Source organism: Pelophylax lessonae (genome assembly GCF_965119305.1).
Source record: "Pelophylax lessonae genome assembly, chromosome: 11".
NCBI classification, from domain to species: Eukaryota; Metazoa; Chordata; class Amphibia; order Anura; family Ranidae; genus Pelophylax; species Pelophylax lessonae.
The window spans coordinates 123,502,072-123,646,250 of record NC_138778.1 but is presented as its reverse complement, the minus strand read 5'-3'; the positions used below and the strand labels follow the sequence as shown (position 1 = coordinate 123,646,250).

The following is a 144,179-nucleotide window of genomic DNA, read 5'->3' as shown; positions in this document are numbered from 1 at the left end:
GTCTAGTATTTAGCTTTGACTAATGACATCATGCACAGCTCTCTCTCTCACTCTTGTGAGAGTTTGCCAGCAAGGGAAGAGGGGTGAGTCATAAGAGAGAGAAAGAGTGCCTCTGTGTGTCTGTGTAAATCCAGGAAGTGAACAGGCAGCAGCTTCAGCTGCCCACAGTTAAAATGGCTGCAGCCAGACTTAGTGGAGGGAGATTTCTGCAGCATTTTTGGCAAACACAGGATCACAGTATATATAAAATAATATGCAATGTGCTGGGAGGGAAGCTTCAGAATGGCAAATATGTTTTTATTATATATTATGTGAGCAGACTGCAATTCCTCTTTAACCCACTTATACAGCTTTATATAATCCTCCGTGTAGCCTGATTACTAATACCCTGGTCTCTGTTTTATTTTACAAAAAAAAATGCAGCCTTTACCGTATTTCATAGTGGCTCCCGGCGATCATGTGACTGGCCGGCTCTCTCCTCTCCCTGTCTGACAGATGCAGGGGGCAAAGCCCAGATTCCTTTGCTGATGTCAGGCGGGGTGAGAGGAGATGAGGAGAGAAAGAGCCGGCCGGTCACCTGATCGCCGGGAGCCGCTCTGAAATACGGTAAAGGCTGCATTTTTTTAATAAAACACAAAGACGGGCATTAGTAATCAGGCTACACAGAGGGTTATAGAGGACAAGAAAAGTTTAAAATGCAGCAGGAGGGGAGGGGGGTGGGCTCTGACACAGGAGCAGACTGACAGGGAGGGAGGGGAAGAGGAGTACAGAGGAGGACAGAGAGTTGCAAATGATGGAAGCACATACACTGACCACAGTGTCAAGGTTAAGCAGCCATGATATACCATGGTCAGTGTACAAGGGGGAGGGTAGAAACTGGCAGGATATGCCAGGTATTTCAGGTGAGACGGAGTGCCAAACTACACAGCACAAGCACTGTGCTGCATAACATGCTTTAAAGGTACACAATCTTTATTATTATTTTTTTTTTTTTGGGGTAACAAACAACAAACGCTTTATTGATAACTTTTGCCTGTTGTCTAGATATGTTGTTTAATGGAAAAAACCTTTAGTGAGCTACTAGTCTGGCAGCTGCTGTGGCTGGATGGTGCAGTCACCAGTGGTACTTCCGTTAAGAGCATTATGTGCCCAGGGATGAATACCCAGAATGCAGACTGGTTGTATTCTGGGAATTCATCCCTAGGTGCATAATGCCCAAAAGGAAAGTACTGCTGAGTGCACTATCCAGCCCTGAACAGCAGTAGCGGCTATTAGATTCTTACAGTTTGACAGGCTGTCAGCAGCAGGGCGTGCCTGTGCCCTTGAGCCGCAGCTAAACATCAGAGCCTCATGCACTTGGGCCAAACACCCAGTGTGCATGAGGCCTTATAGTGTTACATACAGTAGTAAAGGAAAGTCTTTCCGCCAAGCAAGTCTGGCAGTAAAAAATTTATTAAAATCAAAATACAAAAATGTAATTAATTACAGCTTAAATTAAATCCTTGGATGTGGTGGCTCCACTAGTTTTCTTTCTTGCAGCACACTTAGAAGAAGTTACTGAGTGGTTTTACGCGTCTGTAACCCGTGACCTGACTATTGTGCTGTTTTGTGTATTACCTGGCCTGCCTCCTAAATTTATAATAACCTAATCTCCTGCCACTGACCTTGGCTCATGTCCTGACTTTGCCTTCTGCTTGCTGCTTTTGCACCCTTGCTTCTCAGCTGGTATTGACCATGACCTGAACTCTGACCTCACTACTGCTTGCTGAATCAGTACCTTTGCTGCCCAGTTGTTGTTGACCTCTGCTCAATTTGACTACATCTCTGCTTCCTGCACCCCAGTGCCTGACCTGCATTCCACCTTCCTGAGCTAGATCCAGCTACAGAATCTTCAGCATCTAAGCAGACCCCAGACTATCTTCTGGACAACCACTCTGTCTGGATCCACTGGAGGCATTTGTTCCACTTGTGACCTACTACACCTTGTTACCATTTCCAGTGGATATTGGACTGGATTAGTAAGGAAAGCTATCTCATCAACTCAGTCCCAACCATGAGACTGTCCCTTCATGTCCTCCCCCTTAAATCCATTGTATCTATAGATGAAACTATGATTGTCACACAGGTTGTGTAATGATAGTGAGGTCTGATGAACCCCAAACTGTGTGTAGAGAATAGGGGAGGAGTATTTACCACAGTGTCACTTTAATTTCCCAATTTTTTAAGCTGGTAACAAAAATGGTTCAGATTTAAATCTCTTGTCTATGCCTACGCAGCAATGCTTAAGCCAGATCAAGACACTTTGACAAACCGCAGAGTTAGAGGCAACTCAGGAATATTATAGACCTTTGCTAGCCAGGATCTTGTAGTAGGATTTCATATTAATGTATGCAAATTAATATGAATGATTTGAAATACATATGTATCATTCATAATTAGAGATGGGCTGAACGCTGGGTTCGATTTGGTTTGCGCCAGAACTTTCGAACATCACAAAAGTTCAGAACCGAACAACAAACCTTATTGAAGTCTATGGGACCCAAACTGGAAAAATCAAAAATGTCCACTTTGAAAGCTTATATGAAAGTTATTGGGCATACAACGGGTATGGGGGTCAGGGTACTGCCCTGGAGGACATGCATTAAAATTGAAAAAAAGTTAGTAAAAAACATGATTTTTAAATGAACAGTGATTTACTGATGCCTAAAGTGAAACAATAAAAATGAAAAATTATTTTATATATAGTGCCTGAGGGCTCCCCTTAGTCTGCTTGTAAAGTGGCACATCTGTACCGTGTATAGAACCTACTGAAGCAAAAATTACATTTTTAAAGCCAAAAAAATTACATTTTTAAAGCCAAAGAAATTACATTTTCTCTGCAAGCTTTCTTTATTTTAAAAACAACAGCTTGGGGAGCCAGTCTGTATGATGAGGTCACAATTTAGTGCACTTAGAACAAGATTATCCAAAAAATCTCTAAACCCTGGTGTCTGTTTCGCAGACTTTGGATAGAAGTAACAGGTGCAGAAAAAATTGGGCTTTGGGTGTCTGTGGTGCCTTCACACCTTAACCCTATAGAAGTACTTCTGATGAAAGCAAGAATTGGCTTTGCTGTCAAAAGTTGAAATGATATGCTCCTGTCAAACAGGTGCAGAAAAATTGGTCCTTGGGTGTTAATTTTTCCCATGAAACCTACACCAAAACATTTCTTCACGATAGTCATCACCCACAAAGCTAGGCAGCCTAGACAGTTTCGCACAGATTCCAAAACCCAAAAACACTTAAATGGCAACATCAGCATCAGGGGCTTGATAGCTGCTGTTAATTAAAGAATGATTAATTATGATAAATGTCAGCTGGTACACAGAGTCTGTGAACAGATGCGCTCTTTTATCTGTAACAAACCTCCAGCAGCATTGAATGCCTATTTGGAAAGCACACTGGATGCAGGATATCAAAAAGATAGCACAACCCCCCCCCCCCCATGACCCCATTTTGCAAAGTAGACACTCCAAGTTATTTGCTGAGAGCCAAGGTGAGTCCATGGAATATGTTATATTTTGCCACAAGTTCTGGGAAAATTATTTTTTTTTTTTTTTTTTTTTACACAAAGTTGTCACTAAATGATATATTGCTCACACATGCCATGGGTATAGGTGAAATGACACCCCAAAATACATTCTGCTGCTTCTCCTGAGTATGGGGATACTCAGGGCCTCTGAAACTGTGACAGGTAGTGCGGAGGTAAAATAAGCAATTTACGCCATTAGAAAACCTGAAGTTGGTGATTGGCTTTCGGGGTTCTGTACACAGCTAGGCTCCCAAAAAGTCTCACACATGTGGTATCCCTGTACTCAGGAGAAGCAGCAGAATGTATTTTGGGGTGCCATTTCACATATACCCATGGCATGCGTGAGCAATATATCATTTAGTGACAACTGGGTCTGCCCAGGAAGGGGACCACTCCAGAGAGTGTAGTCAGTGGACAGGTGTCAGCCAGTATAGAGAAAGGGGGTACTGGGGGGAGTATCCTGAAGAGAAATACAAACAGGAACATTTACCACAGCTTCATTTAAGTTGCAGGATGAAGTAGCGGCCTGACCACATCTCAAGTTAGAGTCCTCAGAATTTGTGAATAGTTCAAGGTTGGAGTATCCCACTCATCCCTTCTCCCATCCCAATATAAAATAAAAATTTCAATGGGGAAAAATATCATGCAGGATATCTATACTGATATGGACTGGGTAATTTGTTAGGAACGAAAGGATGCCACATCATTTGATGTTAATTAAAATGATCAACCTACAGAGGGCTGAATTCAAAGATACTCCTAAAAACAAAGTGAAAAAATGATGCAGCAGGCCTGTCTATTTTGCTGAAATTTCATTGTAGCAACTCAAAATGGTACTCAGTAGTTTGTATGGCCCCCACGTGCTTGTATGCATGCCTGACATCATCGGGGCATGCTCCTAATGAGACAACAGAGGGTGTCCTGGAGTATTTCCTCCTAGATCTAGACCAGGGCATCACTGAGCTCCTGAACAGAATGAGGTGCAACCTGGCGGCGTGGGATGGACCGAAACATAATGTCCCAGAGGTGTTTTATTGGATTTAGGTCAGGCGAGCGTGGAGGCCATTCAATGGTATCAATTCCTTCATTCTCCAGGAACTGGCTGCATACTTTCGCCATATGAGGCTGGGCATTGTTGTGCACCAGGAGGAACCCAGGACCAACTGCACCAGCGAGGGTCTGACAATGGGTCCAAGGATTTCATCCCGATACCTAATAGTAGTCAGGTTGCCATTGTCTAGCCTGTAGAGGTCTGTGTATCCCTCCATGGATATGCCTCCCCAGACCCTCACTGACCCACCACCCAACTGGTCATGCTGAACGATGTTACAGGCAGCATAATGTTCTCCACGACTTCTCCAGACCCTTTAACATCTGTCGCATGTGCTCAGGGTGAACCTGCTCTCATCTGTGAAAAGCACAGGGCACCAGTGGCAGACCTGCCAATTTTGCTGTTCAATGGCAAATGCAAATGGAGTTCCACGGTGCCGGGCAGTGAGCACAGGGCCCACTAGAGGACATCGGGCCCTAAGGCCACCCTCATGAAGTCTGTTTCTGATTGTTTGGTTAGATATTTAGGAGGAGTTCCACCATCCACCACCATGTTTCACGATGGGGATGGTGTGTTCAGGGTGATGTACAGTGTTAGTTTTCCGCCACGCATAGCGTTTTGCTATTAGGCCAAAAAGTTCAATTTTAGTCTCATCTGACCAGAGCACCTTCTTCCTCATATTTGCTGTGTCCCCCAAATGGCTTCTCGCTACCTTTTGTCTGTCTCTACCAGTTTTGCACATCTAGAGAGTGAAATGTATGCTCATTCTTCTTTGCAAAATAGCTCAAGCTCTGTCAGATTGGACGGAGAGTGTCTGCAAACAGCAGCAGCAGATTTCAAGTCTTGCCACAGATTCTCAATTGGATTTAGGTCTGGACTTTGGCTGGGCTATTCTAACACATGAATATGCTTTGATCTAAACCATTTCATTGTAGCTCTGGCTGTATGTTTAGGGTCGTTGTCCTGCTGGAAGGTTAACCTCCGCCCCAGTCCCAAGTCTTTTGCAGACTCTAACAGGTTTTCTAAGATTGCCCTGTATTTGGCTCCATCCATCTTCCTATCAACTCTGACCAGCTTCCCTGTCCCTGCTGAAGAAAAGCATCCCCACAACAAGATGCTGCCACCACCATGTTTCACTGTGGGGATGGTGTGTTTAGGGTGATGTACAGTGTTAGTTTTCCGCCACACATAGCGTTTTGCTATTAGGCAAAAAAGTTAAATTTTAGTCTCATCTGACCAGAGCACCTTCTTCCACATATTTGCTGTGTCCCCCAAATGGCTTCTCGCAAACGGGACTTCTTATCGCTTTCTTTCAACAATGGCTTTCTTCCTGCCACTGTTCTATAAAAGCCAGATTTGTAGAGTGCACGACTAACAGTTGTCCTGTGGACAGTTTCTCTCTCCTGAGTTGTGGATCTCTGCAGCTCCTCCAGAGTTACCATGGGCCTCTTGGCTGCTTCTCTGATTAGGTGCTGCTTCTCTCAGTTTAGGTGGACGGCCATGTCTTGGTATGTTTGCAGTTGTGCCATACTCGTTCCATTTTCGGATGATGAATTGAACAGTGCTCTGTGAAATGTGCAAAGCTTGGGATATTTTTTTAACCCAACCCTGCTTTAAACTTCTCCAGAACTTTATCCCTGACCTGTCTGGTGTGTTCCTTGGCCTTCATGATACTTTTTGTTCTCTAACAAACCTCTGAGGGCTTCACAGAAAAGCTGTATTTATACTGAGATTAAATTACAAACAGATGGACTCTATATACTAATTAGGTGACTTCTGAAGGTAATTGGTTCCACTAGATTTTATTTAGGAGTATCAGAGTAAAGCCCGTACACACGCAACGATTATCGGCCGACCGATCGTCCGTCTTTTGTCCAGAGTGGTGTTTTGTTGGTTGGAATGTGCCTAGACTGCATGCGAATTTTCTCGCCCAACAAAATTCTACTTCAGAAGTGATGTCATGTGTTGGGTTGCTTTCTTTGTGTTCTTTCTTCACTGAGCATGCCCAGACTTGCTCATCAGATTTTTCCCTGTCGAAATCTGTACTGACTGCACGAAAATCGGCCGTTTTTTTATAGTCTGCACACCAGATTTTTTTCGGCAGAAAAGTCGGAGTTGGTTGTCGGAAGCATCATACTAACAAGCCGAAAATCGGCAGATCGGACATTGGCCGAAAATTCCCTGCCAATTTTCGACGCATATGTACGAGGCTTAAGGGGACCTGAATACAAATGCAGGCCAGGCTTTTCAGATATTTGACAATTTATCATTTTCCCTCTACTTCCCAATAATTTGCCACTTTGTGTTGGTCTATTACATAAAATTCCAATAAAATACATTTACGTTTTTGGTTGTAACATGACAGACTGGAAAATTTCAAGGGATATGAATACTTTTTCAAGGCACTGTACAAGTTTATTTGGATGAGATGATTTTTCTGTCATTTCTATGATTCATTTATTTATTTCAACTGTATCTTCATTGGCTTTTCTCCCTTTACTCTGTTTCCATTTCCCCTCCTTTTCTTTGCAGCTTTTACCACATTTCTTTTGTCAAATGCATATTTTATTAGAGCTCCCGAAAGGTATAGGATATTGGTACACTGGTAGGGATTACATTAGCATAACCCACATAATGTTCACGTATGTTATCCTGGTAGGGATTGATGTTTATCATGAGGCACTGTGCAATAGTGTTCAGGGAACGTTTAATAGTGACGAGCATTATTTCTTCTGTTTGCCCTCCTCCCTTTTTGGTTGATGATTTCTCCCCCTATTCCATACACTCACTTTCACTTTAGTTTACTTTTCTCACAGATAGCTTTCTTACTCTTTGTGTCCCCTCACCCTTCATGATGCTTGGCACTGTACTCTGTCCTCCCTCTGCTGCCCCAGCATGGTGCAATGACAGCTAGATCTGTCTTTTGGCAATCCAGCGTCACTTGTTACTATTGGGCACGTGGCTAGGCCACACTGCACGTGTACGGTTCCATTGGATCAGGATGCTATATCTTGAAGAAGGGTTTTAAGATGCTTTTCTGATCAGACATATGTGTCTGAGCAAGTTCTTCTAGACCAGCATAGGTTCAGGTTTTCTTTAGGACATTATTACCTGGTTATAGGAAAGAATTGTATTATTCATAAAGGCATTATTTCTTTATTATGTTTTTAATAAAATTATTTATTATCACATGCTTGATGAAGGGGCCCTGCATGGACCCGAAACACTGCACCTTCTGTGATGTAATTGCTTCCAAAAAACAGGCTTTTGATCCGTAATGTGCTGGTGGCAAATGCTCTTGCCTACAGCATACTGATGTCAGTCAACTAGCTGGCAGTTGCTACAGCACTCCCAAGCTCCAGCCCTTACTCATGTGTGGGATGGAAACAGGTTGTGTGAGTGTGTAAACATCACAGGCTGGACTTCAAACATGTCTGCCTTTGTTATTTTTCACAACATGCTGAATTAACGGGAATAGTAGTAGTTGTAAGGATATTTTTTTTTTGCTTTTTTTTTTTTTCAGCCCACAGGAATTGGCAGATCCTGTTTTTCTGTGTTGTTTGTTTCGTTTTTCCTATACTCATGTGGGAATTCCTGGCAGCAGGAGTATCGGCATTAACCGCTTGCCGATCGCCCACAGTATATTTACTGCAGCAGTCAGCCTCTCCTGGGCAAAGCAATGTAGTACTACATCGCTTGGCCAGGAGCCTGCAGGGGGCGAGCGCGCGCTGCCGGGGGCGAGCGCGCGCCACCGGAGGCGCGCTCCCGCCTCCGCTTGTTTACAGGCATCCCCGCGCGAGTGACCAGCAGCTCCAATGTCCGCCGGCCACTCGTGATCTCCCGCTGGAGAGGGAGAAAGACAGGCGGCTGATGTAAACAAAGCCGCCTGTCATTCTCCCTGGTGTAACAGCAGAGATCATACGATCCTGCTATGTAGGATCGTATGTCTCTGTGGTTACATCACAAGCCACGCCCCTTGACAGTTAGAATCACGCCCCTAGGGACACACTTAACCCCCCCCTTCTCTAATAAAGTTAACCCCTTCCCTGCCAGTGTCATTTTTACAGTAACAGTGCATATGTATAGCACTGATTACTGTAGTAATGTCACTGGTACTCCCAAAAGTGTAAAAAATGTCAGTCAGGGATCCAATCTGTCCGCCACAATGTCGCAGTCCAGCAAAAAAAAAAAATCGCAGATCGCCGCCATTACTAGTTGAAAAAAAAAACAATAAAAATGACAAAAATCTTTCCCTTAGTTAGTAAACGCAATAACTTTTGCGCAAACAAATCAAAATACGCTTATTGCAATTTTTTTTTACCAAAAATGTGTAGCAGAAAACAAATTGGCCTAAAATGTTAAAAAATTTTGATTTTTACATTTTTTTGGGGGGGAATTTCATATAAAAAAAAGGTGAAAAATATTGTTATTTTTTCAAAATGTATGCCCTTTTTTTGTTTATAGTGCAAAAAATAAAAATCGCACAGGTGATCAAATACCACCAAAAGAAAGCTCTGTTTGTGGGAAAAAAAGGATGTCAATTTCATTTGGGTACAGTGTCGCACGACCGCGCAATTGTCCGTTAAAGTCACACAGTGCCGAATCGCAAAATAGGCCCTGGTCTTTGAGCAGGAAAATCCTCCGGGGCTTAAGTGGTTAAGCTGAACATTGGCTTCACATGTTTAGTGTCTTGGCTCAATCACTGTGTAGCTATTTATTTTTTTTTTTTTCTTGCTAAAAATGTTCTTAGCCTGAAAAAAGACTTCTTGAACTGCAATATAGTACATGTTTTGTTTTTAGGTATAGACATGCTTCAAAGAAGTACACAATAGCTGGGTAATAGTTATAATTGTAAACATTTCTTAAACGTTAAAGTTCACCTGTGCTCAGACTATGGGCTTTTAGGTATCTACATATTTTTAACAAGCAGTAAAAAAAACAACAACTTTAACCACTTGCCGACCGCTCACTTGAGCTCTACGGCAAAGTGGCTCGTTATCGTCCAGCGACGTAGACCTTCTTTACTGGACTCCTCCCCTTGTGGGCGGCGCACGCGCGCCGCCGGAGGCTCGCTCCTGCTGTATTCATTCACAGCGGGAGTCGGGCCAGGGGAGGAGCAGCGGCGATCACCGCTGCTCTTCCCCGATCGTCGGGGAATCGAGTTTGGAGATCCGCCCGCTTGTGTAAACAAAGCGGGCGGATCTCCTAAGTGACAGACAGTGACAGATTGCAGGGTTCAGCATAGCTGAACCTTCGATCTGTCCCTGTGTCACACAGTCCCCTCCCCCCCATACATGTCAGTAAGCACCAGGCATACATTAACCCCTCCCTCTACAATAAAATTAACCCCTTCCCTGCCAGTGTCATTTTACAGTAACAGTGCATATTTATAGCACTGATTACTGTAGTAATGTCACTGGTACCCCCAAAAGTATCAAAAATGTCAGTCAAGGGTCCGATCTGTCTGCCTCAATGTCGCAGCCCGCAAAAAAAAAAAATCGCAGATCGTCGCCATTACTAGTTAAAAAAAAAACACCAAAAATGACAGAAATCTTTCCCTTTGTTAGTAAACGCAATAACTTTTGCGCAAACCAATCAAAATACACTTATTGCGATTTTTTTTACCAAACATATGTAGCAGAAAACAAATTGGCCTTAATTGTTAAAAAATTTTGATTTTTACATTTTTTTGGGGAATTTCATATAAAAAAATGTGAAAAATATTGTTATTTTTTCAAAATCGTTCCTATTTTTTTGTTTATAGCGCAAAAAGTAAAAATCGCACAGGTGATCAAATACCACCAAAAGAAAGCTCTGTTTGTGGGGAAAAAAAAGGACATAAATTTAATTTGGGTACAGTGTCGCATGACTGCGCAATTGTCCGTTAAAATAACGCAGTGCCGAATAGCAAAATATATTCTGGTCTTAAAGCGGTTAAAAATACGCTCATTGAGGATTTTTTTTGTCAAAGACATGTAGCTAATACGGAGAGGGTAGCCCTGCGGGACTTTAAATTAGGTGGATATAGGGTACCAAGTAAAAAATAGTAAGTTATTGAATAAAAATATACAAAGCATAACCGGCAAACAAAGTGCAAGAAAAACACACCTAATAAAATTGCAGCAGCAAAATTACATAAAGGTCAAGAATCTTGTCATAAAATTGAATAAAGTAACAGCATACAATGAGTATAATGCATATACTGATAAACATTGGTCAATTGCATATAAAGCATAACAAAATTACAATGACAGTATTGCATGTTGAGACATATCCTGTATTGAAACTCAACGCGTTTTGTGGGTCTGTTGCCCACTCATCAGGAGTATACATTGGTAAGCCTATCAAAAAATGAAAAATAGTGTGTGTTGTTAAGTCTGATAAACATTATAATCGGCCAGCAAGCATGGATATTCACCAAGTGTCTACCCAAATGGTACAGAAGAAGTTTAGAACCATCAGGACTCTTTCTAGAACGGGCCGTCCGGCTAAGCTGAGCAATCAGAGGAGAAGGGCCTTAGTAAGGGAGGTGACCAAGAACCCGATGGTCACTCTGATAGAGCTCCAGAGCTTCTCTGTGGAGAGAGAAGAACCTTCCAGAAGGACAACCATCTCTGCAGCACTCCACTAATCAGGCATGTAAGGTAGATTGGCCAAATGTAAGCGACTTCTCAGTAAATGGCACATAACAGCCCACCTGGAGTTTGCCAAAAGGCAGCTGAAGGACTCTCAGGTCATGAGAAACAAAATTCTCTGGTCTGATGAAACAAAGATTGAACACTTTGGCCTGAATGGCAAGTGTCATGTCTGGAGGAAATCAAAGATTCTGTGCAAAACTGCGCAGGAAACCCCTCATGGACTTCTAGAGACAGACCAAAATCTTAGATACAGATAAAACAACTGAGTACCCGTTAGAGCATAGGGATATGGCAAACACAAGGCCACTTGTATTGATCCATTGGGCTTGCTGCCATGAACTTTTGAGTGGACACCTAACATGTTTCAGACTGAGATAGTAGAGTCCTTCTTCAGAGGTGTAACGATGGGTACTATTATTTTCTAGACTATAAATGTATTCTATTAGTAATATAGTCATTATACTCACAAACAAGTAATTAAGCAGAAGATAAATCCAAAGATGCAGTAATATCACAATCAAAACATTACATAAGCTACAATTATACTTACAAAGTTCAACAAATATATTGCACATCATAGCAGGATGAAAAATCACCTCTGCCAGATGAACCCGCACGATCATGGACCCCCCCCCCCCCATATTGTGAACCAATAGGTCCTTAGATAGAGACAGAGTCCCAATCAGAAGTACCCCAAATCGAGCAACCACCAATATATACACCAGCCAGGTAAGATGTCTAGGGGCAGATGAATAATAGATAGAAAAAATACAAATGAACTAAGTACTTCAAAGGTATATAACATGAAAGGTGTTTGCTGAATCTTGCTGCTAAAAAAAGCCTTGGTAGCTACAGGGGGGAGTGTCCCTAACTATGGAAAAAAAATCCCCACATAGTATCCATAAGGTGCAAAAAATAGTCCCAGAAACATACCTGTTTTGTGTAGTGACAACACTTGTTCAGCAAAAGTATCAACTATCAGATCCATGCAGCATAAGCTGACCTACTGGAGTGATGGTTATATACCTTACCAAGGTGTGCAGGTCCATTATTAGTTGAACTGGTAATTGACATCAGCTGGCTGGTGATGTGGTGGATGCTCTAGTCACCGTGGCGATGAGCAGTGTCTCTAGAGGATCCCCCTGGTGAGACATATGTGAGACATATGTGAGACATATGTGCGGAGTGGCGTCACACGTCATTACGCCAACGACGCACATTAGGCCGTCCATCTGCGCTCCAAGCTGGAACGCAAACAGGAAAAGGATCACAGACCTTATTTGGAAGTCCGTGAGCCAAACAGGCTTGCTAGAGGGCCTGTCTGTGTTATACAAAGGGAACAGAGGAGGCCTTTGTGCGCTGGGTAATGCAGCTCCAGTCTCACATTGGACCCCATCAGTCACCCCGGGGTTTCATCATGCCCATCCGTTTTGCAGGGGCCTTAACAAAAAATAAAAAGAAGCACAATATAATTAATGCACAAGAATTCACACAGGGCATGATTGTAAACATATTGCAACAAACAATATAAACAATATAAGGGCTAATAGTTAATAGTTAGCAATATTGAATTAGATACAAAGTTAGCCATATAAGACAGAAACAATAAATATGAATGCCAATAAGGATGTATATGCAACATTATCACATGAAGAAAAGGGAAAGGGACAGGAAAAAATTACAAGTCTTAAAGATACAATTCATAAGACTCGGATTGGAAGCCAGGCAGATAATGTTTAAAGTTGGAAGCTTCATTCAAGCCAGGGGGTGATTTTTGCTTTGAGATGGAATATCCATCTTAACTCACTTTGTAGTAGGATTTTATTTAGGTCACCACCTCTTGGTTTGGAATGAATACGATCCAGTGCCAAGAATGTAACCCATGGTATGGAGGCCCTATAAACTAGGGCACTATGTCTTCCAAGGGGGAGCTCTGGATCCTTTTTGTTGATGCTTACCAAATGTCGATAAATTCTTCTCCATAATTCAAGTTTGGTCTTCCTGATGTAGTAGCACCCGCACTCACATGTGAGCAGGCACACCACACCGGGAGTTCTGCAGTTGAGATAAGAAGAAACAGCCACACATCAGTGGAGTTCCAAATCCCTTTATTGAGATGTTCAAGGCGGAACAACAAAAAAACCAACCAGTCTGGGTAGACTCGTTTCACACAGTGCAACTATGCTTAATCCTTATGAATTGCGTCTACCTGGACTGGTTGGTGTTTTGTTGTGCCACCTTGGATATCTCAAAAAAGGCATTTGGAACTCCAGTGATATGCGGCGGTTTATTCTTATCTTGATATCGTTTACGGAGGCAAGACGGGGCTGGTACTCATGTGGAGGTTCCATCAGACTCACTCATCTCACCTGGAGCAGAAGATCTTTCTTACCTTAGTTCTGCAGTTGACATAGTGTTTGGGTTTAACCGGTTGCCGTCCGCCGCAAGTACATATACTGCGGCGGTCAGCCCCGGCCAGGCAAAGTGATGTATGGGTACGTCACTAGCCTGGGAGCCAATAGCGGGCGAGCGCGCGCCGCCAGAGGCGCGCTCCTGCCTTAGCTCATTCACGGACACCTCCGTGCGTGTGACCGGCGGACCTGATGTCCGCCGGTCACTCGCGATCGTCCACTGGGAAGGGAGAAAGGCAAGCAGCTAATGTAAACAAAGCCGCCTGTCCGTCTCCCCTGTGTAAAAGCACTGATCTAACGGTCCTGCTATGTAGGACCGTTGATCTGTGCTGTTACACACACAGCCACATCCCTGTACAGTTAGAAGCACGCCCCTAGGGACACACTTAACCCCTCCCTCTCCAATAAAGTTAACCCCTTCCCTGCCAGTGTCATTTTTACAGTAACAGTGCATATGTATAGCACTGATTACTGTAGTAATGTCACTGGTACCCCCAAAAGTGTCAAAAATGTCAGTCAAGGGTCTGATCTGTCCGCCGCAATGTCGCAGTCCCGCAAACAAAAAAAATTGCAGATCGCCGCCATTACTCGTTAAAAAAAAAAAACAACAAAAAATTACAAAAATCTTTCCCGTAGTTAGTAAACGCAATAACTTTTGCGCAAACCAATCAAAATACGCTTATTGTGATTTTTTTTTACCAAACATAGGTAGCAGAAAACAAATTGGCCAAAAATTAAAAAAAATTTGATTTTTACATTTTTTTTGGGGGAATTTCATATAAAAAAATGTGAAAAATATTGTTATTTTTGCAAAATTGTCGCTCTTTTTTTTTTTATTATAGCGCATGATCACAAAATCGCACAGGTGATCAAATACCACCAAAAGAAAGCTCTATTTGTGGGAAAAAAAGGACGTCAAATTTGTTTAGGTACAGCGTCGCACGACCGCGCAATTGTCCGCAGTCACGCAGTGCCGAATCGCAAAATACCCCCTGGTCAGGAAGGGGGTAAAATCTTCCGGGGCTTAAGTGGTTAAAAGTGTTGCCATTGGACAAGGTAATACATGCCCTTGTATCCATATATTTGCAATAGTTTCAGCTACCACATATAAAAATACCTACGGTCCTACATCTGTCCCTTCTCTCTAATTTGAACTCATTGTGAACCAACCTCTTATGAATGGAGTCCTTCTATGTGTAATCATAGGTTGTTTAGGTACAAAGGGGGCTAAAGACGGATCCATGCTCAAAATATGCCAGTACTTTCTAAAGATATGTTTAATTTGTTCATGCTGTTTGGAGTATTGGGTTATAATTCCAGTTACCTTTTAATTTTTTGGTTTCCTTTGTAAATAGTAGGTTATTACGTGATCTGCCTTTAGCTTTTTTATAGGCCTTTTTCAAAAGGGTTTTAGAGTAACCACGCTCCAATAGCCTGGATCTTATTGTTTCTTCCTCGTTTTCAAAAAGGATGTCATTGGAGCAGTTGCATCTTGCTCTAAAATTTTCTTCATAGGGAATAGATGCCAAAAGAGGTTTGGGGTGGAAACTCGAAGCTTCTAAAATTGTGTTGCCAGCAGTGGGTTTTCTAAATAGTTCACTATAAAGTTGGCCATTTGAGTGTTTGTGGCACAAAGGCAGAGAATGTATCCAGTGCATCCCCTCTCACCAATAGTACAAAGTACAAACTAAAACCCTTGTTTTAACTTGAACTGTTAGGGTTAATTCAGTTTGTTGCAGGCTGGCCGGTAGGTAAGCTGGGAATTTTTGCGTCACCCTTCCATATGCTCCTTGCTGCAAAAGCCAGTTATAGGTTGAGGTAGTTGCCATTTGTTTCTACTGTGGGTTTTAAAGTGCTTTTACTGCATGTGCAGAACCTAGATGCAGTAATTCACTTAAAAGATGAATTCCAGACATGGTATATTTTTACATCGTTACTCGAGTTATCTCAACTTGCTTATGGGTCCTGTGCTGAGTGGCTGGTCTAATGTTTTCGGAACAGAGGAGGTCATCTGCTAATGAAAGGGGCCATTCAGAGAATGCTTTGCATTTTCAGAATGAAAGGAAAGTATTCTCTGATTCGATTAGGTGGAGAAGCAGGCAGTGACCTCACATTCTCCCCCTCATCCAATCAGAGATTGCTTTGCATTCATTCGGTAAGTGCAAAGCATTCTCTAAATGGAACCTGTGCTTGTTTCTGAGTCCTGTGCTGAACCTGCCTGATGCATTCTGAACACAGGAGGTTGGCCACTCAGCACAGGATTAAGGAGAAAGTGGAGATCACTGCAGTAGTGGTGTCTAATAACCTGGTATTCATCTTTAGAGATAGATGTTGTTCTTTTCTGGTTTTCCTGTATGGAAAACAGTTCAGGAAAAATTGGATTTTTGACTTACCGTAAAACCCATTTCTCTGATGTTCATTGACGGACACAGCTCCTGATCTTCAAAACCATTGGGTTATACTGCCCCCTACAGGAGTAGCACACTAGACAGAAAAAGAATCAGGCTATGCCTATAGGCAGTCCCAGGGGGTATACCCCCTCTCCCTGCTATAGGTACTCAGTTTTGTTAAAAGCATTGTCAGAAGAATTACAACTTCACAGAGGGGTAGGTGCTGTGTCCGTCAATTAACATCAGATGAATGGATTTTACGGTAAGTCAAAAACCCCGTTTTCTGTTTTGTTCATTGACGGACACAGCTCCTGATCTTCCTAACCATTGGGACGGGCCAAACGAGTCTCAAACATGAGGAGTGGGAACAGCAAAAAAATTCCCCAGGCTAAACAGTAGCTAAACAGATGCTAACAGATCCACCTCGGGGATGCCCCACCGGAGACACAACTGATGAAACACCTCCGGGTGAAGGGTCCACTCCCCTTGGTTCAACGCCTGCCGACTGAGGTAATCTGTCTGACAGTTTTTTACCCCAGGAATGTATATGGTGGAGAGGGCTGGAACGAACTGTTCTGCCCACCTTAGAATGCTGGCTACCTCCCGAGCCGCATGGACACTTTTTGTGCCCCATTGGTGATTGAATGCGCACTGGACATCCCTGAAGACAATCCGTCCAATGGTCCAGGCACAGTCTGTTCGCTCGGAGTTCGAAGACAATAATCGGAAGTCTGGACTCTTCCAGTGTCCAGATCCCCAAAGCAGACTTTTTGCCGAGGACGCCTACCCAGCCAGACAGGCTGGCATCCATGGTGACCACTGTCCAATATAAGAGGAGGGAGGATTTGCCCAGCCAAAGCTTCGGAGAACAAAGCCACCATATCAGGGACTCCTTCATTTCCCGGCTCAGCCGCATCTGATTTCCAGAGACTGCGGAGCCTGTTCCCATTTGGCCAGAATCTCCCTTTGCAGGGACCTTGTATGGAACTGTGCAAACAGAACAGCCTTGAAGGTAGACACCATCAGGCCCAGCATGCAAGCCCGGAGGGATGACCATCTGATGGACAGCAGGAGACGAATTGCAGCCTGCAATTTCTGGAGTTTGTGCAGAGGAAGGAGCACTCTGGCTAAGGCCGAGTCCAGAGTCAGACCCAGATAGTCCAGCTTTGCGGACGGAACCAGAGCAGCTTTCTGAAAATTCAGAATCCAGCCAAACTCCTTCAGAGTTCGTATGGTGATTTCCAGGTTTTCCACCAGAGCAGTAGGGGACTTGGTCAGAGTTTGTGACACCAGGGCAATGGTGAATACCGGCCTCAGTGCCGAACCAACCAAGAGTGTACACATTGCGGGCAATAGCCTCTGCCTTCCTGTCAGCCGGATCCTTCAAGGCCAGGGATTCTTCAACCGGAATCATGGTTGCCTTGTTCAACCTGGAAACCAGAGGGTCCACCTCCGGTGGAGCAGTCCACTTCTTAATAAGGGACTCCTCATAGGGGGAATGCCTAGTAAATCGCTTAGGGACCCCAGGGGAACGCTTTGGTCGTCCCCACTCTTTAGTGACAATTCTGTCAAAATAGGTGGGGAAAGGAAACACCTTTTCTGCTCTGGATGGCTTGTGAGTGCCAAAGGGAACCTGCGGCTCCGTCGCAGCTGCGTCCTCTATCTTCAAGGTCTCACCCCCCAGATACAATCAGTGTGTCCACTAGTGCCTTTTCGTGCCTGGTTGCAGACATGGAGGAATCATCTTCACTTTCTGAGGATTCTGGGCGAATGGTCGCAGACCAAGCAGGGTGACCCACGTCTGCGGCGGCCGAATCAGATTCAGGATCTGATGAGACAGATGAGACAGAAGAAGGCGGGGAGCGCTTTTTGCTAACCCGAAAACCACCTCCACCCAGGACACAAAGGACTCCAGGACCGCTGTCAGTGCATCGATGGATGGTTTGGACCCGGAGGGCCCCGCAGCCTCAGAGAGGGGTTCAGGTGCGAAGATGTGCTCCAAGGACTTTATGAGTCACCAGGGGGACCCCATAAAAAGTGTAAAACACTACAAAGGAACAACCCCCACCATGCTGGCAGCACCACCCGGTCGCCAGGCACAAGCACTAAGCGATTCTTAGCAGAGAGGGAGAGAACCCCACCAGACTCACCACCCAGCAGAAACCAGGATAATCAGCACTTCTTATGCGTCGATCAGGAAGTAAAAAGATCCAGGAATCAGCACCAAGGGATGTGGAGCGGCTCCTACCACCGAAAGTGCTGTCCATGGGGCTCCACTGTCATGGTCGCCACTATTTTTAATGGCAAACTACTGCAAAATGGCCGCCGGACTACACAAACATGGCTGCTGTGCATGGAAACACACAAGCTACAGCAAAATGGTGGCACCACGAGGCTCCCAGGGACCCAGTAGGGATCCCTAGGCTTCAAGGACAGACCCAGGCAGGACAGGGGGCCCTAGAAGGAGCCTCCACCAGGTACAACCCCCCCCACCCAGTTGATCGTCCAGTCGCCAGCAGCGCACCTCCCCCGGCCCCCATCGCCAGCGCAGCGCCCTGCTCCCACCCCAGGAGGTGGACCATACCACCAACACAGCCCCAGCATAAGTGTAAGGGGGGGTAGGATGGGGGACAGATGAAAAGTGGGGGTGCCTGATGGGAAATAAGGGAACCTGGGGGGGTCCCACTGTCCCAAGGAGGGGCCCATGTCCAGGGGGAGAGGAGACAGCTACTCAGCATACCAGGAACCAATATCTGCAACCATCTAACTGTTGGCCATATCAATAAGAAAGAAGAGGCATCAAGTGTAATGAATGGGATGTTTTAATGCAGAGTTACCAACTGAACCACGATGAAGTGGCTAAACCTTTATCTGATCTGTCCTTTTCTATTTTCCAGCTTAGGGAATCTGGTGAAAAGAAAGTCAGCTTTATATTGGCATTCAGCCACATTTGAGAGATACATTCAAGAGGGCTACAACCCAAAAGGATTAAGAATTCAAATTTTTCCAAATGTTTCCCATGTCTCTGATGAGTTTAGGGTAAAATGGGAGGAAAACCTTAATTTATGTACTTAAAAAATGATGTCCTTACTCATCATAGATTACAAATGACAAATGGACAAACTTGATGGTGAGATCCAGAAAGTGGTATCCCCTCTGGGTCCCTTAAAGACCCATCAGAGATATGTGGAACATGAAACAAAACTAAAACAAAACCTGGAAACTTTCAATAAACAAATATTGATTTATAAAAATAAAAAGTTTGAAAGAGATAGACGAGCATTTGCTAATACAAAGGCTTATAGATGGGATACACAAGATCAGAAATGGCCACAAAAACATAATACACAACAATTCAGTAACTATGGTGTCTTTTCTTCTTCTACTCAGGTATTCACCCTGGGACCTAATCAACAACCCTCTCGTAAAAGGGGCTTAAACCATCCTGGTCCCTCATCGAACAAATGACAGAATAGAGAATCTGATTCCTCACTCTCTACTACACAAGGTGGGACAGCTAATTTTGGTGAGGGGTATTTTTACTTCTCCTCTCAGGCAGTGGCGGAGCCAGTGGGTTAGCTGGGGTGGCAATTGATACCCCAGAAGAAGCTCTTGCCCCCCCTGTTGCCACCCCAATCCTGGGCAGGGGTGGCCGGGTGCATGGCAGGGCAGCGGGAGAATCACAGGGGATCGCCGTATGGCTGGGAGCTGCGGAGGGAGGCGGATGGAGAGCAGGGAAGACTGGACTCTGTCTCCTGCTACTTACACAGCCAGTGGTGTCGGCAGGGGAGGGGGGTGGCTGAACGGGGTTCCAGCCCCGAGTGTGCCCCCAAAAGCCCCGGTTCTCGTGTGGATCGTTTGAAGTTATTTGCCCCGAGTGTATCCAGTATGCCATTGCTCCTCCTTCCTTCCTTCCTTCAGCTCTCAGCTGCAGCGCTGCAGCCAGAAGAAGACGGAGGGGGGGTGGAGGCGGAGCCAATGCTAGGCGGCAAGGAGAGGCATTTGAAATCCTCCTCCTCTCGTCATGTGACAGCAGAAGAGGTTCTCGGAGCGGAGGAGGATTTCAAATTCCTCTCCTTGCCGCCTAGCATTGGTTCCGCCTCCACCCCCCTCCGTCTTCTTCTGGCTGCAGCGCTGCTCTGAGAGCCGAAGGAAGAAGAATGTGAGTGCCCGAGGGGGGGGAGAAGACTGTGAGTGCCCGAGGGGGGGGAGAAGGATGTGAGAGCCCGAGGGAGGGGAGAAGAATGTGAGTGCCCAAGGGGGGGAGAAGAATGTGAGTGCCCGAGGGGGGGAGAAGACTGTGAGTGCCCGAGGGGGGGGAGAAGGATGTGAGAGCCCGAGGGAGGGGAGAAGAATGTGAGTGCCCAAGGGGGGGAGAAGAATGTGAGTGCCCGAGGGGGGGGAGAAGACTGTGAGTGCCCGAGGGGGGGAGAAGGATGTGAGAGCCCGAGGGAGGGGAGAAGAATGTGAGTGCCCAAGGGGGGAGAAGAATGTGAGTGCCCAAGGGGGGGGGAGAAGAATGTGAGAGCCCGAGGGGGGGGGGAGAAGACTGTGAGTGCCCGAGGGGGGGGAGAAGGATGTGAGAGCCGAGGGAGGGGAGAAGAATGTGAGTGCCCAAGGGGGGGGGGGGAGAAGAATGTGAGAGCCCGAGGGGGGGGGGAGAAGAATGTGAGTGCCCAAGGGGGGGGGAGAAGAATGTGAGAGCCCGAGGGGGGGGGGGAGAAGAATGTGAGTGCCCGAGGGGGGGAGAAGAATGTGAGTGCCCAAGGGGGGGGAGAAGAATGTGAGAGCCCGAGGGGGGGGGAGAAGAATGTGAGTGCCCGAGGGGGGGGGAGAAGAATGTGAGTGCCCGTGGGGGGGAAGAATGTGAGTGCCCAAGGGGGGGGAGAAGAATGTGAGTGCCCGAGGGGGGGGAGAAGAATGTGAGAGCCCGAGGGGGGGGGAGAAGAATGTGAGTGCCCGAGGGGGGGGGAGAAGAATGTGAGTGCCCGAGGGGGGGGAAGAAGAATGTGAGTGCCCAAGGGGGGGGGAGAAGAATGTGAGTGCCCAAGGGGGGGGAGAAGAATGTGAGAGCCTGAGGGGGGGGAAAGAAGAATGTGAGTGCCCGAGGGGGGGTAGAAGAAGAATGTGAGTGCCCGAGGGGGGGGAGAAGAATGTGAGTGCCCGAGGGGGAGGGGAAAGAAGAATGTGAGTGCCACTGCCCAAGGGGGGGGGGTGGAAGAAGAATGTGAGTGCCCGAGGGGGGGGTGGAAGAAGAATGTGAGTGCCCGAGGGGGGGGTGGAAGAAGAATGTGAGTGCCCGAGGGGGGGGGTGGAAGAAGAATGTGAGTGCCTGAGGGGGGGGAGGGAGGACAAACCCCTTGCCATTAGCCACAAGACAAACCCCTTGCCATTAGCCGAGGAGGAGGCGGAAGGACTCGTGGAGACGCGCCGCCGGTCACCGGGACTGAGAAGAAGCCGTCCGCTGCCGCTCCAGGTAGGTAAGGGGGCATGCACGCTGATCTCTGCATTGGGGGCATGTACGCTGGTCACTGCATTGGGGGCATGTATGCTGATCTCTGCATTGAAGGGGGCATACACGCTGGTCTCTGCATTGAAGGGGGCATACACACTGATCTCTGCATTGAAGGGGGCATGTACGCTGGTCACTGCATTGAAGGGGGCATGTACGCTGATCTCTGCATTGAAGGGGGCATACACGCTGGTCTCTGCATTGAAGGGGGCATACACGCTGATCTCTGCATTGAAGGGGGCATACACGCTGGTCTCTGCATTGAAGGGGGCATGTACGCTGGTCACTGCATTGAAGGGGGCATGTACGCGGATCTCTGCATTGAAGGGGGCATGTATGCTGGTCACTGCATAGAAGGGGGCATGTACGCTGGTCACTGCATTGAAAGGGGGCATGTACGCTGGTCACTGCATTGAAAGGGGGCATGTACGCTGGTCACTGCATTGAAAGGGGGCATGTACGCTGGTCACTGCATTGAAAGGGGGCATGTATGCTGGTCACTGCATTGAAAGGGGGCACGCTGGTCTCTCTGCATTGAAAGGGGGCACACTATACCTTAATTACTGAAGACCCCTTTCTCACTTTTGCGACCTCAAAGTCACGCAATTTTTTACAGCGTTTTTTGCTGCAAAGCAATGCCTATTACATTTTTCTGTTTGCGCCCCCCTAAAATTTTTGAGCACCAGCCGCCACTGTCCCCAATATACCTAGAATAATATGCACATATTAATCTGCAAGTGTTCACAGATATGTATAGGTCAGAGTGTTTAACTGACAAAGAATGATGTGCCATAGAACTGCTGATGTTGATGTATTTTTCTTCTCTGTATCTAATAAATGCATACTTTACACCCCCCCTTTCCAGTACCCCCCAGAGCTCTTCAGGCCCCCCCCCCACCAGTGCTCTTTAGTCCCCCCTCCCCCAGGGCTCTTCAGCTCCCCACAGTGCTTTACAGCTCCCCCCTATTTTCATAAATTTAAGCTAATATGTATTCTGCCACATATTTTTTGTAAAAGTGTATTTTGATTGGTTTGCAAAAAAGTTATTACATCTACAAACTATGGAACTTTTTATTTTTTTAATTGTTTTTACTAGTAATGGCAGCGATTATTAGAGGGACTGCGACATTGCGGTGGACAAATCTGACACTAAATGACACTTTATATATTGACCCCCCAAAATAATACCTTGCCACCCCTTTGCCACCCCTGTTTTAAAACTCTAGCTCCGCCACTGCTCTCAGGTCTCCATGGGAGGAATGTTGAGAGCCTCCTCACTTGAATCTGGACCCACATATAAGCATTCTTCTACACCTAGCACTACACTTACACGTGTTTCTAAACCAGCAGTTTCACTCCCTTTAGATCAGAATTGTCCCTTCAAGGGATTTAAGACCATAGATACTTTCATGAAATGTCCCTTCCCCAACAAGATGAATTAAAGGTGGTGAACCTTTCTTCTCTTACGCTATCATATGATCAAATTTATGTCCTCTCTCTTGGTCTTAGCTTTTGTCTGCATCATGACCTAGAGACATTTTCACTAGTTAACCACTTGCCGACCGCCGCAAGTAGATTTACTGCGGCGGTCAGCCCCTCACAGGCAAAGTGACGTAAATAAACGTCACTAGCCTGTGAGGCTCTGGCCCTGTGAGTCACGTCACGGACCCCCCCGCGCGTGTGACCAGCGGACCCGATGTCCGCCGCTCACTCTGCGATCGGCAGGGGAGAGGGAGAAAGTCAGGCAGCTTGTGTAAACAAGCTGCCTGTCATTCTCCCCTGTGTAGAGACACCGATCATACGGTTCTACTATGTAGGACCGTTGATCAGTGTAACTACAGCTCAACAGACAGCCAATCACAGTTAGAATCACACCCCTAGGGACACACACAGCCCCTCCCTCTCAAATAAAGTTAACTCCTTCACTGCCAGTGTATTTTTACAGTAACAGTGCATATATATAGCACTGATTACTGTAGAAATGTCACTGGTAACCCCAAAAGTGTCAAAAATGTCAGTCAAGGGTCCGATCTGTCCGCCGCAATGTCGCAGTACCGCAAAAAAAATCGCAGATCGCCGCCATTACGTGTTAAAAAAAAAAAAACACCAAAAATGACAAAAATCTTTCCCTTTGTTAGTAAACGCAATAACTTTTGCGCAAACCAATCAAAATACGCTTTTTGCGATTTTTTTTTACCAAACATAGGTAGCATAAAACAAATTGGCCGAAAATGTTAAAAAATTTTGATTTTTACTTTTTTTGGGGGGAATTTTGTGAAAAATATTGTTATTTTTGCAAAATTGACGCTCTTTTTTTGTTTATAGCGCGTGATCAAAAAATCGCACAGGTGATCAAATACCACCAAAAGAAAGCTCTGTTTGTGGGAAAAAAAGGAGGTCAAATTTGTTTAGGTACAGCATCGCACGACCGCGCAATTGTCCGTTAAAGTCACGCAGTGCCGAATCGCAAAATACCCCCTGGTCGTTTAGAAGCCAAATCCTCCGGGGTTAAGTGGTTAAAGACTTGAACCTTTTCGCATGAAAAATGATTCTTCAATTGTCACATATGAAGTCAATTCCTGATGTCGATTCGGATCAACTCACTATAAAGGAATGTAGGGCACTGAGAGATCTCACCCTCCTACATGAGAAGGGAGACACTGGAAATCTCATTGACCAAATTGACCTTGAGCAATTGCTCTCGGACATATCTGGTCTGGTTATCCCTGATTCAAAATCCCCGTCCCAACTCAAGAATAAATCCCCAAAATTTCCCTTGGTATACTCAAATAATTACGTGGCACCCTTTCTACAATGCATCACGAAAGCGTTTGAAACCATTACTTCCAGCTTTTCTAACACTCACAATATTCCCCAAACACAGAAATTGGCTTTGATTGTGATAGGTACCTGTGAAGTAAGTCCAAAGTGGAGCTTGAGTGCTGAGGATTCAGGCGAAAACAAAGTCAGAGAGATCAGGCCAGCAACAGATCGGGCAAAGCTGTATCCAAACGAAATCGAAAGAATGGTCAGGCAGGCAGAAGTCATGCACAAGCTGGCGGTGAAGTACAGATTCGGCAGGCTGAAGAGGGGTCACGAATACAGGCAAAAGTTCATACACGATGGTTAATGACCTCTTTCGTAAGCCCTCTGCAGGCAACACTATACTTAGAGCGGACAGTTTTCCTCCTCAACCACTTCTTCGTTCTATTCCTTACTCCTAATACCTCAGATTGTGACGCAACTGCAGCAATGACATTCAATTAAAAAAGGGCGGCTGAAGACCTAAAAAACTTCCTCCTGGAGAGAGGGTATTCTAAGTCTTGCCGGTGTAAGGCCTTCAATAAGGCACTCACTCAGTCACGGACTTCATTATTATTTAAAACTACGCCCAAAGAAACTGATTATCAGCCAAATTTATTAAGGATCATCACAACGTTCAATTCCCAAAATTATCTTGTCAGAAAAAAATTTCAAAATATTGGCACCTGTTACAGACTGATCCAAAAATTGCACAGATTATTCCTCCAACTCCTCTGATCACCTTTAGAAGAGCCCCCTCTTTGAGGGATAAACTGGTTTCCAGTACTTTTCAATCGAAATCCACTCCTCATACTTTATCCTGTGGCACTTGGGCATGTGGCGCATGCCAATGGTGTGGATTCATTAGATCCTCTAATTCCCTTGCCAATGTTCACATACTCAAAAGCCAACATAATGTCAATTGTCAGTTCCAGGGGGTGGTATACATCATTGACTGTCCTTGTGGGGCCTTCTATGTAGGTAAAAGGAAAAGAGAATTCTGGCGTAGGAACAAGGAGCATGTAAAACCTGCCAAATCAGGTGCCATCTACTCTATTGGGAGACATATGACCAGTGATCACCAATACCATGTTCCTCCTCTCCTCTTCTGGGGCCTGGACGTACATCCTCCAGACCCCCAGGGAGGAGAAAAGCTGGGGGCGACTAAACCCCCAGGTCTCAATGAAACTATCAGTTATAGACCTTTTCTTGGGGGTTTCTCATCTGGAAGATCAGAGCACCTCATGTAAGGAGGGTTCAAAGTCCAATTCAAATATATGTGATCTTTTATTATTTTCTGTTGTTTGCTGTTTCCTTCTTCAACATAAATCTCCTTATTTTATTTATATTTTCTTTTTATTTCTTTTTTCTTCTTTTTTTATGTTGACAATTGTGTGTTTGTGAAGGAATTTCTTGCCCTGGAATTTAATTTAGTATCTTGAGTGTTTTGAGACATCAAATCTGTAAAAAAAAATCTGTTAAACATGTAATCTATTGATGTGATTTACATGTTGTCCACCAGATGTCGCTCTGGTTGACGATAGTATTGTGACCCCACATAACTAATTCTTGACACTAAGGTGTACTTTTATTAACGGGTGAATTTTTTTCTCTTTTGGCTTCTCTGCAGTTCTCCGGGGAAAATGATCACATCTGGCACCCTTTTTATGAAGCCGAGAACTTCAGTTCTCCCAGGGTGATCAGAGGTGAACTGTTTTCTCCGAGATCTGTGTAGAAGTGAATGGGACGCCTGTAATCTCGTGAGACAAAGCGAGATTACGAGATTACCTAGTATGAAAATCCCTGGCGCACTTTAACAAGCAGTGATAGATTATCACTGCTGAGTACACGATCCCCAAATAATAGTCCCCTTACATAAATATATATATATATATATATATATATATATATATACACTGAATAGACACATGCATACATTATATATATATATATATATATATATATATACACTGAATAGACACATGCATACATTATATATATATATATATATATATATATATATATATATATATATATATATATATACACATTAAATATATATCTACATGTATGTGTGTATATATATACATGTATATATATACATAAATATGGCAGGGGGACATGATTACTGTGTTGGGGGGTCTGAACGAGGAAGAAGGAAGTCCATAATCTTCCTTTTCCCCCCTCAGTTCTCCCCCGAGGCTGGCTGTTTCTGTGTCAGTCAATGACAGATTCCCGTGTGAAGAGATGATCCGCTGATCATTTCTGTTTCATAAACTGAGAATAATCGGAAATGAGCTGTGATCAGCAGGATCACTGTTCATCTCCGTTTCATAAAAGGACACCTTAATGTCCAATTCCCTTTTTTTTGTCACATTGATATATTATTCTACATATATTTCTATGTAATTTGTAATACTTTGCTGACATTGATATCTACTTACAGTATCTCACAAAAGTGAGTACACCCCTCACATTTTGTAAATATTTTATTCTATCTTTTCATGTGACAACACTGAAGAAATGACACTTTGCTACAATGTATAGTGAGTGTACAGCTTGTATAACAGTATAAATTTACTCTCCCCTTAAAATAACTCAACACACAGCCATTAATGTCTAAACCGCTGGCAACAAAAGTGAGTACACCCCTAAGTGAACATGTCCAAATTGGGTCCAAAGTGTAAATTTTTTGTGTGGCCACCATTATTTTCCAGCACTGCCTTAACCCTCTTGGGAATGGAGTTCAACAGAGCTTCACAGGTTGCCACTGGAGTCCTCTTCCACTCCTCCATGACAACATCACAGATCTGGTGGATGTTAGAGACCTTGCACTCCTCAAACTTCCGTTTGAGGATACCCCACAGATGTTCAATAGGGTTTAGGTCTGGAGACACGCTTGGCCAGTCCATCACCTTTACCCTCAGCTTCTTTAGCAAGGCAGTGGTCATCTTGGAGGTGTGTTTGGGGTCATTATGTTGGAATACTGCCCTGCGGCCCAGTCTCTGTAGGGAAGGGATCATGCTCTGCTTCAGTATGTCACAGTACATGTTGGCATTCATGGTTCCCTCAATGAACCACTCATGCAGCCCCAGACCATGGCACTCCCACCACCATGTTGACTGTAGGCAAGACACACTTGTCTTTGTACTCCTCACCTGGTTGCCGCCACACACGCTTGACACCATCTGAACCAAATAAGTTTATCTTGGTCTCATCAGACCACAGGACATGGTTCCCATAATCCATGTCCTTAGTCTGCTTGTCTTCAGCAAACTGTTTGCAGGCTTTCTTGTGCATCATCTTTAGAAGAGGCTTCCTTCTGGAACGACAGCCATGCAGACCAACTTGATGCAGTGTGCGGCGTATGGTCTGAGCACTGACAGGCTGACCCCCCACCCCTTCAACCTCTGCAGCGATGATGGCAGCACTCATACGTCTATTTCCCAAAGACAACCTCTGGATGATGCTGAGCACGTGCACTCAGCTTCTTTGGTCAACCATGGCGAGGCCTGTTCTGAGTGGAACCTGTCCTGTTAAGTCGCTGTATGGTCTTGGCCACTGTGCTGCAGCTCAGTTTCAGGGTCTTGGCAATCATCTTATAGGTTTGACTATCCTTATGTAGAGCAATTTTTCTTTTTTTCAAATCTTCAGAGAGTTATTTGCCATGAAGTGCCATTTTGAACTTCCAGCGACCAGTATGAGAGAGTGAGAGCGATAACACCCAATTTAACACACCTGCTCCTCATTCACACCTGAGACCTTGTAACATTAATGAGTCACATGACCCCAGGGAGGAAAAATTACTAATTGGACCCAATTTTGGACATTTTCACTTAGGGGTGTACTCACTTTTGTTGCTAGCGGTTTAGACATTAATGGCTGTGTGTTAAGTTATTTTGAGGGGACAGCAAATTTCCATTGTTATACAAGCTGTACACTCACTACTTTACATTGTAGCAAAGTGTAATTTCTTCAATGTTGTCACATGAAAATATATAAAATATTTACAAAAATGTGAGGGGTGTACTCACTTTTGTGAGATACTGTATATATCTGTAATGTGCTGGGTATAAATCCGTGCATTGGATGTCATGCCCCTGGGTTCTTTCTTCAGTGTTAGTTCATCCCTTGGGCTTTTTTGCTATGAGTGACCCCAGGGGGCCCGGCGCCTGTAGCCCCCTCCTGGGTTGCTTACCAAAGGGGGGGGCACTCTTGGTGGTTATCGGAATGCCTTTGGGTGTCCTTCACTCACCAGGTGTCTTGAGTGGCACTAGTTGTCACCCAATTCACTCCTCCGTGTTGGCAGCATCCATCGCTGCAACCGCCCCTTTCCATAATGGCGGCGGCCGCACTTGCGGTTCCGGCTGTGATGTTACTCCCCCCGCCCCGACAATGATGCACATCCGGCTGGGTTCAACATCCGGCTTTAGACGGTGGGGGACAACAGGAGACATCTGTCTTAAATTTTGGCAGCATTCAAGCAGGCGTTCCTTTTAACTTTCCTACTAAGTAGGCCAGCTGGGACTGAATGCCAGCAATAAGGATGGCATTGGCACTGCCGAGTCACATGACAGAGCCTCTCCCACATTTAAGGGGTTGTGTGTATGGCATTGCTCTCTCTTTGCTGTTTACAGTTGCATGCTAGACCTATGTGTGCGCGCTGATCAGTGTCATTAGTAAGACCTTATTTAAAAGAGCCTTCCTTTTTTACTTTTACGGACCTTATGAAAGCCTTTTGTGCTTGGTTGACTATCGTTTGTTGTGTGATTTAGGTGGAGCTGTGCCTTCCATAAGGGCTAGATTGGGGCTCCATCTGTCTCATTGCTCCCACAGGGAAACAAAGCTGTATTTTATGTGACTAGGAGTCCTGTCTGAGCACTGGTCTCCACACACAGTTATGTGATGTATTTCTGTATGTCCCTTTCTTTCTAAATTTCATGTAGTATAATTTGTGGGCCTAGGATTGGTATTTCTATAATTTCTCTTATGAGCGATATGACATTTCATTCATATATGCTTTAAGAATAGGGTGAACACTGGACTGTGCTTAATCTGAGGAGGGCGCTGTTACCGGTATTGCTGCCAACTAGTCCCCTGTATCTGGATTCTTATCTCTGGGATGTTCTTTTTGCCCCGTGTGTGTGTGGGGGGGGGTCCATCGCCCCCCATTATTCGATTCCTTTGCTTGGATGGATTCCCAGCACACTTGTGCTATTTTTGTAATTCTTTCTATCCATTTTGTGAGACCACTTGTGTGTTATATTCTCATATATACATATATATATATCTGAATATATGTTATATTTTCAGAAATATCAGTCTTATCCTACTGTTCAGCATCCCCCCCTGAAGAAGACTTGGATAAGTTGAAACGCGTTGGAACTTTGGACAAGAACCAATGGGACTGTACCCTGCTGTGCACTAACACTGTCAGGCCCATGCTGTTATGTGCTACATGGCTTTGATAGCCTATGTGGTTGTTTTAACCGTTTGTCTTTTGAGTCCCACTTTGTGGGGATGTTTTAACTCATCTTAATAAATGTATAACTTTTTATACAACATTGTTCCTATTGATTACATGATTTCTGGCATCACTCAAAGTCCCACCTCTTCCCATTCTGGCCTAGTTGGCATTTTTTTGTATACCAGGAACCAGGTCACCGCTCGAGACAGAACCCCTCACCATCGAAATGGGGGGGGGGGGCGGGGGGGTTTTGACAGGAGGAGCGCTGCGACTCAGGCCGAGATCTGGTCTTATGCAACCTCGCGAGGCTTTTAACTCGCAGGCCAGCTACCCTCCAGTGGGGCTATGTCACGGCCGACCTAGCGAGGTTATCCATTCCGTCGCCCAGTCCGGCAGATGATTGTAGATCTCACAGGAAAAAACCAGGAGAAAAAATTTCCATCTAAAAAAATTTGCAAGAACCAGAGATCCCAGCAAGGAACCAGGTCCTTACTTTTAAATAGTCAGAAAAAAACTGAGTATCTATAGCAGGGAGAGGGAGTATGCCCCCTGGGACTACCCATAGTCGTAGCCATATTATTTTTCTGTCTAGTGTCCTACTCCTGTAGGGGGCAGTATAACCCAATGGTTATAAAGATCAGGAGATGTGCCCGTCAATGAATGAGAGAGAAAAAATAATTTCTGGTTTGCCTGTATGGAGAAGAGAGTTCAGGGAAAAAAAATATTTCATAACACCTGAGGAGAGGAGGTGTCTTCTGTTTTCTGCAACCTAATCTGTTAGAAGTGCAAAAAAATCAATATGCAATAATGAATGCCTACAATGATATCAGAGAAGAAAACTATAGCAACAAGTTTTTAGAAATACTTTAATCAATAAGTGCTATCAGCATGATCCCGATGTTGCCAGTAATGTAATAAAGCAGAATGGCTTCCACCGTATGAACTCTGAGGCCATTCAAAATTGTACACCAGAATTGGTCAATGAATGTAGAGCATTTTTCCAAGGTAGTAGTCATTGAATCTGTGCTTGTATATTTTTTTTTTCCTTCTACCATTTTCCAAGTGCATGAATGATTTACCAGGTCAGTATTTAGTTAAATATCCTTCATATTTTTTTTTTTTTTTAAGTTTCCTGTAAATGTCACAACAGAAAGCTCCTTTTTTTCTTTTTAGAAGAACCTGCTGCTCCACACGATTACTTTATGCAGCAGAAATCCGTCCGTCTGGAGGTTAGTTATTCGCAAGGTATCTTCTCCTGATACTTCCCAGCAAAAGTCATCTTCTTTAGGTTTATGCTTTCTCTGCCACTTTTTACAAGGTAGAAACTGGAAGGAAAGAAAATGGTTGGCTTTAAAAAACATTGCTTAAAATAATTAAAGGTTGGAAGGTATAATCTGTTACCTAAAGAGGTTGCAATAGTTCTCTAGGCGTATGACTGAACAGACACAGCTCTTCCCCATGCTATTTTCTCTAAGTAGAAAGATCCCCACCGATTAAGCAAGGGATTCAAATTCCAACTTACAAAAAGCTGATGTAGTGTTTATTAGAATGATGTGGGAAAGGGGTAGGACAGACTTGCATCTGGAGTTACATCTAAACCATAAGTGCTATAACCCCACCCCATTCAAAGAGCTACCACAAAGGGCAATATGAGCACCTCAACTACTGGACACACCTATCACACACTCAGGGCCCATTCTCATGTGCAGCAATCCTGGCCACCCCCCTGAAAAGGGATCACCAGTGAATGGGCAACTCACAAGAGGTGAGGAGGTGACATGTTGCCTCTGCAACTGCTGTTTTAACCCTAAAAAGGGTGAATCATGGTTGCTGCATACACCTAAATGGGTCACTTTGTGGAAGTACTACCCACAAAACGAGACATATGGTTTAATTTTTAGGCCATTTTTAGGTGTGTGGACTTCAGCTCCACTGTCTGTTTTTACCACCCTCTGGCTGCCTGTGTGAATGAGCCTTCAGAGATAAGTGCTGGAAAATGTCTATGCGCTGTAGCTGATCTCAATGAGAAGAAGTAGTTAAACAAGAGTACACTATTATTCTCTGTTGACCAAGTCACAAGACTCTGGGGTCAGATCTCTTTCCAATATCTGAACATCTATAACCACTCTAATGACCAAGTCAAGCTATACATTGTTGACATCCAAATACCCACCAGGAATAGGAGTCTGCACATTCAGTTTAACCTGTACTACTTCTTTCCATCATTGTTAACTTGTTCTAAAATAAACTTACATTCCACACATTAAATTAACTGTATTCACAATATGCATTAAACCTGAACTCCAAGCAGATAAAATACCAATTACTGCAATTATGCATACATTGAAAAAGGGCCCATGCTCATTTTTGCAGTGCATTAATGTGTGTTATATCATTTGGTAATATGCATTGCATTAAAGTGGCTGTAAAGCCTTAAATATACTCAGTGAAGTGACTATCCTGGTGATACACAAAGATGAACGTTGTACTTGTTTATCTGCAGTATTTTCTCTCCTAAAGACGCTTAAAGTCTAGAATTTCTAAACCATGTATGAGTTGCCAGTAAAAAAGAGGCGGAGAGCTAAAATTATACTCTGCAGCTCAGCGAGGAGAGTGCTGAGATCTGACTGGAGGGAAGGGACATATGTCTCTTCACACTGGAACAGAGCTGAGGCTGTCATTCAGCTGGAGCTTCCTCCCCTGTCACCTTTATTCCTCTGGTGTCAGGAAAACTTGTCAGAAGTGACTCATGCTGATAGAGGAATGAAGCAGCAGACAGAAATGACACTTAGTGCTCTTAATTGAGACAAGGAAACACTATAGAGGGATTTGTTTTGTTCATATTTCATGTCTGAGGTTTACAACCACGTTAAGGCAGCCCATTCAAAATGGGGTGCATAGATAGATTATTCAACATGCTAAACATTGCATATGATCTTTTTTTTTCCAATGCGACCCATTACTGTGCATTGCAGCGCTCTGCAACCCAGGTGCATTGCCTTAGTGGTTTGAGGTGTCATTCAATGTGAATGGCCCTGCAATGCAATAACGCATATTATGTGCATTTCCGCATGTTGTGTTGATGTTAAAGTATGAACCCGACTACTCTAATCATCACCTTCTCGATACGACTGGGGAACCTAGGCCCAGCAAGCCAATCAGAAAATGACAAATGATCCATATGCTACTGCTCTTTTCCCATGCAATAGCAGATTTGAACAAGCTGTGCTAAGGATGTGATGTAGGTCGACAGCATGGCTATACTGTCTGGCAAGAGTGCCTGTGTCGCAAGACTGGCTAAAAAATAAAAACGACATGTTATGTGTAAATTAAAACTGCTATGCTTAAAGGGTTAAGCCACACAAAAAGGCATACATATGATAGGGAAATTGAATATTTCATATTCCTTACTAATGTTGGCTTAAAAAATTATCTAATAAAGATTCTAATACCCTGGTTATTCTAGTTACCTAGAATGACTCAAATTATAGGGATGTGTGATTGTAAACTGACCAAGTCCTTGATGGGTCATATTGCAAAGGGAGTTGGCCTGGGGGTTGTCTATTCCTTATACACAAGTCTCATAACAGACTCCATGGCGAAACAGCATCTTTACTTAAGTATTCTGGTTATATTTTGTTTATCTGTATTTGTCATTACTTTTAATAAATGTTATAATTATTTGCACATATCGAACACAACCCCAAAAATGTGACAAAATACGTGCTACCAAAAGTGGGGTGTTTGATTTTGTGTAAACAAGGGATACGAAGAAAAATGAAAAATTATGCTAGATTGTTTGTGCTGGATTGAATGTTGTGTTCTTGTATTGTAAGCCATGAAAGCGTAGAAAATGTATCAGATACTTGCTGGTTTAATTGAGATGCAAGCCCATTTTGGCTTGTGATTTTGTTTTAGTTTGATACATTGGGCAAGAGACTAATATAAATGTGTATATCGTCAGGAAAGCCTCAATTTGTGATATTAACCACTTACCGACCGCCCACTGTCGATTTACGTTGGTCCTTTGACGCTAAATACGATATTTTTTTCAACAGTGGGCGATTGGCTTTCAGATAAGGGTGGTCCCAGCGGATTCACCGCGGGATCACCCTTACAGTGCGGCGGAAGAGGTTCCCCCGTTAGTTTGCATGCAGAAGCGAGCGCATACAGAAGTCCTGCCCACATATGTAAACCGTGTTCAAACCACACATGTGAGGTATTGCCGCGATCGTTAGAGCGAGACCAATAATTAGAGCCCTAGACCTCCTCTGTAACTGTAAACTGGTAACCTGTAGAAATTTTTAAAATGTCGCCTATGGGGATTTTTAAGTACCAAAGTTTGCCGCCATTCCGCGAGCGTTCGCAATTTTGAAGCATGACCTGTTGGGCATCTATTTACTCGGCGTAACATTATCTTTTACATTTTGGAAAAAAATTGGGCTAACTTTACTGTTTTCTTATTTTTTTAATTTAAAAAAGTGTATTTCTTTAAAACAAATTGCGTTTGGAAGACTGCTGAGCAAATACGGCTTGATAAAAAAATATTGCAACAATCTCCATTTTATTCTCTAGGGTCTCTGATAAAAAAAAAAATATATATATATATATATATATATATATATATATAATGTTTGGGGGTTCTAAGTAGTTTTCTTGCAAAAAAAAAAAAAAACTGATTTCAGCTAGTAAACACCAAATGTCAAAAATAGGCTTGGTCTTAAAGTGGTTAAAAGTGTTGGACTCTGGACTGTAGGAAAGTTTCAGAGAAAAGTATTTTTTTTTAAGGTTTGAAAACGATGAGTGTATGCTCAGGTTGTTACTGCAGTAATGTAATATGTGTACAGTATCTCACAAAAGTGAGTACACCCCTCACATTTTTATAAATATTTTATTCTATCTTTTCATGTGACAACACTGAAGAAATTACACTTTGCTACAATGTAAAGTAGTGAGTGTACAGCTTGTATAACAGTGTACATTTTCTGTCCCCCTCAAAATAACTCAACACACAGCCATTAATGTCTAAACTACTGGCAACAAAAGTGAGCACACCCCTAAGTGACAATGTCCAAATTGGCCCATAGTGTCAATATTTTGTCTGACCACCATTATTTTCCAGCTCTACCTTAACCCTCTTGGGCATGGAGTTCACCAGAGCTTCACAGGTTGCCACTGGAGTCCTCTTCCACTCCTTCTGGGTGACATCACGAGCTAGTTGATGTTAGAGACCTTGCGCTCCTCCACCTTCCATTTGAGGATGCCTCACAGATGCTCGTTAGGGTTTAGGTCTGGAGATATGCTTGGCCAGTCCATCCCCTTTACCCTCAGCTTCTTTAGCAAGGCAGTGGTCGTCTTGGAGGTGTGTTTGGGGTCGTTATGTTGGAATACTGCCCTGCGGCCCAGTCTCCAAAGGGAGGTAATCATGCTCTGCTGCAGTATGTTACAGTACATGTTGGCATTCATGGTTCCCTCAATGAACTGTAGCTCCCCAATGCCAGCAGCCCCAGACCATGACAGTCCCACCACTATGCTTGACTGTAGGCAAGACACATTTGTCTTTGTACTCCTCACCTGGTTGCCGCCATACACGCTTGACACCATCTGAACCAAATAAGTTTATCTTGGTCTCATTAGACCACAGGACATGGTTCCACTAATCCATGTCCTTAGTCTGCTTGTCTCCAGCAAACTGTTTGCAGGCTTTCTTGTGCATCATCTTTAGAAGAGTCTTCCTCCTGGGACAACAGCCACGCAGACCAATTTGATGCAGTGTGTGGCGTATGGTCTGCGCACTGAAAAGCTGAACACCCCCCCACCACTTCAACCTCTGCAGCAATGCTGGCAGCACGCATACGTCTATTTCCCAAAGACAACCTCTGGATATGATGTGGAGCACCTGCACTCAACGTCTTTGGTCGACCATGATGAGGCCTGTTCTGAGTGGAAGCTGTCCTGTTAAACCGCTGTATGGTCTTGACCACTGTGCTGCAGCTCAGTTTCAGGGTCTTGCCAATCTTCTTATAGCCTAGGCGAGTGATGGCGAACCTTGGCACCCCAGATGTTTTGGAACTACATTTCCCATGATGCTCATGCACTCTGTAGTGTAGTAGAGCATCATGGGAAATGTAGTTCCAAAACATCTGGGGGGCCAAGGTTTGCCATCGCTGGCCTAGGCCATCTTTATGTAGAGCAACAATATTTTCTTTTCAGATCCTCAGAGAGTTCTTTGCCACTCATGAGGATCTGAAAAAAAGAATTGTTGCTCAACAAAAAGATGCCATGTTGAACTGCCAGGGACCAGTATGAGAGAGTGAGAGCGATAACACCAAATTTCACACCTGCTCCCCATTGACACCTGAGACCTTGTAACACATGACACCAGGGAGGGTCCAATTTAGACATTTTCACTTAGGGGTGTACTCACTTTTGTTGCCAGCGGTTTAGACATTAATGATTGTGTGTTGAGTTATTTTGAGGGGACAGAAAATTTACACTGTTATACAAGCTGTACACTCACTACTTTACATTGTAGCAAAGTGTCATTTCTTCAGTGTTGTCACATGAAAAGGAATATTAAAATATTTACAAAAATGTGAGGAGGTGTACTCACTTTTGTGAGATAATGTATGTATACGTTGAGCTCTTTGTGTTATGTTAGCTAACTAATGATGAGGAAATGTTGCTTGTATGAAGATATGTTGAATGCATGTTGTTTTGTCTGTCTTAAATGTTACCAGAGTTAAGACCGAAAGGCAATGCAATACATTTGGCTACGTATGTTTGAGTAAGGAAGTTTAACATTAGAATGGTTAAAGCGGAGTTCCACCCTCAAAAATAACTTTTCCCCGTCCGCTTGCTCTAAATTACCTGATAAAGAATTGGATAATTAAAATATTTTTTTTTTTATTCATTTACCTTGTTTTTAAAGAAAATATACTTGCCCTTCTTCCTCTTCCTCACTTCCTGCTTGCATTGACTCCTGGGAGATGAGCGTCATCGCTCACAGGAGTCAATGCGCCTGCACCGGCCCCGCTCGTCACTTCCAGTGCAGACGTGTCATTCCATGCTAAACAGCTTCTGGGCATGTGCAGGGATGACGCGTCTGCACCGGAAGTGACGAGCAGTGCCGATGCAGGGCATTCTGGGACTCCGACGTCACCGAAGAGGACACAGAAGAGGACGCTCCGGCTTCAGCTGCCCACACCTGAGATGGCAGTGCTGGACAAGACATTTTCTAGGTAAGTATTTCTTCTAAAAGGTAAGTGAAACCGGGGACAGTTCAGAGGCTATCGTTGCTGAAATGCAATAGCCCTGACTGTGCCGGGGGTATTTTTATCCAAAAAAATGTTTTCAGGCTGGAACTCCGCTTTAAGTAATGAAACATAAGCAAAAGTTCTGTAAAGTTGTACATGAGAAAAGTGAGCAATAGAAGGGTTATACTTGTACGTACTAAAACTGTGAAAATGGCATATGAGAAAAATGAGCCTTTGTATGTTTAATGAAAAAAATAATTTGTAGCAGAGATGGATGACCCCTCCCTTACATTTGCTCTGTTTCTGTGTAATAAAAAAGGGAGAGAATGTCTGCAGCTACACAGACTGCCTGTGTCTCTTGTGTGTTAAAGCGGAGTTCCGACCACAAAATCTTTACTTTAGATTTTATGGCATCCGCTTCCTTATTGTCCCCTGTAAAAGAATTGGATATTCCCAGCTTTTTTTTTTTTTACTTACCTTATTTCAGAAGATAATATACTCACCTTTACTTCCACTTCCTCCTTCCTCGTTAGCGGCCCGCGCCGTCACTTCCTGTCCCGCAATGTGTCCTGGGAGCTCTTACTCGTCGCTCCCAGGATGCAATGGGCAATGACATAGGCGGCCGGACGCTCCTCTCATCACGTTATTTCCAAACAGGAAATGACGCGATGTTAAGCGGAGCCCAGCGCAGATGGCGCCATATTTATAGAGGTTTAAAAAGCTTATTGATCTTCCGGGAGGCGGAGAATGGCTTTAAAGGGGTGGCAACTTCCTCCACGCTGTCGTCCCTATGGAAGCACATGCTATGCCGATCGCATAGCACTGGGCATGCGTGAGATTTCACGCTGGATTCACCGGCCTCCTCCCTCTAGAAGCAGGAAGCAGGCCAGACATTTCCCCACTGCGGACTCGGCTAACCCGGACAAAGATGGCGGCGCTCTGCACAGACTATAAAAAGTAAGATTTTATGATTGCCTAACTCTTATTTAACTGTATAAAACGGGATTAGCGGATATATAAAGGTCGGTGGGTCACTGTTTGGGGGTATTTAAAAAACAAAAAAAGATTCTGTGGCCGGAACTCCACTTTAAGGCCTGCAGCTGTAGACTGCCTGTGTATCCTGTGTCAGAGAAGAGGACAGTTTTGAACATCTAAGAAATGTGTAGAACATGTATGTTTAAATGTAGGGGAATGTGAGAAATTTTTAAAAAAGCAAAGGAAATGTTTAAATACTTTTGTAGACATAAAATCCTAGCTGAAATGGTTAGTTTTTTGCTATGTAACTCTAGGAATAATTTGAAACAAAGGAAAGAAAATGGCTGATTGTGGCCAACACTCTTTAAAGCGGAGTTCTGCCTTCCCCTAAAAAAATTAAAAGTCAGCAGCTACACATTCTGTAGCTGCTGACTTTTAATATTAGGACACTTACCTGTCCTGGAATCCAGTGGTGTCGGCACGCAAAGCCAATTTTGTTATCGGCTCTAGGTTGCTGCCGCTGCCATTCTGGTGAAGGGAACCCTTGCGGCTTCACGGCTGGGTCCCTACTGCGCATGCACGAAGCACGCTGCGCATTCCTATTGGCTCAGTGGCAGGGGGAAGGAGGAGGGGGGCCGAACTTCCGGGACACTGCGCCGCGGCCCATGTCCCGGAAGAGGGGAAGGGGTACCTGTCAAAGACAGGTACCCATTCCCCCTTTCCCCTGAAAGGTGCCAAATGTGGCACCGGAGGGAGGGGAGGAAGCAAAATAGCAGAAGTTCCATTTTTGGGTGAAACTCCGCTTTAAATTACTAAAAGCAGCCATGAATATTATAATTAATTAAATGTGTAGTTCTCCTTTACAGCTTTTTGAGCGTGGAAAGAGAGGGGGGCTCCATCCACTTCAGTGCAAGTCAGTATGGGAATAAGCAACAGGAAAAATCAATATAGATTTGGTGATGTAAAATCTTTGTGCACAAATGTGATGAACGCACTATAAATGTTATCATGAATGTCATTTTAACCATGATGAATTATTGACCACTTTTGATGGACATCTTTTAATGAAAATCCATGTGGTGACAATTAGTTTCTGTTTATGCAATACAGTGCATCTGGAAAGTATTCACAGCACTTCACTTTTTCAATATTTTGTTATGTTACAACCTTATTTCAAAATTGATTAAATTCATTATTCACCTCAAAATTCTACTAAAAACACCCCATTGTTACAACTTTAAGGAAGTTTGTTTGAAATCTTTGCAAATTTATTAAAACTAAAAAAAAAAAAAAAAAAATCACATGGACACAAGTATTCCCAGCCTTTGCCATAACACTCAAAATTTAGCCCAGGTATATCCTGTTTGTACTGATGATCCTTGAGATGTTTCTACAACTTGATTGGAGTCCACCTGTGGTAAATTCAGTTGATCGGGCATGATTTGAAAAGGCACAGGCCTGTCTTTATAAGGTCCCACAGTTAACCGCATGTCAGAGCACAAACCAAGCCATGAAGTCCAAGGAATCATCTGTAGACCTCCAAGTCAGGATTCTATCGAGGCACAGATCTGGGGAAGGGCACAGAAAAATGTCTGCAGCATTGAAGGTCCCAATCAGTGGTGGGATTCAGCCGGTTCACACCAGTTCTTTGGAACCTGTTACTAACATTTAACAAGTTTGCAGAACCAGTGCACGCTAGAGATTCAGGCGGCAATTTGAAATTCCCCGCCCCTGTGCTCAGCTGGCTTCTCCATTCAGCACCGCTCAGCAAAGTCTCCTCCCCAGCCAGAGTCCCGCCCCCACCCCCGAGTCGGCTCCCGCGCAAATGAAGTTTAAACACAGGTGCTGCTGTACAGGAGCCCTATGAGAGCCGGAGGACACAGCAGGCTCGTCTGCAAGGCCAGCCCCCCTTCTCACCCCGTCATACACAGGTCGCCCTCGGTCGGGAGTCATTGCTATGCTGATCATCCATCCGTGCTGCTGCTGGAGGGAGCCCAGGTGACCAAGGATGAGTGCGCTGCAGCTTGGTCATGGTGAGTTGACCCCATATCCCCCACACACCATCCCATCCCCCACCCCACTCTATCTCCCCTGGGGACAGGGACCCCTTCTCCCCTGGGGACAGGGACTCCTTCTTTCCCGGGGACAGGAACCCCTTCTCCCCTGGGAACAGGGACCCCTTCTCCCCTGGGGACATGGACTCCTTTTCTGGGGGCAGGGAACCCTTCTTTCCTAGGGGCCGGGAACCCCTTCTCCCCTGGGGACAGGGACCTCTTCTTTCCTGGGGACAGGGACTCCTTTTTTCCTGGGGACAGGGACCCCTTCTCCCCTGGGGACAGGGACTCCTTTTGTTGTGACAGGGACTCCTTTTGTGGGGACAGGGATCGCTTCTCCCCTGGGGACAGGGATCCCTTCTCCCCTGGGGAAAGGGACTCCTTTTCTGGGGACAGGGACCCCTTCTTTCCTAGGGGCTGGGAACCCCTTCTCCCCTGGGGACAGGGACCCCTTCTTTCCTAGGGACAGGGACCCCTTCTCCACTGGGAACAGGGACCCCTTCTCCCCTGGGGACAGGGACTCCTTTTCTGGGGACAGGGACCCCTTCTCCCCTGGGGACAGGGATCCCTTCTCCCCTGGGGACAGGGACTCCTTTTCTGGGGACAGGGACCCCTTCTCCCCTTAAGACTTCTCTGTGGCTTTCTCTCACCAGGAACTCAGGTGGTGAAACTCACACAAATCAATTTTTTTTCAACATTTTACGCCAATTTGCCTTCTGCTACATATTTTTGGTAAAAAATAAATAAATAAATAAATAAAAATCGCAATAAGCGTATTTTGATTGGTTTGTGCAAAAGTTATCGCATCTACTAACTACGGGAAAGATTTATGTCATTTTTGGTTATTTATTACTAGTAATGGCGGCGATCTGCGATTTTTAGCGAGACTGCAACATTGCGTCAGACAGATCGGACCCCTTACTGACATTAGATAAAAAAAAAAAAAATTACACCATGCTTGAAAGTCGGAACTGGTTACTAAAATATTTTAAATCCCACCACTGGTCCCAATCCTATAGAAACAATAGTGTGCTGTCCCTCTAAGTGGTTAAATAAATGTGTGAATAATTACATTATATGAACATATCACATAAAGGAAAAACTGTGCAAATCTAGTGCAAATAACACAAAAATAAAAAAGCATATATAAATAATTCACATAACATGTGTCCTTATCCCAAAAATTATAAAGTGCAATAATAGTATATGATAGATAAAATGGTGAAACAAGGTGCTTGATGTGCAATCACTTTCCAAAAGAGCAGAGAGCTCAAAGGTGCTCCTTAAAGACAAATTGGCTGCTTACCCCACAGAGTGGATCCCGAATTACGACCACAAAAATCTTTACTTTAGATTTTATGGCATCCGCTTCCTTATTGTCCCCTGTAAAAGAATTGGATATTCCCAGCTTTTTTTTTTTTTACTTACCTTATTTCAGAAGATAATATACTCACCTTTACTTCCACTTCCTCCTTCCTCGTTAGCGGCCCGCGCCGTCACTTCCTGTCCCGCAATGTGTCCTGGGAGCTCTTACTCGTCGCTCCCAGGATGCAATGGGCAATGACATAGGCGGCCGGACGCTCCTCTCATCACGTTATTTCCAAACAGGAAATGACGCGATGTTAAGCGGAGCCCAGCGCAGATGGCGCCATATTTATAGAGGTTTAAAAAGCTTATTGATCTTCCGGGAGGCGGAGAATGGCTTTATAGGGGTGGCAACTTCCTCCACGCTGTCGTCCCTATGGAAGCACATGCTATGCCGATCGCATAGCACTGGGCATGCGTGAGATTTCACGCTGGATTCACCGGCCTCCTCCCTCTAGAAGCAGGAAGCAGGCCAGACATTTCCCCACTGCGGACTCGGCTAACCCGGACAAAGATGGCGGCGCTCTGCACAGACTATAAAAAGTAAGATTTTATGATTGCCTAACTCTTATTTAACTGTATAAAACGGGATTAGCGGATATATAAAGGTCGGTGGGTCACTGTTTGGGGGTATTTAAAAAACAAAAAAAGATTCTGTGGCCGGAACTCCACTTTAAGGCCTGCAGCTGTAGACTGCCTGTGTATCCTGTGTCAGAGAAGAGGACAGTTTTGAACATCTAAGAAATGTGTAGAACATGTATGTTTAAATGTAGGGGAATGTGAGAAATTTTTAAAAAAGCAAAGGAAATGTTTAAATACTTTTGTAGACATAAAATCCTAGCTGAAATGGTTAGTTTTTTGCTATGTAACTCTAGGAATAATTTGAAACAAAGGAAAGAAAATGGCTGATTGTGGCCAACACTCTTTAAAGCGGAGTTCTGCCTTCCCCTAAAAAAATTAAAAGTCAGCAGCTACACATTCTGTAGCTGCTGACTTTTAATATTAGGACACTTACCTGTCCTGGAATCCAGTGGTGTCGGCACGCAAAGCCAATTTTGTTATCGGCTCTAGGTTGCTGCCGCTGCCATTCTGGTGAAGGGAACCCTTGCGGCTTCACGGCTGGGTCCCTACTGCGCATGCACGAAGCACGCTGCGCATTCCTATTGGCTCAGTGGCAGGGGGAAGGAGGAGGGGGGCCGAACTTCCGGGACACTGCGCCGCGGCCCATGTCCCGGAAGAGGGGAAGGGGTACCTGTCAAAGACAGGTACCCATTCCCCCTTTCCCCTGAAAGGTGCCAAATGTGGCACCGGAGGGAGGGGAGGAAGCAAAATAGCAGAAGTTCCATTTTTGGGTGAAACTCCGCTTTAAATTACTAAAAGCAGCCATGAATATTATAATTAATTAAATGTGTAGTTCTCCTTTACAGCTTTTTGAGCGTGGAAAGAGAGGGGGGCTCCATCCACTTCAGTGCAAGTCAGTATGGGAATAAGCAACAGGAAAAATCAATATAGATTTGGTGATGTAAAATCTTTGTGCACAAATGTGATGAACGCACTATAAATGTTATCATGAATGTCATTTTAACCATGATGAATTATTGACCACTTTTGATGGACATCTTTTAATGAAAATCCATGTGGTGACAATTAGTTTCTGTTTATGCAATACAGTGCATCTGGAAAGTATTCACAGCACTTCACTTTTTCAATATTTTGTTATGTTACAACCTTATTTCAAAATTGATTAAATTCATTATTCACCTCAAAATTCTACTAAAAACACCCCATTGTTACAACTTTAAGGAAGTTTGTTTGAAATCTTTGCAAATTTATTAAAACTAAAAAAAAAAAAAAAAAAATCACATGGACACAAGTATTCCCAGCCTTTGCCATAACACTCAAAATTTAGCCCAGGTATATCCTGTTTGTACTGATGATCCTTGAGATGTTTCTACAACTTGATTGGAGTCCACCTGTGGTAAATTCAGTTGATCGGGCATGATTTGAAAAGGCACAGGCCTGTCTTTATAAGGTCCCACAGTTAACCGCATGTCAGAGCACAAACCAAGCCATGAAGTCCAAGGAATCATCTGTAGACCTCCAAGTCAGGATTCTATCGAGGCACAGATCTGGGGAAGGGCACAGAAAAATGTCTGCAGCATTGAAGGTCCCAATCAGTGGTGGGATTCAGCCGGTTCACACCAGTTCTTTGGAACCTGTTACTAACATTTAACAAGTTTGCAGAACCAGTGCACGCTAGAGATTCAGGCGGCAATTTGAAATTCCCCGCCCCTGTGCTCAGCTGGCTTCTCCATTCAGCACCGCTCAGCAAAGTCTCCTCCCCAGCCAGAGTCCCGCCCCCACCCCCGAGTCGGCTCCCGCGCAAATGAAGTTTAAACACAGGTGCTGCTGTACAGGAGCCCTATGAGAGCCGGAGGACACAGCAGGCTCGTCTGCAAGGCCAGCCCCCCTTCTCACCCCGTCATACACAGGTCGCCCTCGGTCGGGAGTCATTGCTATGCTGATCATCCATCCGTGCTGCTGCTGGAGGGAGCCCAGGTGACCAAGGATGAGTGCGCTGCAGCTTGGTCATGGTGAGTTGACCCCATATCCCCCACACACCATCCCATCCCCCACCCCACTCTATCTCCCCTGGGGACAGGGACCCCTTCTCCCCTGGGGACAGGGACTCCTTCTTTCCCGGGGACAGGAACCCCTTCTCCCCTGGGAACAGGGACCCCTTCTCCCCTGGGGACATGGACTCCTTTTCTGGGGGCAGGGAACCCTTCTTTCCTAGGGGCCGGGAACCCCTTCTCCCCTGGGGACAGGGACCTCTTCTTTCCTGGGGACAGGGACTCCTTTTTTCCTGGGGACAGGGACCCCTTCTCCCCTGGGGACAGGGACTCCTTTTGTTGTGACAGGGACTCCTTTTGTGGGGACAGGGATCGCTTCTCCCCTGGGGACAGGGATCCCTTCTCCCCTGGGGAAAGGGACTCCTTTTCTGGGGACAGGGACCCCTTCTTTCCTAGGGGCTGGGAACCCCTTCTCCCCTGGGGACAGGGACCCCTTCTTTCCTAGGGACAGGGACCCCTTCTCCACTGGGAACAGGGACCCCTTCTCCCCTGGGGACAGGGACTCCTTTTCTGGGGACAGGGACCCCTTCTCCCCTGGGGACAGGGATCCCTTCTCCCCTGGGGACAGGGACTCCTTTTCTGGGGACAGGGACCCCTTCTCCCCTTAAGACTTCTCTGTGGCTTTCTCTCACCAGGAACTCAGGTGGTGAAACTCACACAAATCAATTTTTTTTCAACATTTTACGCCAATTTGCCTTCTGCTACATATTTTTGGTAAAAAATAAATAAATAAATAAATAAAAATCGCAATAAGCGTATTTTGATTGGTTTGTGCAAAAGTTATCGCATCTACTAACTACGGGAAAGATTTATGTCATTTTTGGTTATTTATTACTAGTAATGGCGGCGATCTGCGATTTTTAGCGAGACTGCAACATTGCGTCAGACAGATCGGACCCCTTACTGACATTAGATAAAAAAAAAAAAAATTACACCATGCTTGAAAGTCGGAACTGGTTACTAAAATATTTTAAATCCCACCACTGGTCCCAATCCTATAGAAACAATAGTGTGCTGTCCCTCTAAGTGGTTAAATAAATGTGTGAATAATTACATTATATGAACATATCACATAAAGGAAAAACTGTGCAAATCTAGTGCAAATAACACAAAAATAAAAAAGCATATATAAATAATTCACATAACATGTGTCCTTATCCCAAAAATTATAAAGTGCAATAATAGTATATGATAGATAAAATGGTGAAACAAGGTGCTTGATGTGCAATCACTTTCCAAAAGAGCAGAGAGCTCAAAGGTGCTCCTTAAAGACAAATTGGCTGCTTACCCCACAGAGTGGATCCCGAATTACAGGGATCACATAAGCCTGTATTCCATCTAGCACTGCGTGTCACCAAAATCAGTGGATATCCCCAATCACAAACTTTGTGTTGATCCAATGGCTAAGAAAGACTTTAAATTTCCTCTCAAATACTCAACGATAACCATATAAAGCAAGCAGGGGGAATCTCATAGTGAGAATCTCACAGCAAGATATTATTAAAAACAATCTGGTTCACTTACATCAAAGTAAATGAAGGCGAGCTTCAAATAAGCGTTATGGCTATGGTCGCGGTGTCTCACACTCCAACAGCGCTTGAAGACATACACTCTCTCCTACCGACGCGTTTCCCCAAAAATCTAGGACTGGAGGGTTTTATTGATGGATTGAAGCTCCCAATGAGCACAGTGGCCGCCGTTATCCGCAAATGGAAGAAGTTTGGACCCACCAGGACTCTTCTTGGAGCGGGCCGCCCAGCCAAACTGAGCGATCGGGGGAGAAGGGCCTTCATCAGGGAGGTGACAAAGAACCCAATGGTCACTCTGACAGAGCCCCAGCATTTCTTTGTGGAGGAGAACTTTCCAGAAGAAAAACCATCTCTGCAGTACTCCACCAATCGGGCCTGTATGGTACAGTGGGCTAGACGGAAGCTACTCCTCATTAAAAGGCACAAGACAGCGCTCAGTTCAAAAGCCTTCATCTCTGATGGAATGGGGGTACATTAGTGTGTATGGAATGGACACCTTGCATGTCTGAAAAAGCACCATCTATGCTGAAAGTTATATCCGGTTTTACAGCAGAATATGCTCCCATCCTGACAATGTCTGGATGGGAGGCCTTAAATATTTCAACAGGACAATGCTAAACAGCATACTGCATCAATAACAGCAGCATGGCTTCCTAGCAGAAGAGTCTAGGTGCTTAACTGGCCTGCAAAAAATACTCAAACGAAAAACACGACAAAGGCCCACGACTGTTGAGCAGTTAGAATCCTATATCAGGCACGAATGGGACAACATTACTCTCCCAAAACTCCAGCAGCTGGTCTCCTCATTTCCCAAACGTTACAGAGTATTGCTCAAAGAAAATGGGGATGCTACACTGCAGTAAACATGGCCCTGTCCCAACTTTCTTGAGACGTGTTGCCATCAATTTTAAAATTACCTTATTTTTTTTCCCTACAATGGTATATTTTTTCTGTTTAAATATTGAATATGTTTTCTATTGTGAATAAAATATGGGTTTATGGGATTTGCAAATCATTGCATACTGTTTTTATGTAGATTTTAGTGTCCCAACTTTTTGGAATTGGGGTTGTAGACACACAGGAGGAGAATATAAAGTTGTTTGTGTGCAGGAAGCTTTCAGTACTTCTGATGGGAAACAGGAGCTGTTTTTGTTTTGTTTTTTTGCAAAGGAGAGCTGGGAAGGGAAGGTAAACATCGAGAGGAAGAGCGGACAGATGTGAGAGTTCACCCTTGGAGGAGTGTAAAGCCATGTCTGTCTTTTTTTTTTTTGAAAATCTTTTTATTATTTTATAAAACAAAACAACATAACAAGACATAACCAAGACAACTAGGTGCGAGAAGTCTAGATAAAGAACTACACCAAAAAAAATAAGCAATTAAAGAACATGCTGCCCACGCAGGGGCTAGTCTTGGAAAAAGAGGTATCAGTGCAACTCAGAAACAAAACACCCTAGTGTAAAACATGAAAGTCAGGATTCAGCAAATATCAAAGAGTAAGTTAATCAGTACAGGCAACAAGTAAATAGAAGTGCAGTGAGACCGGGGCTCAGAGGCACACGGACCGTTAGCTCAGCAGTGCAGAGGAGGAGTCTACCAGCCAGCGTGTCCAAACCCTATCATGTTTCTTGGGGCAACCCCTGTGGAAGTAGGTATCACGATGTAATGGAATGGCCGCATCCACCAGGCCCCTCTAGTGTAGAAGTGTGGGGGGAGCCCACAGGCGCCAGTGAAGGGCTATATTTTTCCTGGTGTAAAAGAGCAACAGGTCCAGTAGGGTGCGTTCCACTACTCTAGGAACGATATCGTCCAGAAGGCCCAATAGGCCTAGTCTAGGGGAGGGAGCCACCGAAATTTGTAGAACAGCGGAGGATACCTCAAATATCCGGGGACCAGTAGGATGAGAGCTCCGGACATGTCCAGAAAATGTGAATGAAGTGCCCCAAAGCCTGCCCACAGCGCGTACACTCTGGGGAATGGGAGGCGTGAATTTTATGCATACGGTGGGGGGTGAGATAAGCCCTGTGAACAATCTTATACTGAACCAACCGGTCCCTTGGGGGGAGACCAGAATAGTAAAGGGAGACTCCCGTATATGCAACCAGTCCACCGAGTCCAAGTCCGAGACATCCCGGGCCCAACGAGCGTGTAGGCTGGAGAGCTCCAGAGAAGAGACCCGGAGGAGATGCGCATGAAGCACCGAAACAGCTCGCTCGGAGCAGTCATGACGTACCACCCGCTCAAGATCCGATTGTACTAATTGAAAGCTTGTGCCAGGAAACTGGGCTCTGAAGGCGTGGGATAACTGCAAATAATGAAAAAAATAGGAGGATGGGAGGTTGCAATCAGAAACCAATTGTGTAAAGGAGGGAAGCGATAAATCGCCCGTAAGATCCGAAATCCTCTTAATGCTAGGTTTAGTCCAAACGACTGGGTCAGGTAGTTTAAAGAGATGTGGTAGGGAGGGGAGAATGCAGAGCTCGGGTAGGCCTCCAACGACAACCCCTGCCGCCAGGCCCAGAGTGTCGTTTCCATGTAGGTAGTAAGGGCGTAGGGAGTCTGAGGACCCCTAAACAGTAGGTGAGTCAGAGCGCCATGTCTATCTTTAATGCAGGGAAAATAGGGCAGCTGCCCAGGGCTCAGTCATTGTTTTAGGGCCCAAAACAGCTCCCCTTTAAGCCCGCGCTGCCCGCAAATTGGCAGCCCCATCGGCTCCGCAAGACGACCGCTATAGTCCACTCCACACAGGTAACAGCCGATATAAGCACGCTGTGCTGTAAATTGCTTAAGCATGGAGCAGGTGGGCCATGGGCTCCAAGCAGGCTCTGCCATGCCTGTACATTGGGACCCAACTTCGGAGGACTCGGGTAGGAGCCGATGTCAGAGTGCTAGTGGCAGCTGGAAGCACGAGTGTGAGCCCGGGATGGTGAGTGGAGCTCAGCAGACCAGGACCAGGTAGGTCCTTCTCCACCCCTGGCTCCCCATATAGACCTAAGTTCCAAAACTCTGACCTGGCTGTGGCTTTCATTTAGAGAGCACGCAACATGGTGGCCCACAAGACCAGCGGCACTGTGTTAACATCTTCCACACAGACAGTAAAACGCAGCACTGCTTGAATGGGCTTTTTTTAGGCCTGGTTTACATGTATGTGGGTTTGAGCAGGCACAATAGCCCATTTATTTGAATGGGATGCCATGCCTGAATTTTCCCCAAAAAGAAGGTGCATGCAACATTTTAAAAACGCATTGGGTTTGAAATTGCATCATGTTATTTCCCTGCGGTTCGTGCACCGGCCATGCATCAAAAACACGCTTTTGCGGGTGCTGGAACTGCAGGTAAATTGCATGGTGCAAACACATGATGCAATTTCAAGGCCACTGCATTTTTAAAATGCTGCATGCACCTTCTTTCTGGGGGAAATGCAGGCATGGCAGCCCATTGAAATGAAAGGGCTATTGTGCCTGTGCAAACCTGCATACATGTGAACCAGGTCTAAAGCAGTAGTAAAGTTATTTTTAAAAATAAAAACACTGGTACCCCTGCGGGTTTAAGTCATAATGCACTGGTATGCACAACATACTAGCACATTATGACAGACTTACCTGAAAACGGAGCCTTCACAGCTCCCCTTGGCCCTCAGCACATCCCTCTTCTCCCAGTGTTTTTTCTGGGTTCTCAACTTTTGACCACTTGAATGGATGTCATTCCCGCGCATGCGTACGGGAGTCACATCAGCACACAGAGTGGGCTGTAAATGTGATGTGTCAAATCACATCACTGGCAGGGGGTACATTTATAACAGAAGAGACCACTATGATCTCTTTTGGTATAACCACTTCAGTGCCAGACACTTTTATCCCCCTTTTCAGAGCTGTCACACTTTGGATAGCAATTTTTATCATTTTGGTCAAACAAATAGAGCTTTCTTTCAGTGGTATTAAATCACTGCCTGTCTTTTTTTCTTCCATTTTTTAATGCTACATAAACAAGAATGACTGACTGAAAATTTTGAAAATAAAAAGTGTTTTTATTCATTTCTGTTATAACATTTTGCAAAGAAAAAAATCTTTCTTCATAAATGTATGCCAAAGTGTATTCTGCTACATTTTGTTGGAAAAAAATAACCCAAATCAGTGTATATTATTTAGTCTATAGGAAATGTATCCACAAACTATACTGTATATTCTTAGCTCAAAAAAAGTTCATTCTCTTGCTCTCAGCTTTCTCCAAATTCCCCTTTTTATTTTTGCTGCTGTGCTGATTTTCTGATAGAGGATTGATAAGTTCCTGCTTCATGGTCCTACTGTAGGTAGGAATGTAGCTACCCTCTCTTGCTCACTCCTGGGATGGACTATTGGAGGTGTAGTGTACATGGCTGCAACTAACAGAGGGGATACGAGAGTTTTTTTGGGATGTTGGGGTGGAGAGCAAAATTGTATGGGGGAGACCCAAGAAAATGTTTTCCCAGGGTCCGATCCATATTAAAGATGGCCCAGTGTAAAGCTGAATGCGTGAAAGGAGCATACGGTGCCCTTTTGGCATTATACAACACAGTACATATATAGGAAGGATAGCTCTGTGTACTGGAGGGACCATCCCACTGCTGCCAAGGATACTTACTTAAGCCTCGTACACACGCAACGAATTTCCGCCGACCGGTCGTCCATCTTTTGTCCAGAGTGGTGTCTGTTGGTTAGAATGTGCTCTAGACTGCACAGGAATTTTCCCGTACAACAGAATTCTACTTCAGAAGTGATGTCATGTGTTGGATTGCTTTGTATGTGTTCTTTCTTCTCTGAGCATGCCCAGTCTTGCTCTTAAGATTTTTCCCCATCGAAATCTGTACTAATGAGACGAAAATCGGACGTGATTTGACGGTCGACAAAAATTATATAGCCTGCACACCAGGATTTTTTCGGCTGAAAAGTCGGAGTCGGTTGTCGGAAGCACCATACTAACAAGCCGAAAATCGGCAGATTGGTCGTCAGAAGAAATTTCCTGGCCGAATTTCTTCTCGTGTGTACGGGGCTTAAGAAGTAAGGTTTGTGTGCTGGAAGCCGTATTTAGAAGTGTGATCAATAGGTGTGCCTAAAAGTGGAATCTCAACGATCTGCAGGAAGAATCCCCCATGTGACACTGATAGTGTCACATGAATTTGACATTTTATACGATAGAATTACCTGTTTTAATCTACCGCCAGCTAACATTGTAAAACTGACAGCTTTTTAAATATTTTCTCAAAGCCATGGCAACTCGGGCATTCTGCACACTTGCAAGGGAATTTCTAAGAAGTTAACAGTAAAGATATCCTGCGCTAAAAGTGTCACAAATAATGAAAACCAAAAAATCTGGAAAAAAAATCCATCAGAAGACAGCAGCACTCACTATATCTACATATACCAATACAAAATAAAATCACCAAAATAAATGTGTTGAGCTGTCTAATAATACATAAACCAAGTGAATCTAATATAATAAAGTGCATAAAACAGCTCACATCATAAGTAATAAATAAAGAACTACACCCACAATTATTAAAAACTGTACTCAATGGATAGATAAATAAATAATCCCAAAAAAGTTTTCTAGAAAGTGAAAAATCAATCGCAGTAGAGTGCTGGAAAGTTCAAGGTTCTCTATGTGTGCATCTGAAACTACCCACCAAAATCTTCTGTCTCCAATATTTAACAAAGTGTACGCCAAGATGGTAATTATCCATTATTTAAGTGCACTTCTTAGGACTAGTGGATTTTTATTTTTTTTTAATTTATTCATTTATTAACCACTTCTGGACAGGAAGGGTTTGCCCTCTTATTGACCAGGCCATTTTAACGGATAAATGTGCGGTCGTGCGACGCTGTACCTATATAAAATTGATGTCCTTTTTTTCCCACAAATAAAGCTTTCTTTTGGTGGCATTTGATCACCTGTGATTTTTATTTTTTGCGCTATAAACAAAAAAGAGCGACAATTCTGAAAAAAAAAAAAAAAAAACAACATTTTTCACATTCTGCTATATACTATTCCCAAAATTTTTTTTTTTTTTTAAATCTAATTTTTTCATCCTTTTAGGCCAATTTGTATTCTGCTGCATATTTTTGGTAAAAAAAAAAAAAAAAAAAAATCGCAATAAGCCTATTTTGATTGGTTTGCGCAAAAGTTATCGCGTCTACAAACTAGGGGAAAGATATTTATGTCATTTTTTATATCCCTCCTGTGGGATATATATTCTGTGTGAGTTTGTTCAATAAACAGTACTAAGATAAAAGATACAAGCTATTGTCGGCTAGTCTTGTATATTGGAGCTAGAATATCTGATAGAAGCCAGCACACTATGGGCCGGTTCCATCGCAAGTACCAAAACTACCCAAATCTGCCATATCTGTAAAGCTACCGGAAGTAACCACAGGGATTTTGGGATTGGTCATGGAACCTTTTAAAGACCTGTACCACCAGAAAATTTGTAGATTTGCCTGTGTAGGTTTACTGAATCTTCCCAGAAACGTCATATCCTACTCATGTGATTGTCATACATTGTTATTTCTAGTAGTTCTTCTTTTATTACAACACTGGGACTGATCATTTGACTGCAGATCCTTCATGAAAAGGGAATTGTCAAACCGTTCACGTCACATGCACACAATATTATTTTTTTAAATTGCTACAATAGCAAACAGCAACACCTCCAGAAGAGGGTCTATACTTATCCTTCTAGGGTTTGTGTCTTTAAACGTCACAAGGTGCTTTTCCCCAGCTACTGCCATTATTCAACTCCCGGGTGTGTAAATTCCCTCCCACTTATGTCACTACAGGAAGTACAAACCAGTGGGAAGAACTACTGCATTCGATGAAGGAAACAGGTACTTGACGTGGCTGGGTAGCAACACTGCAGAAGTGTTTCAAAACACCTAGAAAAGCAAGTGTACAGGCTCCTTTTTTGCAGGTATTGCTACTATTAGCGGTCAGGCTGACAGGAAAAATCAATGAACTACCACAGCGCTCACAGCACCATGGCAGTTCATAGAGAAATACAAGCCGACAGCTGCTAAGGCTCTCAGGACTTGTAGTTTTCCATTAGCAGAGGACTGTGAATGAGTTTTTCAAAAATAATTGACGGCTAGCAAGGGGGGGGGGGGGGGTAATATCCCTGCTAGTTATCACAGCAGGGGCGGTCCTTTCATAACATGTTACACCCTGAACATGGGTGTAAAATGTTATAAAAGGTGAACTTATACTTTGACCGTTGCTGATCACCCTATAGCACTTTTACTGCTACAGGGCAGCCGTGCTGCACAGGATCACGTATATTTCTGTAAAACCCTTCACTCCTGGGTAGTGGGCGCGAGTGCGCGCCACCAGTGGCTCGCTCCAGCTGTGTAGAGCCTATCTGCGGGTCCCACAAACTCAATGTCCACCACCACCCACTGATCATTCTGTACACAGGCAGAACGGCGATCTGCCTATGTAAACAAGGCAGATTGCTGTTCTGTCAGTAAGGAAGGCATAGATCCTGTGTTCCTGCAAAGCAGGGACACGGATCCATGTCTTCCCCTAGTAAAAGCACCTCCCACACTACACTAAAACACTAGCTAGGCACACAGTTAACCCTTTGATCCCCCCAGATAGTAACACCTTCCCAACCAGTGTCATTAGTACAGTGACAGTGCAAAGTTTTAGCACTGATCACTGTATTAGTGTCACTGGTCCCCAAAAAAAGTGTCAAAAGTGTCAGTGTCCAATTTGTCCCCTGCAATATCGCTCTCCCCTCCTGTGTCCTGCTCCAAGATGGAGCTGGCTCGGGACAGCACAGCCTGCCTCTCTGCAGGGTGAGTCTGCAGAGATCCTGGTCTAGCTGAGCTGTCAGCATATCTCCTCCCTGAAGCAGAAACACGGGAATCCCACAGTAGTACAGAGTATGCAGGTAATCACATTAAGCCTACCCTATCTCAAATAATGGAGGCCATCTAGCAATGCCAGGCTGCCATTACTTAACAAATTTATTCAGTCTGGAAGGATTTGTCATTGATTAAACAAGATGCGCATAACCTCAGGGTAACCACAGGGTTGTTAATGCTGAGCAGCCTATCAGTGATCTGGAGGAGACTACTCGTCCATTACAAGCTACAGTTAATATTTTGTGTAAGGCTTAGGATGCCACTGTGGATAAATTGACTGGTTTAGAGGATCGCTTAAGGCACAACAATTTACGCTTTCTGGGATTCTCAGAGGGCTCCGAAGGCAGAAATCCTGAAGCCTTTATGGAACGTTGGCTTACTATCCCCTTTGGCGCCTCTATGTTCTCAGCACTATTTGCGATTGAGCGCGCCCATATAGTGCCTTTGCACCCTTTACCATGAGGCGCACCCCCTCGCTCGATGCTCAATAAATTGCTGCATTATCGGGATAGAGAAGTGATCCTGAGAGCTGCACGAGATAAAGGCTATATATCCTCTAATGGAAATATAATTTCTATCTTTCTGGATTTCTCGGCTGCTACGCAAAAGCAACGTACGACCTTTCTCTCCATAAAAAGGTCTGCATGATCTGCAACTTTCATTAAGTAAGCTCTACCCAGCCAGGCTGCGTGTCATCTACCAAGGCAAGGCGCACTTCTTCACTGATCTGCGAGAAGCAGTACAATGGGTGGATGCCCTGGGATTACCTGCACCCTCCCATTCTAATTGTCAAACAAAGCCTCACTGAAGATTGGCAATGGTTTCTTCTACCTATAGCTACTAAGTTCTGTTATTCAAGCAACGGTGTTTAAAAATGTTGCTCTGCCTATGCTTATTACACCATTTGTGGCCTATACTCTCCTTTCTATTGATGAAAGTTCCTACCTCAGTTTTTCACGTTGAACAGGATTTTATTGTTTCTTACAATTACTTTGCCTAACTATTTTTCCTGTTGATCGCTCTGGTTTTAATGTGGATGCCTCCTGCATCCCTTGGGTATCATCCTGTAATACTATTTAACCTTTAATCTGTTCAATTCGGTTAATTTTGTTGAATGTTAGAGGGTTTAACTCTAAAGTGAAACATTCTTTGATGTTTGAAAACTTGGTTAGACACAACCCGCGTGTCATCCCTCTCCAAGAAACGCATTTACAGGGCTCTAGAATTATGGGACGTGTAAAAATAGCCTATGCAATCCACTCCACATATTCTAAATATGCTCGGGGTACTTCTATTTTGATTATATATGGCGGTCTGATAATGTCAATATTTTTGAATGTCAAAGCGGTACATTGTTTTGCATGGAAATCTGGTGTTTTATATTGTAGCCTGTAATTCTTAGGAATAACTCACTTAAATCTGTCCAAACAAGAGTCTAGTAGACATCCCGGGTATGATAAAGTTTGAAACACGAAATCATAAATTATATTATAATAATAAATTTAATTTAATAATGTAATCAAACCAAAAACATTTTGAAACATGGGACTGCAAAAAGTCCGACGTCATTGTTGGGACAATGAAACCTGGTTTCCTTTCCAATTTCCCTTCCACGGTCAACCAGCTTCGAGCAACAAACCATGCACATCCTTGTAGGTGCTGACTTTTTCTCGGTTGGTGGGATGTAGTCCATGAAGTGATGACCAGTTAGGTATTCCGGGTTGACAATGCCAACAGCACCACGTCCAGCTCTATTCACAGCCATTGATGGTGTTCGGTGGTTCACAAAGATACATTTGGCAACTTTCCAAATTAAGTCAGAATGAATCACAGGCTTGTTACTTTTTTTTTTTGAGCAGAATGTAGGCATTCCACAAGCATTGCACAAGAAGATGTCTGAAAATCTTCTTGTAGTACTTCTTTTGCTGTTTCCTTATTGCTGGGTAGAATGTCATTGCTTGGTCGGCTCTGTCGACACCTCCCATGGTGTTATTGTAGTCTATCACTACTTGTGGCTTCACGATTTCATTCCCACCTTTCGTGCGTACCATAACAGTGGAGGTGTTATGCACTGTACTCATTGGGCACACATTTTTCTTGTCACGCCATCGCAATGCCATCATTTTGCTTTTCTACCAGGCAACCATTTCTCCAGTCTTCAGCTTCTTATTGCCAAACGTTGTCGCGTCGCGTCGGTTAGCCCTAACGGTTCCATAGGAATCTGTTTTGTTTTGTTGAGAAGAAACTCATAAAGTTCAGGAGATGTATGCAATGGCTCAATGAGTGAAAGAAAGATAGATGTTGCCATTCCATAGTTGCTGTATTTTGGATTGAATTTTGTTCCTTTTCCAGTGTATATGACTGAATTCCAAATGTAGCCAGTTGACAATTCGCATAGCATGTAGGATTTTATGCCAAATCGTGCCCTCTTTGATGCAATGTATTGTACCCAGCTGAGCCTTCCCTTGTAGGCCATTAGACTTTCATCTATGCTGATCTCTTTCTGGCACATAGATCCATTGGAAATTCTTTAGAATCATTTGAGATACTTCACAAATTTTGATAGAACATTGTATGAGCTTTGCCTCATATACTATTGTAGAACTATTGTAGAACTATTGTAGAACATTGCCATGAAGTCTCTGACTTCTGAATAATCAAAGCATTTCTTAGATGTGGATTCCAACTACTTCAATGTAGGAGACGGACAGTCTGCTACTAGGGTCTTCTGCTTGTGTGTTTAATAAGGTGTTCTGTGTTTATACTTAAAGAGGAAGTAAACCCTCCTCTGCAACTTTTACTTATAGGTAAGCCTATGATAAGGCTTACCTATAGGTACTGTAAATATCTCCTAAACATGTACCGTTTAGGGCAGTGGTTCTTAACCTTGTTGGAGGTACTGAACCCCACCAGTTTCATATGCGCATTCACCGAACCCTTCTTAATTGGAAAAATAAAACATGATTTTTTCAAATTCAAAATATAGGTATATATTATTTTAGGTATATACTTATACATAGGTGCCCAAAATGAAAAAAAAAACATTAAAACATGATTTTCACACAAAAACAAAAACATAATAATGAATATTTACTGAAAATTAGTGTGACTTCTGCTGTTGTCTTTCAGAGACCAGTTCAGAAATGCACGGCTTTATCTTGGCAAGTGCCACTCTCATGTCATTATCATGTCTCATATCACCTCACCCTGGCCTGCTGTAAGGGGGGATCTATATGGGGGACGGGACCTCACCTCACCTCACCCTGGCCTGCTGTAAGGGGGGAGATCTATTTGGGGGACGGGACCTCACCTCACCCTGGCCTGCTGTAAGGGGGGATCTATATGGGGGACCTGGTCCCCCATATAGATCCCCCTTACAGCAGGCCAGGGTGAGGTCCCCCATATAGATCCCAGGTCCCCCATATAGATCCCCCCTTACAGCAGGCCAGGGTGAGGTCCCGTCCCCCATATAGATCTCCCCCCTTACAGCAGGCCAGGTTCCCCATAAAATAGATCCCCTTTACATAGTCTTCTCAGTATTCTCACACAGTCAGTCAGTCAGTCACTAGACTAGTACAGCCAGTACTACCTTTTTTTCACCTGTGTCCCGACTCCCGATCACAGGCTAGGTTTTCCTCCTGCAGGCTGCAGCACCACTGTCACCACTGGCTCTCTGGCCTCTCACCTGCCGGCTTCTTCTGCGGCTGCCTGGCCTGGTGGTTCTCTCCCGCACTGCACTGGGCGGCCGCTACACGGGTTAGTCCCTCACCCAGACAGTCCCTCTCCACACCGCACGCCTTGCCTGTCTCCCCCCCCCCACCACTCCACAGTGGGCGACACTGGCTCTGGCTGGATTGGATTCGGCCAGGAGCTGAGCTGCACAGCCAGCAGTGAGAGTGAGCCAGGGGCAGAGAGAGCTGTGAGTGCGAGCAGACTCAGCGGGCAGCGGCGGCCAGCCTATCATGACAGAGTGAGTGACATGACACTGCGGAGCGGATGCGCCCCCCAGATGTTGCGCCCGGTGCGGCCGCCCCCCCCTGCACCCCCCACGCTATGCCACTGGATGTTATGTATTTCCATGATGACAGCGCGGAGCGAGAGCGGAAGGACATGCCCGAAACTGGAAAAATAGTCCCTGACAGCGAAGCGGTACTAGCGGAGGGTGTGCCGAACCCTCGAGACTGACCCACCGAACCCCTGGGGTTCGATCGAACCCAGGTTAAGAACCACTGGTTTAGGGGATATTTACCTTAAATGCAGCCAGTGACATCACTGGCGCATGCGCTCTCAAGGAACGGCCGCTGGTGCTGTTCCTTCAGAGCCCCGTGCCGTGATCGTCGGCTCCTGCGTGCATGGCGGGAGTGACATAATCGCGGGTCCGGCCAATTAGATGGCCGGATGCTGCGATCCCGGAAGACGGGCGACTGAACATGTCGCCCGTCATACAGGTAAGCGGGCGGCACGGCGGGGGCTTGTTCTAAGGTAAGTATTTCATAATGAGCTAGTATGCGATGCATACAAGCTCATTATGTGTTTCTCTTTAAGGTTGGAAAAAAAAAATGTTTTAATGAGTTTACAACCTCTTTAATGTGATAATGGGATAATGTGTAATGTACTTTGTTTTAGCCTTGTTAGCATGTTAATTATAGCATTGTCTGGGCCTGGATTCCCATTCAACTATTGTTCCTGTCCAGGTGACTAGGTAATTAGCTCAGGTTAATTATGTTTCTGTATACAATTTTATCTGCATATGATAATGTAATCAGGCTCACCTGACCTGGTGTATTTATGGGAGTGTCATGGGCATGTTCACGGTGTCTCTGTATTGTATAAAAGTGGGCCATTGAGCCTGGATTAAAGAGATTAATTTTACCCTTCATCAAGTCTAAGCTGATGTTTTGGGAAATGGGAGCTATAATCACTACATCACTTGGGATTTGGGAGACTTACAACAGATATACTCAGCTGGAGTATTGGGGATTAGTTACACATGCTAATCAACTTCTCCTACTCCTGATAACCATTCTGCATGGCGGCAAAAAGCCAGGGAATTAGAGTTGGTACTGTTGGAGCGCACCCAAAAAATTACTACATCAGAATCAGAGAATTTTTGAGTTTGTGGATAAAAATAGTCGTCTTCTAGCATATCTATCGAGACCTGATTTTCAGCCCTGCAGTATTCCTAGAATAAAAAATTCTGTTGATGTAGTGGTTGAACAAACTACAGAAATTGTGGAGGCTTTTGTTACCTTTTACTCCGCCCTGTACACACCTCTAGAGCACACTACACAATCGTGGAACTGGATGACTACTTATATGACATCCAGCTCCCCTGGTTGTCAGCAGAACAGATTGCACTACTGGAAGCGCCTTTAACGTCAGAGGAAATTAGTGTGGCCATACAATCCTTTGCTCATAATAAAATGCCGGGCTTCAGTGGCTTTCCTATGGAATGGTACCTACAATACAAGGAAACCTTACTCTTACACTTATTGCGGGTTGATAATAATGCCCTAAAAAAGGGATAGTTGCCGCCTTCCATGTCTGAGGCATTAATTGTACCTATACCAAAACCCCATAAGGACCATCTTTATGTGAATCTTACCGTCCCATTTCCCTAATTAACTTTGACGTCAAAAGTCTAGCCAAAGTTCTCTTTTGTAGATTAAATTATTACCTCGATTATACAGTCTGACCAAACTGGATTTATCCCGGGCCGCTCCACTTCAATTAATCTATGCAGACTTTTCACCAACATGCAAGCCAAACACGATAATATGGGCTCTAGGGTAGTATTAGCCTTAGACACCCACAGAGCCTTTGATTCTGTAGAATGGCCATCTCTACAGGAAGTAATGGCAAAGTTTGGCTTTGGTGATACATTCTATCCATGGATCCAACTACTGTATTATACTGTATTGTTCTAAGGCCAGATTGAGAGTGAATAATTATGGGTCAGACTCCTTTCCTATAGCGAGAGGCACTAGGAAAGGATGGCCGCTACTTTTTGCTGTGGCGATAGAACCATTAGCAGAATTGATAAGGGCCAACTCAGCTGTTAAAGGTTTGTTAATTAATGGGCTTGAGGAAAGTGTCCCTTTACGCGGACGACATGCTAATTTATCTGGGTGACTCTCAATCTTCCCTAGCTATGCTATTACAGACTATCCAAATATCCAAAGGTTTTGTCATTTCTCAGGGTTTTTGGTGAATTGGGAAAAGTCTCTTCTCTTCTCATTGGATCCTGATACTCCAATATCTCTTCTGCCCTCATGCCATTAAAAATTGTCAATACCTTTTCGTTATCTAGGAGTAGTGGTAAAGCAGCCACTGTCCTTATATCTTAAAAACAACCTAGACCCTCTCTTTAGCCGACTTAAAAACACTCTGAAAGTGTGGTCTACTCTTCCTCTCAATCTATTAGGCAAGGATAAATATATTCATTATTTTTCTGCCATGCTTCATTTACATACTGAGTAACTCACCAGTCTATGTTCCTAAACTCTGATTTAGTGAGATTGACACTATCCTTACATCTTTCCTTTGGGGAGGTAAATCAGTTAAAATTGCTAAGGATACACTTCAATTACGTGTTTTAGAAGGAGGTCTAGCAGCCCCCAATTTACAAACATATTATACATACAAACATATTATATTGCTTCCCATCTGGCTCATGCCTACTGGAGGTTTTATCCAGGAACATAACAATGCAGCAACTGCTTTGGAGGCAGCAATTCTTACATATTATGAGTCACTTCAGAATCTTATTCATCACCAGTCCAGTTTGGGTAGAGAAAGCATCAATATTTTATCTATTTTATCTATGATTTTTAAAGCATTGAATCTGCTTCCATCTGCTGCATATTCATCATATTCTCCTAATGCTCCCTTATGGAACAATCCACAATTACGAGAATTTTTTTAACGGACGTATGGGGCTTATTAGTCCAGGAGGAGAGTGAAATTGATATCCCATCTTTTTATAACAGATACATTTCGCTCCTTCTCGGAATTCGAGATGACTATGGCTTTCCCCCTACTGCATAAGTTAGATATCTTCAATTACGGCATACAGCTGCACCTCAATTTAGCCTACGTAACATCTCTATACAACCTTCCCCTTTGGAACATCTTTTACAAGACCCAGACCATTCTAAACTTGTATCTCCCTATTACTGCTCTTTATTACATTCCAAAACCAATAGACTCAATCTCACTGAATCTAAATGGCGTGCAGATACAGTCAGGTCCATAAATATTGGGACAGTGACAATTCTTTTTTTTTTTTGCTCTATACACCACCACATTGGATTTTAAATGAAACAAACAAGATGTGCTTTAACTGAAGACTTTCAGCTTTAATTTGAGGGTATTTACATCCAAATCAGGTGACCAGTGTAGGAATTACAACTGTTTGTATATGTGCCTCCCACTTTTTAAGGGACCAAAAGTAATGGGACAGATTAACAATCATAAATCAATCTTTCACTTTTTAATACTTGGTTGCAAATCCTTTGCAGTCAATTACAGCCTGAAGTCTGGAACACATAGACATCACCAGACGCTGCATTTCATCCCTGGTGATGCTCTGCCAGGCCTCTACTGCAACTGTCTTCAGTTCCTGCTTGTTCTTGGGGCATTTTCCCTTCAGTTTTGTCTTCAGCAAGTGAAATGCATGCTCAATCGGATTCAGGTCAGGTGATTGACTTGGCCATTGCATAACATTCTACTTCTTTCCCTTAAACTCTTTGGTTGCTTTCGCAGTATGCTTCGGGTCATTGTCCATCTGCACTGTGAAGCGCCGTCCAATGAGTTCTAAAGCATTTGGCTGAATATGAGCAGATAATATTGCCCGAAACACTTCATAATTCATTCTGCTGCTTTTGTCGGCAGTCACATCATCAATAAATACAAGAGAACCAGTTCCATTGGCAGCCATACATGCCCACGCCATGACACTACCACCACCATGCTTCACTGATGAGGTGGTATGCTTTGGATCATGAGCAGTTCCTTTCCTTCTCCATACTCTTCTCTTCCCATCACTCTGGTACAAGTTGATCTTGGTCTCATCTGTCCATAGGATGTTGTTCCAGAACTGTGAAGGCTTTTTTAGATGTTGTTTGGCAAACTCTAATCTGGCCTTCCTGTTTTTGAGGCTCACCAATGGTTTACATCTTGTGGTGAACCCTCTGTAATCACTCTGGTGAAGTCATCTCTTGATTGTTGACTTTGACACACATACACCTACCTCCTGGAGAGTGTTCTTGATCTGGCCAACTGTTGTGAAGGGTGTTTTCTTCACCAGGGAAAGAATTCTTCGGTCATCCACCACAGTTGTTTTTCGGGTCTTTTGGTGTTGCTGATCTCACCCGTGCATTCTTTCTTTGTAAGGATGTTCCAAACAGTTGATTTGGCCACACCTAATGTTTTTGCTATCTCTCTGATGGGTTTGTTTTGTTTTTTTCAGCCTAATGATGGCTTGCTTCACTGACAGTGACAGCTCTTTGGATCTTATATTGAGAGTTGACAGCAACAGATTCCAAATGCAAATAGCACACTTGAAATTAACTCTGGACCTTTTATCTGCTCCTTGTAAATGGGATAATAAGGGAATAACACACACCTGGCCATGGAACAGCTGAGCAGCCAATTGTCCCATTACTTTTGGTCCCTTAAAAAGTGGGAGGCACATATACAAACTGTTGCAATTCCTACACCTTTCACCTGATTTGGATGTAAATACCCTCAAATTAAAGCTGAAAGTCTGCAGTTAAAGCACGTCTTGTTTGTTTCATTTCAAATCCATTATAGAGCCAAAAAGATTAGAATTGTGTCGATGTCCCAATATTTATGGACCTGACTGTATACCGGAACTTACAGAGGAGATATGGCAGGATATTCTCCTATTACAAGTCCCTACAGTTATCTCCTCTGGGGACAAGGTTATTCAACCTTAATTATTGTACAGAGCATAATACACCCCTTGTCTCCTTTTTAGATTAGACTGTCATCTGTGATATGCTCCAGATGCCCCTCAGCAGATGGCACATTTTATCATATGGTGTGGGAGTGCCTGCCATTCAGGGTGTTTTAGTCGGAAGTCACTGCTTATATCAGCTGTATTTCTTTAATACCTAATATTTGCAAACCCCGAAGGTGCCTCCTTGGATATATTGAGGAGTCCCTGTCTAAAAACACCCAGCTTTTTCTATGGTTAATATATATAAGAGCATCCGGAAAGTATTCACAGCGCTTCACTTTTTCCACATTTTGTTTTGTTATAGCCTTATTTCAAAATGGATTCAATTCAATATGTTCCTAGAAATTCTACAAAAAATACCCTATAATGGCAAGGTGAAAGAAGTTTGTTTGAAACCTTTGCAAATTTATAATAAAAAAAAAAAGCCTTTGCCATGACACTCAAAATTTGAGCTCAGGTGCATCCTGTTTCCACTGATCATCCTTGAGATGTTTCTACAACTTGATTGGAGTCCATCTGTGGTAAATTCAGTTGATTGGACATGATTTGGACAGGCACACATCTGACTATATAAGGTCCCAGAGTTAACAGTGTATGTCAGAGCACAAACCAAGCCATACAGTCCAAAGAGTTGTCTGTAGACCTCTGAGACAGGATTTTATCGAGGCACAGATCTGGGGAAGGGTACAGAAAAATGTGTGCAGCATTGAAGGTCCCAATGAGCACAGTGGCCTCCATCATCTGTAAATGGAAGAAGTTTGGAACCACCAGGACTCTTCCTAGAGCGGGCCGCCTCTGGGCTACAGGGGAGAAGTCCCTTAGTCAGGGAGGTGACCAAAAACCCAATGGTCACTTTGACAGAACTTAAGCATTTCTCTATGGAGAGAGCAGAATGTCAGAAGAACAACCATCTCTGCAGCATGCCACCAATGAGGCCTGTATGGTAAAGTGGCCAGATGGAAGGCGCTCCTCAGTAAAAGGCACATGACAGCCTGCCTGGAGTTTGCCAAAAGGCACCCGTAGGACTCTCAGACCATGAGAAACAAAATCCTCTCGTCTAATGAAACAAAGCTTGAACTCTTTGGCTTGAATGGCAAGAGTCATGTCTGGAGGAAACAAGACACCGCTCATCACCTGCCTAATACCATCCCTATAGTGAAGCATGGTGGTGGCAGCATCATGCAGTGGGGATGTTTTTTAGTGGCAGGAACTGGGAGATAAGTTAGGATCAAGGTAAAGATGAATGCAGCAATGTGCAAAGACATCCTTGATAAAAACCTGCTCCAGAGCACTCTAGACTTGAGACTGGGGTGAAGCTTCATCTTCCAACGGGACACTGACCCTAAGCACACAGCCAAGATAACAAAGGAGCGGCTACGGGACAACTCTATGAATGTGCTTGAGTGGCCCAGTCAGAGCCCAGACTTGAACCCGATTGAACATCTCTGGAGAGATCTGAAAATGGCTGTGCACCGACTCTCCCCACCCAACCTGATGGAACTTGAGAGGTCCTGCAAAGAAGAATGGGAGAAACTGCCCAAAAATAGGTGTGCCGTGCTTGTAGCATTATACTCAAAAAGACTTGAGGGTGTAATTGGTGCCAAAGGTGCTTTAACAAAGTATTGAGCAAAGGCTATGAATATTATGTACATGGGATTTTGGTAGTTTTTTTTTTTTTAATAAATTTGCAAAGATTTCAAACAAACTTCTTTCACGTCGTCGTTATGGGGTATGGTTTGTAAAATTTTGAGGAAAATAATGAATTTAATCCATTTTGGAATAAGGCTGCAACATAACAAAATGTGGAAAAAGTGAAGCGCTGTGAATACCACTTTCCAGATGCACTGTATTATTATTTACAGGATTTATATAGCGCCAACAGTTTGCGCAGCGCTTTACAATATGAGGGAAGACAATACAGTTACAATACAATTCAATACAGGAGGAATTAGAGGGCCCTGCTCGTTAGAGCTTACAATCTAGAAGTATATATATATATATATATATATATATATATATATATATATATATATATATACTGTATATACATATATATACACATATATATATATATATATATATATATATATATATATGTGTGTGTGTGTGTGTGTATATATATATATATATATATATGTGTAAATATACATAAATATGGCAAGAGGACAGGTTTACTGTCTTGAGGGGTCTGATCGAGGAAGAAGGAAGTCAATAATCTTCCTTCTTTTATCCCCCAATTCTCCACCTCTGGGCTGGTGAATCCGGGAGTGTGAATTCTGGCACAGATCGCCAGTGAAGTGCGGAGATCGCAGCTTCATAACCTGGCCATTTCTGTGTCAGTGAATGACAGATTCTCCTTGTGTGGAGATAATCAGCGGAGAACATGTTCTCCCCCAATCATCTCTGTTTCATAAAGCAATAATGATCTGAGATGAGCTACGATCATCAGGATCGCTGCTCATCCCGGTTTCATAAACGGACACCTATACCAACTAATACTTAGAGTGGTGCTTAGGGATGAAAGTACTGTTGTTGAATCTCTTTTTCATTTTGCTAAACTGTTGTATTGATATGCACTGTTCATTATGTGATATGTTTAATCCCTCAATTCAATTCATGTTCCACATGTAATGACTGGACTTTTTATGTTACTTTAACATAAATGCTGTGTACATTTTTGATTGTGTACAATAAAGTTAACCTTTAAAAAAAAAAAAAAATGTAATCACCTTTTAATACTTACCAAGTATTTTTTAATGTTCTTTGGAGTTAGGAGTATGTTTTAATTGCATTGTGGAGCAATGGTTCTGTGCTTCCTTCTTCATACTGTCCCCCTGAAGTCAAAGCAAAGATAGCATTTGCTACAGTCCTTTGTAAAAACATCAATTCATGAAAGAAAAGCAATATGAAAATATATCAGCTTTACCATCTATGTCTTATACGATAGGATGATTTAAAGCGGAGTTCCACCCTAAAAAAAAAAAACTTTGCAGCATCAGGTAGAGTAAAAAAACCTGAAAATGAATTGGATAGTTAATATTTTTTTTTTTTGTTTCACTTACCTTACCTTCCTTCCTCTTCCTCCTTATGCGGCCGCGGCCCCCGACGTCACTTCCTCCTTTGCATTGCATCTTGGGAGATGAGCATCATCAATCCCAGGATGCAAAGGGAATGGCCGGCCGCTACTCTGATTGCCGATCGCAATCTACAGCGCATGCGCGAGATTGTGATCACCATTCTGGGTAGCTGAAACCAGAAAGAAGGTCACAGCAGGGGACACAGTGGCTTCAGATGCCCACACCGGAGATGGCCACACTCTTCAATCAATTTTAAAGGCAAGTATTTATTTATATTCGTTTACTGTCCTTTACTGTAATGTGGGGTTAGTGTTAGTGTAATTGGGGTTAGCTTAGGTTTAGGGGGGGTATTTTTAGCTAAAAAATGTGTATGTGGCCGGAACTCCGCTTTAAATTGTATGTCCAAGCACTACCCAAATATACTCTCAAATCTCTATATCCCCAACTAGAATATACACTAGCCATACTTATTTTTCTCCCTTATTCCTGTAGCAAGAAACAAGGTTTTATTGCTCTCTAGGAGGTCATCATTAGGCTTGTAAAAATGTTTCCAATGGCAGCTGTTGGGGGCTCATTTGCTATTGATGTAGGCATGCTCTTAGACTGGCACTTTACAAGCATTAATGACATTAAATGCCACATGGACAGTTTTAAAGCATTTGATGCGCGTTAAGGCACGTTAAAACTGCTTCACAAATGCCACTACAATTTCATTGCAGGAAATAAACTAATCTTAACGCCTGCCAGAGCGTTTGCAAAGCGTTACCATAGACTTGAATGCAAGGCGTTGAAAGGATCAAACACCTCCTGATTCTACATGAGGCTTCAATTTCTGTGTGCTGACCATTGTATCATTAGCATAGGTGATTGAGTGGCATTTTTAACACCTCTTAACCACTTAAGCCCCGGAGGATTTTCCTGTTTAAAGACCTGGGCCTATTTTGTGATTCGGCACTGCAAGACTTTAACGGACAATTGCGCGGTCGTGCGACGCTGTACCTAAACAAGATTGACGTCCCTTTTTTTCCCACAAACAGAGCTTTCTTTTGTTGGTATTTGATCACCTGTGCGATTTTTATTTTTTGCGATATAAACAAAAAAAGAGCGACAATTTTGAGAAAATAATATTTTTCTAATTTTTTATATGAAATTCTCAAAAAAAAAAAACGGTAAAAATCAAAATTTTTTAACATTTTAGGCCAATTTGTTTTCTGCTACATATGTTTGGTAAAAAAAAAAATCACAACAAGCGTATTTTGATTGGTTTGCGCAAAAGTTATTGAGTTTAATAACTACGGGAAAGATTTATATCATTTTTATTGTTTTTTTTTTTTTTTAATGAGTAATGGTGGCGATCTGCGATTTTTTTTTTTGCGGGACTGCGACATTGCGGCGGACAGATCGGACCCCTGACTGACATTTCTGACACTTTTGGGAGTACCAGTGACATTACTAGAGTAATCAGTGCTATACATAGGCACTATTACTGTAAAAATGACACTGGCAGGGAAGGGGTTAACTTTATTAGTGATCAAGGGGTTAAGTGTGTCCCTAGGGGTGTGCTTCTAACTGTCAAGGGGCGTGGCTACATAGCAGGATCGTATGATCTCTGCAGTTACACCAGGGAGAATGACAGGCGGCTTTGTTTATCATTAGCCGCCTGCCTTTCTCCCTCTCCAGCGGGAGATCGCGAGTGGCCGGTGGACATTGGGTCCTCCGGTCACTCGCGCGGGGACCTCAGTGAACGAGCGGGGGAGGGAGCGCGCCTCAGGCGGCATGCGCTCGCCCCCTGCAGGCTCCTGGTCGAGGGACGCAGTACTACGTCACTTTGCCCAGGAGGTGCTGACCGCCACAGTAAATGTACTTGCGGCGGTCGGCAAGTGGTTAAATGCCTGCTTTAATGCCAGTGTGAACTTCGCTTTAGGGTTTAGTGTTTTGCTTTAGGGTAGGAATTTTTTTTTTTTTTTGTCGTTTAATGAGTCATGGGGAAATCCACAGGTCTGTAACTTTCAAGCAACACCACCAGCTTCCCATTGTAAGGTTCTGGCACTCTCAGTGCCTCCTATCACATCATTTCCGGGTGCTTTCCATCTACCTAGATAGATGAAGCACATATAGGTGTGTTTACCTTTAAGACTGATGCTGTCATCACTGAGCGCCGGACTGAACAGCTATTTAAATCACCAGCTCTCACTCACATGTGTTCGTTCAACCTGCTGTGTGCCTAGATGTGCCTTGATGCTAACCTGTCTTGAAGCTCTCATGCTTGCAAGCATACCTCGCTGTCGGAACCACGCTGCGCTGATCCCTGTATCCCGCTACCGGATCATCCGCTCTTGCCGAACCTCTCCTCTGCTACATTGCTACTAGTGATAAGTACCCCACAGGGGAAACCTCAATAACCTTCATACTAAAGCTTACACTGTCTAGCTCTGCATACTAAGGACTGTTACTACATCTGCACTATCTAGATTGCTAGCTCTTGAGCCTACTATCATCTGCTCTTGCACTGGGTTAGTCTCTCCTGTATGTCATCTGCTATCCTATCATCTACTACCATACATGATTGCTAACCTATCTGCATCCCACCTGTTACTATCACATTCTCAAGAACATTTCCTTTCAAGTGTCTGTCATCTACCATCTCTACCCAACCTGTCTCTTCAGCCTATCATCACTGAGTTACTATATACATAAGTCACTCTAGGAACATCTTATTGAGTGTTTGTATTTACTTGCTGAATTGAGATCATCCACACATGATGAGTCTTTGGGAGTTGGGATTGGTGTCTCAGCGTTTCTCTACATGACTACTGAAGTGGAATATTTCTGCAGCTGTAAATCCACATCATACATAAAACGCAGGAGCGTTACACCCATTAGGTGAGGAACAAATTCATCAGCATTCATGGTACCTTCACAACATGGTGAAACCAGTTGTGCATTGGCAATGGAAGACTGATTTGTACCAGTATCCAGGAAAGAGACAGACATTTATTGTATACCATCTTGGCTTAGCAATCACTCCTCTTGGTACCAGGTATCACAAAATGACAACTATAGCTCAAACATGCTCCCTGGATAATAAATAAGCATTGTCACATTGTTGTTTCATTGTTCAATGAGCAAGCAGAAGAAACAGAAAGCTGAAGAAGGAATTGGAGTAATCTTCATTCCTATAGAGTGTGGCCAAAAACTAGCTGGACTAACTAATCTTTATGCAGGTAAAGCAGTTCACATCAATTAATTTTAAAGGATAGGTTCAATTTAAAAAAAAAAAAACATGACCGCGTCATTAATTTACAGTGTTCTTTGAATGTCAAAACTACAAGTCCCGACAGCCTTTTGCGGCTGACGGCTTGTAGTTCCTAATGAACTACCAGGGCGCTCTTCAGCACTGTGAGCAGTTCATTGATTATTCCTGCAGGAACTCTGCATTGCACCCACAATCTGCTGATCACGAATGCAATGTTTGCAGGCTCAAAATAAAAAAAATAAATAATAATAATAAATGCAAATTTTTACATGCAAAAATATTTGTGTGTGTATATGTATATATATATATATATATATATATATATATATATATAATTTTTTTTTTTTTACAAAGGTGAACTTCACCTAAAAACACATGGCTTCAACTAATTTTTACATTTAGATATTATGCCTTCAATCTGATAAAATGTTTGAAAGCATGGATAGGATAAACTTACCACGTGCATAACTTATCAATTATTTCTGTTGTATATCGTATGTCAAAGTTAAATCACTTTTATCGCATGGATTTGTGCTCCTTTAACCACTTCAGCCCTGGAAGGATTTGCCCCCTTCCTGACCAGGCCCCATTTTGTGATTCGGCACTGCATTACTTTAACAGACAATTGCGTGGTCGTGCGATGCTGTACCCAAACTAAATGTATGTCCTTTTTTTCCCACAAAAAGAGCTTTCTTTTGGTGGTATTTGATCACCTGTGCAATTTTTATTTTTTGAGCTATAAACAAAAAAAATAGCGACAATTGTGGAAAAAAAACCCAATATATTTTTCACATTCTGCCATATGACATTCCCAAAAACATTAAAAAGATCAACATTTTTTAACATTTTGGGCCAATTTGTTTTCTGCTACATATTTTTAGTAAAAAAAAAATCAATACGCAATAAGTGTATTTTGATTGGTTTGCGCAAAAGTTATCGCGTCTACAAACTATGGGAAAGATTTATGTAATTTTTTTTTTTTACTAGTAATGGCGGTGATCTGCGATTTGTAGCGGGACTGCGACATTGCGGCAGACAGATTGGACCCCTAACTGACATTTTTGAAACTTTTGGGGGTACCAGTGACATTACTACAGTAATCAGTGCTAAAAATATGCACTGTTAGGCTCCATTCACATCTGGGTGTTTTTGAGCGTTTTTCAGCTCCAAAAACGCTCAAAAAAACGTTCCAAAACGCCCAACAAGTAAAACCCCATTCATTTAAATGGCCACTGTTCACATCTGAGCGTTTTGCAAAACGACTGTAGCTGAAAAAAGTACATGAGCTTCTTTTTGGGCTGATTACCAGCGTTTTTGATAGATGTCAATGCCTGCCTCCAAAAACGCCTGAAAATCGCGGGTAAAAAACGCTATGCCTATATGCTTACTAAATGTGGGAAGGGGGGGGTTCTGTGATAACACTGGCAGGGAAGGGGTTAACCCTGTGGGTGATCAAAGGGGTTAATGTATGCCTATATGCTTACTAAATGTGGGGGGGCGGGGGAGAGGCACAGAGAGATCGCAGGTTTAGCTTAGCTGAAACTGCTGATCTGTCCCTGCCTGTCTGAGAGAAGATCCGCCTGCTTTGTTTACATAAGCAGGCTGGTCTTCTCTCGGTTTCCCGGACGAACACGGAAGGAAGGCGGCAATCGCTGCCTCTCCTCCCACGGCCCGCTTCCCGCTGTGTCTAAACACATGCACTCCAGTCACGTAGTACTACGTGACTGGACGCAGGGGAGCCGCACTGCCACAGTAATATTACTGTTGGCAGCCGACAAGCGGGATAGCCGTACTGCCGCAGTAATAATACTGTTGGCAGCCGACAAGCGGTTAAATACTGCCACCTTCCTTCTGGCAGCTGTTAACTATAACGTATGCATTGAAGAATATAGAAAACAAGCCATTCCATGCAGGGATAAAATAATTCATAAGAAATGGCTTGCAGCTGCTAAATCAGGTCTTTATGTGATTAAAATTGATTCCTCACGTGCGTGGCATTTATGTGTGTAAATTGTTAGGCAATGCTAACAACTCATGCTGTTAAGGGGATTGACTCCTAGCTGTTAGACTGCAGTTCTGTTTTAGTCTCTATTTCAGAGTTATGGACACATGTTGTGCTCTATAGTGCTTAACATGGAACACAAAGTTGTGTGCTCTGTGTAAGCTACAGTTAAAAAAGAGCTACTCTCTCATTACCTGATCCCATGCTCTGGAGATGTTTAAATCCATTCAAATCTGCTGCCAATAAAATCTGAAGCACATCAGGCTGTAAAAGGAAAAAACAAAACAAGATATTTATGAAGAAAAAACTGCCTACACTATAGTACAAAATAACTGCATGAAAAACCTTTAAAATACCTGCAATCCCGAGAAAGAAAGTGACAATCCCCGAGACTGGAACTCACGAATTAGTTCTCCAAGCCCTGTGACAATAGTATAATCCAGTACGTTCACATGTGAGAAATCGAGGTTTAGTGACCTTGGTGGGGAAACTGCAAGGGCATTAATAAAAAAAAGACTGTTACATTTCCTACTTTCAGACTTCCGATCACTTCAAAAAGGTACAATGCAGTCTAGTTAACGAAGACCAAGCTTTCAAAATTTCACCCAATGCTCTCTGTAAAATGTATGCAGATATCAATCCCCAAAAGTAGAAATGGCTTTTGGATACATGTGTCCAGCATAGCTATAACCTGCTCTGATCTTTACAGCCTCTCCAGCAAAAATCCTCTTCAGAGATGGCTGCTCCTACGAAGGGAGTCCTCATCTGAGGCATCTTCCAAGGCTGGAGACTCTCAGTGCTCTATACAAGCCCAAAGTCATTTTTTAATGTAACTTTTTCCTAAAGGGAATTTAGATTTGTTTCAATGCGAGGTACTGCACATAAAAGCATTTAAATAAGAAATGCATTTTAAAACACAAAATGTTGAATGGGTTCTGAGAATCAGGACAGAGCATAAAAAAAAAACACTTGGCATACATGTTAACAGGAACAATGCCAAACCAGGGGCACTGAATAAGTTGGACTGCAAATGCAGAATATAAACTTTAGGATTAAAAGGACATCACTCTGCAGTTAGACTTTGTATTCTAGGATTAAATGAAGCCATTTCAAAGCCGACTGAAGTGTAATATTTTACTAAAAGCTTATTTCTCCAAGGGAATTAAGGCCCTGTTCACACCTGAGCGTATTTTGGCTCGTAAAAGGCTCATCTCTGAAGTCTCAAAACACCCAACAAGCAAAATCCCATTCATTTCATTGGCCCCAGTTCACATATGAGCGTTTTGTCACCTGAAGCAAAATGCCTGAAGCTCAAAAAAGTACATGAGCTTCTTTTTTGGCAGATCACAAGCATTTTTGTTAGACGTCAATTCCTTCCGCCAAACACACCTGAAAAATGATACGTTCAGGTGTGAATGGAGCCTTCGTCTTTTCCATGACATTTAGATACACACGAAAGCAAACAGCTTGATGTAAATGATGTTATCAATGTGTATTATAATACAACGACTTATCTGAACCCCCCCACTCTCTTAAAAACACAGTAAAATGAAAAAATGCTTATGGTATGCCTACTGGTAAGCTCTCTGGGATCATAGGAGAGTTGAAGATCCCAAATCCTGAGGGAATGTACCCCTACACAATGACAGAGTGTATTATAAGATTTGGAATCCTCAGCTTTCCCAGGATCCCACAGTGACGTCACCAGGACCTGTATATAATTTGTCTTTTCTTTTTTCAATGCAGTGTTTATTGATGAATGGGGGATAAATGGACCTTGCATTTAAAAGCAAATTCTGCTTTGGCACACAACAAATACATCTGGCATTTGGAAGCCAGGTTGTACGTTAAAGTGGTTGTTAAGCCACTTGCATGACTTTGTATAATCCTCTTTGTTTGCTAAGCCTGTGTACCTCTGTCTATGTGTTTTATAATAAAAAATGATTATGTAACACATTAACAGTTATTTTAGCAGGAGGAGGGGCGGGCGGGCCATGACATGGAGCTGACAGGCAGGGAGGAGGGGGGGGGGGGGAAGGAAGACAGAGGAGAACAGAAAGAAGGGCTGCGGATGACGGAGGCATGTAAACTGACCACGGTGTCAGGGCTCAGCAGCCATTATATACCGTGGTCAGTTTACAGAAGGGAGGATAGAAACTGGCAGGATCAGCCAGGTTTTTTATAGGTGATACGGTGGGCCAAATTACACAGAAAAAGCATTGGGCTATATAACATGCTTTAAGGGAACAGGATCAATTTTTTTTTCTTTTTAGGGTAACAAATGCTTCAAGTATTTCATTTGTTAATTTAACATTATTGTCTTTTACTAAACGTTCTTTAATCAGGGAGTAGGAGCTTAGCATTGTGTGTTTAGCATTGTTCTACATATACTGTGGTTTGTACTTGAATATGTGTATGGAGAATTGAAGATAAACACTATTTGCTCATTACATATGCAGACTCTTCTTGCTCATTACAGTTTCAGGCTCTGCTTCCTGTTTTTAGAAGCTGTACAATGATTGTGCTTTATTGCCACTCTTCAAAACGCAAGTCTCTGAGTCACTCATTAAAAACAATGCACTCCCTGTGGGGCTGCTATCTCCTCAAGTAATCACTTGACCTGCGGAAGGTTTTCCCCACTTCATGACCAGGGCATCATTTTCTATTCAGCACTCTGCTAATTCAACATGCAATTCCTCGGTCATGCAACACTGCCCAAATTAAATTTATATCATTTTCTACTTTGTTATAAAACATATCCAATAAAATCACATTTCTTCATAAATTAGGCCAAAATGTATTCTGCTACATTTATTTGGTTTAGAAAAAATCCCAATAAATGTAAAATAATTGGTCTGTGTGAAAGTTATACCATCTACAATCTATGGTATCTATACCGGAATTTACGCAGCTATCCTAGTAATAGCAGTGATCAGCAAATTAGAGTGTGGCTGTGATAGTGTGGCAAGTAATCTGGCGCTAACTGACACTGGTTGGGAGGGACACTAACTGGCTGACACTAACATCGCTAGAAACACTAATGCAGTGATCAGTGACAATACTGTACACTGTACTAATTACACTAATGGGTGATAGAGATGATCAGAAGGGCAATGAATGGGTTAACTGTGTGCCTAACAAGTGTATATGTGGTGCTTTTACTCACAGGATCTGGCTGTCTTTTCTCCCTGCACTCAGAGCTGATTTCAGGGAGAAGAAACAGCCAGATCAGGTTCTGTGTGTTTGTAAACACAGAACTCTGTGCTGTGATTGGTCACAGCTAAACAGCAGGTATACAGCCAAAATCACTGGCTGTAGTCTGCTTACAAACTCGTGCTGTATCCAATCACAGCACAGATCAGAAGGGGACGTGTGCAAATGCACCCAAAAAGCAGGAAGTGAATTGCGATGGTTGCTGTGCCTCCTGCTAGCAGTATATGTACCGTTAGTGGGTGGGAAGTGGTTAAAGTAGAACTAAATTCCTCAATTTGATTGTTTCCCAATACTTCTGGCTAGAACTGTCACAGTTGCCAGTGTGCTTATGCTAGCTCTCAATTGGCTGGTGTCATAGCTGCTCACATGTACAGTACCATGGCAACTGCAGATCTAAGTAGAGGCAAAGATGGTGGCACCTTCACTGCAAAAGAACAGGAGGGTTTAGTTCATCTTCAAAAAGTAAAGCAGGAAAGTTCAATGAGGCTGGTGCAAAAACAGATCTCCTGCTTGCAACTAAGGTAAAATCTCATTATCCAATGCAATAACCAAAATACAGGCACATAAACGTGAAAGCCAAATAATTAATACAAATAGTGACCTCTCTCTGGCACGCATGATAGCAGACTGGGTTTTCTCCCACAACACTCTGTCCGAATACACAGCCTAGACCATGTCTTTTCTGGGGTTGTATATGGCTCTTTCTTTTTCCTCCCCACTCACAAGAGTGTAACCCACCCATCATGAACCACTCTGGCTACAGGGTGGATAGGGCTGGGTAAGCATACCACTGGAAGGTCCCCTGGAGGACCTATGTTCTCCCTTGCCTTTCCCCTTCCAGCCCCCTCCTACGCTCCTTTCTCAGCCTACAGTCCCCCCCCCCCTTTTTATTTGCTTTTTCCCCTCACTTCTTTCTTTTTCTGGGATGACAGAGCCCGAAACCTGGAACAGATCATTCAATTAGGAGGATCCCTTTGGCCTTAGTGTTATTTTGAAATCTACCGCAATAAAGAGATCAAGCCCTCCACCCATCACCCTCACCATTACACCCTTCCCCATCCAGGAACGACTCTGCCAGTCTACTTCCTCATTCTCCTGCACTACTTATCCACCTCAGATGTTGCTAACAAAATATTTTCCACATATACATCAGCTTCTCTGCTTCTTACTAGAGGTGCACTGAATGGAAATTTTGGTGCCAAAACCGAAACTGCAGGATGCACTTGGCCAAAAACGAAAACTGAAAATGACAGTTTTAAAAAAATATATATATTTTTATATAGAATTGTATTATAATCGACTTTATAATTAATATCTTGAATTTCTATGAATATAAATTTATTGTCAGCCATTACTGGCACCTTTAGCGCAAGAAAAATGTTTCCCTTTAAATTCTATGTATGTCTTCAGACTGGTCCGTTGCGCTTTCGTTGTGGTGTTAAAAATCCTGCTTGCTGCATTTCGGGTCAGTTATAAAAACTGCACCAAAAAACACACCTGTCCATTGAAATGCATGGAAAACACAGCAAGAATGCATCGATACCGCACCAGTGTTATGTTTTTAATGCAGTTTTTGAGTCACATGACCCATGAAAAAGAAACCATAAGCACAGTAAAATCGTGGTGTTTTCAGCGCCATTATCCGCCCCTTTTTCTCTTATCGGCAAAATGCTGATAATACCATTTCCGGCATCCAAAATGTTGGTGCATCTCTACTTGTTACGCATGTCACTACCAGGATACCTGATCTTAGTTGTGTATCACCTAGTACTGGTATGAACTTATGCACATAAGATCCTTGTCTTTACACAGTTAAGACTGTTTTTTGTCTTTTCCACATGGTTCGAACTCTGATAGATATGTGTACCTGTATGTTGAATTGGCAACTGAAAATATCTTGAATAAGATCAAAAAAATAAAAAAAGTAACTAAAAAAAAATAAATATGCGCTTGCTGAAAAACATTACGCGCTAAGAACTGAAAATATTTACCTTCAAAAGCTCTTTTATGAATAGCATCCCGGAGATAATCCATGGCTGGAAAACTCAGGCCACTCATTACCATCATATTTAAGCCAACAGTGTCTGTAACCTGGAAAAGACAACATATTGATTTTAAAGTGTTACTAAACCCAGGACTCTGCATTCACTATATCTGGTCTCCCACAGTACACAGAACATGGAAATGCAATGATTTAACCACTTGCCGACCAGCCGCCATAGATGTACTGCGGCAGGTCGGCTCTCCCAGGCAAAACCCCGTACATGTACGGCGCTCACCTGGGAGGAGCTAGGGGGTGAGCGTGCACCACCAGCAGCGTGCTCCCGCCCCCGCTCCTCAGCGGGGAAGCCAGTGCGGGTGTCAGGCGGCTCCGATGGCCGCCTGACACCGGCGATCTCCCGCCGCTGACAGAGAAGGACGAACGGCTGATGTAAACACAGCCGTCCGTACTTCTCCCTGAAGTGATCACAGATGTCATGTGATCCTGCTATATAGGACCACATGTCTCTGTGATGACTTCACAAGCCACGCCCCCCCACAGTTAGAATCACGCCCTAGGGTCATATTTACCCCTTGATCACCACTACTGTTAACCCCTTCCCTGCCAGTGTCATTATTACAGTAACAGTGCATATTTTTAGCACTGATTACTGTAGTAATGTCACTGGTCCCCCTAAAGTGTCAAAAATGTCAGTCAGGGGTCCGATCTGTCTGCCGCAATGTCGCAGTTCCGCAAGAAATCGCAGATCGCCGCCATTACTAGTAAAAAAAAAAAAAAAACAAACAATAAAAATGACAAATCTTTCCCCTAGTTTGTAGACGCGATAACTTTTGCGCAAACCAATCAAAATACGCTTATTGCGATTTTTTTAACCAAAAATATGTAGCAGAAAACAAATTGGCCTAAAATGTTAAAAAATTTTGATTTTTTAATTTTTTTGAGAATGTCATATAAAAGAATGTGAAAAAAATAACGGAATTTTTGTAAAATCTTACCTGTAAAATTCCTTTATCTGAGTCCTCCGACAGTCGCCGCCTCTTCATATTCGTCACATATGGGGTATTAGACTTTGCTCCGAAGGAGTAGCTAGGCAACAGAATATGTTAACATTAAAGCTTTTAACATATCCCACCCTCAAGGGGTGGTCCCCTCAGTCAATACCCTCCTACTTCCTGCAACCATATCTCAGTTTCAGTGGAATAGCAGTAGAGTATACAACCAAACCCCAAAAGAGGGGCGGGGGCGGCGACTGTCGGAGGACTCAGAGAAAGGAATTTTACAGGTAAGATTTTACAAAAATTCAGTTTTCTCTTACGTCCTCCGACAGTCGCCGCCTCTTCATATTCGTCACATATGGGGACGTCCCAAAGCAGTGCAAACATGAGGGGTGGGAAACGCATCCGCGCCGAAAGGCAACGCAGTCTCCGCATCAAAGAAAGGAACCTTACCAAAGGAAGGAAACCAGCTGGGCTACAGGAAAAACAAGTGCTCAACAGGAGCAACAACCCAGGAAAAGACAAATAACCAGGGGATAAAAAACTTATCCCAACAGCCAGAGGTCCCCAACAAGGGACCCTAGGGAATTGCCGCACTAAGAACCTTGCGGCCAAAGGAAGCATCCGCCGATGCCTGAACATCTACTTTGTAGAATTTTGTGAAAGTATGCACGGTCGACCAGGTCGCCGCCTTACACACCTGGGCTACAGAAGCCCCATGACGACAGGCCCAAGACGTACTCAAAGATCTAGTAGAGTGCGCCTTCACAGGCACAGGGGGAACCTTCCCCTGCAAAGCATAGGCCTGTTCAATGGTCTGCCTGATCCATTTGGCGATGGTAGAGGCCGACGCCGCCATGCCCTTCCGAGGACCCTCTGGAAGAACAAACAAGGAGTCCGTCTTTCGAAAAGACTCAGTCGATTTAAGGTAAACCCTTATCGCCCGAACAACATCCAAAGAATGCAATCTCACCTCCTTTGGATGTTTAGGCTTCGCGCACAGCGAAGGCAAGACAATATCCTCATTAAGATGGAATTCCGAAACTCGCTTCGGAAGAAAAGAAGGGTTAGGTCGCAAGACCACCTTATCCAAATGAACAACCAGATACGGAGACTTGCAGGACAAAGCCGCCAGCTCCAACACTCTGCGAGCCGAAGTGATCGCAACCAAAAAGGCGACCTTTTTGGACAACATAGACAACGAGATCTCCCTGATCTGTTCAAAAGGAGCACGTTGTAACACAGATAGAACGAGATTCAAGTCCCAAGGGGGCAGAGGATCCCTCCTAGGAGGTACCAGATGCCACACTCCCTGAACAAAAGTGCCAACCAAGGAGTTGGAAGCCACGGGACGTTGAAACAGAACGGCCAGCGCAGACACCTGACCCTTTATCGTAGCCAGCGCCAAACGCTGATCGACACCCGTTTGAAGGAAGGACAGCACTCGGGAAACCGAGTACGTGCGGGGTGAAAACCCCCTGGACTCACACCAGGCAAAATAGGCCTTCCAAGTACGGTAATAAACCTTCCCCGAGGAAGACTTCCTCGCGTTGATCAAGGTATGAACGACCTCTGGGGAGAGACCCTTCTCCTTCAGGACCTCGGTCTCAACAGCCAGGCCGTCAAAGCCAGCGACTGTAAAGCAGGATGGTATATCGGTCCTTGAGACAGGAGAACGTCTCGAAGAGGCAGACGCCACGGGGCGTCGACCGCCAGATTCACGAGGTCTGCGTACCAGGACCGGCGAGGCCAGTCCGGTGCCACAAGAATCACCGTGCTGCGTTCCGAGTGTAACCTGCGAAGGAACCTGGACAGCAACTGAATCTGTGGAAACGCGTACATCAGCCTGTACTGATGCCACGGGGCCACTAACGCGTCCGACGCTTCTGCCCGAGGGTCGCACGTCCTTGCCACGAACCTTCTCACCTTGTTGTTGAGACGAGACGCGAACAGGTCCACATCTGGAAGACCCCACTTCGCGCACAACATCTGGAAGACAGCCGGGTGGAGAGACCATTCCCCCTGATCCAGGGTCTGGCGACTCAGATAGTCCGCCTGCCAGTTCTCCACCCCCGGAATGTGAACCGCCGTTATCGCCGGGACATGAGTCTCGGCCCAAGACAGAATGTCGGCCACTTCTCGAGCCGCTCGGGCACTCCTGGTGCCCCCTTGGTGGTTGATGTAGGCCACCGCCGTGGCATTGTCCGTCTGCACCCGAACCGGGCAGCCCTGCAGCCGGTACGTCCAGCGATGAAGACAGAGATTTATCGCACGCAATTCCAGAATGTTGATCGGAAGGGAGGACTCCCCCTCCGACCAAGTCCCCTGGGCGGACAGAACGCCCAGAACACCACCCCAGCCCGACAGGCTGGCATCCGTGGTGATTACCGTCCACGAGATAGGACGAAACGACTTGCCCCCGGACACCATCGGGGACTGGAGCCACCACAGAAGGTCTCTTCTGGTGCGATGACTCAACAAGATTCGAAGATCCAGAGATTGAGGTCGCCCGTCCCACATGGACAGGATCTCCGCTTGGAGACCCCGCGTGTGAAACTGGGCGAAGGGAATCGCCTCGAAGGCCGAGACCATCAATCCCAGACATCTCATGCACGTCCGCAGAGACGAGTGCGGAACGTCCCTGAGGGACCTGACTTCCTCCTGAAGAGTTCTGAGTTTGTCTTCCGGCAGGAAGACCTTCGCCTGCACCGAGTCCAGAATCATTCCCAGGTAGGGAAGGCGAACCGACGGACTCAGTGTCGACTTTGGAAAATTTATCGTCCAACCAAACTCCTGCAGAGTTTGCATCGTGACAGACAGGTCCATCTCCAGACCCTGGCTGGTCGCAGACCGAACCAGAATGTCGTCCAGATACCCCAGGACAGAAATGCCCTGGGCCCTCAATAATGCCAGAACCGGTGCAAGCACCTTGGTGAAGACCCGCGGAGCCGAGGCGAGGCCAAAAGGCAACGCCACGAACTGGTAGTGATCCTCCGCAATGGCAAATCAAAGGTACCTCTGGTGACCCTCGAAAATGGGGATGTGAAGATACGCATCCTTCAAATCGATGGAGGCCATGAATTCCCCCGGAACCAGGGCAGCCACCACCGACCGCAGGGATTCCATGCGGAACTTGCGAACCCGCACAGAGCGGTTCAGAGCCTTCAAGTCCAGAATTGGACGAACCTTGCCCTCCTTTCTGGGCACGGTGAACAGATTGGAATAAAACCCCCGAAATCTGTCCCGATGAGGCACCGGAACTACCACTCCCTGAGCCCTCAGGTCCCGCACCGCCAGGTGCAGGTCCCGTAAACGCTCTGGAGACAGTTGAAGATTTGAGGGAAAAAATCTGCTCTCCGGCCGAGAAAGAAACTCGATCTTGTAACCAGATCGAACGATCTCCTGAACCCATCTGTCCCGCACGCGGGCCAACCAGGGCTGAAGAAAACCGAGCAAGCATCCCCCCACCCCAAAACTGGGTGAGGGCGCCCCTTCAGGCCGCACTGTTATGGGATGCGTATCCGGATTGACCGGACTTCTGTTTACCAGACCAGGGCTTCTTCTGAGAGCCTTGACCTTTGAACGGTTTGCCCTTGTAGTGCGACCGAAAGGCACGAAAGGACCCCTGAGGGGGCCGAAAATTAGCATGCTTCTTCCCAGAAGCCCCCTTAGCCTTGGGGAAATGGGGCAAGAGAGTGCTCTTACCTCCGGTGATCCCCTTAATCAACACATCCAAGGACTCCCCAAAAAGGCGAGACCCATCATAAGGCAGATTGGCTAAGGTCTTACGTGAAGATTGGTCCACCGACCAACATTTCAACCAAACCAGGCGGCGAGACAACACCGCCACGCTGTGCACACGTGCAGCCAACGGGACTAGGTCCAAGTCCGCATCACACAGATACATGACACCCTGGTGGATTTGATCCACCATATCCAGGGTCGCCGGCGAGGCCGAATCGGCCACTAGGACGCGCCTAAGCATCTGCGTCCAACTTGCGACCGCCTGGGCCGCCATGAGAGAGGCAAACAGAGCCTTAAGCATAGAACCCGTAACAGAATAAGTATGACGGGCAAGAGACTCCAATCTCCTATCCGTGGCATCACGGAACACAGGGGAATCCTCTGCAGGAATCGCAGTGGATTTGTTTAAAACCGCAATTGCGTGATCCACTGGGGGTGGCACACACCACCGTTCATCAGTGGAAGGCGAGAAAGGATAACGCAGCCTGAACCTACTTGGTACAGCAAAAGGTTTGCGCAGATTGCGCCATTGTTCCTTAACAGCGCGCTGAAAATCATCATTGCAGGGAAAAACCTGCGGCGTCCTGCGTTTTCTCTGCGTCCCATAAGCCGCCAAGGCAGCGGGGGGACACACTTCATCCTGCAAACGCAGCGTTTGTTTTATGGAAGCAATCAATTCATCCATGATTGCAAGCTCTTCAGGCGAGCCAGGGGGAGAATTATCAACCCCTTCAACTTCAGCCTCCACCTCGGACCCCACTAGATCCAGGGAGGAGCGGGACCCCGATAAGGAGGCCCCCGCCATAACAGCCCCATCACCTTCACCCTCAGAATCAGAGGAAAGAGAAACTCTGGGTCTTTTAGTAGATTGAGCAGCCACCAGCATCTGCACCTGAGCAGCAAGGCCAGCCACAATAGTGGCTAAATCCCCCCCTGGGGGGGAAACAGCGGTCCCCTGGCTTTCCACCAAGGCGGTAGGAAATTTGCCCTCCTGAGAATCCATTGCCCCTATTACAAATGCCGGATAATAAAGGGTTAACTGCCCCTTTAACAAGCGCGGCGAGCGCAGCCCACCGCACCACACACAAGCACAATGAGACCCCCACAGGGACAATAAAACTGACACAGGCAATGGATAAGAAGGATATAACCTGAGGAGACCCTCGCCGCTGCTGCTGCCTCGATCGGTGTTCCTGGAGAAGAGGAAGTGATGCTGCCAGGGCGCTCTATGAAAGCCTATGGGAGGCTACAAGAAAATGGCCGCCATGCATGTAGAACATGCGGCCAGAGCGAGTGTAGGCAAAATGGCTCCGTTTGGCGCCGAAAGCGCCGCTCCACAGTACAGTAAAGCACACATGTCATCCATGTATAAAAAAACATGTCAGATCGCCGCAGCGATCGCTGTATAGTGCCCAAACATGCCCAAAACATGCCCCACAGCACACAGCTTCTCACACTGACAAGGCTGACACACACAGTGTCACACAGCTCCCCCCCTCCCCTTGCAGCCCACAGCATGCAGCCGAGTGATAGGGAGACAAACAGTGTGAACAGAGGCAGGTTACACAGTCCCAGACTGACACCCCCCCAGACAGACAGGTCCCCACATAGATACACTTACCTCACAATGGCGTGGGGGACCCGCACAGGCGAACAAGCCGCTGCACATGAGGCAGGGAGAGTCGCATACAAGACGCACAGAATGGGGGTTAAGAAACCGCACAGCGTCCAGTGAGGTAGCCACCTCACCAATCATCCCTGCACCGAACAGGGATGGGTCGTTCACTGTGCCAGGAGCGTTACCTGGCTGAACGCTCGATGGCAGGCTGGGAAGCCACTGACCCACGACCTGCGACCAGGGGGATCAGCCCGAGACCCAGCCCGCATGATCCTCTTCATCCGAAGAACTAACTAACGCTGACAAAAAGAACAGCTAAGTAAAGGTAGAGAGAAAACTCAAACAAAAAATCAAAAAAGAAGAAAGAGTCTGGGGCACAAAGCCCCAGCACAGAGAAAGCCAGCCACTCCTGACAAGCTAGACATTGAAACTGAGATATGGTTGCAGGAAGTAGGAGGGTATTGACTGAGGGGACCACCCCTTGAGGGTGGGATATGTTAAAAGCTTTAATGTTAACATATTCTGTTGTCTAGCTACTCCTTCGGAGCAAAGTCTAATACCCCATATGTGACGAATATGAAGAGGCGGCGACTGTCGGAGGACGTAAGAGAAATTTTTTTTTCAAATTTTTTTGTTTATAGCGCAAAAAATAAAAATCGCACAGGTGATCAAATACCACTAAAAGAAAGCTCTATTTGTGGGGAAAAAAAGGACGTCAATTTCGTTAGGGTACAGCTTCGCACGACTGCGCAATTGTCCATTAAAGTCACGCAGTGCCGAATTGCAAAATAGGGCCTGGTCATTAAGCAGCAAAATCTTTCAGTCTTAAAGTGGTTAATAAATATAAACTGCTAAATACCTTTTCTCATCAGCAGTATTATGGCAATCTTGTGATTTTTATCAGTGTCTAGTTAAAGCTTGTAGGAGGTGTTCATTCTGCTATAACTGTCCTATGAGATGCATGACACCTGACTTTCTGTCTGGACAATGCTAATCACATGCACCCTCTCAAAGGAAAAAAAAAAACTCTTTAGCAATACACCAAACTGAGTCTGTGCAGAATGCCTTCAAGGCTCTGTACTATCAGGAGATGGATTGGGGACAGAAAAAGGGGAGGATAAGGGAAGACAGGATCAAAACAGCCTTTATACACAGTTTAGCGGATTAACCCTTTAGGTTGTACAGCGAGTATAACAAGCATGCTTTTCTGCATATGCAGACTGATTTTACTGTTGTGGGTTTAATAACACATTAAACGAACCTCACAAAACCAAATTCCTTATTACTTCCACCATAATGCTGCTCACCTTGATCTGTGGCCGTGCAACTGGAATACAAACGATGATCAGTGAGATCACAATACCAATGATAATTCCATATTGGATTTCCCAGAAGGATAGAAGAAAAGTGGCCAGAAACGGAAGTAGATCAATCCCTGAAAAAAAAAAAAAATGGTAAAAAAAAAAAACCTACCAAACAAGCAGTTACAACATATTTTTTGAGCTGCAGCCTTTATTATTGTATAATTTCCAATATTTTATTGGATAGCTTTGAAGCACAGGTGCATATCCTAGTTTATAGTAAGAGTCTCCAAACTTTCTAGACAAAGGGTCAGTCTACTGTCCTTCAGACTTTGGGGGGGGGGGGCGGACTAGGGCCAGTGAGAATATAACATGTCATGTCATCCAGTGGAAGTAAATACTGTAATGCCCTATCTTTGGTGAGAGTGGCCCATAGTTGAAATCAGTGGGAGGAATTTTGCCCCATCGTTGGCGTCAATGGAAAGAATTGTGCCCCATTGTTGGGGTTAATGGAAAGAATTGTGCCCCATTGTTGGGGTTAATGGAAGGAATTGTGCCCCATTGTTGGGGTTAATGGAAGGAATTGTGCCCCATTGTTGGGGTTAATGGAAAGAATTGTGCCCCATTGTTGGGGTAAATGGAAGGAATTGTGCCCCATTGTTGGGGTTAATGGAAGGAATTGTGCCCCATTGTTGGTTTTAATGGAAAGAATTGTGCCCCATTGTTGGGGTTAATGGAAAGAATTGTGCCCCATTGTTGGTGTCAATGGAAGGAATTGTGCCCCATTGTTGGTTTTAATGGAAAGAATTGTGCCCCATTGTTGGGGTTAATGGAAAGAATTTTGCCCCATTGTTGGGGTTAATGGAAAGAATTGTGCCCCATTGTTGGGGTTAATGGAAAGAATTTTGCCCCATTGTTGGGGTTAATGGAAAGAATTGTGCCCCATTGTTGGGGTTAATGGAAAGAATTGTGCCCCATTGTTGGTGTCAATGGAAGGAATTGTGCCCCATTGTGGGTCTTAATGGAAAGAATTGTGCCCCATTGTTGGGGTTAATGGAAAGAATTGTGCCCCATTGTTGGTGTCAATGGAAGGAATTGTGCCCCATTGTGGGTCTTAATGGAAAGAATTGTGCCCCATTGTTGGGGTTAATGGAAAGAATTGTGCCCCATTGTTGGTTTTAATGGAAGGAATCGTGCCCCATTGTTGGTGTCAATGGAAGGAATTGTGCCCCATTATGGGTGTTAATGGAAGAATTGTGCCCCATTGTTGGGGTTAATGGAAAGAATTGTGCCCCATTGTTGGTGTCAATGGAAGGAATTGTGCCCCATTATGGGTGTTAATGGAAGAATTGTGCCCCATTGTTGGGGTTAATGGAAAGAATTGTGCCCCATTGTTGGTGTCAATGGAAGGAATTGTGCCCCATTGTTGGGGTTAATGGAAGAATTGTGCCCCATTGTTGGGGTTAATGGAAGAATTGTGCCCCATTGTTGGGGTTAATGGAAAGAATTGTGCCCCATTGTTGGGGTTAATGGAAAGAATGGTGCCCCATTGTTGGTGTCAATGGAAGGAATTGTGCCCCATTGTGGGTGTTAATGGAAGAATTGTGCCCCATCATTGGGGTCAGTGGGAGGAATCGTGCCCTTTTGATGGTGTCGGTAGGAAGAATAGTGCCCCATTGTTGGTGTCAGCCACAGGAATTTTGTCTGTTGTTGGTGTCACTGCATAGAATAGTGCCTCAGGGGCTGGATAAAGGCAAGCAAAGGGCCGTATCCAACCCCCAGGCCACAGTTTGGATACAGCTAGTTTATAGGGTCATGTTCTAGACTATCACTGTCAGAAAATGCTGAGATATGCAGCTTTACAACAGCTGGAGAGTTCCATGTTAGAAAGAAGTCTCATTCATACTGTACTGAAGGTAACTGTAGGTTCCCCTATACTGTATTCACTGAGCAGACCCATCCAAAAGCAAAAAAAAAAAAAAAAAGGAAAAAGGAAAAGAAATTTCTTAAAAATGCCCTTTCCACAAAACCTTTTGTAAGAACAAAAACAGACAAATGGTATAACAGAGACTGCGATTTGCCAAAAAGATTGCAATTTTTTAAGACACTTGACACAGGCCTATCTCTGACTGACTGAATTGTTCATATGTTTCTGCACAAATATTTATGCCTATTTGTGTCTCTGCTAAGCTTTCCTTAAAGCAGAACTCCATGAAAAAAAATGTTTCATGGGGGTGTGGATAGGGTGTGTGTGTTCAGAGGATCGATGGATTAGGTAAGTATATCTCCGCTCTGAAATCCCCTAGACAAAAACGTCCAGCGGTGGGCTGTTCCTGCTGTCCTTACATCTACAGCCGGTTTATGTGCATGATGACGTCAGGAACAGTCCATTCACAAAACCGCAAACTTGTTGGGGCAGGAATGGCAGGGACCAGTCTTGTACCTGGAAGATCAAAGGATTTGCAAGTATATCTCCGCTCTGAAATTCCCTAGACAAAAATGAGTAGTTACCCATGCAGCCCCACTGCATGGGAATTTTTTTTTTCTTGCCCACAGTTCTTCTTTAAATGTATATATATTTAACCTTTAACATAGAAACATGGCTCAAAAAACACTGCCTGTGCATGCCACATGTGGCATACTCATTACTGTTGTGTAACTGAGCACAGAGACCCAGCAAACTGCAAACAACACACCACTGTGTTCAGCTAGTTGAAGACATTATGCTGCATTTTAGAGACAGCAAAAATCTCAAAACGAAACTCTCGATCATATGTCAGTCATGACAAGTCAATCACCTAGCAAGAATGTATCCATTTGTTGGAAAACAAAAAGAAAAAATTGAAATAAAACACGATCATAATCTTAAAACCTACATGATTGCTTGCTTTTACATTTATGAAAAAAACACACACACATTTGATAAATGCTATGTGATTATTGTGAGCAGGCAAATAAACTATATTACCAAAAGTATTGGGACACCTGCCTATACACGCACATGAACTTTAATGGGATCCCAGTCTTAGTCTGTAGGGTTCAATATTGAGTTGGCCCACCCTTTGCAGCTATAACAGCTTCAACTCTTCTGGGAAGTCTGTACACAAGGTTTAGGAGTGTGTCTATGGGAATGTTTGACCATTCTTCCAGAAGCACATTTGTGAAGTTAGGCACTGATGTTGGACGAGAAGGCCTGGCTCGCAGTCTCCACTCATCCCAAAGGTGTTCTATTGGGTTGAGGTCAGGCCAGTCAAGTTTCTCCACCCCCAAACTCGCTCATCCATGTCTTTATGGACGTTGCTTTGTCATGTTGGAAAAAGGTAGGCCAACACTAAACTGTTCCCACAAAGTTGGGAACATGAAATTGTCCAAAATGTCTTGGTATTCTGATGCCTTAAGAGTTTCCTTCACTGGAACTAAGGGGCCAATCCCAACCCCTGAAACACAATCCCACACCATAATCCCCCCTCAACTAAATGATTTGTACCAGTGCACAAAGCAAGGTCCATAAAGACATGGATGAGTGAGTTTGGGGTGGAGGAACTTGACTGGCCTGCACAGAGTCCTGACCACAACCCAATAGAACACCTTTTGGATTAATTAGAGCAGAGACTGCAAGCTAGGCCTTCTCTCCAACATCAGTGCCTGACCTCACAAATGTGCTTCTGGAAGAATGGTCAAACATTCCCATAGACACACTCCTAAACCTTGTGGACAGCCTTCCCAGAAGAGTTGAAGCTGTTTTAGCAGCAAAGGGTGGGCCAACTTAATATTAAACCCTACGGACTAAGACTGGGATCCCATTAAAGTTCATGTGCGTGTAAAGGCAGGCATCCCAATACTTTTGGTAATATAGTGTATGTCACAACATACTGTTGTGTAAGAACCCATGGCAGAACATGCCACTTTATTAGCCCAAAGCAGCGTCACAACATATCAGATTAAGAGCGCATACATGCTCAGTGGCTGTATAGTTACACACGTCACACACAAGCACAGCACAGAGGAATAGGTGGATAGGTGACCCACATCAGTATACTTTTAACTTGTAATTACAATTACCCAACTGGAAAGTTGGATTGCATTGTTTTTGTGTTGACACATTATTTGCAATTTACATGAGGATTGATAAGAATACATGAAGTAGTTAAGGCTGGCCATACATGTTCAATTTTTCAAACACATAATATGAGGTCAAAGCTAAACAACATTTTCACTTGTATCCAATTAGGCAGGCCTTTGTACTACATACTTGAAGGTAAATTTCAAGAAAATTGTAAGAAAATTGGATCATGTATGGCCAGCCTTAGAGTTTGTATATAAAAAATATATACAGTGGGGAAAATAATTATTTGATCCCCTGCAGAATTTGTAAATTTGCCCACTTACAAAGAAATGAAGGGTCTATAATTATTATCATAGGTGTATTTTAAATGATAGAGACAGAATATCAATCAAAAATCCAGAAAAACACATGATACAAATGTTATAAATTAAGTTGCAGTTTAGTGAATAAAATAAGTATTTGATCCCCTACCAACCAACAATATTTCTGGCTCCCACGGACTGACTACAGTATGTGCTCATGTGCAATGTTCCCTCTAATTTTTTACTGTGCTGAGCAAATAAAAAAATTTCTGAGCGCAATGGGGGGGGGGGATGTCAATGCAGAGTGACCAGCGTGCCACCAATCAATGCAGAGTGCCCACAGCATTGCCCCCAATCAATGCAGAGTGCCCACAGCATTGCCCCCAATCAATGCAGAGTGCCCACAGCATTGCCCCCAATCAATGCAGAGTGCCCATAGCATTGCCCCCAATCAATGCAGAGTGTCCACAGCATTGCCCCCAATCAATTGCAGAGTGCCCACAGCATTGCCCCCAATCAATGCAGAGTGCCCACAGCATTGCCCCCAATCAATGCAGAGTGTCCACAGCATTGCCCCCAATCAACTGCAGACTGCCCACAGCATTCCCACCATCAATGCAGAGATGCCAGCGTTCCCCCCGCGAGACCCGTTCACTTACCTCACGGCAGCTTCTCTTCAGTCCCCACGTCTCCTCAGTCCTCCCGCCTCCTCCTCGGACCTTCGGCCAATGGCATGGGGTGGTTTGCCTTTCGGCCAATCAGGAAGCAGGAGGACCTTCTCCCTGATTGGCCAGGAGGAGGATCCGTGTGACAATAGCGAATTTCCATTCGCTATTGTCACACAATGGGCGGGCTCTCGGGGCGCACTGCTCACTACCTTCACCGTCTTGACGTGGCTGCGCGTTCTGAATTTGTGCTTCGCCGGACCATCAATTAGACTGCGCGGCCGCACATGCGCACAGCTTAAAGGGAATATTGCTCATGTGGTACGCAGATTAGTCCTGTCAATTTGTAAAGGTGCTCCTAACGATAACTCGTGTATAAAAAACACCTGTCCACAGAATCTTTCTTCCATTGACATCTCACCATCATGGACAAGACCAAAGAGCTGTAGAGCTGCACAAGGCAGGAATTGGCTACAAGACCATCAGCAAGAAGCTTAGTGAGAAGGAAACAACTGTTGGAATGATTATTCGCAAATGGCAGAAATACAAAATAACCATCAATCACCCTTGGGCTGGAGCTCCATGCAAGATTGTGCCTCATGGGGTTAGGATGATTATAAGAAAAGTAAGGCCCAAAAATACATGGGAGGAGCTTGTGAATGATCTCAAAGCAGTTGGGACCCCATTCACCATACAAACCATTGGTAACAATAGGCGCCATGGATTGAAATCCTGCAGTGCCCGCAAGGTCCCCTTCCTAAAGAAGGCACATGTACAGGCCCGTCTAAAGTTTGCCAATGAACATCTAAATGATTCAGAGAAGGATTGGTAGAAAGTGCGGTGGTCAAAGGAGACCAAAATTGAGCTCTTTGGCATTAACTCGACTCGCCGTGTTTGGAGGAAGAAAAATGCTGACCCTAAGAACACCATTCCTACAGTCAAGCACCGAGGTGGAAACATTATTCTTTGGGGCTGTCTCTGCTAACGGTATAGGCTGACCTTTCCACATTGAGGGGCCAATGGACAGGGCCATGTATTGTAAAATCTTGGATGAGAACCTTCTTCCCTCAGCCAGAACACTGAAGATGGGTCATGGATGGGTCTTCCAGCATAACAATGACCCAAAACATACCGCCAAGGCAAGAAAAGGAGTGGCTCAAGAAGAAGCACATTAAGGTCATGGCGTGGCCTAGTCAGTCTCCAGACCTTAATCCTATAATTTATGGAGGGAGCTCTCTAACATTTAAAATACACCTATGATAAAAAATTATAGACCCTTCATTTCTTTGTAAGTGGGCAAACTTAGAAAAACTGCAGGTGATCAAATAATTATTTTCACCACTATACAGTGCATCTGGAAAGTATTCACAGCGCTTCATTTTTTCCACATTTTGTTATTTTACAGCATTATTCCAAAATAAATAACATTCATTAGTTTCCTCAAAATTCAACAAACAATACCCCATAATGACAACGTGAAAGAAGCTTGTTTGAAATCTTTGCAAATTTATTAAAAATACAAAACAAAAAATCCCATGTACATGAGTATTCACAGCCTTTGCCATGACACACAAAATTGAGCTCAGGTGCATCCTATTTCCACTGATCATCCTTGAGATGTTTCAACAACTTGATAGAAGTCAACCTGTGATAAATTAATTGAATGGACATGATTTGGAAAGGCTCACACCTGTCTATATAAGGTCTCAGAGTTAACAGAGCATGTCAGAGCACAAACCAAGCTACAGTGCCTTGCGAAAGTATTTGGCCCCCTTGAACTTTTCAAACTTTTGCCACATTTCAGGCTTCAAACATAAAGATATAAAACTGTAATTTTTTGTGAAGAATCAACAACAAGTGGGACACAATCATGAAGTGGAACGAAATGTATTGGATATTTCAAACTTTGTTAACAAATAAAAAACTGAAAAATTGGGCGTGCAAAATTATTCAGCCCCTTTACTTTCAATGCAGCAAACTCTCTCCAGAAGTTCAGTGAGGATCTCTGAATGATCCAATGTTGACCTAAATTACTAATGATGATAAATAGAATCCTTCTGTGTGTAATCAAGTCTCCGTATAAATGCACCTGCACTGTGATTGTCTCAGAGATCCGTTTAAAGCGCAGAGAGCATCATGAAGAACAAGGAACACACCAGGCAGGTCCGAGATACTGTTGTGGAGAAGTTTAAAGCCGGATTTGGATACAAAAATATTTCCCAAGCTTTAAACATCCCAAGGAGCACTGTGCAAGCGATAATATTGAAATGGAAGGAGTATCAGACCACTGCAAATCTACGAAGATCTGGCCGTCCCTCTAAACTTTCATCTCATACAAGGAGAAGACTGATCAGAGATGCAGCCAAGAGGCCAATGATCACTCTGGATGAACTGCAGAGATCTACAGCTGAGGTGGGAGACTCTGTCCATAGGACAACAATCAGTCGTATACTGCACAAATCTGGCCTTTATGGAAGAGTGGCAAGAAGAAAGCCATTTCTTAAAGATATCCATAAAAAGTGTCGTTTAAAGTTTGCCACAAGCCACCTGGGAGACACACCAAACATGTGGAAGAAGGTGCTCTGGTCAGATGAAACCAAAATCTAACTTTTTGGCAACAATGCAAAACGTTATGTTTGGCGTAAAAGCAACACAGCTCATCACCCTGAACACACCATTCCCACGGTCAAACATGGTGGTGGCAGCATCATGGTTTGGGCCTGCTTTTCTTCAGCAGGGACAGGGAAGATGGTTAAAATTGATGGGAAGGTGGATGGAGCCGAATACAGGACCATTCTGGAAGAAAACCTGATGGCGTCTGCAAACGACCTGAGACTGGGACGGAGATTTGTCTTCCAACAAGACAATGATCCAAAACATAAAGTAAAATCTACAATGGAATGGTTCACAAATAAACATATCCAGGTGATAGAATGGCCAAGTCAAAGTCCAGACCCGGATCCAATCGAGAATCTGTGGAAAGAACTGAAAACTGCTGTTCACAAACGCTCTCCATCCAACCTCACTGAGCTCGAGCTGTTTTGCAAGGAGGAATGGGCAAAAATGTCAGTCTCTCGATGTGCAAAACTGATAACAAAGTATTAACTTAAGGGGGCTGAATAATTTTGCACACCCAATTTTTCAGTTCTTTATTTGTTAAAAAAATTTGAAATATCCAATAAATTTCGTTCCACTTCATGATTGTGTCCCACTTGTTGTTGATTCTTCACAAAAAATTACAGTTTTATATCTTTATGTTTGAAGCCTGAAATGTGTCAAAAGGTCGCAAAGTTCAAGGGGGCCGAATACTTTCGCAAGGCACTGTATGAAGTCCAAGGAATTGTCTGTAGACCTCCGAAATAGGATTGTATTGAGGCACAGATCTAAGGAAGGGTACACAATATTTTTAGCAGCACTGAAGGGCCCAATGACCACAGTGGCCTCCATCATCCGTAAATGGAAGAAGTTTGGAACCACCAGGACTCTTCCTAGAGCGGGCTGCTTGGCCTAACCGTGTGATCAGGGGAGAAGGGCCTTAGTCAGGGGGGTGACCAAGAATTCGATGATCACTCTGACAGAGCTCTAGCACTTCTCTGTGGAGAGAGGAGAACCTTCCAGAAGAACAACCATCTCTGCAGCACTCCACCAAGCAAGCCTGTATGGTAGAGTGGCCAGACCTAAACCACTTCTCAGTAAATGGCACATAAGAGCCAGCTTTGAGTTTGCCAAAAGGCAGCTGAAGGACTCTCAGACCATGAGAAATAAAATTCTCTGGTCTGATTAAACAAAGATTGAACTATTTGGTCTGAATGGCAAGCATCATGTCTAGAGGAAACCAGGCAATGCTCATCACCTGGCCAATACCATCCCTACAGTGAAGCACGGTGGTGGCAGCATCATGCTGTGGGGATGTCTTTTAGCAGCAGGAACTGGGAGACCAGTCAGGATGGAGGGAAAGATGAATGCAGCGATGTACAGAGACATACTTGATAAAAGGACAAAAACTTGCTCCAGAGCGCTCTGGACCTCAGACTGGGGCGGAGGTCAAGGTTCATATTCCAACAGGACAATGACCCTAAGCACACAGCCAAGATAACAAAGGATTGGCTAAGGGACAACTCTGTGAATGTCCTTGAGTGGCCCAGCCAGAGCCCAGACTTGAACCCGATTGAACATCTCTGGAGAGATCTGAAAATGGCTGTGCGCTGAACTCCCCATCCAACCTGATGGAGCTTGAGAGGTCCTGCAAAGAAAAATGGGAGAAACTGCCTCAAACAAGGTATGCCAAGCTTGTAGCATCATACTCAAAAAGACTTGAGGCTGTAATTGGTGCCAAAGGTGCTTCAACAAACTATTGCGCAAAGGCTGTGAATACTTATGTACATGTGATTTTTTTCGTTTTTCATTTTTAACAAATTTGCAAAGATTTCAAACAAACTTGTTTCTTGTTGTCATTATGGGGTATTGTTTGTAGAATTTTGAAGAAATTAATTAATTTAATTTTGGAATAAAGCTGTAACAAAGCAAAATGTAAAAAAAATAAAGCGCTGTCAACACTTTCTGGATTCACTGTATAAATAAAGTGGTCTTCACACTGCTTTTACAGACAGAGGTGACAGAGGATTACATATGCAAATTACTTTATTGTATTTATAACATCTGAATGTATCTCAGACTGATTAGAATATATTTAGAGTTACAGTCACAGTCTTAAACGCTTACGTTTGACTTTCCACAGATCCTTGCAGATTCTCAGATCAAACACTGGAGCCACAGCACAAATGATGACAGCAGCGAGAGCCGCTTTGGGAATGTAGAAGAAGAGAGGAGTGAGGTATCCAAGAGAAAGCAAAACCAGAAATCCTGCAAGAAAGGAAAGGCTCACCACTTACTATTTATCAAATCAATGCAAGATCTGGATTTATTGGTGTCTTTAACTGTATCTGAGCACCACAAACTGAAAATGCCATTTAATTCCTTTTTATTACTCAAAGCAAACTCACCCATCCACCCACATCTTCATGCTATATTTTGCGGACAGAAATCACTTTGAAACATTTCTAGCTGTAGCCATCTTGAGTAAGGCTTTGTTCACACCTATATGCGGTGCATTGAAATTGCACGGCGTTCATACGAACTGCAGCAGATGTCAATTGTTAAGTTAACGACACCCGAAACGCGGTTCGCAAAATGCAGTGCAATTGACAGAATCGGATCGGTGTGAACATCCATCCGACCCGATTCCAGTGTGGGGGGAAAAAAGGGCCCTGCACCTTCTTTTGTATGGATGCAGTGCGATTTGAGCCATACAAATGAATGGCTCAAATCGCACCACACAGACATTGCATGTAATTTGCGCAGAAGTGTGTTGAAATTCCTGTGCGAATATATGCATATATGTGAATCGAGCCTTAAGTGGTTTTAAAACATTGTTTTTCTACACTAACAAACATGCTATGCTTACCTGCTTTGTGTAATGGTATTGCACTGAGTGGCCCCGAACCTCTTCTTCCATCACTAGCGCTCTGGGCTCCTCCTCAGTGCACCACCATAAAAATTTGCCTTTAATGAGAGCACACCGTGGGCTCGATCCCGAGCTTTGCCGTGTGTGACAATAGACAGACACAGTGCGGCTTGGCCTTGTCCCTTGCTCCCTCCTTACAGGATTTGACTGAAAGCAGCAGGAGCCTATGGCTGTGAGAAGAAGAGAGAACAGCTCTGCTGTACTTGGGCACAGCCCTGGATCGTAACGGGACTCTAGTAAGTATGTAGGGAGGAGAGGGGGGTGATATAAATACTGGGACGTTTTTTACCTTAATGCATAGGTAAAAAAAGCATTATGTGCTAGTATGCATCCCATACTAGCCCATTATGTGAAACTTACCTGCAAACGAAGCCCTCCCCTGATGCATTGTCACCGCTAGAGTCCACATCCATCTTCGCCTGTCTTCCTTCTGGGCCCATGGACTCCGCCTGTGAGACTGGTCGGAGCCGTGTGATGCCATTCCTGCACGCAGCCGCCGGTTACGGCACAGGGCTCTGAAGGAATGGCACGGGTGTCCGTTTCTTCAGAACGCATGCATTGATGATGTCTATGGCTGCATACACAGTAAATATCTCCCAAACAGTGCACGTTTCGGAGATATTTACAGTACCTATAGGTAAGCATTATTATAGGCTTACCTATAGGTACAATTCATCTATGTAAATTACAACCACTTTAAGGGCAGGTGACTAGAATCCATCTACCCTTAGCTCAGGCATATTGACAGGAGAGTGTGCTTAGCTGAGAAAGCCCCTCCTCCAGATGAAAGAAAATAATGCCCATGAAGATGCATGAAATCATTTTGGCCTAGGCCAGAAACCAGGTAGCAACCAAAGAAATGTAAAAAAAAAGCCGCGGCGCTCCGAGCGGAAGTGGGAGCGGGTACCTGTCAAAACTAGGTACCCGCTCCCCCCCCCCCCCCCCAAAAATGACATGCCAAATGTGGCATGTCAGGGGGTTAGGACTATTAAAAGCGGAAGTTCAAATTGGCCAGGGCAATAACTGCACAGCATGAAGCAGATATCCTACAGAATGACCTGGACAAAATTACGGAGTGGGCAACGACATGGCAAATGAGGTTTAATGTGGAGAAGTGTAAGGTTTTGCACTTGGGGACCAAAAACATAAAAACACAATACACGTTAGGAGGGGAACCCTTGGGGGAATCAAAAATGGAGAAAGATCTGGGAGTCTTAGTTGATGATAGATTAGGCAACAGCATGCAATGCCAAGCGGCAGCTTCCAAAGCCAACAGAATATTAGCATGCATAAAGAAAGGGATGTATTCCAGAGATAAGACTATAATCCTTCCACTTTATAAAACTCTGGTCCGACCACATCTGGAGTATTCTGTCCAGTTCTGGTCACCAGTCCTCAGGAGGGATGTGTTGGAGCTGGAGAAAGTCCAGAGAAGGGCAACTAAACTGATTAGGGGGTTGGAGGACCTTACCTATGAAGAGCGGCTGCAATCGCTCGATTTATTTTCCCTGGAGAAAAGACGTCTGAGAGGGGACATGATAGCAATTTATAAATATCTTAATGGGGATCTCAGCTTAGAAGAAAAGCTGTTCATTCGAAGGAATTGCATGAGGACTCGAGGACATACAATGCGATTAGAGGAGAAGCGTTTTAACCTCAGGCAACGTGGGGGGTTCTTTACTGTTAGGGCTACAAGATTGTGGAATTGTCTACCACAAGAGGTGGTTTCTGCGGGTAGTATGGTGACTTTCAAAAGACTCTTAGACTTACATCTCAAGGATCAGGAGATTGAGGGCTATGTTAGATGATTACAGTCACACACACCTACACAGGTTGAACTGGATGGACTATTGTCTTTATACAACCTCACCTACTATGTACTATGTATGTAACTTTTGGGTGGAACTCCACTTTAAGCACACGATTATTTGGTCTTAACATGGAGATTATTTCCTAGCACAAACTTCAAGTTTTCAAAAATACAGACACATGCAAAAGTGAGTAAAATCCGGTGCCAAAGGTTGCGAATGTATGGCTGTGCACAGCATTTCCTGCAATGCATTCTTTTGGGCAAGAATACACTGCAGCTATGGCTCCTGGGCACCACAACAACGTCCATATTTTACTCGCTATGCCCATATTATGTAAATTCCAGCTGTGAACAACAGCCTTTACTATAAAACATCTGCAAGGAAATAAAGTTGATATAGTAATGTGCTGTCTTACCTGTAAGTAATCCACCTGCTGGGGTACATACTCCAGTCTGAGAGTTCAGTGCTGTCCTAAACACAGATATCTTGTCAGAGATAGAAGACCAATTACATACATATTAGAGGTGCACGGAATGGAAACTTTGATGCCGAAACCGAAAATGACAATTTTTAAAAAATATATATCTTTATAGAATTGTATTATGTTTGACTTTTTAATTATTATCATGAATTTAAATTATTATGAATTTATTGTCGGACATTATTGGCAGCTTTAGCGAAGAAAAAGCTAAAAAAAAATGTATCCCTTTATATTCTATGTAGGTCTTCAAACTGGTCTGTTGTGTTTCTGTTGTGGTGTTAAAAAATCCTTGTTGCTGCATTTTTAGTCAGCTAAAAAAACTGCACCAAAAACTCACCTCCCTGTTGAAATGCATTGAAAACGCAGCAAGAATGCATCAAAAAACACACCTGTGTTACGCTTTTGATGCAGTTTTTGAGTCATATGACCTATAAAAAGCACACCATAAGCATAGTAAAATCGTGATAAAATTGTGGTAAAGTCACATCAAAGTCAGATGCATTTTCGGTGCCATTTTCAGCACCTTTTTCTCTTATCAGCAAAATGTCGATAACATAATTTTTTCCCCGATATATTTTGGCCGCTGAAGTTTCTGTGCATCTCCAATACACATAATTAAATCACAGTCATCAGTTACACATTTACTCACCTGCCAAAGCTACCTGTTACTGGGTATGAGGACAAGAAGGAGCCCAGGATATTTGTAAGGCCTACAAAAAAATAAAGTATGTTAGGAAAAAAAAAAAAATCACAGTCTCTAAGCAGGCACATGCAGTGATGTTACCGCTGCCTATTATATTTACTTCATACGCCAGTAGCCTAGGGACTCTTACACAGTTATTTGTCACACGTATTGCTGAACTAATCAATGTAAATGGCATGAATGTTGGAAAATCCATTGTTTTAGGCTGCTTTGCAGTTCATGCTGAATGTACCCCAAGGCACTAAAGCAACATCCCTGCATTGTAGCACGCCACATCGAATGGTATTATGTTAGAAAAAAGGGGTCATGTGCAATTTTAAATGAGCTGCCTTAACTGAATGCACGTTAACATGAAACATGACGCGTGTTAACACAATGTACATATGTAAATAGGGCCTTAAAGTGCAGGAGAGGTCGGCATCATCGAGTTGGTGGGAGAGTACTGGAGAGGTGAGTGTTAGTTTGTCAGTGGGGAACATTGGGGAAGGAAGGATGAGTGGATCAGTGTTGGAGAGGAGAGTATAAGTGCTGGAGAAGTCTAGGGGAGTGTTGGAGAGGAGAGTATCAGGGGATCAGTGCTGGAGAGGTGTGTGTGTGTGGGAGGGGGGGGGATGCTGGAGAGGAGAGTATCAGTGCTGGCAAAGGTGTGGAGGAGTGTTGGAGAGGAGACTATCAGTGGATCAGTGCTGGAGAGGAGGGTATCCGTGGTGGAGAGGTGTGGGGGAGTGCTGAAAAGGAGAGTATTAATGGATCAGTGCTGGTAAGGTTTGAAGAAGTGCTGGAGAAGAGAGTATCAGTGGATCAGTGGTGGAAAAGGTGTGGAGGAGTGCTGGAGAGGAGTGTATCAGTGCATCAGTTCTGGAGAGGTGTGGAGGAGTGCTGGAGATTAGAGTATCAGTGGATCAGTGCTGGAGAGGGGTGAAGGAATGCTGGAGAGGAGAGTATCAGTGCTGGAGAGGAGAGTATCAGTGGATCAGTGCTGAAGAGGGGTGGAGGAGTGCTGGAGAGGAGAGGATCAGTGCTGGAGAGGTGTGGAGGAGTGCTGGAGAGGACAGTATCAGTGCATCAGTGCTGGAGAGGTGTGGAGGAATGCTGGAGAGGGGTGTATCAGTGCTGGAGAGGTGTGGAGGAGTGCTGGAGAGGGGTGTATCAGTGGATCAGTGCTGGAGAGGGGTGGAGGAATGCTGGAGAGGAGAGTATCAGTGGATCAGTGCTGGAGAGGAAAGTATCAGTGGATCAGTGCTGAAGAGGGGTGGAGGAGTGCTGGAGAGGAGAGGATCAGTGCTGGAGAGGTGTGGAGGAGTGCTGGAGAGGAGAGTATCAGTGGATCAGTGCTGGAGAGGTGTGGAGGAGTGCTGGAGAGGACAGTATCAGTGGATCAGTGCTGGAGAGGTGTGGAGGAGTTCTGGAGAGGACAGTATCAGTGGATCAGTGCTGGAGAGGCGTGGAGGAGTGCTGGAGAGGACAGTATCAGTGGATCAGTGCTGGAGAGGTGTGGAGGAGTGCTGGAGAGGATAGTATCAGTGGATCAGTGCTGGAGAGGTGTGAAGGAGTGCTGAGAGGATAGTATCAGTGGATCAGTGCTGGAGAGACGTGGAGGAGTGCTGGAGAGGAGAGGATCAGTGCTGGAGAGGCGTGGAGGAGTGCTGGAGAGGATAGTATCAGTGGATCAGTGCTGGAGAGGTGTGAAGGAGTGCTGAGAGGATAGTATCAGTGGATCAGTGCTGGAGAGGCGTGGAGGAGTGCTGGAGAGGAGAGTATCAGTGGATCAGTGCTGGAGAGGGGTGGAGAAGTGCTGGAGAGGAAAGTATCAGTGGATCAGTGCTGGAGAGGTGTGGAGGAGTGGGGGACATTTGTCAATTTTTACTGCCCCCAACTGAAAGTGTAAATTAGTAAATGTAACTTTCACCAAACATTCACTGGTGGTGAATCAATCACTATCATTTAAATCACCTGCACAAAGGAAGATTCACCTGCAGTAAATGGCAGAATAACTGCCTTAACAAATATGCCCCTACTATACCCTTGATATATATAATATACATTTTCTTGTTAGTCTCTTTCTCCTGGACGCAAGTTTGTTAAAAGTAATTTGATGTAAAAAAAAAAGAAAAAAGGCAAATATACCTTCAAAAATAACATTCAATCACTTTTCCAAAAACACTAACTTTTTAATAGATAGGAAAACAAAGGAAATTTGAGATGCCACATAGAAAAGGAATAAATGTAGTTACCAATGGCCAGAAGCTCTTGGTTAGTATTTATTCTGTAGTTATTCCGAGATGCTGCAACACAAAGAGCACATTATATCAGATACACACACACCTACAATACAAATTAATCTTTAGAAATGTAGTATGACAAGTAGCACTTTAACACTAGGGGCTTGTACACACTTGTGGCCACAGGAGATGTAAAATAGGGGGTTGAGCTTCTGCTTTACCCCCTCATCCTTAGCCCAACATCTTATCAGGTGCTACAAAAATCAGACCTCCTCTCACGTTTGGCTGGCAGTGTTGCTGTCAAATGCAACTCATGCAAATTACTGCGGCCACACCCCATGCAATGAATGTGGCCAAAGCGCTGTAGTGCAGCCTTTTTAGGGTTAAAAAAGGTGCTGAGGTGACCTATCCCCTCATAGCTGCCTCCTGAAAAGCGATCCACAACAAGGGCTGCCATGTAAATGAGCCCTAAGGTCCCCCGATCCCCACTGAGCAGGCGGATGACAGCTCCCTCTCCGCTCTGTGTGCGGAGAGGGAGTTGTCAGAGCCCCGCTGCTCTCTATGGGGGAACACGACAGGACAGACAGGATTCTCACCATGCAAGGCGGGTTGCTAGTACCATAGAGCATAGTGCAAGTAGTTAGCTTTGCTGGGAGTAGGGCTCATAGGATTGTGGATGGAAGCTTGCATTGTTTTTATGTGGGATCCAACTTACATCTGGGGTCTTGTAGCCAAGGGGCCCAGTAAGTAAAGAACTTTTGTAAGGTAAACTGTGCTTTTTTATACATATATTCCATATTCATATTTTAATTTAGAATGGATATGCAGAGCTGAGAGGCGGGGGGTAAATTGGTTTCCAGTTCGGGGCAATGGTTAGCCATGCAGCTATCAGAACATGTGTAATTATAGGATGGAATTGTACATGCCATGCTTGTAACCCTAATCCCAGCAAAGCGGTTTGGGGGGGTTAATGAGATATGAGAGACTGTGAGTTGAGAGAATAGGGTATTCACGTCTTTCCAAAATGATGTGATTTTGGGGTATTGCCACCACGGCCACAATTCCTCCAACATCGATTTGATTGAGCTGGGTACAAATGAGAGAATTTATCTGGTGTGTAGTACCAAAAGTGAACATTTTTTTAGGGCTGACTCCCAATGTATTAGACATTTGGAAAATATTAGAGGGTATTTTCCTGCTCGATGCCAGCTCTTAGGTTCCTCTGTGATTTGGAGGTAATGTTCCCATTTCTCCATAGAGGGGAGCTTTTGATGGTCTTTGCTTGATGTTAAAAATTTGTAGATAGATTAGATCCCCTTGCAAGAGCGGGGGTGGGGGGATGCTCGTAAGATTGAATGAGCTGTTGAGGAAGAGTGGAGGTGGACCAAAGAGTGTCCCGCAGGACATGTCGGATGCGTAAATATTTATAGATGTCTTTGTTTTGGATTTGCGTCTCGGTCTGTAATGTAGGAAAGGGAGATAAAGTTCAGTTTTCTTATAGGTCCCCAATTGTTTGGATCCCAGCTTCCACCGAAGAGTCAATCCCCAGATCCTGACACAGATTCATTGCAGTCAAGGGGAGCAATCCGAGGAGCTTTTTTGGTATACCATGGTTTGCTTGGAGGATGGAGTTCCACACTCCTATTGTAGCATTGATTGTATCAAGATAATGTTGCAGGGGAGTTAGTTGGAGCCATAGAGCTGTTAGGAGTTGTTTACGCGGAAAGCAGATTACTACTTTTTCTATTTGAAGTTATAAGTGTTGCTGCGATAAGGTCCACCATCTCCTTGATTCATCCAAGAGGATAGCTTTGTAGTATTTTTTTACTTCGGGAGCAAAGCCCAGCTGTGCTCGTGGGGGCGTATAAGGTGGAACGACGGACTCAAGGGTGTTTACCCCTCCAGATAAACAAGTTGAGGATCCTTTGAAGCTTGGCCAGTTGATCTTGCAGAAAGGTCATGGGAATGGAGCTTAAGTAAAGAATGTGAGGCATGAGAAAAATCTTAACTAGGGTGATTTTTCCAGCCCATGATAATTTTATGGAGCGCAAGCTGAGAGATATATACTGTAATTTATTTACCCTATCTAGAGTAATCCTTACTAGATTAATTGAGGATACTGTCAATTGGATGCCAAGATACTGTAGTGATGAAGCCAGGACCCAGGGGAAGAGGGATAAGTCAGAGATTCTTTGTTTTAGTTGTGGGTCCAAGCATATTCCCATCATGCTGGATTTGGAGCAATTTACTTTATAGAGGGAGACTTTACTAAATTGGGTGAGAAAATCTGTGAAGGCCAGTGGTGACTGAGTTGGGTTGGGAAGTGCAACTATGACATTGTCAGCATAAAGTCCTCTTTAATGAGTAATGTCACCTATTTAAAAGCCATCAATGAGGGGATGTGACCTGATTGCCTCTGCCAGTGGTTCCATCACTAGTGCGAATATCAATGGGGACAAGGGACATCCCTGCCTGGTGCCATTGGTTATAATAAAGGACGCAGAAGGAACATAGTTGAACACAGTAACACAGTAACAGTTGAAGCCTGTCGGAAGGGGAGGAATATAAATTCAGAATCGCAGTAGCAAAGAAGCCCTGTATGCCGAATTTCTGTAAGACCGCTGAAAGATACCCCAAATGCACTCTATCAAACGCCTTCTCTGCATCTAAAGACAGAAGCAGAGAAGGCATTCGGTGATGTTTAGCCCACTGAATGAGATTAATAAATCTTAGTGCCATCTGGGGCTTGCCTGTGTGGGACAAAGCCCACCTGATCGGGGTATACCCAATGCATAATAAATTGGGAGAGACGGGTGGCCAAAATCTTTGCAAAGATTTTGATATCGGTATTGCGCAATAAGGGAGGTCTATAGTTTGCTGGGTTTACGTGTGATTTACCTGGTTTGGGGGTGGTGACAATGACTGCCTCAAGGGATTCCTTAGGGATATGCCCTAATTCTGCAAAATGAGAGAATGTCTTACAAAGTTGGGAACTAAGAGGGGCAGGGTAGGTTTTGTAATATTCGTTACAAAAGCCATCTGGTCCAGGGACTTTGTGTGTAGGGAGTTCACGGATCACGTCCTTTATCTCTTTTCTAGGAATGGTTTGTTAAGTTCTGATATTTGGTCAGTCCTGAGAGTAGGTAAACATATGGAGTCTAAAAAGTTGTTGATCTAAATAAAGTCAGGTGAGGGATCAGTAGTGGAGGTACTGAGATTATATGGTTTAGAGTAAAATTTGCTGAAGCAATCAGCTATATCTTTGGGGTTTCATACTCTGCGTCCCTGAGCAGTGAGCATAGAGTGGATCCTGGCTATTGCTTCTTTTCTTTTATCTTGTTGTGCTAGTAGGGCACCAGGTTTGTTGTTATGTGAATACCAATTGAAGAGACAAGAACTCACTGCTCAAGGTGGTGTAATTGCCTGATGACTCACACCGGTGCATGCCCCGGCTTGCCTCCGTGAAAACTTGATAAAGGAAAAGGAATTGGCAGCACTCCAGGTTGAGTCAAAATCCAGATTTATTGACTGGACATCCAAACTGGATGTCCAGTCAATAAATCTGGATTTTGACTCAACCTGGAGTGCTGCCAATTCCTTTTCCTTTATGTGAATACCAGGTGAGGCAACGTTTTTTAATATGATGGTCATATGTCGAGTGTAGGTAAGTACTGAGTTCCTCCCTAGTTTTAATTAATGAAGCTAGTAGGGTGTCATTGGGGCTTAATTGTTAGTCTGTTCTAATTGTCTGATTTGCTGTAAAAAGCATTAATACATTCTGACCGTTTACGCCTCTCCTGGGCACCTAGTTTCAGGAAGAAGCCTCTAACATAAGCTGCATGCGCATTCCATAAAATAGATTCGTTGGCAACAGACCCTGCAGTCATGTCAAAATATGTCTCTATTTCCCTCTTAACCTGTTCCTGGTACTCTGGGTTTTAGAGAATGGCTGTATTCATGCTCCAGAAGGAATTTCGAGTGACCCTAGGTCCATGATCAAGCTTCATGGTAACTGGAGCATGGTCTGACCATTTAATAAGTTTTATGGTTACCTGTGTTACAGATTGTAAAATAATGGGATTTTTGTCTTACCATAAAATCCTTTTGTCTGAAGTTCATTGACGGACGCAGTCTTCTGTTCTCAATAGTAGTAGGGTTATGCTGCCCCCTACAGGAGTAGGACACTAGGCAGAAAAAAGTTCTGGCTAAGCTTATGGGCAGTCCCAGGTGGTATACCCTTTCTCCCTGCTATAGGATGTCAGTTTTGTATCAAAGCAGTGTCAGAGAAAATAATACCAACCCAACTCAATAATAGAGGGGCGGGTACTGCATCGGTCAATGAACTTCAGAGAAAAGGATTTTAGGATAAGACAAAAATCCCATTTTCTCTATCGTTCATTGACGGATGCAGTCTTCTGTTCTCAATAGCAGTAGAGACATCCCAAAGCAGTGCCATAAAACATGAGGGGTGGGAACAGCAGAAAATAATCCCCCAAGGCTGAACCACAGCCAACCAGGCAACATAGGACTCATCAGAAAAACAAGATGAGACCCACCTGAAAAAACACCCTCAAGGGAGCCTAAAAACACCCTTAAACGGTGGCCAAAATAAGCATCTGCAGATGCCATCACATCCACCTTATAAAACTTTGTGAAAGTATGAACAGATGACCAGGTAGCCGCCTTGCAAACTCGAACCACAGATGCCTGATGGTGAAAAGCCCAGGGAACACTAAGCGCCCGAGAGAATGTGCCTTAACAGGGAAAGGTGGAACCTGATCCTCAATTGAATAAGCCTGCACAACCGTCTGTCTGATCCATCTGAAAAAAGTCGCAGCAGATGCAGGCAGCCCTTTCTTTGTTCCATCCGTGAGAGCAATTTGACCTTCAAAAAGACTCAGTAGTCGCCAAGTACACCCTGATTGCCCGAACCACATCCAAAGTATACAATGCAAATTCCTTAGGATGTTTAGGCTTAGGACACAAGGAGGGTAACACAATGTCCTCATTTAAATGGAAATCACCTTCGGAAGGAAGGACGGATCCGGACGAAGTATCACTTTATCCCTGTGAACCATCAGATAGGGAGAACGACAAGACAATGCCGCCAGTTTCGACGCCCTACGCGCAGAAGTAATAGCCACCAAGAAGGCTACCTTCTGAGATAAAGTAAGCAGGGTAATCTCCCGAAGATTTTCAAAGGGAGGTTTCTGGAGAACTGACAGCACCAAATTAAAATCCCAGGGTGGCATCGGAGGTCGCACCGGAGGAGCCAAATGTCACACCCTCTGGATTAAACTACATACCAGGGAATGGGTGACTAATGGCCTTTAGAAACAAATTGCCAAGGCCGAAACCTGACCCTTAATAGTACTCAAGGCCAAATTTTGATCAACCCCCTGTTGAAGGAAAGCCAAGATCCGAGCCACCGAGTAAAAGCGAGGGGGAACCCCAAGAGACTCACACCATGCAATACACGACTTCCAAGTGCGATGATAGATCTTTCTAGAAGTCGCTTTTCTCGTTTTAAGTAGAGTGGGAATCACAGAAGCAGACAATCCCCTGTCCTTCAGCACCTGGCTTTTAACAGGCAAGCCATCAAAGCCAGAGACCGTAAAGCAGGATGGAAGATTGGTCCTTGAGACAGCAGATCCTCCCTGAGAGGAAGTCTCCAAGGAACGCCTGCATCTAGCCTGACCAGGTCGGCGTACCAAGCCCAGCGAGGCCATTCTGGAGCCACAAGAATGACCGCAATCCCTTCCGCCTCGATCCTGTGAAGAAGTTTCGTCAGCAACTCGAGCGGAGGAGAAGCATACAGCAGCCAATACTGACCCCACGGAGCCACCAGCGTGTCTGCGGCATCTGCCAGGGGGTCCCGAGAGCGGGCCACAAACCTCTGCACTTTCCTGTTGCTCCGAGACGCCAACAGATATACTTCTGGAGTGCCCCAACGAAGGCACAGCTGCTGGAACACCTCCGGATGGAGAGACCATTCCCGTGGAGCCAAGGTCTGCCGACTGAGGTAATCCGCCTACCAATTTTCCACTTCTGGAATGTGAAAAGCGGAGAGAGCTGGAACAAAGTGATCCGTCCATCAAAGGATGCTCACCACCTCTAAGGCCGCAGGGACACTCCTGGTGCCCCGTTGGTGATTGACATAAGCCACAGCCGTGGCTCTGGCCGATTGAATGCGCCCTGGACAGCCCCGAAGGTGCTCCGTCCAGTGGACTAGGCAAAGCCTGATCGCTCTCAGCTCCAGAACATTTATCCATTAAATGGGGAGAAAAGGATTTTCCTTGTTTGAGCATAACAGAGACCCCCTGGTCACCTGGCTCAACTGAATATGATTGTCCAGAAAACTTTGATCTTTGTTCTATTTGAGAATAAATTCCTACTGGAGTATTCTCAAGTGAAACTGAGCGTAAGGTACCGCCTCGAAGGATGACACCATCAGTCCCAGAACTCTTAATACAAGTCCGAAGGGACGACCATTTGCTTGACAGCAATAGCTGAATCGCAGACTGGAGTTGTTGAAGTTTGTCCAGAAGAAGAAACACCCTGGCTGAGGATGAATCCAAAGTCAGGCCCAGATAGTCCAATCTCATGGAAGGAAACAGGGACAACTCCTGGAGATTCAGAATCCACCTGAACTCCTCCAGAGTTCTCATGGTGATCTCTAAGTTTGTCACCAGTGCCATGGGAGACTCTGCACAGAGAAGCAGATCCTGCAGGTAACCCAGGACTGACATCCTCCCCTGGCATAATAAAGCCAGGACCGGAGCCAAAATCTTTGTGAAGACCCGAGGAGCAGAGGCGAGACCAAAGGGTAACGCAACAAACTGAGTGATCCTCTCTCACGGGCAAAACACAGAAACCGGTGATGTCCTGCACAAATTGGGATGTGAAGGTAGGCATTTTTGATGTCTATGGAGGCCATGAAATCCCCCTGGAGTAGGGAAGCCACTACTGTGCGAACAGATTCCATCTTGAATTTTGAACTTGCACTAAGCAATTTAGTGCCTTCAGGTCCAGAACAAGACGCACCTTGCCCTGCTTCCTGGGGACCGTAAACAGGTTTGAGTAAAAGCCCTGAAAACGTTCAGAGAACGGAACCGGAACTATTACCCCTTATTGTAACAGGTCCTGTACCGCCCCATAGTAAGCCTGTAAGCGACCCGGGGACTGTCCCACATCGGAAGGGAAAAACCTTACCGGAGGAACAGATCGAAACTTGATCTTGTAACCGGACCGTATGACCATGTGAACCCACTTGTCTCGTATCCGGGATAATCACAGGTCCGGGAAACGGCAAATACGTTCCCCCCACCCTAGATACAGGTGAGGTTGCACCTACAGACCTTAAGAGCCTTATCCGCAGGACTGGAGAAATCCGATTTCTGTTTCCCAGACCAGGGTCGATTGGAGCCACTCGAGGAGGCACTGAAGGACTTTGATCCCTTATCACTTGTTCCTGAGGGATGAAAAAAATTTTCATGCGCTGAAAAGAAAAGGCCCCATCTACGATGAGGGTCCTTACCCTTGTGAGCCTGTGGGAGAAAAGTACTCTTACCCCCTCTGTAAGACTTTTGATAATGTCATCAAAGGTAGCCCCAAACAGGCGATCACCTTAAAAGGTTAAGAGGTTTTTAAAAGTCTGATCCGCAGACCAGCATTTTAACGTAAGTATACGCCGGAGGACCGCTGCCGACACCAACAGTCACGCAAATATTGGAGCTGCATCCAGCGAGGTATCGCAAACAAGATGCAGCCCCTGGATCAACTGGTCCATCAGCTCCTTAAAAGCAGAGGGAAGTTGTACTCCCTCCAGGTCACGGCAAAGTGACTTAGCCCATTCAGTCAAAATTTGTGACACAAGGACAACAGTAAACACCGGTCCAAGGGCAGACCCCGCCAGGGAGTACATATTGCGGGCCACAGACTCCTCCTTTCTATCTGCTGGATCCTTAAAAGAGAGGGGACTCCTTAAAAGGGATATCGCCTAACAATCTGCTTAGGCACCCAGGGGGACGCTTTGGACAGTCCCACTCCTTTTTGACGAAGTTGTCAAAATACACGGGAAGGAGGAAAAACCTTAACCACTCTGGATGGTTTGTGAGTGCCAAAAGTAACCGCGTCTCAGTCGCATCCTCCATTTTTAGGGTCTCACGCGCAGAAACAACCAGTGCGTCCCCCAGCGCATTTTCTTGTGCCGTGGCAGAGGGAGAGATGTCATCCTCACTATCAGAGGAGACAGGGCGCGAGGTAGTGGACCCAGCAGGGAGACCCACGTCTGCGGTGGCTGAATCAGATTCAGAATCTAACACATCAGATGAGGCAGGGGTATATGGGGGCGTTTTTTTGGCACCCTGTCCTTTACAGGCCACCTCCACCCGGGACACAAAGGATTCCAAGACCGCCGACAGTGCATCTATGGATAGCTGGGATCCGGGGGGCTTTGCGGCCTCCTTGAGGGGGTCAGATGGGGAAAATTTTTCCGCAAAAAATAATTTTTTTTTCTTTAAAAACGTCTCACTACGTTATAGTGCCCCCAAGAGGTCAGGCAAAACGCACAGGAGACCCCCAGCAGAGAGAGAGAGAGACCCCCAGACTCACCACCCCACCAAAGATGCACCAGGAAGGCTCAGAACGTCTGCACAGCACGTGTCTGCAGCGATTTCGATGAGAAAAACCTGAGTGTCAGCACTAGGGTATAGGGAGGGGCTCCACCACCACAAAAACGCCTCTAGGGACTCAAAGAACATGGCCGCCACTGATTTACAATGGGATCCACCACAAAATGGCTGTGCCGGGTGTACCAAGATGGCCACTGATCTCCTCAGCACATGTAGACTACAAGAAAATGGTGGCCCCGCGCAGCCTACGGAGCTTCTAGGGGACCCCCCAGCTTCCTGGACAAAATCGACAGGAAGGGGGCCCCGGGAGAAACAGGTAATCCCTCCCCGCACGATCAATCGTTGGCCTCCGGGGACGCACCCGCCCCCACCGTTGGCCTACGCCCGGTCCCAGGCACCAGGAGAAGCTCCAATCGCCCCATAGTGAGTGGGGGGGGGGACAGGTCGGGGGGGGGGGTGCTTGACAGGACAGAGAACACGGGAACGTGAGGGTCCGACCGTCCCAAGGAGGGGCCTGCGTCCACCCAAAAAAACCTGCCAGGGGGAGAGGGGGGGGGGGGGAACAGTTTACTCACCATACCTGGAACAGGCAGGTGCCATCTCCTGACAGAACCCCTCGCCACCGAAGTGGGGGGGCTGTTGGCCAATAGGAACGCTGCGACCCGGGCCTAGACGTTTAACTTGCAGGGCCAGTCCCCGTCCGGGGGGAATATTTTGCGGCCGACCTAGAGCGGAGCTGGGGTCTGCGCGCGCTTGCTGGCTGACTGGGGCAACCACTGAATCTATATATCCAGCACGTCGCCCAGATCAGGCATAGTTGCTTGTTGATCTCACAGGAAAAGGAACCCGGGGAAAACTAGAAAAAAAACTAGCTAGAAAAAAACTTTTGCCAGGACCAGAGATCCCAGCAAGGAACTAGGTCCTTACTCCTGACTAGGCAGATTAAAACGGACATCCTATTGCAGGTAAAGAGAGTATCCCCCCTGGGACTGCCCATAGGCGAAGCCAGAAATTTTTTCTGCCTAGTGTCCTACTCCAGTAGGGGGCAGCATAACCCTACTGCTATTGAGAACAGAAGACTGTGTCCGTCAATGAACGATAGAGAAAGATTTGTTTACCAGGAAGAGGTCAATCCTGGAATAGGACTTTTGAGCTGCCAAGAAAAATGTACAATCCCTCTCTGTGCTGTGTAGGTAATGCCAGAGATCATAGAGGTCTTCAGATAGAATCAGAGAAGACAGAGCGGTAGACCCTTGGCTAGTGGGGCTATCCAGGGCTCTGTAAGCTATATCAATAAAATCCCCACATAGGATTATTTTCTCTTTAGGAAACGGCTGCAATTTGGCCATTATGGATTTTAGGAAGGTCTTATATTTTGTGTTGGGAGCATAGAGGTTAGCTATGATTAACTGGAAGTTATTGAAAGAGGCAGAGAGAATGAGGTATCTGTCCATGGGGTCAATTTCTATGTGATGGAGCTGGAATGCTATCGAGTTATGTACAACAATGATAACACCTTTGATTTTTTTTAGGTGCGTTAGCAAAGAATTGATGGGGGGGGGAAGAGCCTGTGGTGGCACGTGGGAGCTCTGTCCTGGGCGAAATGTGTTTTTTGAACATACACTATATCTGATTTTAGGGATAATGCTTCCCTCCAAAGTCTGGATCATCTGAAGGGACTGTTCAGCGCCTTCACATTGATAGTGGTGGTGTTAAGTTGCATTATGGGTAGGAGCTGGCGTTGCTTACTAGGCCCAGGGAAAGGATACCATAGTTTAAGTAACAGTACAGATTAATGCATACCAAGCGTAACAATATCTAAACAATTCTGCGGTAGAAGAATAAAGTAAGAACTATACTTTGGATATGCCGTACAACAGTAAATATAACAATAACAAGCAATGAAATGTGTGCTTAGCACACTTCGTAATCGGGGTGTGAAAAAAGCTGCATGGAATGGCCAAGCTTCTAGGGTGAATAGATAAAGGTGATTCTCCCATTGTGGTAAGCCCGCCAGGTATAGCAGACGCTGTAACGGGGGAGAAGACCTTTGTTTTCCTCGCTAGGGCAGCTCTCAGGCTTCACTGTGGTTTATGTGGTGCATTCTGTTGGATGGCATGCGATGAGGGGGTAGGAACAAGCCCCCAGTTGTGGAGTTGCCTATACCCCTCTTCCAGGGAGGTAATAGCAACCTGCTGACCTTGATGCGTAATGAGTAATTTGGTTGCGAAGCCCCATCTATAGATCAGCTTATTATCTTGCAGAACCTTAGTGACTGGAGAAAATTCCTTTCTCCTTTGTGCAGTAGCTGCTGATACAGTCAGGTCCATAAATATTGGGACATCAACACAATTCTTATCTTTTTGGCTCTATACACCACCACAATAGATTTTAAATGAAACAAACAAGATGTGTTTTAACTGCAGACTTTCAGCTTTAGTTTGAGGGTATTTACATTCAAATCAGGTGAACGGTGTAAGAATTACAACAGTTTGTATATGTGCCTCACACTTTTTAAGGGACCAAAAGTAAATGGGACAGATTACCAATCATAAATCAAACTTTCACTTTTTAATACTTGGTTGCAAATCCTTTGCAGTCAATTACAGCCTGAAGTCTGGAACGCACAGACATCACCAGACGCTGGGTTTCATCCCTGGTGATGCTCTGCCAGGCCTCTACTGCAACTGTCTTCAGTTCCTGCTTGTTCTTGGGGCATTTTCCCTTCAGTTTTGTCTTCAGCAAGTGAAATGCATGCTCAATCGGATTCAGGTCAGGTGATTGACTTGGCCATTGCATAACATTCCACTTCTTTCCCTTAAAAAACTCTTTGGTTGCTTTCGCATTATGCTTCGGGTCATTGTCCATCTGCACTGTGAAGCGCCGTCCAATGAGTTCTGAAGCATTTGGCTGAATATAAGCAGATAATATTGCCCGAAACACTTCAGAATTCATCCTGCTGCTTTTGTCAGCAGCCACATCATCAATAAATACAAGAGAACCAGTTCCATTGGCAGCCATACGTGCCCACGCCATGACACTACCACCACCATGCTTCACTGATGAGGTGGTATGCTTTGGATCATGAGCAGTTCCTTTCCTTCTCCATACTCTTCTCTTCCCATCACTCTGGTACAAGTTGATCTTGGTCTCATCTGTCCATAGGATGTTGTTCCAGAACTGTGAAGGCTTTTTTAGATGTTGTTTGGTAAACTCTACTCTGGCCTTCCTGTTTTTGAGGCTCACCAATGGTTTACATCTTGTGGTGAACCCTCTGTATTCACTCTGGTGAAGTCTTCTCTTGATTGTTGACTTTGACACACATACACCTACCTCCTGGAGAGTGTTCTTGATCTGGCCAGCTGTTGTGAAGAGTGTTTTCTCCACCGTGGTCTTCCGGGTCTTTTGGTGTTGCGGAGCTCACTGGAGCGTTCTTTCTTTTTAAGAATGTTCCAAACAGTTGATTTGACCACAGCAAATGTTTTCGCTATCTCTCTGATGGGTTTGTTTTGTTTTTTCAGCCTAATGATGGCTTGCTTCACTGATAGTGACAGCTCTTTGGATCTCATATTGAGAGTTGACAGCAACAGATTCAAAATGCAAATAGCACACTTGAAATGAACTCTGGACCTTTTATCTGCTCCTTGTAAATGGGATAATGAGGGAATAACACACACCTGGCCATGGAACAGCTGAGCAGCCAATTGTCCCATTACTTTTGGTCCCTTAAAAAGTGGGAGGCATATATACAAACTGTTGTAATTCCTAGACCGTTCACCTGATTTGGATGGAAATACCCTCAAATTAAAGCTGAAAGTCTGCAGTTAAAGCACATCTTGTTTGTTTCATTTAAAATCCATTGTGGTGGTGTATAGAGCCAAAAAGATTAGAATTGTGTCAATTTCCCAATATTTATGGACCTGACTGTATATCTTGATATAGGTTGACCCCTGCATATGGGGGAGGAAGTGTGCAAGCATTTCTCGTAGCCCTGAGGAGCTGCTCCGTGACATGTTAATAATGTACTCAGGCCAGAATATCCCTAGGAACTGTTTCTGGATGGTATTCTGTGAGCGGTATGCCTGGCACTAATTTCAGGAAAAGCGGTTTCAGAAATGGCATGATTTCATGCGATTTGACCGTTTTCGGAATGCCCCTGAATTTGATGTCAGCCGCTTTTACCTGAAGCTTTTGGATCGCCTCAGACTGTACCCCATGTCTGTCCACTACCTCATTGTTTGCTGCCACCATCTCAGATAGTTGAAGCTCCATATGATGTGATCTTTCCTCCAGGCCATCTAGTCTGGTGGATAATTGGTTAATTGACGTTCTGAGTTCTTTGTGGAGCCCAGACTGAAGGGAGAGGAGCATTGCTTTTAAAGTTGCCTCTGTAGCTGGGACATCTGCTGCAGGGAAGGCAGAGAGGGCATTGTTAATGCACTCTTCATGATCAGAGGCTTGTGCTGGGAGAGAAGCCCTATGTTGCTTTTTAGCTGAGGGTATCTTAGTGGGTGGTGAAGCTGGGGAGACTGCGGCTCTCTTACCCTGGCCAGCAGAGGATGAAAGGGAGGCCTTATCTGTGGTTTTGTCCTTGTCCAAGTCTGGATCTGTGAGAGGATCTCTGGGCTGTTGGGGTGGTGAGGCAGGGCTGCCGTTCTCTGCAACGCCATCTTGGCTTGTGTGAGGCAGCGGCTTCATGAAGAAATCTGTGAGGCGGCGGGGACCCGATGTCTGCAGACGGGTCATGCTCCGCTAGTGTCCAGGGATCTTCTCCTACCAGGGAGAGGTAGAATCAGTGGGCTGGGACGCAGAGAGCTGAGTATTTCACCCCACGAAGCCGAGCAGCAGTGGATCACACGGCCATACTGCTCGGCGGCCAGGACATGCCCCTTTAAAATAACATACTAAAGGGCTTGCACTGGACCGAATACAAAAAGTTAAACTTTTATTCCATTAAAGGGGTTACCGTAATGGTGGCATTACATTCCTGTATGAAAACTTGCAGGACACAATACCAACAGAAGTGAGTTGGACATCTCAGAAACAGGCTGAAGGATATTAGCCAATCCAGAGATTTAAACACCAGCAATCTCAAGGAAAACGTGAAGGTAGTAACAACTCTATATACTGCACTTGACTCATCAGTTTGACCAGGTGTATTAGCAGCTTATATATAGTACTCACCAAAAGCTCTAGCAATGGCAACACTCTCCAGTACTCCCATCAGTGGAATGATGATAAGCCCAGCTCCAATGTTCTGTTAAGATTCAGCATTAATAATGTCATTGTGTGTTTATCACATGCAGAACATATTGCAAATCCACATTAACGAAGATTTACTTTCATTATAAATTTTTATTTTTATTTGAACATACTCTACCCCTCCAGATACTGACTTTAACACCCTATTATTGCCATTCCTTCCTTCCTACTAGGTTTGAACACTAAGGCAGGCCACAGATTATGCAATTTTCCTTCCACCTCAGATCCATCATTTGGGAAAAACCCAACTTGTGCACAACCAGGATGCCCATACATGGATGGAAATTCAGCTGACCCCTACTGAAGCGGATGAATTTTGATCCATGTACTGTATGACTGGCTTAACAAATCCCTACAATTCTTCAATAGACAGACAACAAAATAACTTAATTTACCTTAAAGTGGAACTTTGCTCTCTCAATCAACATTGACTATTTTGAATCCTTATGCTGGCAGAATTAGTAAATAGACAGAAAAGTATATCATAATTGTTTTTTTTTTTATTTCTTTAGTCACTTCCTGGTTTCCATGCCTAGGCAAATCATGGCATACATCCCAGGAGTCGTCAGGAGGGGTTTCCCTAGCTAAGCACACCCTCCTGCCTGCATGCCTGAGCTAAGGGCAGATGGATTCCAGGAAGTAAATGCCACATAAATCATCTGCCAAGATGGCTGCAGCTAGAAATGCTAGGGGGTGTTTTTCTAAATCATTTCTCAGCAAAATAAAGCATGGAGACATGGATGGATGGGTGAGTTTAATTTTTAAAAATGAATTAAATAGAGCTTTTGGTTTGTATTGCTTCCTGTATGTGAAATCCTTGGTGTTCCTGCCAGTCTTTCTGCTTTCCTATAAAACCACACTAAGCAGGAGAGCACACCATGGTCAGTTCTCTAGCGATACTGGGAACTCAGGCTGCTCTCCTCCAATGATCAGATTTGTCCTGTCACCCCCGCTGCACAGCCATTCACTGGGAAGCTCAGCATGCTGCTGCTTCTCTTCCCCCTAGCTCTTATGGAGCTCAGAACAGAGGGAATGTGATCACTTTTATAAAAAAAGGGGAAAAAGAAGGTATTTGTAATGTATTTTTATAACTATACACAAATGGTTTGCTTTTCATTTCCATTTTAAACTGAATGGCTCTTTTTACAAGTTGATTGTTTACAACCACTTTAAGCTCAAACGACATTCCCTTGTATTGCTCTGCAGTCAGACCACTCTGCCTCGTTTCCATACTACACAAACTTAAAGCGGAGTTCCGGGCAAAAAAAAAATTTGGGATAAAAATAGCCCTAGGACAGTCAGGGCTAGTGCATTTAAGCAACAATAGCCTCTAAACTGTCCCCTGCTTAGTGTACCTGTAAGAAGAAAAACTTACCTTGAATTTCTTGTCCAGCGCTGCCATCTGCGGTGTGGGCAGCTGAAGCCGGAGCGCCCTCGTCGCATCCCTCTTCCTGGATGTCTGAGTCCCAGAATGCCATGCTTGCCACTTCCGGGGCAGGCGCGTCATCCCACAGCTGGTTCTGCGCATGCCCAGAAGCTGTTCTAATGCATTCAGCAGGGAATGACGTGCCTGCACCGGAAGTGACGAGGGACACCAGTGCAGGCGCATTGACTCCTGGGATTAATGACGCTCCTCTCCCAGGAGTCAATGCAAAGGAGGAAGTGACGTCGGGGGCCGCAGCCACAAGAGGAGGAAGTGGAAGGAAGGTAAGTTAATTTTCAGAAAAAATCAGGTGAAACAAAACAAAAAAAATAATAACTATCCAATTCTTTTTCAGGATCTTTTAATCTAACGGAAACTGCAAAGTTGAAACTCCTGCTTATGTTTCCCTGCAGACATGCTGGGAAAGATCTGGGTCACGAGATAGCTGTATATCGATTAGGAAAAAGGTACTTGGATGTTTTTTTATTAAAATAATTACAGTATCATCATCTACATACAGAAATAGAAGGAAAATAAACATTTTTCTCTCTTTCTTCATCTCCCTTTATTTTTAAACTTCCTGTCTACTAGATGATATCGTGCCAAGTATGATCTTGTTTTACCGGTTCATATGCTTGGCTACTTCAAATGAATTGTAGATAAATTTAATTAAAGCCAGATTTAAGCAAACATCCTTATTTGCTTGAAATTTGCCTTATCCTTTTTCCTATTACTGGATATCTCCCTACATCACCGTAGGTCTATTCCTTAAGAATAAGAGGTTACATACATTTTACAGGACATAATGTTCACAAAAGAGTCTCCTTTATGTATCTTAGCAACAGGTCACCTACCTGCACCATCTCACTGAAAGGAACAGTGTGATTGCCTGCAGTCTCTGAGAAATGGGGGAGATGGAAGTGAGGGAGGCCTTCTGCAGTCTTTCCAGTAAGAACAAAAGGAGACAACCCCATTACTTCAAATGAGTAGGCCACCAATCCAGCAGCTACCACCACAATCGCATTTCGAGCTACAGTAACATAAAAAGTTATTAGACATTATTATCACTAAAAAAAAAAAAAAAAAAAAAACCTTCTGTGTTTACCTACCTGTTGTAGTCATCCAAATAATGATGTAGCTGAATCGATAACATCTTGGCATTCCTCTATATGTTCTTGGGAAACTATCTTTCATCCACTTAAGCGTCAAAAGAAAGCCAATACACAGAAAACCAAGGATGGCATCCCCAAGTCTAGAAAACATGGATTGACTCATATTTGACTCATATTTTAAAGTTAAAAAAACAACTCCCTAAACTTGCTTGTGTGTACTGAAAAAACAGTCGGTTAAAGTCAAAGCTCTGACCTGGTCGATGGAAGTTTGTGGAAAGTTTCATAGACTTGTAAGACGAATTGGCGTGGAATATCCTTCAAACCCAGAAGGTTCTGACGGGACAAGAGAAATACTGAAAAAAGTTGCTTGTTAGGAGATCCTTATACATTAGTATTGGTATACGAATTTGAAAGGGACTCTTGACTTCATACATAATGTACAATAAAGTCATAATTTTGCTTCAGGAAATCATCTTAATTTAAAATTATGGTAACCCAAAAAAAAACAACATGTTACTGTCCCTTTAAGGCACAAGACATAGCACAGAGCTTTTGCCACGTCAATTGTCCCTTTCTATGTTGTACAATACCTGGTTAATCCTGCCTTTTCCGGTCTTCCCCTCTGTGAGTTGAACACTTTTATCATGGCTGCTGATTCTGATAGCGTGGTCAGTCTACATGACAGCTATCTCTCCCTCCCCCTCTGTATCTTCTGTAGTCTGTGTGAGAGCCGATCTCCTCCCCACCCCTCTCCTCTCATTCGTGTGTGTGTGAGTGTGTGTGTGTGTGTGTTTTCTTAAAATTATAATGCTAAATACCTTCTTTGCAGAGCCCTGCTGTCCTGTCAAGTGACCTCCCTCTGTTAACTTGCATTCATCAGAGGGGAATCTCAGCCCCTGCCACTATACTCACTTACTCGGGAAGGGAAGCAGAGGGAGATCACATGACAGAACAGCAGGGCTCTGTAAATAAGGTATTTAGCATTATCATTTTAGGAAAACACACACACTCTACTGAACAGGGACCGAAAACAGAGAGGATTAAAGAAATCAATACATATGACTTTACATCCACTTTAATTAAGTTCACCAGTGTGTGTTAATGTTAAAAAAAAAAAAAAAAGGTTTGTTCCTACACATATAGGTTGTAATTAATTATGAACATGGGGGGCATATTGGCTCTTTAAACAGGTGAGATTTACTGTATATCCTGCTTAATAGTGCTACACAGTAGCTCGGATTTAATGCTTCTCTACCCAAATGTCTATGTGTCAGCACCATCTGCCTGGCAAATACCTTATTTCAGCATTTGTTAAAGAGGAAGTAAACCCTCCTCTGACACTTTTAACTATAGGTAAGCCTATGCTAAGGCTTACCTATAGGTACTGTAAATATCTCCTAAACATGTACCGTTTAGGAGATATTTACTTTGCATGCAGCCAGTGACATCACTGGCGCATGCGCTCTGAAGGAACGGCCGCTCGTGCCGTTCCTTCAGAGCCCTGTGCCACGAACGTCGGCTCCCGAGCGCAGATGACCAGATGCCGCAAACCCGGAAGAAGGGTGACCGAACGTGTCATCCGTGAGAGAGGCGAGCGAGCGGCACTGCGGGGCTTCGTTCTAAGGTAAGTATTTCATAAGCTGCGATGCATACTAGCTCATTATGTGTTTGTCTATCAGGTGTTTTTTTTTTCTTTTTCTGAGGTTTACAACCTCTTTAAAGAGGAACTGAGGATTGGGGGTCATGCAGAAGCAAAAGCCATAATGTGTAAAAATGCAGTGCATACCTGCACATTACTGTATAGCTAGTGTTCTCACCATTATGGCAAACAAAGTTAGCTCTGCTCCATAAATAACAGCTCTGCACTCTTCCTCTTCATTCCATCATCACCTCTGCCACCTTTCCTGAAGATTTTTATGCTGCCACCATTTTCCTTGTTCAGCCATTGGGTGGCCAAGGCTAATGCAACACCCAAGCATCCGCAGTGGAGTTGCATTACCCCATCCATTAGATGCTATGTGCACAATGTAAAGGAGTTTTTTTGCAGAAGAGACACAGAATTCTATTCTACCAAAAACTGTCAACTTCTTTTTTTTCCTTCTTTTGATTTACGTTGCACTTTAACCACTTAAGCTCCAGAAAATTTTACCCCCTTCATGACCAGGCCATTTTTTGCTATTCAGCACTGTGCTACTGACAATTGTGCGGTCATGCAACACTGTACCCAAACGAAACTTATAGTATATCAATTTTTCACACAAATAGAACTTTCTTTTGGTGGTGTTTGATCACCTAGTTAAGTTTTTCATTTTTTGCAATATAAATTAAAAAAATACATATTTTTTAGTTTCTGCTTAAAAACATATTCAATAAAAAAAAAAAATTAAAACATTTCTTTAACTTTCTTCATAAGTTTTGACCAAAATGTATTCTGTAATGTATTTAATTAAATAAATCCCAATAAGTGTATATTGTCAAAGTTATAGTGTCTACAAACTATGGTATATATAGTGGAATTTTTTTTTTTCTTTTATACTAATATAGCAGTGATCATCGACTTATAATGGGACGGCAATAGTGTGAGCAATCTGACACTGGAGGCAACTGACTAACTGCCACTGACATCACCAGTTACATTAATACAGTGATAATACTATACACTGTCACTTTATAATGACACTGGCTGGGAAAGCGTTACCCTCTAGGGCGATCAAAGGGTTAAATATGTGCCTAACTATGTGTATTGTGTATAAAGCGTGGAACAGTAACAGCGTCTGCTTCCCCTAGTGGCTAATCTACAAATTTAAATATTTAAAGTGGTTGCAAAGACAAGACATTTGTTTACCTTAATGCATTCTCGGCATTAAGGTAAAAAAACGTCACGGTATTTTTATCACCCAAAAGACTCCGTAGCTGCCAGGTACACCCTAATCGCCCCAGACCACATCCAAGGCATGCAAAGGAACTTCCTTCAGATGTTTTGGCCTCGGACACAGGGAAAGCAACACAATGTCTTCATTCAAATGAAAACCAGAGACAATGGACGACGGACAGGGGCGGAGAACCACCTTATCTCTGTGAACCACCAATTAAGGTGAACGACAAGATAACGCCGCCAATTCCAACACCATGTGCGCACAGGTAATAGCCACCAAAAAGGCCACCTTCTGGGACAGCGTAAGCAGGGGAATCTCCTGAAGATTCTCAAAAGGAGGCTTCTGGAGGACTGAGCACCAAACTGAAGTTTCAAAGGCGGCAATGGACACTGCACTGGAGGAACCATGTGCCAAACTCCCTGAAGAAAAGTACGCACCAGGCAGTGTGTGGCCAAGGACCATTGAAAGCACACTACCAAGGCCGACACCTGGCCCTTGATAGTACTCAAGGCCATTTTCTGCTCAACCTCCCATTGAAGGAAGGTCAAGATCGGAGCCAACAAAAAAGAGCGAGGTTAAACCTCAAGAGACTGACACATGGATATATGTCTTCCACATACAATGGTGGATCTTCCTATAAGTAGATTTCCTAGCTTTTAACAGCGTTGGAATAACTGACTCAGACAAACCTCTATCCTTCAGCACCTGGCATTCAACAGCCAAGCCGTCAAAGCCAGCGACTGTAAAGCAGGAGGGAAGATTTGCCCTTAGGACCGCAGATCCCCCCTGAGAGGAAGCTTCCAAGGAACGTCGGCGACCAACTGAATCAGATCGGCATACAAAGCGCGGTGAGGCCAGTCCGGGGCCACTAAGATGACGGGAATACCTTCTGCCTCGATCTTGCATAAAAGTCTTGGCAGAAGCTTGAGAGGAGGAAAGGCGTAAAGCTGACCATACTGGCCCCATGGGGCCGTGTCTTTGACCTTGTCACAAACCTTTGCACCTTTCTGTTAAGCCGAGATGCCAACAGATCAACCTTGGGGATGCCCAACCAGAGACACATCTCTGGATGAAGGGACCACTCCCCTTGGTCCAACGCCTGCCGACTGAGGTAATCTAGCTGCCAGTTTTTCACCCCAGGAATGCGTCCAGACCCCCTAAGCAGAATTTTTGCCGAGAATGCCTCCCCACCCAGACAGACTGGCATCAGCGGCGACCACTGTCCAAAACTAGGGGAGGAAGGATTTGCCCAGCCGAAGCGCTGGAGAATGTAGCCACCATATCAGGGACTCTTTCGTTCCCCGACTCAGTTGGATTTTATTGTCCAGAGACTGGATTCTTGTCCCATTTGCCCAGAATATCCCTTTACAGGGACCTCTTATTGAACTGTGCAATTGGAACCCCCTCAAAAGGTAGAAACAATCAGGCCCAGCACCCGCATGCAAGTTCAGAGGGATGACCCTCTGCTGGACAGCAGGAAACAGATTGCAGCCTGCAGTTTCTGAAGTTTGTGCAGAGGAAGAAGCACTCTGGCTAAGGCCGAGTCCAGAGTCAGACCCAGATAGTCCAGCTTTGTGGACGACACCAGAGCAGACATCTGAAAATTCAGAATCCAGCGGAACTTCTTCAGAGTTTGAGTGGTGATCTCCAGGTTTTTCACCAAAGCAGTAGGCGACTCTGCTCATGGAAGGAGGTCGTCCAAGTAGCCCAGTACCCTGATCCCCGCTGGCGTAACACTGCTAGCACTAGGGCCACTTTTGTGAAGACCCGAGGAGCAGAGGCCAGACCAAAGGGTAATGCAACAAACTGATAATGCTCCTCTCCCACAGCAAAGTGGAAACCTTGATGTTGATAGAGGCAAAAAAATACCCCTGATGCAGGGATGCCACCACCATGTGAATGGACTCCATTCTGAACTTCTGCACCCGTACAAAGCAGTTCAGCGCCTTGAGGTCCAGGAGTGGGCGCACCTTGCCTTCCTGGGAACTGTAAACAGGTTTGAGTAAAACTCCTGAAAATGTTCTGATGTCGGAACCAGAACAATCACCCATTGAAGTAACAGGTCTTGCACCGCCCCAAAAAGACCCTGTAAGTGGTCCGGAGACAGGCGCAAGTTGGAAGAAAAGAACCTTTCCAGAGGATAAGAACAAAACTCGATCTTGTAGCCGGACCTCGTAGATCCACTTTTAACTTCGTAGACCTACTTTTCTTGTACCAGGGAAGTCCATGGGTCCAGAAACCAGCGAATACGTCCCCCAACCCTAGATACGGGTGAGGGCACACCTTTACGCTGAAGAAGTCTTGTCCGTGGGTCTGGAGAAGCCCACTCTCGACTTGCCAGACCAAGTTCGCTTGGATACACTAGAGGAGGCCCTGAAAGGCTTTGATCTCGTCAGTCGCCCTTTTCAAAAGTCTGGTCTGCAGACCAGCATTTGAGCCAAAAAATACGCCAAAGAACCACTGCTGAAACAGACAGCCTTGCAACTAGGGGAGCTGCATCCAAAGAGGCATCACAGATAAACTGCAGCCCCTGGACCAACTGGTCTGCCAGCTCAGCATAGACAGGGGAGAGCTGCTCCCCCTCCAGGTCACGGCATAAAAGCTTAGCCCACTTGGTCAGAGATTGCAACACCAGGGCAATGGTGAATACCGGCCTCAATGCTGAGCCAGCCACAGTGTACATATTGCGGGCCACAGCCTCTGCCTTCCTGTCAGCTGGGTCCTTAAAGGCCTGAGACTCTTCAACCGGAATCATGGTTGCCTTGTTCAATCTGGAAACTGAAGGGTCCACCACCGGTGGAACAGTCCACGTTTTAAGAAGGGACTCGTCATAGTGGTACTGCATAGCAAATTGCTTAGGGACCACAAGGGGACGTTTTGGTCGTTCCCACTCTTTAGCGACAATTCTGTCAAAATAGGAAGTAAACAGAAACACCTTTGCCACTCTTGATAGCTTATGAGTGCCAAAAGGAACAGACACCTCTGTTGCAGCTACAGCTGCGTCCTCAATGTTTAAAGTCTCACACACAGATATAATCAGTGCATCCACCAGCGCCTTTTCATGCGCGGCTACAGGAGTGAAGGAATCATCCTCACTATCTGAGAACTAAGGGCGTGTGGTCACAGACCCAGCAGAGTGACCCACGTATGCTGCGGCTGAATCAGATTCAGGATCTGAGGAGAAAGAGGAGGCAGGGGAAGGCGGGGGACGCTTTTTGCTAGCCCGTCGCCCAAAAACCACCTCTTCCCGGGACAGAAAGACTCCAAGACCCCTCTCAGTGCATCAATGGATGGTTGGGACCCGGAGGGCCCTGCAGCCTCTGAGAGGGGTAAGGTGGGGAAATGTGCTTCAAGGACTTCAAGGCTTGAAAGACTTCAAGGCTGTAAAAATACTAAGGGACACCCCCACCGCTCCAACAGCACCACCGGATCGCCAGTAACAGAGCACCAATCGATCCTGAGCAGACAGGGAGAGGAACCCACCAGACTCACCACCCAGCAGAAACAGGCACCTAAATGCCTAGAAACAGCACCAATCCCTTCAAAACATATTCTAGTGACTGCAGCCCTGGTGTAGCAGTGGTAGATATCGCTTTCCTAATAAAATAATGTATTGATAAAATATCTATACCTGTTAATAGACTCCAAAAAATCTTAAGCACTTGTCCAAAAACATAAAATGACATATAAACCAATACCTGGTATTGAAAAACCTTTGGTAGTACCCCTTGTGGATTTCCACACTATCACCCACGAATGCATACATACAATGCTTTGGCTTTGAAAACAGCTCAATCCATATAGTGTAAATCCATAAGTGATGTGAATCCTACAACAAAAATTAAATGTGGCAAAAAAATGAATAGATCTAAAAGTGCTGAAAATGATACTGAATGTCACCAGTAAAAATGAGTGTGACAGTAATCTAAATTGCGTGTCATTCCGAGCCAATAGTGAAAAATTCATGTCAAAGTCCACAAAACTTAAATTTTGTGTCAACACAATAGTGACAGTTATATAAAGTCCAAACACCGTCTTAGTATAAATATTTGTGCTTCTTGTAAATTAATCCAGTGCTCTACCACGTGCCAGTATAAAAACACAATGCACTCACCAGAGCCCCCAGGGACCACTGAGCTTTTAATCCACTGATGTGCAATACTTCTATGAGTGGCCACATTCTCTCGTCACAAATGTAAAGTGGAGGAATAAAGTTATAGGAATATATTTGCAAGGAGATATATATTAAATAGGAGACACACTGCACTCTGTTGGCTGCACCTCTGGGAATGTGGGGAAGTAGGGGGACATACATGGGGATGTAGGGGGATTATTGGACAATTACACCTATCTTCTTTGGGAAAGAGGAGATTACATATACTTATTTAGTCACTAGGGGGAGCTGATACATAGGCAATGGATATTATGTCCTTGAGTATGATGTTTTGATGTTTTTATAGTTTAAGAGATAAAGTGGGATATTTTGTTGTGTAATATTGTTGTTTTACATGTCTTTTTACGGTATGGTATATATTAATAAGTGCTATAGGAACGGGACCAGCTTAGGGAAATGTACAAGTCAGTATACAACGATCAGTTCCTTCCCTGTCTTCTAAACCACATACATGCCTAATGTTTAGTTTTTATTTGGAATAAGAAAATATAAGGCCACAATATACGAGCTGCGTTTAACCCTTTGGGTAAGCGCAATCGATGCATAATTTAGATGGGAATTCGTCAAACGGCAGTGCACCAATGGGATAGAGGCAGTGACTATAAAGATCTCCGGTAAATGGCTTCAACCAGATTTCCTGAAGATGCCTAGCAGCGAAATGCATTGAGGTCTGGTTGCTGCCTCTATCGTCTGTGATGAACCTATGACGTCACTTCCGGGAAGGCTGGGATGCACTCTGAGTGCAGGAGTTGGGCAGGCCGCAGAGAGCAGGTTCCTGGGCATGGTTACTATGTACTAGACATTTCTGCCTATAAAGCTGGTGCCAGTCAGGGCACATTTTTAAGTAAGTGCAACTACTGCAGGGTTGTGATTGTTAAAACATTTGTCTTCCATGTTTATTTTGACACCCTATAATTGATGAGAGAATGTGGCCACTCATAGAAGTATTGCACATCAGTGGATTAAAAGCTCTGTGGTCTCTGGGGGCTCTGGTGAGTGCATTGTGTTTTTATACTTGCATATGGTGGATTCATGCCCCCTGAAGATGTTGTAGTGACGAAGTGCGTCGGGAGGAGCTTGCCAAGCGTCATATGTCACACCCAGAAGTATTGGGTCAGCCATCTTTTTGGTTATACCAGAGGAACATTGTCCTGGATACGATTGTGTCTTTTCATGCTATTGTTTTACCGATTTATGGTGAGTGCTTACCTACCTATTTTAAATAAAACCTTTATCAAACCTACTACACTATGGGTCTTCTCGTATTTTCCCCTCTATGAGGCTGCTAGGAGCGGAGGCATCCATAGAAGGGCCAGATCCGGTGCATACAATATTGAAAGAGTTCTTTTACAAATGGAGGTCTGCAGCTGTTGGTTTACTGTGAACAGGGTTTAGTGGTCCCGTATCCGCTTGCTGCTTTAAACACCTCTACCGTTGGTAAGGGTCCATGTGTGGTGGTGGTCACGTACACTGTCCTGTTTGTGCCGAACACTGGGTGAAGATCTCATAGTCATCATCTGAATCACGGTCCACTCTTTAGTGGCATCAATTTGATGGACTTGTGTTTTTTACATTAATTATTATATTTGATATTTTTTTCATAAGCAGTTGTTGTACTAAGCGCTCCTTTTTTGTGCTTCATTTTGTTTATAATCTTCCAAGTTTGAGGTAGCAGCTGGTACCCACTAGGGGGCGCAGGTAGTTCTTATTTGTTATTTACAAGAAGCACGAATAGTTATACTAAGAAGGTGTTCGGACTTTATATAACTGTCACTATTGTGTTGACACAAAATGTAAGTTTTGTGAACTTTGATATGAATTTTTCACTATTAGCTTGGAATGACACGCAATTTAGATTACTGTCACAGTCATTTTCACTGGTGACATTCAGTAACATTTTCAGCACTTTGAGATCTATTCATTTTTTGTCACATTTCATTCTTGTTGTAGGATTCACATCACTTATGGATTTACACTATATGGATTTAGCTGTTTCCATTAGCCATAGCATTGTATGTACAGCTGTGCTCATAAGTTTACATACCCTGGCAGAATTTATGATTTATTGGCCATTTGTTAGGGAATATGAATGATAACACAAAAACTTTTCTTTCACTCATGGTTAGTGTTTGGCTGAAGCCATTTATTATCACTCCACTGTGTTTACTCTTTTTAAATCATAATGACAAAGGAAACTAACCAAATGACCCTGATCAAAAGTTTACATAGCCCAGTTCTTAATACTGTGTATTGCCCCCTTTAACATTAATGACAGCTTGAAGTATTTTGTGGTATTTGTGGATGAGGCTCTTTATCCTCTCAGATAGTAAAGCTGCCCATTCTTCCTGGCAAAAAGCCTCCAGTCCCTGTAAATTCTTGGGCTGTCTTGCATGAAATGCAAGTTTGAGATCTCCCCAGAGTGGCTCAATGATATTGATTGGACTGAGATGGCCACTCCAGAACCTTCACTTTATTCTGCTGTAGCCAATTACAGGTTGACTTGGCCTTGTGTTTAGGATCATTGTCATGTTGGATTGTGAAAAGTACGTCCCATGCGCAGCTTCTGGGCTGATGAATGCAAATTTTCCTCCAGTATTTTTTGATAACATACTGCATTCATCTTGCCATCAGTTCAGACCTGTTCATTTCCTATGCCTTTGTAGCTCACACATCCCTAAAACATCAGCGATCCACCTCCATGTTTCACAGTAGGAATGGTGTACCTTTCATCTTAGGTCTTGTTGACTCCTCTCCAAATGTAGCGTTTATGGTTGTGGCCAAAAAGCTAAATTTTGGTCTCCTCACTCCAAATGACTTTGTGCCAGAGGGTTTGAGGCTTGTCTCTGTGCTGTTTATACTTTGTGGCATTTGCGTAGTAATGGCTTTCTTCTGGCAACTCGACCATGCAGCCCATTTTTCTTCAAATGCCTCCTTATTGTGCATCTTGAAACAGCCACACCACATGTTTTCAGAGAGTCCTGTATTTCACCTGAAGTTATTTGTGGGTTTTTCTTTGCATCCTGAACAATTTTCCTGGCAGTTGTGGCTGAAATTTTAGTTGGTCTACCTGACCGTGGTTTGGTTTCAACAGAACCCCTCATTTTCCACTTCTTGACTAGAGTTTGAACACTGCTCATTGGCATTCTCAATTCCTTGGATATCTTTTTATATCCCTTTCCTTTTTTATACCGTTCAACTACCTTTTCCCACAGATCCTTTGACAATTCTTTTGCTTTCCCCAAAACTCAGAATCCAGAAACGGATTAGTTGCAGCACTGGATGAAAGATGCAAGGGTCTGTCAGGAGTCCAGAAACGTACACACACATACACACACACTAATTACAAGCAAACAGATCACAGGTGAGGATAATTACCTTTAATAGCCATTCAAACCCCTTTGGCCCCTTTCACACCTGGCGGTCCGTCGGCAGACTCCGTTTATCTCAGCGGGGGGATCGATCCGCCGATCCCCCGCTGAGCAGGCGGATGGCAGCTCTGTCTCCGCACTATGTGTGGAGACAGAGCTGTGAGATCCCGCTGTTCTCTATGGGGGAATCGGATTGGAACGGACCGCCTGTCCATTCTCATCCGATCCCATCCGATCCGCTGGACGGATGGAAAATAGGGTTTTCACCTGTCCAGATTTGACGGATCGGACAGGATGCTCTGAACGGTCCGCCTGTGTGAAAGGGGCCTTTGTGTCAACTTGTGTGCATGTTATCAGGCAAAAATCACCAGGGTATGTAAACTTTTGGTCAGGGTCATTTGGGTAGTTTCCTTTGTCATTATGATTTAAAAAGAGTAAACACAGCTGATTGATAATAAATGGCTTCAGCCAAACACTAACCATGAGTGAAAGAAAAGTTTTTGTGTTATCATTCATATTCTCAGAAAAATGGCCAAGAAATCCTAAAATTCTGCCAGGGTATGTAAACTTATGAGCACAACTGTATATGCAGTGGGTGATAGTGTGGAACCCTACAAGGGGTACTACTAAAGGTGTTTCAAAACCAGGTATTGTTTTATATGTCATTTTATGCTTTTTTGACAAACGCTTATGATTTTTTGGGGTATACTAACAGGTATAGATATTTTATCACACTATTGTATTAGGAAAGAGATATCTACCCCTGCTACCCCAGGTGTGATAGCGCCTTCTCTCTGACATTTACATATAGAAATAGGCACCTGCAGCCAGCAGGATAATCTACATTCCACCTGTGGCGATCAGGAAGTGAAAAGATCCAGGAGTCAGCACCAGTTGATTAAGAGGGGCTCCCACCGCCGAAATCGCCGCCCAGAGGGCTCCATTGTCATGGCCACCGCAATTTTCAATGGCAAACCCCCGCAAAATGATTGGCCGCCCGACTACACAAACATGGCCACCATGCATAAAGCATACAGGGCCTCAGAAAATGTCACAGGGCAGGACCCCACATGAGGAACAGCCCCCCCCCCCCCCCAGCCAGCACAGCACCCTGCCCCCACCCCAGGAGGTGGACCAAACCACCCCACAGCCCCAGCATAGTGAAGGAGGGGGGGGGGTGAGATGGCCCACACGGATCACCAGACCGATGAGGGGGGGTTGCCAAATGGGAAGGAGGGGAACCTGGGGGTATGATTGTCCCATGGAGGGGCCCGCGTCTACCCCAAAACCCTCCAGGGGGAGGGAGGGGACAGTTACTTACCATACCAAGAACCAGACGGGCACCACTCCAGACAGAACCTCCTCTCCATCGAAATGGGGGGGGGGCTATCGGCCAGGAGGAACACTGTGACTCAGGCCATGACCCGGTCGTATGCGACCTCGCATATAATCTAGATTATCCAGCCCGACGCCCAGTCCGGCAGTTGATTGTAGATCGCACAGGAAAACAAAAAAAAAAATCTATCTAAAGGGAAAAATTTCCAGGACCAGAGATCCCAGCAAAGAACTGGGTCCTTACTCCTGACTAGGCAGTAAAAAAACTACCTATAGCAGAGAGAGGGTATACCCCCTGGGACTGCCCATAGGCGTAGCCAGACTTATTTTCTGCCTAGTGTCCCTTTCCTGTAGGGGGCAGCATAATGCAATGGTTAAGAAGATCAGGAGCTGTGTCCATCAATTAACGAAAGAGAAATTCCGTTTTTTTTTTTTTTACACAGACATACCTTAACCTGGCTAAATCCGATAGTAACTGCTGCTGCTGAAGTAAAGGCTTTGATGACAGGATGGGATATAAAATCTAAAAGGAAACCTGGGAAAGAAAAAAATATGTTGTTAATGGTTTGATTTGAGGCTTGCAACATGATTTGTGAGGGGGAAAAAATAACAAACTCACCAAAATGTAACAGCCCCATCACCAGCTGAATGCAGCCTGAAAGGAATGCCAACAAAATAGCCAATGATTTGTCACCAGCTGTGTAGACTGCCACAAGGAGGGACATTATGGCTGTGGGACCCAACGTTACATCCTTGGCTGTTCCAAGCAGACAATAAATAAAACATCCAACAAAGGAAGAGTAAAGCCCAAACTGCAAAAAAAAAAAAATATATATACATATAAATAAATATTTTTTTCCACTTTCCACGCACATAGTTTAGGTTATGCCTTAAGCTGGCCATATACTGACTGAATCTCATTAGGTTCTTAATGAACTGGCCAAAATCCGATTTGTGGGTGGTCATGTGGACATGTTCATGTCCGACATCCTTCTAAAAAAATGGACTGAAAAATGGAAAGAGCCAGGTAGAACATTGACGGCTGAATCAAGGCTGCATCCAATTAGTTGCATCCACTGTAAGGCTCCTTTCACACTATCCCTCCGTCGGACAGATTCCGTTTTTCTCAGCGGGGGATCAAGCCGCCGATCCCCCGCTGAGGAGGAGGAGGACAGCTGTGTCTCCGCGCAGTGTGCGGAGACACAGCTGTCAGTTCCCCATGCATCTCTATTGGGGAAATCGGATGGGAACGGACCGTCGGTCCGTTCTCATTCGATCCCATCCTATCCGATCCGCTGGACGAATGGAAAATAGGGTTTCCATCTGTCCAGATTTGACGGATCGGGTCGGGTCGGATGTCAGCGGACATGTCTTCACTGACATCCGATCCCCCATAGAGATGCATGGGGGGACCGTTCAGATCCACCAAAAAAACGGGCAGGCGGATCTGAACGGTCCGCCTGTGTGAAAGGGGCCTTAGGGTACTTTGACAGTCACCAGCTGTCATTGTCCTTGGGGGGTTATTTACTAAAAAACTGGAGAGTGCAAAATCTCTGCATGGAAACCAATCCATTTCTAGGTTTTATTGCCAAAGCTTAATTGAACAAGATTATTTAGCAGCTGCTTGGCTACCATGCAGAGCTTTTTAGTAAATCTACCCCACTGTATCCGACAATTTTAGTCAAGCAAAAGACAAGGGAGGGAAATAATCTCCCACATCCACCAATGGACAACTGTCTCAGCTGAAATACATTATTTTCTGATCCAAAAAAAAAGTATAATTCATTCAATTAAAAAAAAGATTTAACTGTATAAAGAAAGATTGAAGATATCTATGAAGATATCTATCTATATATGTACTATTCATGATCATTTATCTTTTCTTATTCACTTATACATATATACAGAATATACATTAGTAGTATGAAATGGTTTACCCCATGTATGCATACTTTATTAATGCAGGCTTCTCACACACACACACACACACACACACACACACACACACAGTTTCTCACAAAAGTGAGTACACCCCTCACATCTTTGCAAATATTTTATTAGAAATCAACCCAAATGACCCTCAAAATAACTGATTTTTTTGTTGCCAGCAGTTTAGACATTAATGGCTGTCTGTTGAGTTATTTTGAGGGGACTGCAAATTTACACTGTTACACAAGCTGTACACTCACTACTTTACATTGTAGCAAAGTGTCATTTCTTCAGTGTTGTCACATGAAAAGATATAATAAAATATTCACAAAAATGTGAGGGGTGTACTCACTTTTGTGTGATAGTGTGTGCATGTGTGTATATATATATATATATATATATATATATATATATATATATATATATATATATATATATATATATATATATTTTATTTATATATTTATACACACACACACTCGTTTCAACGAGGCACAAGGTCATCTTCCTCAGGATACTTGTGCCTCGTCGAAACAGTGATTAAAACCGTCATTGTCCGTTTACCTTTCAAGACCCATGAGTGCTGCTCTCTTTTTTGGTTTATTTGTGCTGCAGTCTCTGCTGTGCATTCAGGCCCATTTTTTTTATCCCTGATTTGTGTGCGGTGGCAGCTATTGGATATTTTATATATATATATATATATATATATATATATATATATATATATATATACATATATACACACATACATACATACACACACTGCTCCAAAAATTTAAAGGAACACTTGAGGAAAACAGGAATGGTTTTACAGGTGGAGGCTACATACTTTTTTTCCCTGCTCATCTTTTCTGAGTGTTTGTCACTAGTTTTGCATTTGGCTGGGGTCAGTGTCACTACTGGTAGTATGAGGTGATACCTGGACCCTATAGAGGTTGCACAGGAGTCCAACTCCTCCAGGATGGCACATCAATACTTGCCATTACCAGAAGGTTTGCTGTGTCTCCCAGCACTGTCTCAAGAGCATGAAGGAGATTCCGGGAGACAGGCAGTTACTCTAGGACAGCTGGACAGGGCTGTAGAAGGTCCTTAACCCATCAGCAGGACCGGTATCTGCTCCTTTGTGCAAGGAGGAACAGGATGAGCACTGCCAGAGCCCTACAAAATGACCTCCAGCAGGCCACTGGTGTGAATGTCTCTGATCAAACAATCAGAAAGTCAGAATCAGAAACAGACTGCATAAGGGTGGCCTGAGGGGCCGACGTCCTCTAGTGGGCCCTGTGCTCACTGCCCGGCACTGTGGAGCTCGATTGCTGTGCTTTTCACAGATGAGAGCAGGGTCACCCTGAGCACATGTGACAGACGTGGAAGGGTCTGGAGAAGCCGCGGAGAGCGTTATGCTGCCTGTAACATCATTCAGCATGACCAGTTTGGTGGTGGGTCAGTGATGGTCTGGGGAGGCAGATACATGGAGGGATGCACAGACCTCCACATGCTAGACCAGGGGTACTCAAATGTAAACTTGAAAGGTCCACTTACAAATTTTCCATTCAGTCCGAGGTCCGGAAAAGTGACCGTCAAATTCCAAATACAGAACGCCAACAACAAAAAAAGGCATTCCCCAAAACTTGCCCCCATCCAATGCAGAGCGACCATTGTGCGTGCCCCCATTAATGAAAAGCAACCAGTGTGCATGCCCCCATTAATGCAGAGTGACCATGTGCGTGCCCCCATTAATGCAGAGCGACCATGTGCGTGCCCCCATTAATGCAGAGTGACCATGTGTGTGCCCCCGTTAATGCAGAACGACCATGTGTGTGCCCCCATTAATGCAGAGCGTGTCCCCATTAATGCAGAGCGACCATGTGCGTGCCCCCATTAATGCAGAGCGACCATGTGTGTGCCCCCATTAATGCAGAGGGTGTCCCCATTAATGCAGAGCGACCATGTGTGTGCCCCCATTAATGCAGAGCGACCATGTGTGTGCCCCTATTAATGCAGAGCGTGTCCCCATTAATGCAGAGCGACCATGTGCGTGCCCCCATTAATGCAGAGTGACCATGTGCGTGCCCCCATTAATGCAGAGTGACCATGTGCGTGCCCCCATTAATGCAGAGCAACCGTGTGTGTGCCCCCATTAATGCAGAGTGACCAGTGTGTGTGCCCCAAATAATGCAGAGTGACCAGTGTGTGTGCCCTCAATAATGCAGAGTGACCAGTGTGTGTACCCCCAATAATGCAGAGTGACCAGTGTGTGTGCCCTCAATAATGCAGAGTGACCAGTGTGTGTGCCCCCAATAATGCAGTGACCAGTGTGTGTACCCCCAATAATGCAGTGACCAGTGTTTGTGCCCCCAATAATGCAGAGTGACCAGTGTGCGTGCCCCCAATAATGCAGAGTGACCAGTGTGCGTGCCCCCAATAATGCAGAGTGACCAGTGTTTGTGCCCCCAATAATGCAGAGTGACCAGTGTTTGTGCCCCCAATAATGCAGAGTGACCAGTGTTTGTGCCCCCAATAATGCAGAGTGACCAGTGTTTGTGCCCCCAATAATGCAGAGTGACCAGTGTTTGTGCCCCCAATAATGCAGAGTGACCAGTGTGCGTGCCCCCAATAATGCAGTGACCAGTGTTTGTGCCCCCAATAATACAGTGACCAGTGTTTGTGCCCCCAATAATGCAGAGTGACCAGTGTTTGTGCCCCCAATAATGCAGAGTGACCAGTGTGCGTGCCCCCAATAATGCAGAGTGACCAGTGTGCGTGCCCCCAATAATGCAGTGACCAGTGTTTGTGCCCCCAATAATGCAGTGACCAGTGTGCGTGCCCCCAATAATGCAGAGTGACCAGTGTTTGTGCCCCCAATAATGCAGTGACCAGTGTGCGTGCCCCCATTAATCTGGACCGCCGAGGTCTGCTTCCTTCTGTCATCAGCGGGGGGGGGGGTTAGAATTGAGAGGATCGGAGTGGCTGTGTTTAGCGCTGCATGATTACAAAAAGCCGAGTACAAGTTCTTCTTACCCGACGGAGAGGATGTCCTACAAAGTCCCGCCTCCTGGACACTGGCTCCTATGATAGACGTCACCAGTGTTCTGTCTATCATAGGTAACAGCCGGCCCAGGAGGCGGGACTTTGTAGGACATCCTCTCCGCCGCAGAAGAACTTGTACTCGGCTTTTTGTAATCATGCAGCGCTAAACACAGCCAGTCCGATCCTCCCGATCCTCTCCATTCTGTCCCCCGCTGAGACAGAAGGAAGCAGACCGCTTCGGCGGTCCAGATTTTAATCCGTGTGGGTCCGGAGGCGGCCCGGAGTCCGCCTATTGAGGACCCCGGTGCTAGACAATGGTATTGGCATGAAATCCTTGGACCCATTGTCAGACCCTACACTGGTGGGTCCTGGGTTTCTTCTGGTGCATGACAATGCCCGGCCTTATGTGGTGAGAGTATGCAGCCAGTTCCTGGAGGATGAATGAATTAATACCATTGAATGGCCCCCACACTCGCCTGACCTAAATCAAATAGAACACCTCTGGGACATTCTGTTTCGGTTCATCCAATGCCGTCAGGTTGCACCTCAGTCTGTTCAGGAGCTCAGTGATGCGCTGGTCCAGATCTGGGAGGAAATACCCCCAGACACCAACTGTTGTCTCATTAGGAGTATGCCCCGGCATTGTCAGGCATGCATACAAGCATATGGGGGCCATACAAAGTACTGAGTACCATTCTGAGTTGCTACAATGAAATTTCAGCAAAGTGGACTAGCCTGCTGCATAATTCTTTTTACTTTGATTTTCGCGGTGTCTTTAAATTCAGCCATCTTTAGGTTGATCATTTTAACCACTTCTAGGCCATAGGGATTTGCACCCTTAATGACCAGGCCATTTTTTGCGATTCGGCACTGCGTTACTTTAACGGAGATTTGCGCGGTTGTACGACGCTGTACCCTAATGAAATTGATGTCCTTTTTTTCCCACAAATAGAGCCTTTTTTTTGGGTGGTATTTAATCACCTGTGCAATTTTTTATTTTTTGCTCTATAAAAAAAAAAAAGCGACAATTCTGAAAAAAAAAAAAACAAAAAACAAAAACAAATATTTTTTACATTTGGTTATATAACATTCCCTAAAAATCTAAATTTTTCATCCTTTTAGGCCAATTTGTACTACAGGTTTTTGGTAAACAAAAAAAATCAAAAACGCAATAAGCGTATTTTGATTAGTTTACGCAAATGTTATGAAGTCTACAAACTAGGGAAAAGATTTATGTTGTTTTATTGATTTATTTTTACTAGTAATGGTGGCAATCTGCGATTTTTAGCGGGACTGCGTCATTGCGGCAGACAGATCAGACCCCTAACTGATATTTTTGACACTTTTGGGGGGACCAGTGACATTACTACAGTAATCAGTACTAAAAATATGCACTGTTACTGTAATAATGGCACTGGCAGGGAAGGGGTTAACTTAGGGGTGATCAAAGGGTTAAGTTTGAGCCTAGGGGAGTGTTTTCTAACTGTGGGGGGAGAGGCTTGTGAAATGATCACAGAGACCTGTGTTCCTATATAGAAGGATCACAGGTGCTCTGTGATCATTCCAGAGAGAAGAACGGTCAGCTGTGTTTACATCAGCTGACCATCCTCTCTCAGCGGGGAGCGATTGCGAGTGCCCAGTGGCAATCGCGGGCAACAGCCACGTGCGTCGGCATCCCCGTTGCTTGCCCCCCAGCACCATGCGAGCGGCCGACGTAGGGCTACGTCAGTTCGTGCAGGAGAGGCAGCCCGCCGCAGTAAATGTTAGGCGGGTGGTCTTAATGTGGTTAATTACATTACCCAGCCCATATCAGTATTGATATCCAGCATGATATTTTTCTACATTGAGATTTGATGTGTTTTCAAAGTGTTCCTTTCATTTTTTTGAGCAGTGTATACACATACACAAAAAATTGAAAATAAAATCAGCGCAATCTCCTTGATGTGAATGCTGTGAATAAATATATATATACTAACTGGCTGCTATCACTAATCGTGTTTTATCATCATACAAAAAAAGCAATTGAAAAAGCTTAAAAATAGTGCTGCACCAGATATAAACAGTAGCGAGATATGATGTGAAATACATACAAAACATTCATATAAAGTATCTCAGTGACAAAATTGAGTCGTGTGCAAAATATATAAATGTAAAAGTCCATAAACAGAAAATCCAATCAAATCATTCAATAAAATTCACCATCCATGTATGGGATCATAGTAAGTGCTCTGTGCTCATCCACCACCTGTGCTTTCCAGTCTCTCACTTCACATTCTGACCCGTTTCACCAGCGGGTCAGAATCAGCTGTTCCCTTCTGGGATAATGGCAATCTGATGGAGCTGACTGATGGTATGCCTATAGGTAATACCCACAGCATTGGTGTGAATCCATATGTTAAAAGATGAAAGAGAAAATCTAGTGCTCCGCCCCGGTCGGTCAGCGTTACAACGCAGCTACCACGAGAGACACACAGCACGCCTTGCTAGTCCGCACTGCCTATAGTTCCTCTCTTGCGAGTTGTTAAGAACCTATTTGTACAATAAACTAAAGTTTAATTTATAGAGAGCACTAGATTTTCTCTTTCATCTTTTAACCTCCCTGGCGGTATTCCTGAGTGTGGCTCGGGGTTAATTTTCAGTACCAAAAACGGTAACCTCGAGCCACACTCAGGATTACCCCAGAATGTTACTCACCATGCCTTGCCGTCCTCCTCACACTCTCTCCTCGCTCTGTGCACGGTCGATTGCCGGCACTTCCCTTCCCTGTGAGCGTTGCGATGCAGGGGGTGGAACCGGCGGAAAATTCAAAAGTGTAAAAACACTAAATGAGATGATACAAAGCTGTGATCCTAATGGATTACACTGTATCATGCCATTTCACCACAGGATTTCACCTGGTGGCTTTTCCAGTGCCCTGCCTGTGATTTTCCAGTGCTTTGTGCCTGGTGTCCAAAAAGCGTTTTTTTTTTTTTTGCGCAAAAGCGCTTCTAGACGAACTGGAAAACAGCGACAGCGAAACTGAGTTACTTGAAGAACTGAGCAATAGTGATTCATGGGAAAATTCACCATCAGGTACGGAAAGTGACGACAGGGACGATTCTGATGTCTCTTTCTGGCACATCGCTCCGTTTGGGAAGTATATTAAATGATTCTTCAGAATTTCCAATGGAGCTATGTGCCAGAAAGAGACATCAGAATCGTCGCTGTCGTCACTTTCCGTACCTGATGACGAATTTTCCCACGAATCACTATCGTTCAGTTCTTCAAGTAACTCCGTTTTGCTGTCGCTGTTTTCCAGTTCGTCTAAAAGCGTTTTTGCGCAAAAAAAAATGCTTTTTGGACACCATGGTCGTTCTCTATTTTCCACTGGAAAAGTCACCAGGTGCAATCCTGTGGTGAAATGACATGAGACAGTGTAATCAGTTAGGATCACAGCTTTGTTTCATGTCATTTGGTGTATTTACACTTTTGAATTGGCCGCCGGTTCCACCCCCCCTGCGCCGCAACGCTCGCAGGGAAGGGAAGCGGAAGACAGGTGCCAGCATCGGCCGAACACAGAGCAGGAGGACGGAGGGGGGAGGATAGCGGGAGGACAGAGGGGGGAGGACAGAAGAAGGACGGAGGGGGGATCGCAGGGGAAGGGCAGTTTTAAAATGTACAGAACCGATTTCCATGCAAATAATGGTACCGCTTTCAGCACCTAAAATCTGAAATAATTATACCGCCAGGGAGGTTAACATATCATGGATTCACACCAATGCTGTGGGAATTACCTATGAGCATACCATCCGTCAGCTCCATCAGATTGCCATTATCCCAGAAGGGAACAGCTGATTCTGACCCGCTAGTGAAACGGGTCAGAATGTGAGGTGAGAAACTGGAAAGCACAGGTGGTGGATGAGCACAGAGCACTTACTATGATCCCATACATGGATGGTGGATTTTATTGAATGATTTGATTGGATTTTCTGTTTATGGACTTTTACATTTATATATTTTGCACATGACTCAATTTTGTCACTGAGATACTTTATATGAATGTTTTTAATTTATGAATTGTATATTTATTGTGTCACGGTCTATATCTGGCGCAGCATTGTTTTGAAAATTTCAATAATTTGCACATTTTTTATTTCACTGAGACATATGAATGTTTTTTTATGTATTTTACATCATATCTCGCTACTGTTTATATCTAGCACAGCACTGTTTTTAAGATTTTCAATATACATACACATACTGCTCAAAAAAATATCATGCGGAATATCTCTATGCCACATTGTTTGATGGAATGAAAATTATCACCCTACAGAGGCCTGAATTCAGACACCCCCCGAAAATCAAAGTGAAAAAATTATGCAGCAGGCTAGTCCATTTTGCTAAAATTTCATTGCAGCAACTCAAAATGGTACTCGGTAGTTTTTATGGCCCCACGTGAGACGATGGATGGTGTCCTGGGGTATTTCGTCCTAGATTTGGACCAGGGCACCACTGACCTCCCAAACAGAGGTGCAACCTAACGGCGTCGGATGGACCGAAACATAAGGTCCCAGAGGTGTTCTATTGGATTTAGGTCAGGTGAGTGTGGGGGGGGGGGGGGGGGTCATTCAATGGTATCGGTTTCTTCATCCTCCAGGAACTGGCTGCATACTCTCCCCACATGAGGCAGGGCATTGTCTTGCACCAGTAGAAACCCAGGACCCACCAGCGTAGGGTTTGACAATGCATCCAAGGATTTTATGCTGATACCATTGTCTAGCCTGTGGAGAGCTGTGCATCCTTCCATGGATATGCCTCCACATATCATCCCTGACCCACCACCAAACCGGTCATGCTGAAGGATGTTACAGGCAGCATAACGCTCTCCATGGCTTCTCCAGACCCTTTCACGTCTGTCACATGTGTTCAGGGTGGGGGACCTGCACCAGTGCACAAAGCAAGGTCCATGAAGACATTGATGAGCGAGTTTGTGGTGGAGGAACTTGGCCTGCACAGAGTCCTGACCTCAACCCAATAAAATACCTTTTGGATGAATCAGTGTGGAGACTGCGAGCCAGGCCTTCTCTCCAACATCAGTACCTGACCTATGCACTTCTGGAAGAATGGTCAAACATTCCCATAGACACACTCCTAAACCTTGTGGACAGCCTTCCCAGAAGAGTTGAAGCTGTTAAAGCTGCAAAGGGTGGCCAACTCAATATTGAACCCTACGGACTAACATTAAAGTTCATGTTCATGTGCAATGTAAAGGTAGGCATCCCAATACTTTTGGTAATGTAGTGTGTACCCCAATAGTGTACACACACGCATACACACGCTGTATGTATGTATATATATATATTTTTTAAACAAAGTAGGAATAATTGGAACAACTGTTAGGCCCCTTTCACACGGGCGATCCCGATCCGATCCCCCCTGTCAGTTTTTCAGGTGGACCCGATTGGATGCTCCATGCACCCCTATGGGGCAGCAGATGTCAGCGGTGACATGTCCGCTGACACTCGCTACTATCTGCTTCCGATCCTGTCCGTGAAATCCGGACGAATGGAAACCCTATTTTCCATCCGTCTGGAGGATCGGATCAGATGGGATTGGATGAGAATGGACAGGCGGTCCGTTCTTAACCGATCTCCCCATAGAGGACAGCGGAGATCTGACAGCTCCGTCTCTGCACACAGAGCGGAGACGGAGCTCTCATCCGCCTGCGCAGCAGGGATCGGCAGATCGATCCCCCACCGTCGGGCGCACAGCCTGTGTGAAAGGAGCCTTAAAGCTGAATTCTTACATTGGTCCAGCTTAGCTCAATACCCAGGAAAAAAAAATGAAGCTCTCCCTACAATTTCTAATTGACCTTTCATAGACCTGAAGTTAGAGTTCTATTACCTAAAATGGAACTTAAAGCGGAGTTCCACCCAAAAGTAGAACTTCCGCTCTTTTGTTTCCTCCCTACCTCCGGTGCCACATTTGGCACCTTTCAGGGGGGTGGGGGGGAACGGGTACCTGTTTTTGACAAGTACCCTTCCCCACTTCCGGGATACGGTGCTGCGGCGCCGTCCCTCAGAAGTTCAGCCCCCTCCTCCCTCCTCCGCCGCCGAGCCAAAAGGAATGCACAGCGCGCTTCGTGCATGCGCAGTAGGGAGCCGTCCGTGAAGCCGCAAGGCTTCACCGCCGGATTCCCTTACCGGCAATGGCGGCGGCAGCACCTGACAGCCGTTGGAAACATCGGCTGCGGTGCCGATATTGCTGGACTCCAGGACAGGTAAGTGTCCTAATATTAAAAGTCAGCAGCTACAGAATGTGTAACTGCTGACTTTTAATTTTTGGAGGGGGTGGAGAGGGAGGTGGAACTCTGCTTTAAGTCCTGCTAGATCACTTCAGGCTGGCCCATTATGCAGGTATAGCTATGTAAACAATAAAAATAAGTGTCTATACTGTATAATAATACTGGATTTTAATACTTTTAGGCACTGATAAGTTTGTGGAGGATGATCTGCTGACAGCCTTAAAGCAGAATTAAACCCTCCTATCCTTTACAGCCCAGGAAGCTGCTTCTGTTTGATCTGCAACTGCCATGGTGCTTCACATGTGATCAGTTTTGACACCAGCCATTTATTGGTTTGACAGTTTGGTTGAGGACACAAGCAAATGTGACAGTTAGCAATCCCAGCATTCCAGGAATGTAACTGTTTTTTTAAACCGGTTAATCAGCTGTTTTTTTGGGCTTTATGATTTATTGCTGTTTGGGGCTCTGGGCTTCAGCAAAATGGCAGTGTCCAGCAAGAAGCAAGTTGTTATGGATAAAGTTTTGGTTTAGAGTGGCTCTAAAGCCTAAAAAGGTAAAAATCCTTCAGTGTGCATCTCCCTCCTCAGCCCCCTCTATACTCACCTGAGCCTGATCCAGCGATGTGCAAGAGAAGAAGCTCCCCCGGGTCTCTGCCTCCTCATTGGTTGAGACACAAAGGCCAATGGATCCCGCTGCTGTGAATTACAGCCAGTGAGGAGGGGGTGGTGGATGGGGCCGAGACACGCTCTATGTGTCTAATGGACATACAGAGGCAGTCCAGTAGGGAGCACACACACGAGTGCCCCCACAGCAAACAGCTTGCTATGGGGGCACTCAGCAGGGGGGAGTTGTCAGGAGCGCCAGCAGATGGCCTGAGAAGAGGAGGATCACGAAAATGGAAAATCACTGGAAATGGCAAATACATTAATTACTTACTACAATTTTTTGAATTTGAAGAGGACCCAAACACTCCTCAACACACAAAAGGCAAACATTAGTTTAACCCCTTTCTTTTGGCTCACAGCTGACTCTCCCATTCGCTATTGGAGAGATTAGCAAGGCAATCAAGTCCCACCCTAATAAGTTCCCTGACTTGTTAAAATGTTTTTTGAGGTGTTCTGTGTGAATGGGAAAACATATAGTGTTGGTTTCTTAACCACTTAAGCCCCGGTAGATTTTACCCCCCTCCTGAGCAGGCCCTATTTTGCGATTAGGCACTGCGTGAGTTTAACGGACCATTGCGCGGTCGTGCGATGCTGTACCTAAACTAATTTGACGTACTTTTTTTCCCCACAAACAGAGCTTTCTTTTGGTGGTATTTGATCACCTGTGCGATTTTTTGATCATGCGCTATAAACAAAAAAAGAGCGACAATTTTGCAAAAATAACAATATTTTTCACATTTTTTATATGAAATTCCCCAAAAAAATGTAAAAATCTAAATTTTTTTAACATTTTCGGCCAATTTCTTTTATGCTACATATGTTTGGTAAAAAAAAAAAAAAAAAAAAAAATCGCAAAAAGCGTATTTTGATTGGTTTGCGCAAAAGTTATCGCGTTTACTAACAAAGGGAAAGATTTCTGTCATTTTTGGTGTTTTTTTTTTTTAACGAGTAATGGTGGCGATCTGCGATTTTTTTTGCGGGACTGTGACATTGCGGCGGACAGATCGGACCCTTGACTGACATTTTTGACACTTTTGGGGTTACCAGTGACATTTCTACACTAATCAGTGCTATACATATGCACTGTTACTGTAAAATGACACTGGCAGGGAAGGGGTTAACTGTATTGGAGAGGGAGGGGTTAAGTGTGTCCTAGGGGCGTGCTTCTAACTGTGATGGGACATGTCTCCTATTGTAAAAACAGAGATCAACGGTCCTACATAGTAGAACCGTCTGATCTCCATTTTTACACAGGGGAGAATGACAGGTGGCTTGTTTACATTAGCTGCCTGCCTTTCTCCCTCTCTACCGACGATCGCCGAGTGACCGGTGGACATCGGGTCCGCCGGTCACACGCACTGACTCCTTAGTGAACGAGTCGGGGCGGGCGCGCGCTCGCCCGCTATTGGCTCACAAGCCGGCCACAGGATAGTGACGTATATATACGTCAATTTGTCAAGTGGTTAAAGTTTACTGTAAGGGGGAAAGACACCTTAATAAATAAAACTGAGAAGATAAAAATCAGAGAAAGGTCTTGAATCCAAAAAAACATATCTGAAGTGTTTTTTACCTCCACAGGTAGGCCTGCTACCTCTGCATAAGCAAGAGCCTGGGGCACCACTGTAAGTCCAACTGTAAATCCAGCAATGATATCAAGCTGTAGCCATTGCAGAGAATAGTTTGGTAACCAGGACAGGAATGGGAATTTCCTTTGGAATGCCTCCCAAGAGCAACATCTGGCCAGTACTCCAGCATTGATCCTTCTTCCCTGCTGGTCACCCAGCCAATTCATATTTGCTGATCCCGCTCACGTCATCCCTTTGTAAAGAGAAAAGAAATTTGTTATGCTTGTACACACAATTCAATTATGAAATAAGGCAAACAACAGTGGTGGTCCAAAATACAGTATTCCATAGTAACCTATTCAAAGCCTGGTCCAATTTAAGTGAAACCAAATAACTATTGGTTAAGACGCTTTATCTATGCTTGTTACTCTTTGCATTTTCATTTCCTTATTGAATAAATTCAACTGATGAATAAAACTTTTAACCCTGAAATATTCTTTTAGGCACTACTAGCACCTAATTCAGGCTGTCAATGTTTAGTTAGAGACAATATATATCTTTAAACTCAGGGCTTAACAAATTTGCTTTGAATCTAGGATCCAGCTAAAAAAGTTAGGAGCCATTTTTTTTTAACTAACAAATCCTACAGGTGGGACATGTAACATGTTCCCGAAGGTGAACTTATCCTTTAACCCTTTCACCACCAGAGTCGTTTGTGCATTTTTTTTTTTTTACACAAAATCATTTTAGACCTGAAGATTACACAAACCCCCCAAATATTTTATATTTTCTGAAAGCAGACGCCCAAGAGAATAAAATACATTAAAAAGTTAACCTTCGACCACCAGATATTAATTCCACTATCTTAAAAATACAAACTCACAGTGAATATGAATTACTCTTAGCCAAAGATGTCCATACATACCTTAAAATGAGACAATTATGGAACCCTTGGTCATCCTGGTACAAGACATTGACTAAACAATAATGACTGATCACCATTGGCATGCATTTCCTCCCCCCCTTCCTCCCAACCTCCCTCTCTTTACCAATACTTCTCCCATTTACTCTTCCCACTTTCCCACTCGTCCCTAATATAAAAGGTGCATAGTTCAAATTCTTAACCAATCATTAAAGCACGTGGTTACGAAAATATAGTTTTCCAATCCCTTTGTTTTCAGTTACTAATTAGGGATTCATTAGTGCTATTGTTCCTATGTTTTTTTTTTGCAACCTGAAAGAGAAACACATAATGAGCTAGTATGCATTGCATACTAGCTCATTATGAAATACTTACCTTACAATGAGCCCCCGCCGTGCCGCCCGCTTACCTGTATGATGGGCGACATGTCCAGTCACCCGTCTTCCGGGATCGCGGCATCCGGACATCTGATTGGCCGGAGCAGCGCTGACGTCACTCCCCCGCATGCGCGCGGAAGCCGACGATGACGGCACGGGGCTCTGAAGGAGCGGCACCAGCGGCCATTCCTTCAGAGCGCATGTGTAAGAAGAGGTTTTGTCAGAAAGGCTCTGGCAGAGGATGAGTTAAACTCACAGGCTAATCCTGGCTCCACCCTTCTCATCAAGTAAGAGCACTATTTAAGCTGGATCAGCACACAGGTTCAGTGCTGCTTTGTCTTCAGCCTTGTTGACTTGAACCTGCTACCTGTATCCTGTTTACCAGTGCCAGACCCGGTTTGTCCTGACTATCCTCTGCTCTCCGCCTGCACCGACCTCGGCTTGTCCCTTGACCTCCGCTCCAGTCTGCTCCTTCTGGCTCCTGTATGACCGTTTGGCTTCTGACCCGGCTTGTCTCACTACGCTCCTGCCACCAGCACCAGTTGCCTGCATACCTGCTCTGGACCTACCCGGCTATCCCTGTCTGTGGACATCAGCCTGCTTCCAGCTACATCAGGCACTCGTGCTACTCTATACTCGGCACCTCCTGTCTGCACTATCAGGGGTCCCGAGTCAGAGGCGTAAGAGAGGCCTTCCTCACCGTTCAGGCTCACCTCCAGGTACGTGATAGTACAAAGCAGCCAATGTCAGAGCCTGAACGAGGAACCTCTCCAATGGACGAATTATACCATCACCTGGCAGCACTTACACAGTCCTTCAAGGACCTGCAAGAGGGTTATAACCGACTTGAGGGACGTGTCCAGTCATTAACCTTGTCATCTCCTGCAGCTCCTGCATCTCCTGCTCCTGGAGGATCTTCTGCCTCACCGGCTGTAATGTTTTTGCCACCTGAACCCCGGGTACCAACCCCGGAAAGGTTTTCAGGCGATCGCAGCAAATTTAGATCCTTCCATAATGCCTGTGAGCTATACTTTGCCCTACAGCCCCATACCTTCTCCCTGGAGGCTACCAAAGTAGGCAATGTTATTTCTCTTCTGCAAGGAGAACCCCAGTCCTGGGCCCACCGTCTACTTGAACATAAGGATCCTTGCCTATCAAATCTGCACTTATTCTTCGGAGCTATGGCTGAGTTGTATGAGGACCCTCAGAAGACCAATACTGCCGAAACGGCCCTTCATACCCTTCAGCAAGGCCGCAGAACGGCAGAAGATTATGCGTCAGACTTCAGACGCTGGAGTGCTGACACCAATTGGAATGATGCCGCCCTCCGCTATCAATTCCGACTGGGACTTTCCAATCCTCTAAAGGACGAATTGGCCCGTGTGGGGGTGCCAGGTTCTCTGGAAGCTCTAATTAATCTGGCTATCCAGATCGATCGGCGCCTAAGAGAACGCCGTTCAGAAAGGGCTGGTGAGCAACTTCGACCTATGTGGATGATGCCGCGAGTCTTCCGCCCTTCAGGGCCTACACCCTCAGTCTCTGCCCCACCTGCTGCTGATACTCCAGAGCCGATGCAGCTCGGCATGTTTCGGCCTTCTCTCTCTCCAGAAGAACGCCAACGCAGTCGGTTGAACGATCTATGCCTGTACTGCGGAGAGAGTGGACACTATGTGAGATCCTGCCCCGCCAAGAGCCATAAGTGCTTAACTCTCTCTT

The 144,179-nt window shown here is 44.5% G+C and overlaps 1 protein-coding gene across 1 annotated transcript; it reads right to left on the bottom strand.

Moving 5' to 3' along the window:
- Window positions 1-65,280: 65,280 nt before the first annotated feature.
- SLC26A11 (solute carrier family 26 member 11) lies at window positions 65,281-141,413 on the bottom strand. Its single transcript, XM_082273040.1, has 16 exons — window positions 141,170-141,413; window positions 128,315-128,507; window positions 128,145-128,230; window positions 116,196-116,275; window positions 115,940-116,082; window positions 115,685-115,860; window positions 113,330-113,402; window positions 99,525-99,575; window positions 97,237-97,297; window positions 96,522-96,577; window positions 93,494-93,634; window positions 83,745-83,872; window positions 76,070-76,169; window positions 71,222-71,355; window positions 71,060-71,129; window positions 65,281-65,364 (listed from the first exon to the last, which is right to left on the bottom strand). Exons 1-16 carry the CDS (start codon window positions 141,389-141,391, stop codon window positions 65,300-65,302), a joined length of 1,779 nt encoding a protein of 592 aa, XP_082129166.1. The 5' UTR covers window positions 141,392-141,413; the 3' UTR covers window positions 65,281-65,299.
- Window positions 141,414-144,179: the final 2,766 nt, after the last annotated feature.

Bases quoted from the DNA above. Each gene is read 5' to 3' on its own strand.
- SLC26A11 (XM_082273040.1), bottom strand. From the start codon at position 141,391: ATGAATTGGCTGGGTGACCAGCAGGGAAGAAGGATCAATGCTGGAGTA. The intron at 96,578-97,236 runs GTGAGTAAATGT...ATCTGTGTTTAG, and splicing joins GTAACAGGTAGCTTTGGCAG to GACAGCACTGAACTCTCAGA. The intron at 76,170-83,744 runs GTGAGCAGCATT...TGTCTTTTCCAG, and splicing joins TTGCACGGCCACAGATCAAG to GTTACAGACACTGTTGGCTT.